General features: G+C 43.0%; 2 protein-coding genes across 4 annotated transcripts; one reads left to right on the top strand and one right to left on the bottom strand.

Moving 5' to 3' along the window:
• Positions 1-28738: 28738 nt before the first annotated feature.
• Positions 28739-90341, top strand: TRIM55 (tripartite motif containing 55). 3 transcript variants are annotated; one of them, XM_084621737.1, is made up of 10 exons: positions 28739-29053; positions 30304-30476; positions 37824-37989; positions 40602-40697; positions 48579-48812; positions 50172-50194; positions 50311-50435; positions 56053-56246; positions 58567-58854; positions 90029-90341. In XM_084621737.1, the coding sequence occupies exons 1-10, from the start codon at positions 28886-28888 to the stop codon at positions 90146-90148; spliced, it is 1587 nt and encodes a 528-aa protein (XP_084477863.1). In that variant the 5' UTR covers positions 28739-28885; the 3' UTR covers positions 90149-90341. The 3 variants fall into 3 exon arrangements, with proteins under 3 accessions (XP_084477863.1, XP_084477865.1, XP_084477864.1); XM_084621738.1 differs by having other exon boundaries at positions 28948-29053; positions 30299-30476; XM_084621739.1 differs by lacking the exon at positions 58567-58854.
• A 3386-nt stretch (positions 90342-93727) lies between these two features.
• On the bottom strand, positions 93728-95699 carry CRH (corticotropin releasing hormone). The gene is made up of 2 exons (XM_084621701.1): positions 95377-95699; positions 93728-94725 (listed from the first exon to the last, which is right to left on the bottom strand). The coding sequence occupies exon 2, from the start codon at positions 94708-94710 to the stop codon at positions 94177-94179; it is 534 nt and encodes a 177-aa protein (XP_084477827.1). The 5' UTR covers positions 94711-94725; positions 95377-95699; the 3' UTR covers positions 93728-94176.
• Positions 95700-128892: the final 33193 nt, after the last annotated feature.

Here is a 128892-nt window from a genome sequence, read left to right as displayed (position 1 = left end):
TTGAAGGCAGTGGATTTATACCAAGGTAAAACTGGAGCAGGTGGAAGGAGAATCAGGCCCCTAGTTTGTAAAGAGCTAAAGCACTAGTTCAGAAATCTTGAACTTAGCACTGTGCTGGTTTGATACGTTAGCTTCAGCAGTTTATATTCTCTTTACTGAAAACATTCCATCAATCATTGTCACACCCCAGTTCTCTGCATTTGCTATTGTGGTTCCTCTTTTCACAATTCAGTCTTGGGGAGGATGTAATACGCTACAAAATTATAAAAAGAAAAGTACTTGTGGCACCTTAGAGACTAACCAATTTATTTGAGCATAAGCTTTCGTGAGCTACAGCTCACTTCATCGTGCCACAAGTACTCCTCTTCTTTTTGCGGATACAGACTAACACAGCTGCTACTACAAAATTATAGAAACCAGGGAATATATTGTTTGTCAAAAGTTTAAATGATTTCTTACTTAAAAATTGGATTCTGTAGTTGTGAAACATTTTCTTCCTCTTCTTCCCACCTTTCACATCAAATCCCATTCAGCTGCAGCTAAATATACAGCTAAAATCAGTAACTATAATTCCAAAGTCATTAAATATTACCTTCTTTAAAGTTCCTTTAAAGTTCCTATGATACACTGATATTTTAAAACCCCTTAATATTCAGTATATATCTCCATTTACCTGTGCAGGCATTATAGCTACTGCTAGCCTTGTAATCAGAGATAGTACTCCAATTTACTTCTATCAAGCCCTATACTACCTGCACATATGCAGCACATAATTACTTCCCTTGCTCTAATGGGTCAAGCTCTGTCCCCAGGTATGCACATTCAACTGCAACTGATTTTAGTGGGAGATGTATGTGCATATATCTTATGGATAGAATGCAGCCCACTGTATTTATATACATTCATACACCAGCAGACATACACATACACACACACACACATCTGTGGGCCTAATGTTCTACTCCTTTACACTGATTTTATGCTGGTGTAAGACCACTGAAGCCAATATAAATCCACTGCGGTGGAATCGAGAATCCGGCCCTATATGGATACATATTACACATGCTGTGTAAATGATTTTCTAAGCACGCTTTTTCAAATTTATTTCAATAATTTACTGTGAAAGTGTGAAAATGCTAGTGACTGTTTCCTGTATAGAATTAAATGTGAAAATGCACCCAGTTAAAAGTCTAAATGAAAGTTACACATGGTATATAAAAATTATCTTACAGGTGATGCTCCCATAGAAATCAGTGGGAATTTCACCACTGATTACTATGGTTGCAGCAAATCAGACCCTAAGGTAATAAACAAGGGCTAAAGCTCAGACTGGGAGTTAGGCTCCTAAATACTTTGAAGATCTAGACCTGAGTGCCTGATCCAAAGTCCACTGAAAGCAATGAAAGATTCCCAATGACTTCAAAGGGTTTTGGCTCTGGGCTTATATCCTGTAATTTTTTACTACATTCTTAATGCAGAAAGGATGCCTAAATTAGAAAGAATTTAGGCCCCAGTCCTGCACTGTGATCCCACAGACAACTGCTGCATCTTCAGGGAGCCCCACTGTCTTAAATGGGGCTCTGCAAGGATCACTATGCACTGTTACAGCCTTCGTCAAAAAACCCCCAGCAACTCTGAATACAGTCTTCAGGATATGTCTCTGAAAGAATGTGGCTTTGCTAAAATGACACTATTAGACTGATAAAAACTATGGTCAACCTTTTTAAAGTTGGGTGCCTCAATCCACATTTAGGCAGTTAAATAAAGGCTATCTGATTTTCAGAAGTGTTGGGCACCTGCAGGTCCTAGTGAAGTCAGAGAGTCTGCATATCTGAGGACATAATAAAAACTGAATAAGTATGTCTGGATTTGGTCCATAAATATGAATTTAATTTTCTTTTGCTTTTGTTTGCTTTCTACAAGGTGTACTAAGGTGGAAACAATGATGCCTACATGATTTGCTTCCATGTAAAGTCCAGCTGAATTACTATTAATCTTTTGAAAGCATAGAGTTGCAAATATTTTGCTCTATAGTGTTGCATTTATTTGTATAAAAAATACTATGTATTTGAAATCTACCTTTGCTGTCAAACACTCTCTGAATAATAAAGACTCCCTATGTGTACGAATTAAAGCACTACCTTTATGTTTCTACCCTAAGAAAAAGTTGTTCTGGTAACAGCCAAAATAACCAATTAGATCCTGATCCATCCAAAATGTCTATGGTGACTTTCCAAGCTGGTAAATTCTGAGAGAACTTTGTTTTCCCAAGAGGAACTACTTGGCAGAAAAATTGGCATGTGGCAAACGCATTTTAAAAAAACAATAACCAGAACTTCAGCTGCAAATGCCTTCTTTGTTCTACAGGGCAGGATACTACTTATCTCAACGGGGAAATCTGGCAAATTTCCCCTGTAGACAATACCTTAGATTGTTTAAAGTTCTCACCCATACTGTGCATCAAGAGGTGTTATTCCAGCTCTTTCCTGAGTTACTGGTTGTGGGGAGCCAATGGCCCACTTGATAATGCTTGGGATTGGCTGGCAGAATCCCTCAACCTCAGTTTTTCTTATGAGAAGAGCCTGAGGAATCAGGTGGTGAAATCCTGGTTCCATCAAAGTTAATGGCAAAACTCCTATAGTCTTCAGTGGAGACAGGATTTCACACAGGGAACTCTGACCTTGTGAAGGTGGTAGCACAAGATGCCAAACATTTCTATGCCTGCTAAAGTGAGGGATTTTTTCCGCCACAATGTTATTTAGTCTCTGTGACCACAGAGCATCAAGTGATTGGAAATTACCTAAGCAGCAACTGTTTTGGCTGGATCTATTATATGAGATCTGTTCTATTGAATGTTTGGAGAATGACTCATACCAAGGTCACACAAAACAGAAAACGGGAAAAATATTTTTAAAGATTAAAAACTAGCAAAAACGTAACCTGCTGTTTAAACATTTTGTGCACTTTACTCCCCTGTAACAGAAATACATAATAAAATAAACTATTTAATAGAAGACATTTTTCAAATATGCCTGTGGGTTTTAATTTAATTATTTTACCTTTCCTTAAGATTTCATATCCAAGATATTGATGTAATTTTATTCAAGGATTTTTATTTTTTTTTCAGAATTAGAGCCATCAAGTATAGATGGAATGATAAAACATATGCACAATTAAATATATACTTGGTATTGCTGATTCATTGTATAAAATTCAGATGAAAAAGCTGTCTGGTACATGGATGCTAAGTGGCAAGGAAGACCAAAGCGTGGGAGTAGCATCTGTAGTTTTTTTTCTCATGAGCTATTAGGCCTGATCTACACCTAAAACGTAGGTCAACCCAAGAACGTAGCTCAGGGGTGTGAAAAATGTACACCCCTGGCTGAGAAACGTAGTTAAGGAGACCAAAGCGCCAGTGTAGCTACTGTCTGTTGAGGGGGTGGATTTACTACAGTGATGGAAAATACCTTCTGTTGCTGCAGCAAATGTCTATGCTAGGGCAGGGTAGCTGCCACACTGCAGCTATGCCACTGTAGCGCTTGTTGTATAGCCATACCCTTAGAGCTCACTTAGTTTAGATTACAACATACTCTTCCACTTTGGGAGGAGATTAACAGATACTCGCTTCACAAGCTCCTCAGAGCAAGACTGACAGCCATAGAACACAGAGCTTGTTCACATCTGATGGCCATCTTCAAGGAAGGAACCAAAGAAATGGTGATCTGCAGAACTGTTAGTTTTTTTTGGTTGGGCATAACAAAGGAGAATCCACCCATAATAACAGAGATAAGAAAACAGGATGTTGCATTATTTGTATTATGAGAGCACCCACAGTGCCCATGCCCAGACTCTGTCCTCTCTGTCCTGAAGAATTTACTATAGAAGGCCTCAATCCTGCAAGTTATTTTGTGTAGGCAGACTACTGCCTCTGCTGATTCTCTTTATCTATACTAGGATTTGAAAGATGTTACCTGACGTGTAAATTAGCACGTGTTAGCTAACCCGCGTTCAGAGACTAGTGTAAGCAAGGCACTCTCTCCTGGTCTACACTAGGCTGTTAAGAAATTAGCTAATTTAATACATTTGTTAACACCTTTCAAATCCTAATCTAGATAAAACTACAGAGTGTAGGAATTTGCCTGGAGCAATTTGCCTCATTTGGGCCTATGATAACATGGCACAAAAACACTATTCCTTTTTTTTCTTTCAACAAATTATTAGATTTTGATTTTCACATAGAGGTAGCACAACATCCATTTGTACCACCGCCACCACCACCTTTTTTGCTTGTTTGTTTGGAGTAGATCCTATTGAAAGTAGAGCTGGGCCTGAACAAAATCACTGGATCCAAACTTTCCCACATTTTACAAAAGTTTGGATTGGGACTGAAATTTGCATTGGGAGACCACCTGTAATTACAAGTGCAGAGCAGTGTGAAGGTACAAGTTAAATAATAATATCTGCCTGCCACTGTGAACAAGAGATCCAAAAATGTCCTTTTCCAGCACACACAGAAAAAAGTTCTCTCATTTTGATAAAATATTTAAAACTATTATCTATTTCCTATAACTTTGCACAAGTATTACATATTTCGTATGTTGGAACACAGCGATCATTCCGACTACCTGAGCCAGTATTGTGAGCCGCAACATTAAATCAATGTCCCAAAGCGCAAATAAAGATGGATGGGGGGAAAAAAAATGAAGTCTCCTTCGAGCCGGAATCGAACCAGCGACCTAAGGATTCCCGCAGGCTGCTCCTCTACAGTCCTCCGCTCTACCAGCTGAGCTATCGAAGGGACATGAAGAAGCCCCTCCCGAGTAACACACTAGAGCCGACAGAGTCGACGTCACCGTCAAGCGTTGGCAGAGTTTTGCTAGCGCACAAGGCGCATGCGCATGGCCGCTCCGGGGTGAGCGCGGGCGGTAGGCCAGCTGGTCCCGTCGGGGCCCCCACGCGCCCCCACGTCATGCCAGGCTGGGGGCCCATGCGCCGCGCCCAGAGACTGCGGACTGGGGCGAGGCCAACGGGGGCTGCCGGGGAGTGCAGTTCTGCCGCGGGGCGGGGCGGGGCTGGGGGATGATGGGCTTGCCTGGTGCTGCCTCGCAGGCCGGGGGCGGAGGGTCTGCTCATGGCCTTCACGGTGTTCAGTGGCGGGGGCAGGGGCTGTGCCTCGTCAAGCGGTGCCTGTCTCTGCAGGGCTGGGTCCGGGGTGGCGTGGGAGGCGATAGGCCGCACCTTGCACCACAGTTATGTCCAGGGTGGTTGGGGGAGAGGATGGGGAGTACGAGCATCGTCCCTCATCCCTTTACTTGGTAGGCAGATATTTTCCTTTAAAGTCATGGGCCAGTGGCGCAATGGATAACGCGTCTGACTACGGATCAGAAGATTGTAGGTTCGACTCCTGCCTGGCTCGGAGGTTTTTCTTTTTTTGGTAAAACCCAATCTTAGAGGCATATTGAAGAAACACTGTATTTTTAAGTATGAGGAGGAAAAACATAGTTGTTTGACTGAACAGCCATGCTGCCTCTATGCCTGCATGTCCAACAGAACTCCCAACTAAAATAGAACTGGGTAAATTGGAATTGCAAGAAGTCTAAAATATTCAAGTATTTTTACCCCATTTATACTTAACCTTTTGAAATAATTGCAAATGTGCTTTCTTTCAAACAATTAAATTCAGGGATCGCACAATGAGCTGTGAAATGGTGAAAATTTGAAAAGCACACCAAATCCCTCTAGAAAAGTCAACTGCCTAAGCGTGGTACTTATTTCTGGGAAATGTAGGCAAAAACATGGGCTTCTTTTAGGTAGCAGTTAAAAAAATACTAATGTGGAAACTCTTGGCCTAATAGAAAATGAAAACTAGGAAGATGTATTGTTAAAAACAAAAGTATTGCTTTTCAGGGAGCAACGACATATTAAAGTTCATCTACAAGAGGTGTGTTCTGGGGTTCATTTTTTCCTAAGCTATTTTATGAAAATAAAGTTTTTTAGGTCAGATCCTCAGCTAAATAAATTTAGGAGAGGTCAATCCATTGACTGATCTTTGATCTGGCCTATCTTTAATTAAACAAAGTATAGTGGGAAATAATTAGGTCTGGGAATCCAGTAACTGATATTCATGTGATAAATTATTTTCCATGGTGATGATTTGTTATACTTTAGAAATATCAGAACATATTATTTATTTACTAACCTGCAGTTTACTTTTTCCTTCCTAGACCCCCCCATTCTGATCTTTGTTTTATGTAATAAAATTACTATTAGAAGTCGAGTTAATATAGAAGTATTTTGCAAATTATAAGTAAGGCTAAGATTTTGTCACGGTTATTTTTAGTAAAAGTCAGGGACAGGTCACAGGCAATAAACAAAAAATAAGGGAAGCCTGTGACCTGCCCCTGACTTTTACTAAAAATAACCGTGACAAAATGTGGAGGAAGAAGGGTTCAGACCCACTGCTGCTGGTGCTCTGGGGTTCCCCCTGCTGCCCACAGTGGTTGAGAACGCTAGGGTCTCCGCTGCCACCCATGGTAGCTCAGAGCTGCAGGGCCAGCGGCTTGGAGAGCTCTGGCTGAGAGCTCTGGGAACCCTGCCACCCGCTGACAGCTCCAGGCTCCAGGCTGAAGCAGAAAATGTCACAGAGTTCTCTGGAAGTCACAGATTCCGGGACAAAATCTTAGCCTTAATTCTAAGATATGTTTAAAGTATATGTGATGTTTTCAGTATGTTTAAAGAAGAATCATTTTTGATCTGGAAGCTAACATAATTGAAATGGTAAGAAAATACTCAAAATACCAAATATTAATAAAGTTTTCCATAAATTTACAGTGAACAAGCCCCATTCTCACTGCTAAATGTTGCAGTTAGAGCTTTAGTGCTAGCACTCTATCATCCTTACATCAAGATCATAGCTTTTTTTTCATTTTACAACTTTAGTAAACTGTCCTAAAGTACTGAGTGCAGTATCATTATCTGACTAGAACAGAACTCTCACTCACTGCCATGCTGCAGATGGAAGCGAAGACTATGAAGTAGTTTGGAATGGCAGGCTCTCTGTGTGGATTCCTGATGTACTGCATGTGCACAAAACCCCAAAGTTCAATTGTTTATAACTTCAGAACGTTATTTTTTCAAATTCTCATGCCTTATTCATTGGAAACTTGCTCTGCTCGATTTGAATATGTGATGGCTGTTAGATGAAAATTTAACTGTAAAGTACAATTCACTGTAAATGCAAAATTTAAAGTGAAAAAGCACAGGTTTCTTTACAAAAGAGAAATTAAAAAACAGTAAGTATTTTACAGAAACCAAAAAGGTTTTCCAGTGGCTTGACACTAAGAACAGGAAGCTTCAGGTCAGAAGGGGAAGTTCGGGTTTTTTAAGAGTTTTGTGGAGCAAAACTAGTAAATTATAATGAAAGTCATTTTGCAACCTTAGCTATATCAGCAGTTTGTCCCAGGCAAGCTGTAATCAATTAATAAAATATCTGAGAGAAAATAAATCAGGAGACTTATTTTACGGAAAAGAACACCGAGCCAGGCAGGAGTCGAACCTACAATCTTCTGATCCGTAGTCAGACGCGTTATCCATTGCGCCACTGGCCCTGAATATTGGTGATTGACTATGAGTAGAGAAACATATAACACTATTCTACCTAAATTTATCAATATAGCATTAGGGTAACAGTATACAGAGGCCAAGTCTACATTACAAACTTACATCAGTATAACTACATCACTCCTGAGCGATACAGTTATACCAACCTAATCCCCGTAAACAGTGCTATGTTGACAGGAGAAACCCTCCCATCAACATAGCTATCGCCACTTGCTGAGGTGAATTAACTACGCTGACAGGAGAAGGTCTCCTGTTAGCCTAGAAATGTCTTTGCTGCAGCTGTGCCGAGCCAGCATTTTAAGTTTAAACCTGCCTTTAGGGTGGATAATGTAACAGGAAGAAGAAAGGTAGAGCTGGAGGAAAGAGCTAGAGGATATTATTTACATAGTATCAAAAGTGTGGAAGATTATCTAAAGGCAAATATGAGATCTGCTCTTTGCCCCAAAGAGCTTGCAATCTAAGCAGCTGGTCTTACAGAGGAGTCTACAGAAGCAGACAGTCAGGGCTTAGCTAGACTACTACTTTAATTATACTGGTACTGATAAAGTGATATGACCCTACCTACTGTGGGCACAGCTATACTGATATAAAAGTGTTTTATACTGGTATAGCTCTTCCCATATGGAAAGGGGAATAACTATACAGGCATATCTATTCAGGGGATACCATCATAGGGCCTAATCACATCAGCCACACTATCAGAGGCTTGTTCAGCTGCACATGTACCAATGTGATATATGCCATCATGTGCCAGCAATGCCCCTCTGCCATGTACATTGGCCAAACAGGACAGTCTCCACGCAAAAGAATAAATGGACACAAATCTGACATCAGGAATCATAACGTTCAAAACCCAGTTGGAGAACACTTCAATCTCTATGGTCACTCAATTACAGACCTAAAAGTGGCAATTCTTCAACAAAAAAACTTCAAAAACAGACTCCCACGAGAGACGGTTGAATTGGAATTAATTTGCAAACTGGACACAATTAACTTAGGCTTGAATAAAGACTAGGAGTGGATGTGTCATTACACAAAGTAAAACTATTTCCCCATGTTTATTCCCCCCTTTCCCCACTGTTCCTCAGACGTTCTTGTCAACTGCTGGAAATGGCCCACCCTGATTATCACTACAAAAGGTTTTTTTTCTCTCCTGCTGGTAATAGCTCACCTTACCTGATCACTCTCATTACAGTGTGTATGGTAACACCCATTGTTTCATGTTCTCTGTGTATATAAAATCTCCCCACTGTATTGTCTACTGCATGCATCTGATGAAGTGAGCTGTAGCTCACAAAAGCTTATGCTCAACTAAATTTGTTAGTCTCTAAGGTGCCACAAGTCCTCCTTTTCTTTTTGCGGACGCAGACTAACACGGCTGCTACTCTGACACCTATAGAGGCAGAAGTCACCACTACAACCATGTCCATGACAGGGCTTTGACTGGTAGTTTGAGCACTACAAAAGCTCTGTGTAGGCCAGGCCTTATTCCAACCCTGAAACCCATGGAAGTCCAAGGGATACTGCACAGGAGTGAGGCCTCTTCCCTCAAAGGACAGGGTGCAGTGAAAGCCAAGCACTAAAACAACGGTCTGCACGTGAGGATTTGGGTCCATGATTTAAAAAAACCTACCTTGACAAACATTTGTCAACTCTGGGGGCCAGATGAAACCATGGGCCCTGCAAACCTGAGAAAGGCAGAGCTGGGCTGTAGAGCAGCAGAGGCAGCACTGGCCAGGACAAGGGGTACTGCCAGGGCAGGGGGGCTGCCGGACAATACTGCGCAGGCATCAACAAAATTTGGGGTGGGGGTACAGAGAGACAGGGCCGGGTTGGCGAGAGGAAGGGCAGAGGGAGCAGGGAAAGAGCCGCGAGCGCTGGGTGGGAGGGGGCAGAGGCTGGGGTCTCACTCTCTCTCTCCCCCGGCAGCGTTCCCATCCCTGGGGAGGCGCGCTGGGCCGGGGACGCAGTCAGCGAGTCTGACCACGCGCCGAGCAGACCCGGGGGCAAGCAACCGGCCTTGGCTCTGCTGCTTTGGCGCCATCCGGCTCCGCTCACGCGTCATGCGTGTGCTGCGAGTTAGAACTCGTTGGGCCGCGACTCTTGTGTGTGTCTGGGGCAGCTTCCTTCACGTCCCTTCGATAGCTCAGCTGGTAGAGCGGAGGACTGTAGAGGAGCTGCCTGCGGGAATCCTTAGGTCGCTGGTTCGATTCCGGCTCGAAGGAGACTGACTTTTTATTTTTTCCCCCTCCCCTCTTCATATTTTGAATGTTTTTGATCCCGAGGTTCAGTTACTAAAGGGGGCGGCGCGGGGAAACCGCCCCCGCGCAGGTAGCATGCCTGGGCCGGGCGCTGCCTGCTGTGCCACCGAAGTGGGAACCAGGCGCGGGTGCGGGGCCGGGCGGTTCCTGCCGGGCCCCCGGGGAGCCTGGCCCCGCCTGCTCGCTCGGCCCCACTCGGGCAGGGACGGGCCGCGGCGCACAGCGGGGGTGTAGGCTGGGCCAAAGCGGGGTGACCCACCTCCCACGTCGGGGGCGCTGAGGGGCATTTATACACCGCTTTCCTTTCACCGCTACGGCCCTGAACCAGGTTGTTTTATGGCGCCACCTCCCTGAACAGGCTGCAGAGGGCCAGGCCCTTGGGTGATTTCAGCCTGCGGGGGTTTCTTGCGACTGTGGTTAGTCTTGTTACAATGCAGTAGGCAGCGCTAGAAATATACATGGTGCATTACCAAAATAGCCAGGCTGTGTTTAGTTAGTATGTGACCTAGAAATCTAGCTAGAACTACATCATCTTGCCTGGCTGGATCCAGCACTGTAGTAAAGACTCCCCTTCATAGTCATTTATAATTTGTCTAATACAAAGCAGACCCAAAAAACCCATGGCTCTCTTACCCACCCCCATCCCTAAATAGGGTAATAATGTGCCAGATATCACCCACCTAACAGTAAGTGGCTCTGCATGATGCTACACAGTTTTTGTACCAGCACACTTATTTTGGCTAGTTTGTGGTGTTTACTGAAATAGTTATACTGTATAACCTCTGCAGGGAGAGGGGTAATTTCCAGCTCAAGGAGATATATATGTGCTAGCTTTGATCAAGCTACCATGCTAAAAATAGCCTGTGTGGTTCATGGTATAGGCTAACCACCAGAGTATGTAGCTAGGATCCCGGATGGGATTATACCTGGGATGGCCAGCTGGCCTCACTACCCCCTTAGCCACAAGCATATATGTACAAGCTGGAAATTACATCTCCAACTCAAAGGTCGGCATATCCTCATTCTCTGTGGTGAGAGGGCCTCCAACATGATTTTGCTATTCACAGAAGCCCCAGGAGAGAGCAACCCCTAATGGCAGCTGGGAGAGAAAGATGGTTAAACCACCAAGAAAATACACCTGGTTCGGTTCTCAAGGATTCAGCAGTTCTTAACATTATTTGCATATGTTCAGAGACTATTTCATCTTGCAACATGTGGAGAAGCCTGTGCCAAACCTGCTCACAGCTTCAAATATAAGGAGATCTTATGGGTTAAGCATTAGCATAACAGTCAGAAAATCTATGTTCAGTTCTGCCACAGAATTCTTGTATGACCATGGGAAAGACATTGAACCTCTTATTTTTATCCTACCATATATATATATATATATATATATATATATATATATATACGATATACGCTGCAATACAGAGCCTACTAGATCAAAGCTACCTCAGGTATGTCTACATGTGCTGCAATCACACCTCCCAGTTGCTGTGTGGACATAAAGCTGTGGGGATAAATTCATGAATGCCATCCATGCTCAGATCAAACATTAGTGGTAGGGAAATTATTCTACTTCTGTACATGGCATTAGTGAGACCAGTACTAGAATTCTGCACACAGTTCATGGGTCCACATTTGAAAAATCAGAGAAGGTACAAAAAGCTACATAAAAATAATTTGAGGGCTAGAGAAAATGCTATATAGAGACTTAAAGACCACAAACAGTTTAGCTTACAAAAATAAATAAATAAAAAAAGACAGAGAGGACTTGATTACAGATTTTAAATATCTTTACAGGGAGAAAATTCCAGGTACAAAAGGCCTCTTAATCTAGCTCAGAAGGGGATACCAAGAACAAAAAGCTGGAAGCTGAAGCCAGACAAACTCAATTTAGAAATAAGACACCATTTTTTTAATAGTGAGGTTGATTAACCATTGAAGAAAACTAACAAAAAAAGTGCTGAATTCTACATCTTTCAACATCTTCAAATCAAGACTGGATGGCTTTCTAGAATGTATGCTTTAGTAAAACACAATTTACTGGTCTTACTGGGGTAACTGGATGAACTTAAAAGGCCTCTGATATATAGAAGGAAATCAGACTAGATGATCTATCCCTTCTGGCCATACTATCTATTAACTGTTGTATGCCAGTTTCTATTTGTTTTCCTGGAAAAGGTAATTTCTGCTTTTCTCCTTCTTTAGCTTAAGTCCAAGACATATTTTGACTGCAAAACAGAGCAGTATGTGGTAGGATGCACGGACCAGTAGTATCCTTGAAGAAAAAAAATTGCAAAGTGTATTCTGCTATGCAAACTGTATTTGTTGAGTGGAGGTCCTTTCCAAGGTGTTGTGTAAGTAATTATGAAGGTAATTTGTTTTTCACTATAAAGATGAGATCTCTGGAGGAAGTTTATGGAGTTATGACAGGGTAGGGTGGAATCAGCTCAAGTGACCAAGGGTTCCCGTAGCATATAAATAATAGCAGGATTGGTGCTTGCATCCTCTAAGATGGAGGTTGTTTTTTTCCTCTCTCCTCTTTTTTTAATTCCACCTTCTATCTCTTTGGTTGCTGGTTTGACTGCAGCTTGAAGGAAATTTTTGCCTTCGCTGCACACTCTTCTTTCGAGCTTATTTTAAAGGCAGAGTTCCTTTTTCTTTGCCCTCCCACACCCACAGTGCAAGCAATATGGATATTAAGGCTTAGATGTTCCATTCATTGTCACCCTCATCTTGGGGCACCCTTGACACAAAATAGACTGGTGATACTAATTACTGTAGCAGACTTCATGGAGTCTCTGGCTTCTCTCCACTGTTGGCTTAGATAAAAGCAGTTTGTTTTTTTCTCACTTGTTTTTGTTTGGGTTTTTTTCTTCCCCCTGAGATGCAGGGGAGTTAGGTTTTGCTGTCTGGGAGGAAGCAGAATGTGGGGTGAGCAAAAAGCCTGCTGCTGTGTGCTATTATCATAAAAATTGTAGCAATGTATGTGGTTTTGAGTGTGTTTCAAACATTAGATTCCATTTCATCTACCTTTCATCGGTGAGCTCTATTAATCAAGGACTGGCAGGAAGCAATTCCATTTCTCTGAGTCTTGGGTTTTTGTCCATCACATTAGTAGAATACGTATTTATTTTTACCACTGTCATTGCTCAATGTACATAAAACCTTTCTGATAGAGAATTGTTACAAGCCCCAGCTCAAGGATTTTCTTGTAATAAGTTACTGGACTATCCCATAGATAATTTGAAGAGTTGCCGTCCTTGTCCTATGCAATAAAGACATAGGAAGACAGGCAGCTTGTCCAATTTACTTTGGAATTTTTTCTCTTCTTCTCATTTAACTGAGGCACTAGGTACAGTTAAGGCTAAGACCAGTTTTCTGTTTAAAGTGCAACTCTGCTAAGTGCTCTAAAATTGACATGCTTACTTGGTTTGCCTTGACATTGGTTTCAGGGGGTGCCATGCTCTGTTAATGATCCATATTTGGTGCCCTTTGACTAAGGAGTTCTTGATATACAATCCCTCACCCCCAAAAAAGCTTTTCTGAAAGCTGAAAGATTCTGGCTGTGACAAACAGGACAAGGACAATCAACTCTAATGGCTGGAACAGAAGTTAGACCTACTGGTTGGAACAGGAATCTCGCTTAATAATTAGAGCAGGAGATGGGACAGTGAGCCAGAGCTGAAGTTAGGAACCAGGAATCAAAAGCATGCATGGCAGAAGCAAAGTTAGGAAGGAAGCAAGTCAAGATATAATTGTAGCTATAAACAACGACATACATATTGGGCAACTAGTTACTTGTTGCAGCTGCTGAGCTTAAAAGCAGGCCTGCTGTCTCCCTTCAGCCAATCAGGCAGGCTGATTAATCAGGTGGTTCTACTGCAACCCAGCTAAGCTAATTAATCCACCTGGAAAGGTTGACTTGGCTAGTTTTAAGTCTCAGTGAAAGGAACTTGCTGGTCTGGTGATCTTGGCAAGGCAACTTTATTTTGCTCAGGCAGGTAGAGCTTAAACTAGGACTCGGACCACACCAGTCTCCAGTGCTTGGGGGTTACCCCAGTGCATGGCACCTACTAGTCCATGAGGGAAGATCAATTAAAATATAATTCTAAAAAGATGTTCCTTCTCCAGTTAGGTTTGTTATGAACCTCACATGCTTATTCACATGCCTAATAGATCACACTGATCATGTATATAGAGAGAAGCTAACTATCTGGAAAACTATTTCTTCACCACAGGACCTGGCTCGAATGATAGTCAACCCAGGACTGAATTCTGAAGTGAAAAAGGAGGGATGTTGCTCTGATCTGCCTATATCAAAGGGGTATTTTTATTTTGGGGAAATGTAATCTGAGTATACAGAATATTCAGAAGGCACTGAAACTTGTTTTTGACAAAAAATAAATTATATTAGTAGATGCTTACAAGGATGGGAGAATGGTTGGGGTGGAAAAGTAGACAGGAACAGGGGAACCAGGTGATGGAGATTAGGAGTAGGGGAGTAGAAGGGAAGGGTGACATAAAAATGAGTGAGAGAAGAACTGCAGAAGAATAGCAGCAGGGATGCATGTCATCCCAACATTCTCCTCCTGTGTGTGTCCAGCATCTCGGGACCTGAAGTCCATCTTCAGGGGAGTAATTTCCTGATCCCCTCATGGGACCCGGGTTTGGATAGGGCTTGCTTATTGGGGGGGTCTGAGCTGCTCTCCTTACCCGCTATGTGAGCTGACTTCAGCGGTCCCTGGTATTTGGAGGTGTCTGAGCCCCACGCCCTGCACCCTATGTATGTGCCAGGTAATGTGGTGCCGATGTCCATATATAGCAGTCTGAGCCCTCCCACATATTAGCCAGGTTCTGGGAGGACATGCCTTTCTGGGCAGTATCTGAGCCCCACTTCTTAACCAATACACGTGATCAGGGTTCACTGTACCTCTGGGTATGGTGAAGCCCTGCTCACTGGACCCCTGTGTATGCGAGGAACTGGGACTGCTCCCCAACTATGGGAGTCAGACAGTGCCACATCCAAGAGAATTCAAAATTATTTATAGGTGTATTTCAGCCCTCCTCTTTCAAACCCCATATGAAACAGGATCTGGGGAAAAGCACTGTTCCTCTCAGTAGAGAGGTTAAACAGGAATGCCCAGAAAAAGAAAAGAGAAAAGATAGTTAAGAGTAGGGATTAAATGAAGAACTGAGAAGGGGTATTTTTAAAAAATATCAGAAATAGCTTATCATGCCTGAGAAATAAACTCAAATGGTAAAACACTTGCTAAGCATGTGAGAAGTAGCAGGATAGATGACTGCGTTCTCCAAGCCCCTTCTCTTTTTTTCCATCCCATCCCATCTCATCTTTTTTTTTTTTCACCCCCACCCACTCACCCACACATACACCATTTATGTCTGTGGGGAAAGGAGCATTCCGGGCTATCTGTAGATAATCTGAAGTTTTTCTGTCCTCAACCTGTGCACCGACTAGACGGGCAGGGATGCAACTCGTAGCCTTTCCTTTGCAGTTTTTGCTCTTCTTGTCATGAATGGAGGCGTTAGTTTCTGGTGGCAGGGAGGAGAGGAACATGGGGGGAAAGAAGAGTCCCCTGTCCTTCAGGCTCAACCTTTTGTGTGCGCTGTTGACGGTGGGCTATTTTACTCAAGGTTGTAGCAATGTGTGCCTTTCAATGGTTTGCTCTCTCTTTGTCCATCTTTCCTCAGCGTCATAGAGCTCAATTGATGGAGAAGTGCAAGGGAGTGTTTCCATTTCTTTCCGTTTTGGGCTTTTGTCCATCACATTTGTAGAGCTGGGATTTCTTTGGGCAACCGTGATTGCACATTGTGTGTAAAAGGCTTCTGGCGGAGAAATACTAGAAGCCCGATCTGGTAGAATTTCTGGGAAGGAGCTGCCGGGCTATGCGTAGAGAATCTGAAGTTTTGCTGTCCTCAACCTGTGCACTGACTAGGCAGGCAGGGAGCCAACTCGTCATCTTTCCTTTGCAGTTTTTGCTCCTCTTGTTGTCATGAACGGAGACATTAGGTATGGGCGGGTGTGCAAGGCAGGGACGTGTGTGAGTTTCTCTGATGGTCTCTGGAAAGGCGTATTTTGTTGAAAGACAAGAAAGGAGAGCAGCGTAGTTTGCTCTGTCCCATGTCCTTGTTGAGTGGAGGTCCTTTGCAAGGTGCTGTGTAAGCGAAAAGGTAACTTGTTTTGTGGTGTGAAGAGTTCCCTGGATGGGGTTTGCACTGAGTTGACTGTGCATGGCAGAGGCAGTGCAGTGCCAAACAAAGCCATGGGGAATTAGCTCAAATGGTAGAGCGCTCGCTTAGCATGCGAGAGGTAGCAGGATCAATGCCTGCATTCTCCAAGCCCCTTCTCTTTGCTCCCATCCCATCTTTTTCCTTTCCTTTCCCACCCCGACCCACTTGCCCCCACATACACCATTTATGTCTACGCGGAAAAGAGCATTCCGGACTGCTCTTGGCTTTGCGGTAAGCCTTTCGTCCTCAGGAAGCAAAGGGGGCAGCTTCTCTTTCAGGAGAGTGTGTGTCTGAGTTCTTTTCATTTGTGAGCCTCTTTGTATTTGTTTTTCCTGAGGTAGGCTTGGAAAGCGGAGTCGGGTGTGAAAGGGTACGAGAGGGAATTGGTCAATCATTGAGGAAGGGGAAGGGAAATGGACTGAGAAAATGTAGTGGTTTAAAAGGCCCCTTTCGAGCCAGGCAGGAGGTTTCAGCCTCGGATCCTTTTTCCGTTGCACAACTGTTCCTATTCCGGGTGGGAATCAGGGCTGGGGTGCCAGCGGTGTGCTGCGCATGCTGGAGACAATCCCGGATCCCTTGTGGGTCAGCAGGAGGACGCGGCGTCCCAGCTAGCTGGCAGGGCTAGTGTCACACCCCCTGGCGTTCCATTCTTCCCTCGCAGCGTTGCCTTCCTGCCGTGCCTGTTAGGGAGCCTTTGAGCGGTATATGCGTGCGGACTTCCCGTTGGGTGAATTGAGGGTGGATGAGGCAGCTACCCAGCACCCGGGGCAGGCATGAAGATGAAGGGATAGGTGTGTGTTGCTTATTCCTTTCAAGGGCTGGGCACGGGCAAACCTGTGATTAGCAGTTAGTGCCAGTGGCACTTCTGCCTGACCCCTTGAGTCACTCAGGGCCATTTGTGCCTCGCTTCTTTTGCTAGCTCAGTTGGTAGAGCGAAGGACTGTAGGCTTAATTCTTCGGCGAACCCTTAGGCTGCTGGTTCAACTCCGGCTCGAAGGAGTTGGTCTTCGTTGCCTGCATTTCTTTAGAGCTCCCATTGCCATGTTTTTCTCCATTCGTGCGAGACTGGCCGCTGGAAATCTGTTGCATTTAAAGCACCATTTGCCACTACTTTCATCTACCACACCTGCTTCCAAGTACCTAGACCACAGTTTAGGCCTTTGTAGGCAGAATTCCTTTTTCTTCGCCTTCCCGCACTCACAGCTTAGACATCTAGCTATTGATCTCAGACTTCAGAAGGGCCATTTGTCCCCCTGGTAGCGGGGCGCCTTTATCATAAAAGAGGCTGGCCGTAGCTATGTCCCCAAGCTGTCTTCAGTGTTTCTTGCCTGGGGCAGAGGTGCCAGGGGGGACCTAGTTTCTGGTGGCAGGGAGGAGAGGAATGTAGGGGGAAAAGAAGATTCCCCTGTCCTTCAGGCTCAACCTTTTGTGTGCACTGTTGACGGTGGGCTATTTTACTCAAGGTTGTAGCAATGTGTGCCTTTCAATGGTTTGCTCTCTCTTTGTCCATCTTTCCTCAGCGTCATAGAGCTCAATTGATGGAGAAGTGCAAGGGAGTGTTTCCATTTCTTTCCGTTTTGGGCTTTTGTCCATCACATTTGTAGAGCTGGGATTTCTTTGGGCAACCGTGATTGCATGTAGTGTGTAAAAGGCTTCTGGCGGAGAAATACTAGAAGCCCGATCTGGCGGAATTTCTGGGAAGGAGCTGCCGGGCTATGCGTAGAGAATCTGAAGTTTTGCTGTCCTCGACCTGTGCACCGACTAGGCGGGAAGGGAGCCAACTCATCGTCTTTCCTTTGCAGTGTTTGCTTCTCTTGTTGTCATGAACGGAGACATTAGGTATGGGTGGGTGTGCAAGGCAGGGGCATGTGTGAGTTTCTCTGATGGTCTCTGGAAAGGCGTATTTTGTTGAAAGGCAAGAAAGGGGAGCAGCGTAGTTTGCTCTGTCCCGTGTTCTTGTTGAGTGGATTTCCTTTCTTATTCTTTGTTCCGTTGGTTTGGGGTTTTTGTCATCCTCCTGCTATGTATTCTGAGCTTCAATCTCTGCTTAGAGTAGTCCATTTTTGTATCTCATCTTCCGGGTGAGGAGAGCATAAGAACAACAAGAGTCTTTTGTCCTGTTGTTGACAGGTTCTCTATCAAAATATACTGAATTTCCAGTTCATAGAATCATAGAATATCAGGGTTGGAAGGGACCTCAGGATGTCATCTAGTCCAACCCCCTGCTCGAAGCAGGACCAATCCCCAACTAAATCAGTTGTAGGAGGGAAACTGAGTCCAGACGGAATTGATGGGTCTCCTCCTGGGATGGGTGTAACAATTTCTGTACAAGAGCATCTCTTCACACTAATTAATGTTCCGCTCCTGTATGGTTATTTATACAGTGACAGAGGCTCACAATGCAACCACTCGAACATCACATTGTAATTTGGAACACAGACATTAGAAGTAAGATTAATGCATGGAGCAAATCACAAGCATTCAGTAGAGTGTAAACTCTGTACACTTGCTCATAATTCTTATATCTTTTTCATCAATATTAAGTTACAAGTGAGACAGACAGCTTCCAGCTATGTATCATTGTGTGTTCAGTGTAGACTTTATGACCTTGGTTTGAGCTGGCACCTGGCCTCCCAGTTTTACAGAAGCTAGCATCAGCGTCAATTATATGGTGATTAAGAATGGTCACAAGAACACTGCATTGCGATGTTAATCTGAATTTCATTTTGTTGAGTGGTCAAGGAGCCATATCTAGAGCTAATTTCTGTGGACTGGATCATTCCCTCTGTATCTGTGAGTTGAGGAGACTAAGGCCATGTCTATACACACAGCGCTGCAGTGGTAGAGTTGTGTTGGTACAGTTTGGGTATGTCTACACTGTCAGAGTTACAAAGCTGCTCAGAGAACGCTGAAGGGAAACCACTCTTGTGTGTGCACACTGTCAGCTGCCTGTGCAAAAGCACGTTCACACTTGCGGCACTTGCAGCAGTATTTGGAGCGGTGCACTCTGGGCAGCTTCCCACAGAGCATCTCTTTCTCTCCTGCCACTAAGAGTTCTGGGAAGTCGGAGGGGGTCATGAGGCATCCCGGGTCCTGTCCCAGTGCCTCATGATGCATTGCTTTGCATCCCAGCAATCCCTGTGCTTTCGTCCGCATTTGGAGCCATCTTTCAATGGTTTGTGTACTGCATGCCCTGCCTCTTCGGTCTGCAGGACTAGATCCCACACTGTTGACCAGTATGCTGCTTGCTCTGACTAACACATCACAAGTGGCAGTGGAGTTACTCCTTAAACTACAAAGGCAAGAGGAGTGCGACATTAATCTCACCATGCGTAGTAGCTATGACACGAGATTGCTTGTGGCATTCACGGAGGTGCTGACCCCAGTGGAATGCTGCTTTTAGGCTGGGGAAACAAGCACTGAATGGTGGGATCACATCATCATGCACGTCTGGGATGATGAGCAGTGGCTGCAGAACTTTCAGATGAGGAAAGCCACATTCATGGGACTATGTAATGAGCTCGCTCCAGCCTTGCGACATAAGGACATGAGAATGAGAGCTGCCCTGCTGTTGGAGAAGCACTTGGTGATTGCACTGTGGAAGCTGGCTACCCCAGACTGCTACTGATCAGTCACTAACCAGTTCGGAGTGGGAAAGTCGACTGTTGGACTTGTGTTGATGGAAGTGTGCAGGGCCGTTAGTCTCATCCTGCTCTGAAAGACCGTGACTCTGAGCAACATGCGTGACACTGTGGATGGCTTTGCACAAATGGCCTTCTCTAACTGTGGAGGGGCAATAGATGGCACACATATTCCAATTCTGGCACCAAACCACCTAGCCACTGAGTACATTAATCGGAAGGGATTAATTTCTCTATGGTTCTCCAGGCGCTTGTGGATCACCGTGGGCGTTTCACGGACATTAACGCAAGCTGGTCCGGAAAGGTGCATGACGTATGCATCTTTCGGAATACTGGCCTGTTCAGGAAGCTGCAAGCAGGAACTTTCTTCGTGGACCAGAAGATCACGGTAGGGGAAGTCAAAATGCCTATTGTGATCCTGGGAGACCCTGCCTACCCCTTATTTCTGTGGCTTATGAAGCCATACACAGGGCAACTTGACAGCAGCAAGGAACAGTTCAACAACAGGCTGAGCAAGGGCAGAATGACTGTTGAGTGTGCTTTTGGCCATTTAAAGGCCCACTGGCGCTGCCTATATGGGAGGCTGGACCTGGCCAATGACAATATTCCTATGCTTATAGATGCATGCTGTACGCTCCACAATATTTGTGAAGGGAAGGGTGAAAGCTTCACTCAGGGCTGGACTGCTGCGGCTCAGTGCCTGGAGTAGCTGAATTTGAACAGCCAGAGACCAGGGCTATTAGAGGGGTGCAGCATGGGGCCATAAGGATCAGGGATGCCTTGAGGCAGCAATTTGAAGCTGAAACCCACTAATATTTGTTGTTATGCTCAGGAGTGCAGTCCTTGTAATGCTGGGAGGTGATTGTGATTGGTGCAGACAATGCACTTTGAAGGTTTAAGAAAATTGCCTGTTGCTTTGCAGGGCTCTGTTTGCTTTCAATTAATGGAATAAAGATTGCTTTCAAACCAACACAATTCTTTTATTAAAAAAAAAAACGGTGGAAAGAGAAACACAAAAAAACACATCAGCACTGAGAGGGATGGGGGAAGGGAGGGTCCCAGGAGAAGGTGGGGTCCCGGGATGGTTAAAGATTTGTGTATGTCCAGGTATCATATGCAACCTTGTCCTTTGAAGTACAGTACAGCAGGTACTGTACTTCAGCAGGGCTAAACTGCAGAGGGATGGATGTTGACTGCAGTGGGTACTGGGAGTCATAGAATCATAGAATATCAGGGTTGGAAGGGACCTCAGGAGGTCATCTAGTCCAACCCCCTGCTCAAAAGCAGGACCCATCCCCAATTAAATCATCCCAGCCAGGGCTTTGTCAAGCCTGACCTTAAAAACTTTCTAAGGAAGGAGATTCCACCACCTCCCTAGGCAACGCATTCCAGTGTTTCACCACCCTCCTAGTGAAAAAGTTTTTCCTAATATCCAACCTAAACCTCCCCCACTGCAACTTGAGACCATTACTCCTTGTCCTGTCCTCTTCCACCACTGAGAATAGTCTAGAACCATCCTCTCTGGAACCACCTCTCCGGTAGTTGAAAGCAGCTATCAAATCCCCCCTCATTCTTCTCTTCCGCAGACTAAACAATCCCAGTTCCCTCAGCCTCTCCTCATAAGTCATGTGTTCCAGACCCCTAATCATTTTTGTTGCCCTTCGCTGGACTCTTTCCAATTTAACCACATCCCTCTTGTAGTGTGGGGCCCAAAACTGGACACAGTACTCCAGATGAGGCCTCACCAATGTCGAATAGAGGGGGACGATCACGTCCCTCGATCTGCTCGCTATGCCCCTACTTATACATCCCAAAATGCCACTGGCCTTCTTGGCAACAAGGGCACACTGCTGACTCATATCCAGCTTCTCGTCCATTGTCACCCCTAGGTCCTTTTCCGCAGAACTGCTGCCTAGCCATTCGGTCCCTAGTCTGTAGCTGTGCATTGGGTTCTTCCGTCCTAAGTGCAGGACCCTGCACTTATCCTTATTGAACCTCATCAGATTTCTTTTGGCTCAGTCCTCCAATTTGTCTAGGTCCCTCTGTATCCTATCCCTGCCCTCCAGCATATCTACCACTCCTCCCAGTTTAGTATCATCCGCAAATTTGCTGAGAGTGCAATCCATACCATCCTCCAGATCATTTATGAAGATATTGAACAAAACCGGCCCCAGGACCGACCCCTGGGGCACTCCACTTGACACCGGCTGCCAACTAGACATGGAGTCCGCAGTGTTGGACTGTGATGGGGGAGAGTGGAATGCCGTGGGTACAGACTGGAGCCAGGAGGTTGATAAGAGGGTGTTAGCGGTGTGTGGGGGGCGCATGGGAAAGAGTTTTGCAACAGCGACTGCAGAGGAGGGTGGGTGCGGAGCTCCTCGGTTTGCCTTGCTAGTAGCTCCTGGAGTGTGTCCGCTTGGCGCTCCATAACATTTAAGAGCCACTCCATGGCTTCATTCTGGCGTGCCACATTCTCCTTTCTCGGTCCCTCTTCTCACTGTTCTGCCACTCCTTCAATTCTTGTTTTTTGGCCGCAGAGTGCCTCAAGACCTTACACAGAAAGTCCTCCTTAGTTTTTCATGGCCGCTTTCTAATTCGGCGCAGCCATTCAGCCAGCAATAACAAAGAGGGAGGCTGGGCTCCCAAAGTCATATCTATGAAGCCAAAATGCAACATTTTACAGAACCTATATTGTTGGCAACACAGAGACCACTGATTCAGTGATTTAAAACACAGTCACTATTCACATACTTATCACTAACAGGTTGACCCCAGGCAAGCACACATGAGCCACAAGACCCCCCAAATGGGGAGTAGCTACAGGGGCAGGGGAAATCAGTGTTCCAGGACTGTACTGGACACTGGACACGTGGCTCTTGGGGAGAGCCACCATTGTATGGGGGAGGGCCTTATAATCATTCCTGTCCCCACATTTTCCACAGGTTGTGTTCATTATGGAAGATACCTTGCTGCAGAGGGTGAGCAGGGAATCAAGGGAGGGTCTTCTCCAAGACTGCAGCTTCTGCCGTGGCCCTTATGCGGCTCACCTGTGTGCAGCAATGGATCCCCTCCTCCCAGTGACAGCAGAGTGACGCTTGAAAGTTACCCTTAATGGGGCAAGAAACAAAGCAGCTCTGCCAAAGAACCTGCGGCAGCGGATTGCCCAATATCTCCATGAGAGTTTCTTGGAGATCTCTGAGGCAGATTCCCATGAAGTGAAGGAGTTAATCAACACCCTGTTCTGCTCAGTCCACTCAGACTAGGCATGTGGTGGTAGGCACATCATGCAGACACAAGCCTGCTTTCTGCAACCCTCCTGCCCCCAACAACTCGCTTCAGCGATTCCCAAAATCAAAGCCACTTATCAGGGGCCTCCTCTCCTGTTTGCGCTTCACTAAGCTCTGACTGCTGTGACTGGCTAGCCCCCTCTGGGGTAGAAAAGAGCTCCTGGCTGCATGCACCTCTGACCTCTGAGTTGTCCTGTGCCTCTGGGTCCCTCTCCCCCTCCACATGCTCATCCAAGATTTCCTCCTCCTGGCTCGGTCCAGTCTTGACTGGCACGCAAGCTACCGCAGTATCCACAGTGAATTTTGCAGTGGAGGTGGGGTCGCCACTGAGTATCGCAACCAGCTTTTTGTAGAACTGGCAACTTGTGGGCACAGCACCGAAGCAACGGTTTGTCTTCTGCGCCTTGTGGTAGGCGTTCCACAGCTCCTTCACTTTGACCCTGCACTGCAGTGTGTCCCGGTCATGGCCCTTTTCTGGCATGCATCGTGAAATCTGTCTATAGGTATCATAATTCCAATGGCTGGAGCGGAGCTGGGATGGACAACCTCCTCACCCCAAATACTGATGATGTCCAGCAGCTCGGCATTGCTCCAAGTGGGAGATCACCTGGTGCGTGGAGCAGGCATGGCCACCTGGAAAGATGCACTGAGACCACTGCATGCATCACCGAGCAAACAGGAAGGGGAATTTCAAAATTCCCAAGGAATTTATGGGGTTGGGATGACGGTTGGTCACCTGAAGACAGGGCAGTAGAGTTCAAACCGATGACCAGAGAGGCAAGAACAGGCATTGTGGGACACCTCCTGGAGGCCAATCGCAGGGCTGAAATTGAGCAGGGTGTCTACACTGGCACCGCGGCGCTGTAGCCCCACCACAGAAAGCTGGACGCCTCTCGTCGGGGTGTTCTTTTTACAGCGCTACGACTGCGCAGTTTCTGTGCACTACGTGGCTTGGCCGTGTGTGCACCTCGGGAGTTAGAGCACAGAAAGCTGCTTCACTGCACAGAAACTTACCAGTGTAGACAAGGCCTTAGTGAAGACACTCCATGCCAACAGGAGAGAGCTCGCCCGTCAGAATAAAAAACCCAACTCAGTGAGTGGCAGAAGCTATGTTGGTGAGAGAAACTCTCCTCCCAACACAACTCTGTGCACACAAGCCCTTTTGTCAATGTAACTTATGTTTCTCAGGGGGTGGAATATTCACAACCCTGAGCGACATAAGTTTTGCAATATAGGCTGTCGTGTAGACATAGTCTTAGATCCAGTTGATCCCCTGTTAATGGGCATAGGTGTGGTGGAGTATCACTTCCATGGCATCGTCCCTACTTGCTGGGCCCCTGTGGGGCTTCTCTGCGGGAGCCCCATGGCATTGGTACTGCATTTATTCAGAGCAGTTGAGAATGTTGCTACTAGCTAAGGAGTAAAAGAATGTAAAACAGCTATTTAATGGTGAATAAATGATGGGAACATTGTATAAAGAAAGACTTAGGCTTTGTCTTCACCGACTCAAAACTGTTTCTTTTTTTATATAGAGAGAACTAATGTGTGGTAGTTATCTCACTGTAAAATACTAAGTGGAGACACGGCATTTATAGTGTTTACTGTGAGGTAGTAGGTGAGATCAGTGCTATACCTCCTACCTGCGGTTGGCCTGGCCTAGTTTATTTCATGGAGTGCCTTCTTTACACTATGTTTTTGCAGCAGGATAGCTAATGGATGTTAATTATTCTGTGCTAAAAACACACTTTTTTTTGTCAGTGAAGATGCAGCCTTAGAGGCAGCTGCTTCTGCCATAGATAGTAATAAGGCAGAATTTACAGGGGTAACATAGAGGAATGTTGTGTAATGTAAGTTCAAGATAAGAAACTATAAAATAAGAGAATTCTCTGAACTTGAAACCCATGATACCATAATAGCATTGAAACTCAAACCTACATACCACACAACCTCACCCTACTCCATCAAATCCCTCTAAGCTCGTTGTGTTCTGTTAGTCTTCCATGGGTGACTTCCTCCCCAGGCTTCACTCCACAGGCCTCAAATTTTAACGTATTACAAATATAGAGGCTCTTACAGCTATTTCAGTGATATCAAGCATATCTTATTCCACTGCAACAAGGCGCTTCTTCGATAGTTTCTGCTTGGGTTTAACAACACACATAACATTCCTTGGGTAAGATACTCTCCTCTAAAAAAAATCTATTTAGTGCTTTAGCATGTAAGCCCCCAGTTGGGATCGAGGTTTGGTAAAGCTAGGCTCTGCACAAACACATGGAAAGACATGGTCCATGGCTTGAAGACAAGGTAAGACAAGGATAACAATATTAAGATCATGTGGTTACACTGGCTAGTTATACGCACAACTAGATGGCTCTGAATTATATGATTCTCTTTCCTTAATAAACTAACTTAAATCAGCCCTCCAAGATGCCTGCTCAGTGTAGTCATCACGGCTAGACCAATTTCTTGTAGGTGTCACAGCAGAAATGGGTCTTGAGGAGGATTTGGAGGGGCAGAGGGACTGGTTTTCTGGATTAAATTAGGTTGAGTAGTATATGCCCAACAGGTGGTATGGAATGAAGCCTGGAGATGTTTAAAGGAGAAACACACAAATTGGTGGGCTGAGATAGGGGATGGGGAGTAGATCCTCTGTGTTGGTGGGCTGGGTAGTTAGAGGAATGGGTCTTCTTTGGTTTTTGAGGAGGGCAGTTTTATCCTGACTGTTGGTGGTCTTCCCTAGCTGGTGTCAGGGACTGGGGTTCCGGTGGGAGTCAGGGAGAGGTAGTGAGGCTCCAGGCTCCCTCTCAGTAGAGGTTCTTCAGAATCTAGGCTGGAACTGGTCCCGTTGGCACTGAGAGGGGAGGGTTGCCAGACTGTCAGTGCAGCAGCAGGCTGGCCCCTGCCTGTTCTCTGCCTAGTCTGCTGCTGCAGCAGCTAACAGGGATGGGTTGGTTGTGGGGATGAGGTGGTACATCTTCCATGTGCTCCTTAAAGGGAAGATTCCCTTGCAGCATCTGCTTCAACCACTGCAATAGCAGGCGTACATGCAGTGTGAAGACTGTAAGTGTGTAGTCCCAGACTTAGAAGGCAGAACAGTTTAACAAGCAGAGCCTGCCTTAGTATATATGGATGGGCTTGTGAAACAGTTTTTTGCCATCTCCTCTCTGCTGCAATGTAACTGACTCGTGCCCACCATTATCAGACCATTGCACACAGGGCCAGCTTGCAGATTTAAAGGAGGGTTAGCTAGATGCTTCTTTTGGGCTACATTTCAAATGTAACTGATTTATTTAACCTAAAAATGTGTTTAGGGTGGCATCTGTAGGTTCCCTTGGACTCCTGCTGCAGAAGTAGACCCCTTACTTCTTGCCACCATAGCTGAGATTCTCCTTACCATCAAAGGCCTATTAACAAGAGGCTCCTGTGAGCCACTTCTGCCTCATCAGTGAGTTTCTACTAAAATAATTCCACCCCCACTCTCTTCTGCAGCTTGTTGGCACCATAAATGTTTCTACAGAGAACACCTTTTCTTCCATCTCAGTCTTGGCTGCTCAGAGATTATACCCATCTATACTGACATTCCACCAAATTCCAGTTATGCCTACTGCATCATAGTCTCCATCATTTAGTAGCCCTTCCAGTTTGGTTTGCTTGTTTCTGTGCAGTTGTGTATAAACATTTTAGTACATAGATACTTATATTATTTAGCTTTTGTCTCAGAAGATCATCGTCTTCTGCTTTACTTCACAGGCTAGAAGTACATGCCTAGTCATCTGAGTAAAGCAAAAGCTCCCTTTCTCCCCTTTCCCTACCAAGTTTAAAGATTGCCTGCAGTGGAAAGGAGGGATGCAGAAGGGACAAGCTAGTTGAGGGCTGGGGGAGAGAGAATGAGGAGTTCAAACTTCCATAGACACTAACAGTCATCTCTGACTCTGCCCACAGAGGGGAGGGAAAGAGATGCATCTCTTCTCTATTGCCAGAAACTTCCCTCTCCAACGTCCTCTGTCTGGTGCCAAAACTCCCAGCTGTCCCCAAATTGCCAAAACAACTTCCCCCTGACAACTTTTAAGGTCTTGTCTGCACAAGAAAGTTGCACTAGTTTCATTAAAGGTGTGATCTGAAACTGATTTTGTCAAACTAGTGCAACTTTCTTGTGTAGACAAGGTCTCTGATTTATTTATACATTTTGGGTGAAATCCTGGCCCCATTGACTTTACCTTGAAAATCAACAGCAGACTAAAATAAATTGAATTTAATGTGATTCTCTTACTTTGCATACAAAGTGTTTTACTCATTTTCATATGTATGTCAGCAAAAACATCATTTTTTTTAATTCATCAGAATCTGCTGCAGAGTTTCCAGACTGCTGCATTGGTATTGCATGAAAACTAGATGCCTTGCTATTGAATTTAGGTCCATCTTGTCCCAGAGTACACCGGGTTTGTTAATAGCACTTAGCACTCATATAGCACTTTTCCTATTCAAAACACTTCATGAACATTAACTATTGTAAACAACAAGGCCTTCTATAAGGTACTTTACTGATCAATTATTCTGTATTGCACTAATTATTCTTATAGTCAAATAACACTGAAGATAATATGTTAATTGCATGTACAGTATGTAAGCAGACAGTGCAATTCCTTACAGTATGTGTGGGGAGTGGGCTTAAATTTGTAGATGGAATATGTATTGTTTGTACAGTTGTGTGATAAATTATTGGCAAATAGAAGCACAGATGGCTTTGCCCTAAGATCAGGCATCACATGCCAGAAATTATCTGGGAAATTGTCATTTTAAAAATAACTCTAGAACAAGTGCCAAGTTCTGAAGGATCCATGTGTCTAATAAACAGATATAAACACAGCAGTGTCCAAAGCTTAAATATATTTGGATTATACTATGGATAAGGAAAACATGCACAATTATCACCTATCCTCTGCTAGTAAAAATGAAATCTCTTCATATATCTTTTGTGCTTTTAATCAGGAACTGGAATTATTTAATTGCTATGGAATGAATGGACCAAATAGTCACTCTAAATTAAGTTCCAGTTACCTAAGGAAGTTCAAGCAATTATAAAGTCAGGAGAATTTTTGTACTAGTTTTTTAAAGTTATTACACTTTTAGGGCCTAATTATTTAGGAACTGATCCACAGCTCTTATTGACTTCCATTAGATTTGTGAGTACTCAGCGCTACTGAAATTCAGGCTTTGAGTTTATTAATACTTCTAAGTCAAATTATTGCAAATATCATTGTAGTTGTTGTAACCTTTCAGTTTATTAAAACTGTATTTATTTCATACTGTAATTAAACAATACATTACGATTTCTGATAATAGTCTTTTGCTTCACCAGAAAATGACATCAGGTTATTTAGGGCCCTATAATTTTCACTGTGGTGCAGAGATAAGAATGAACTCGATTGCATTCGTTGTGCTGTTAACACTTGTGCTTCTCCAAGGGGGTGAGTGCTGCCATGTGTCAATGACAACTGTCAACTCCTCTCCCCTTCCTCCGCCTCCTCCTTGCTCTGAGACAGGAATGTTGATCTCTCATCTCTGTAATCCATCACCTGTCTGAATCTGTCCTTGTGTCACTTGCATATATGGACAAGTTAGAATGGCAACTTGTGACGTTGTGCTGCTAAAAACGGCTCCAGCTCCCTTCAGCTCTTTGTTTTAACAATGTCCTCCAGTGAAAGAAATTCAAAGGACATTTGATCACACAAGCCATGGAATTATTTCAAGGAAACTAACCCGGAAACTGATCGATGGTACTCTTTTATTCTGGACATATGCACCTTGGAACAGCTAGGAGATGAGCACTTCTCTGAATTACAAGTCCTTTTCCAAAGAGCAGCAAACCATGGATAACCTGGAGAAACAACTTATTTGCCCCATCTGTTTAGAGATGTTTACTAAACCTGTGGTCATCCTCCCCTGTCAGCATAACCTGTGTAGAAAATGTGCCAGCGATATTTTCCAGGTAGGTTTATTTCAATATGAAGATTTGCAGGTATAAATATAATTTTCCCAAGGCAAAAGGGAGGGGAGAATTTACACCATCAGTTTATTTGCTCTTAAGAATTTGCAAGTTTTTTAAAAAGGCATAAATAGAAGCTACTTAGACAGAAAATATCTCTGTTTGGCTCTCTCTGCCTGGAGATCTGTGGGGGAAGATCCTCTGCTGCTGTGAGTTGTCATATGGTGTTTACATGTACAGTATCCATATATAGAGACAACTTATACCAGCAGAGGATCTGCCCCCTTGTCTTGTCTTTTATACATTGACCCATTTTCTGCATTTATTTTTATTCAGACTGACTTTTCTATTTCAAGTATTTAGAGCCAGCAAGATCTATCAGAGGCAGGGTCACCTGGGGTTGGGGGGCTGGTAAACGGGACAGTTTGCCCCCAGCCCCCAAAATGACGGAGAGGTGGCCGGGCCAAATCTGAGTGAGAACATTGTGACCTGGTGTCCTGGATGGCAGTGCCACTCTGGTTTGGTGCCTGCCATTGATAGTGCGCGGAGCCACTTGCCCAGCCTGGCCAGGTCCAGATGCCACCACTGCCACTGGGCTCATTGCACTGGGCCCAAGGGAATCCACTAGGCCTGGAGCCCAAAGTAGGAACAAGATCAGGGATACTGATCCAGAGCTCAGGGAGAGGTGGGATTCGGAGCAGCCCCCTGGCTACACGCAGGGCAGACCCCACACAAGCCTGGGCCTTCTATGATCCCATCTTGCCTTACCTCCTTAAGCTCTTTCGTCTCCATAATAATTTTTTTGGAAGGGTGGGGGAGGGGCTTGACTTCCAGATTTTGCCAGGGCCCCCTAAAATCTCTGTGCGGCCCTGAAAAATGTTTAAAGATATTTAATTTCAAATTTATGTTTGTTCTAGCACTGTAGAATGGTATGTTTATCTCTAGCACACGTTGTTGCAATATTATTAGCTGGCAGGTGCTAAGTGAAGTGATGTAGGGCCATAACTTTCATCTGGGGATTGTTAGGTCAATGGAGAGTCCTGCTTTAAGGGCCTGATCCAAAGATCATTGGAGTCCTGAGGGTGTTTTCACTGACTTCAGTGGGCTTTGGGTTAGATCCGAAATAGTTGGCCTGATATGCACCTTGTGTTGTGAAAATTAAGGTCATTATTAGAATAACCACAGTGTTTTTAAAAAAAAAAAAGCTATACATGGCCTTATTCACCTGTAATTTTACTGCTTGGCAAGAACAGGCCTCTAACCCGTATCTGCCAACCAGAGGAGGCACCACTATGGCATCAGGTGGTCGATTTCGCTGTCCCTCTTGCAGACATGAAGTGGTTCTGGACAGACATGGTGTGTATGGACTTCAAAGGAACCTATTAGTGGAAAATATCATTGACATATACAAGCAGGAGTCCACCAGGTAACATACTAATTTGTATCCTTAAAAGAATATTTACCATACAAGATGATGCAGCTTATGACATTTTTTTTTCTTTCCTTTGCTTTGTGAGTTGTTAGTTCTGTTTATTTCATTTTATCTTTTGGAGCTGGTGGAGGTTTACTGTACTTGGAGACTGGAATGATATCATACGTGCCTCTGTCTTTTTATTGTGGAATGAAATCAGCCCTCACTTATTATTCTATATCACTTGACAGAATGCAACGTTAAAATAGGTGCTGATTTTTTGCTTCCCACACGGAGTCTGATTCCGCAGTCCTTATTCACATGCATGATCCTTAGTCATGCAAGCAGAGTCCTTGAAGTCAATTGGGTTAGTCACGTGACTAAGGAAAGAAGGGTCTCGCCCATTTACTCAGGCTTACAAATTTTTCAAAACTTTCATGTTCCACAGTTTGTTTTCAGTCCATGTATTCCTGTCTTTAAAAGGTGCCAGCACTTGTTAGGAAGCCCTGAGGGACAAATAGAGTGAGAAAAAATATATCTGAATTATACTCAGAAGCCATCCTGCATCAGAATACTGAATCATCAATATTTTTAAAAAGCACTCCTGTAAGCTTGGGATGTGAACTCATGAAATCAAGTCTTATTTAGGCCTCACTTTCTGTACAGAAGAGAATGAAAATGCCAAAAATAACAGTTAATGACAACACAGTGTAGTTGTGCATAGGAAAACCAAAATCCTGGAGGGGAAGCATGAGTTAACCCTAAAAAGTAAGACTAACAACTACTGGATACAGAACTGAGCCAGCAATAGAACATTACCATTTTCTTTCTTACCAAGTGATAAGCAGGAAAGGTGCTCACACATCACTGATCATACTTCCGTTTGCATCAGAGACGAAAAACTAAATAGCAAACCCAGTTCTACAGTCTTGCTCAAGCCAGTAATCCTTATCGACTCAAGCAGACTTCAGTGTAAGTGAGGGGTTGCTTGCAGCACTGGTTTCATGCTGAATGCTGCCTTTTAGAAGCAGGTTGGTTGGTTATAGATTTCCCTCATTAATTGCCATCTTACAAACCTTTTTGTCAATGAGACCGTGTAGGACAGTTTCAGTAGAAAATCTCAAATCGACCACAAAAAATGCCAACAAAGAATAGCACATATTCACTGATTTAAGGGAAACTTTGTCACAAATTTACTTTATGTATCAAACTGTTCCCAGCCTCTGTGGTGGTATACAAGGGGAGGAAGGGTAAGGAGACCCACAGTTGAAGTTGTTGTATTCCCTTCTGCACAAAAACTGCTCCTGGCTAGCAAATCTAGCTACACCAAATGAGGCAGGAAGGCAGAGGAGGAAGCAGGGTCATGGTCTTGCATCCTCTTCTCCCAACACAGACTGTTAACTCTGAACGTAGGCTGCACTGTCAAAGAGTGACACAGGAGTTGTACTCCCTGCCAGAGGCACAATGTCTCCCAGTGCTGGCAGTGCAGCATTATGGTGCCTCCATGCCTCCCCAAGTACAAGGCAATGGCTACAAGGCATAATGAAACCCTGCACGCCCAATTCACAGCCCAACTCCACCCCTTTTGCACTACTCCGGTGTAGCAAAGGGGCCTAAAACTGGGTAGATCTGGCACCTAGAAAATACCCCTGATGTAAAAGTGTTCTTCAATTGGTGCAAGCTCCTCTACGCTGTCCTTCATCGCCACCCCATGCTGAAGCATGGGTGGAGAGAGGAGTGTGTGGCTGGAGCACTGGCCATCCTTGGCTGTAGGATGGCCCCATGGAACTGCCCTAAACTAAGCTGGGGGCCAAACCAAGAAGCTGGGGAGCACAAAGTTGACTGAGAGCTGTCTTACTCTTTCCCCGTAGAGAGTAGCATGCTGAGCAGAGCTCAGCTACTCCCATGACTCTGTCCCCAAATGTGTCAGTGATATACAAATACCCTGTAGTTAGCAGGGAAAATCAGAGGAAATGAATCAGCAGAGCTACTTCACTGGCTGTAGCAGGCAACAGAACAAGCTGATCATATGTGGGTCTTTAACCTCTTTTTGCATTTTTCTATACAGTTTGAGGTTAACTTTAATACTATGGATGTTACTCTTTTTTCCCATGAGTCCATGGCTTTATTCTGCAGCCATTGCAGCAAGAATATGTAAAAGATCATACGAGATTTGGTGATTCTTATTTTTTTTAACCTCACAAATATAAAATGCAATAAACTGAACTAAAGAAGAGAACAAAAATATGCCTATAAATGTATGTTGTCTCTGTTATTTCTCTGCAAGGATTATTTTTAATATATGAAGGTATTTTTAACCCTCACTTATGTCCTTAGAGTTACACTAATTATCAGGGCTATCCTGGCAACAGTAATGCTTCAGAGCATTATCTAAGCTATTTGACACGTTGTATGCCTCAGCTGCTTATCTCCCTCACCCTAACTTTTCTAAAGCCATCATGAGTATGTTGCCAGGAGTCACACTGCCTTATTCTATGCTGGTGTAGCCCCATTGAAATCAGTGGCATTACCTTCCCAAAAAACTGGGGCAAATTAGGCCTGTTACCTTTCTTGTATATCTTCCACCTTATTGAATGATCTATAGTAACTACTCCACTTTCTTTATAACGCTCTGTAATATAACACCTTCTTTGTCTCATTACTTCCCAAATTAAAGGCTAGGTTTTGCCAGGCCTTGCACAGGAGGAGAACGCCAAGAGCCTTCCTCATATCCTTTCCTAGTGCCCCTCTTCACCATTGTAATCCCTGAGCTTTCTCGACCATGGGAACCTCCCACCTAGCATCCTTTGGGGGACATGACCCCAAAGGTGGATGCAAGGAGAGGGGTCCATGGCTCCCAGCTGCACGTCACACTAGCCAGTGGAGCTGTCTGGGTGCACAGAGGAGAGCATCCTAAGGGAGGAGAGCATTCCTGTGTTCCTGGCACACTCATCCAGTGCTCCCTGGAATGCTCGCTGGGGTGTAATGGCACTGCAAAGCCCCCAACATGGGCCTCTGCCTTGCAGGCACAGTCAGGCCTTTATGGAGGCTAATGTTAATTTTTCAGTATTAAATGAAATGACTGGCATTGTTACCAAATAAAACTCTGCATAGTGTGGGAGTCTGAATTTCAACAGAACATTTCAACTGAAGCTTTTTGGCACTGTATAAATCCCGAGACAGTCACTCATGACTAAACAGTTCCTCCTCTATTTTGGTAATGTAGTACCCATTCCTGTAAACCTTTATTCAAGTGATTATTTTTTTTTCCTTTAGATTCACACTGGTGTAATGGAGAGCAGAATCTGGCCCAGAAAGCTTACACATACTATAAGGCGACATTTATTAGAACAACCATTCTTTATCACGCTCAATTAATTTTTCCTTTGAATGACAGTGACGTGAAAATATAAAATGAGTACACAATGATCCATATCCTCAGCTCATGTAAATCAACATATGTCCACTTCTGGCCCTAATTATACTAACTGCATATTTGCTAATTTATTATTGCGCTTAGTTGCACAGTGCATCTTCTCATGCATTAGCTTTGTTTTTAGTTTTTGTTTTGCTTTTTTGTTCCATAAACCCAACACATCAATGATACAAAGTGCTCTCTGCTTTAAGGATCATCTTAGCCATGTGCAAAGCAACAGTAAGGAGGCTCTATTCCGGGGACCTAGGAGAGTGGGAGCCAAGATGCATCCCAAGTCAGATCAGGAGCTTCATTACTACTTGTGGAATCTCTCTGAGTTGCAGTTTTAGGGTCTGATCCTACAAGCCATCTGCACAGGCACTCTCACAGAAGTCAGTGGAGTATATAATAAGTGTGTGTCTCTCATAACACTAGATGCTAGATCAGTTTAGCTACCAACAGCTTCTTCAATAGGTTTATGATTCAATAGGTTTATGATTAATAATTTACTACTAAAACTGTGCTAATATTTTCCTACAGACTAGTATTTAAATTTTCATTTCAGGAGAATCTGACTTCTGTTACACCAATGTGAATCCAGATGATCTACTCTGAACTCAGTGGAGTGACTTCGGATTTACGCTGGTATAAAAGAGATCAGAATGTGGCCCAAGAGGCTCTGGTAAAAGTCTCTCATTTTTCAGGGAAGAGGCTTGTAAATTAACAGCATATCAGTTTCTTTTCCAGTTTTCTATGCTAGTTTTGAGAGCTTCATTGGTCCAGAGATTTCTGCCTTGGTTTCTTTGAACTCCTTATGATACCTTTTGAAGATTGGCTACTTCTGACAAAGGGTCCCTCAGGTCATCACTGGGTCGACTTGATACCTTTACCTTTTTGACCCTCCTTGTCTGTCTGACATGTTATTGGTCATGGTTTTAGTGACAGATAACTGATGATTTCTAGTCTTGCAAATATTTTCAGGAAGTGCAGGCATTTCAGTCGTCTTGCCATTTCGAGGTTTGCTGTCCATCCTCCCGTGTGTGCAGAAACTCCTGCTGCTGCCCCACAGTATGCATAGGGAGTTGGGTGTTTTGGAATCATCTGCACACAATTTAAAGCATCCTTTACAATGTACACATTATGCAACTGCCTGGTAGAAAATTGATCCTAATAATATAGAAGATTTCTAGAAATCTTATTACTTCATCTCATTATTACTGTGTATCCGGTTATATTGCAGAGCACAGATTTTGCTTACTGTATGAACAGACTCCTATAACTTTTGTTTCAAAACCTCATAAAATTAAAAAATGGAAGCAGAAAATATTTTATTTTCAACTTTTTTCCAACTTTTTATCTATTTGTCTTGATTTCCCTTTCAAGTAGCGCAAAAGAGAAAACATGCCTGCTATCCATGAAAAGGAGTAGTTATCCCCACTGTACTAACCTGTATGGAAGAGTCTTATATCATTTAATAGAAATGATAATCTTTTAATTAGTTTTTGAAGCATCTAATAGAATGTTATGGACAGTTGTTTCCCCACCACAGAATTCTGTACAATGGTTTAAAAGTCTTAAAACTAACTCATTCTTTGTTCAGTTCTATAGGTTTTTATAAACTACTAAATATAGGAACTAGTAGTTTCTATAAACTATTACATTTCTGTGGAGCAATTGTCTTCACTTCTGTTAAATTCTATAGGACTCTTCTATAAGTGGAAGCTTTGGGGATATGGGATATGTTTGTAGCGCCCCCTCTCCACCTGGTTACCTTCTTTAATGCCAATCTGCTTAGAGGTTTTGATGGACAGGTCTGAGTTCTTCTGGATCCTGCCACCCACTCAGCAGGGTGTATCTTCTTTATTTTTCCCTACGAATTTATTTGGCCGTGCCTCTACCCTCCTCCCTCCTTCCTGGCAGGGTCATCAGGCAGGTTGGAAGAAAAATTCTAACCACACGGTAACCCCCACTTTCTTGCCAGATAGTTGGAGACTCCCAAGAAATAACACAAACACATACAATATATTCAACACAGTAATTATATTAAACAGGAGACAAATTATATAACATAACAGGGTAAAACACTATTCTTAGGGTCACCGGTGCCCACGCTGATAAATACCCGTGACTTTCTCCAGTCACGTGACCTGATGTAGCAAATGTAAGATCAGTGTCCCGTTGGTACACGTACTTTGTTGGGGCTTTTGTTGACCTATCACCACGATATCGTTTCTGCAGTGGTTTAGCAGTGTGGCTGACTGGGTTCAGTACAACCCAAAGGACTCACAAGGGGGAGGAGGTGGTAAAACAATTTCCCTGACTGACTAACTAAAAGATGGTGCACTCACAAACTCCATGAATGATCCTCAGGTTCAGAGATGACTCTGGACTCCTCGGTCACTGCAGAGGGGCTGCTTTCTGCTGGCAGGGATCCTCTTCAGGCAGGAGTCAGGCTGCTTCTGGTCTCAGGATTTCCCTTCACCACAAACGGGTGCAGGGCTCAAGGTGTAGATTACACAACTATACTAAAATCCAAACTGTAGTCTCCTACCCCAGCGACCAGACATACACACAGCAGGCAGCAGCCCTGGACTAGCAGCCAGAGCAGAGCTGACCATGTGGTGACTGGTCTCACCTAGGGAGCTGGAGGGCTAACTCAGCCTGGCTGGGGAAGTTTCCCAGCAAAACTCTACACACTGGGAGTCATCAGTGGAGAGGGAAAAGCCCAGCTGAGGGATCTTGCTTTCAAGTCCCTAGAGGCCAGCTCTCATGGGGAGCCCTGCATGCAGGCCTGGGACTTTCCAGCTCCCCACACAGCCAGCCCTGCCCTTTCTCTGGCTGGCTTCAGACTGACTCAAAAATGGCTTCTCCCCTTCCCTGAGCTCCCTGGGAAGGGCATCTTACTCCTTATTGGTTGCCGGGCAGACTCTGAGTCTGCCTTGTGTCCCCCTCCCTACCAGGGACAGCGTACATCTCCCTGAGCTGCCAGTAGACAGAGCCCCAGGAATCTAGGTAATCTCCTTGGGATTACATGTTAAACAGAAACCCCATTTACATTTGATCAGGACTCAAATTAAAGAAATAGTTTAAATACGGTTCCAAGTAAATTTATTTCTAATGCAGACAGATTGGCTAGTGTGGATGAGGGAAGCCATGCTAAAATGATGTTAAAAATTTTGTTGTAGCCTATGTAGCCCTCTTGGGCATTTTTTATGTAAACAACATTAAAAAAACAAGGGTCATTTTTTATGTAACCTCTATCCTCAGTGGCTAGTATAGTGGTGTTAACTACTCTACAAAGTCCATGTTAGAAACTTGTTCAGCTAAGATCATTTTAAATGCAGTTCCAAACATGACTCTTTAATTTGGTTCCCAGCCTAGTATGGATGGGGACTAAGGTTTAAATCCTGCATGGTGCCAAGCATGGTGTCTTTAAATTCTTTTATTTTATTTGTAACAGGGACTTAATCTGAAGTATATGAAGTTCCTTTGACACCTATGGGACTACTCGAGTAAAATTAAGGCCCTGCTTAAGCGTTTTACCAGATCAAGGCCAGCTTGCTCAACTTTTTGTATGACTGAGCCCTGAAGACCTCAAGCATGTAGGTGCTGATTCAGAAAGATGTTAAACAACATGCCTAACTTAAGTGCATGAGTAGTCTCACTGACTTCAATGGGTTTACGTACACAGGCACTTTCCTGAATAAGGGCCATACAATGAAGTCATGCTTCCCAGCTTGTCATATTGTGTCAGGAAAAATTACAAGTACTTGCACTTGTTTATTCACCACTGGTTAGCAGGTTTAAACTATTTTGTGGTTATGGACTGAAACCTCAGGTACTGTTTTTATCCCTTTGTTTTGTGTTGAAGGACACAGGTGTTATCAAGATCAGTAAAGCAAGTAAACAAGTGACTATTTTAATGTGTTTAATGATAACTTTCACAGACCTGAAAGAAAATCTGAGCTGCCAATGTGTGAAGAGCATGAGGATGAGAAAATTAATATCTATTGTTTAAACTGTGAAATACCCACATGTTCAATGTGCAAAGTTTTTGGTGCCCATAAAGACTGCCAGGTTGCTCCTCTCAAAAACGTTTACCAGCGACAAAAGGTAAATTTTTTTTGCTTCTAATCATAATGACCCACTCAATGTAAAGGGACACCATCAACATGAAATCTAGTCAGTTAAAAAAAAGAAAGTTCAAAGTACAAAATCTTCCCCTCAGCTGCCCTGCCAATTTTGTGGGTTTACAATCCATATTTCTGTGGTGTTGGTTTTTGGTTGTTGGGTTTTTTTAAAGTTGTTTTCTCCCTTCTTGCCATGTGAAAGACCCACACAAATTTCCAGAGAAACCAACTCTACAGAGTAAAATATTTTACAAGAAATTGAGAAAAAATATATTTTTCCTAATTGTGTTCAGTTATAATTAATTACATATTAGCTGTAATAATAGTAAGGAAATGCTTTCAGACAGATGTGATTTTTAAGTTGATCTCCCTTTACATTTCTCAGACTCATGTTTTCAGTCCTTTTAGACCAGGAGCATAGGCAGGATTGCCAGCAGAAGTGAGGGAGAGAGCAACCCCACTCAAGTCTAATAGTTTTATATTGGATGCTTCTCTTGCTTCTGTTTAAATAGGGATCTTTGTCTTTAGGGGGAAAATCCTCTTCTGCTAGGGATGTTAAATAGTTGGCAGCTCATTGTGTGCCCAGTATCCCCTACCATTACTGTCACTAGTAAAAAACTTGATTATTTATTTTTAATACAGTATTCATTTAAAGACTGACTCACTGGGATATCTTCATGAGATAAGCAACTCATCTTCTGGGGAGGCCCAGTGAGCTAAGCAACCAGAGAAGGCCAAATTTACAGCACCAACCTCCAGGGTTTTTTTGTTTTTGTTTTTTGTTTTTATTTCTTTTTTACACAGATGCACGTGTGTGTAAACTAGAACTGAGGAAATACTTTGGAAAAGTATTTGCAAACATTCTCTTGAATAAGAAAGGTGCAATCTCTTTGGCATCCATACCTGCTTTTAACCCCCTTCTGACAACTTTCTTGCAAGAAAGTTTGTGGAAAGAGTCTCCCGAATGTTCATGTGACTATGTTTGCACAAGTAATTATGACAGAAGTTTCTGGTAGCTGTCTTGAGAGCTCCTTGTTGATTTGGAAGATATCTAGTCAGGGGACAGAAATAATGCCATGTGAGTTAGAGTGACAGAGCAATAAGCAGCAGCCACAACAAATAGCTTGTGAGCAATCCATAGGATGAAATATGTTTGCATAAAATAGCTGTCAAATAATGTATATGTGTCATTACACTTGTAACTAGACTGTAGAGCGAGCTTATTGCACATCCCAGGGGCTCCTTGTGTCCGGCTGTCCCCCACACCCTCACAAGCTCCCCGTGTTCCACCCTCCCATCCTCTTCTTGTTCAGGGATTCCATGCCCCACACCATTTTCCCCCTTATGTCAGGAGCTCTGTGCTCCCCTCCTTCCCTTCTTCCCTCCAAGCAGGGGCTCTGTGTGCCCTCACGTTCCTGGGTCCCCCATTCACCCCATGCCAGCAGTTCTGTATGCTCTCCCATTTCCCCCCTGTCAGGGTTCTCCATTCTCGCCCATGCCAGGGGCTCTATGTGTGTGGTTCCTTTCTCCCATCTCCTCATACCAGGGTCCTCCATCCTCCCCCCCCTCCGCATACACACCCCAGGGGTTCTGTCTGCCCCCTCATTTCCTGTCCATCTGTCCCCCGCATTCCAGGGGCTATGTGTGGGACACCATTCGTCCTTCCTTCATGCCTCTCCATTCTTCCCTTGCCTTACACCATTCCTCTTTCTTCTTTTTTCTCATTCAGTGTGTCAACCTTTTAAAACTTTGTTGGGAGGTTGGGCAGAGCTAAGATGAGGGGTGTTATGTTAGGAGGGGGTGAATGGCTGCCATCAACCAACAATTACAGAGGTTGTTGAACCTGATAGCTCTGCCAACTGGATGCCAGGGGCTCCATCTATCCCCCATTTCCCTCTTGTTTGTTTTTCTTTTTTCTGGTTTTCACCATAATGAATGGGGTTCCTGCTCACTGATTCCTCAGATATTCCCGGACATTTGGAATTGATTGGCTGTGGCATTCAGAAGTTATCATGTTACAGCCAAATGCTAGCAAATTGAGCATAAGGCCGTGCAAGCTTGGCCAGTTAACAAATTCATACAAATTATAATTTATTCACAGATAACTCGGGAACAGAAAAAGGAGCTAAATTAATGAAATAATTTATTCACTGTGAATAGCTTGCCTGACTCTGCTGCAAAACCAAATATTGGTACCTAATTACCCACGTTGCCTGCTCAAAAGGTGCTTCGTGCATGTGCAAATGGATGTACCTGCACATTTTTTTCCCGTGCATTTTTAGAGGCTTTCAAGGTGTCTCACAATTTTTCAGAAATTTTCATTCCAGGAAAAGTTTCAAATTTACATTCTAGTTCAGGATGGAAACAAAACGTCAAAATACCAGAATTTCCCAAATGATGGAAATTCAATTTTTTCTATCCGCTCTAGTTCTGAGCAATTATATACCCTTGTGTAGCCCACTCATCCACTGTTTTTGCACCTCAGGTTATATGTGCTATTTTGTGAAAAGCGCATGAGAAGAAAGCATATAAAGTAAAACTGCCAACTTGCATATTATTAACTCTGCATATGCTCATTCTCCTACTCCTGTTTAGTCTGTACTCAGTGATGGCATTGCAGTACTCGTGGGCAGTAATGACAGAGTGCAAGGAATAGTAGGTCAACTGGAGGAGACCTGCAGGACAGTAGAGGTAAGTAATGCAGCTTGAGTTATGTGTTGAACATGACGTCCAAGAACATATCTGGTTGTTCATGATAATTTTCTTGCATTTATATAATTTGCTTCTTTTAACAGGTTCCCGAATTATTTTGCCAAATGTCTGCATATATTACACCAGAGCTGCCAACTCCTGATGATACTGTATTGAGTTTCACACTTGCAGAAATTTTTTTAAGCTTCTCATGATTTCCTCACATCCTGTAGTAATCTCACAAACTATTCCCCTGATTTGCGGCTGTCTTCCGTCACTCTCAGTGGGATTGGTACTAGGATGCCTCATTTCCGTAAACTTTTTGTAGGTGGAAGTGAGGCTGGTTTTTCTAGTAAAGATGTCCTTTGTCTCTCATGCTTTCAATGGGGTAGAAGTCAAGCTGCCCTCAGTAAAGATAGCTGGTCCTCTTCTCCATGTGTGACCTGGAAAGGAGACATTGAGGGGACAGGAGGACAGAATAGGTAGGTGTGTGTATGTGAGGAGGAGGCGGTTGGATGATGAAGGGAGTGAAGAAGTACTCAGCATGGAGGGGTAGGTGGGAAGGGGGGCAGTGTCTGATGAGTTGGGGATTGGGATGAAAGGGATTGAGGAGGCTTGAGAAGATTCTGAGCCATGAACGGGATGAGATGAGATTGGCTGGCAGGGCTGAGCACAGGGGGAACAGAAGGGGAGTGAAATTCTTTTTTTCTACCCACTTCATCACTAAGATCCCTAGCACGCCCCTTTATGCCTCCGCTCCCAACCAAAACTCTTCCCTGTGACACCCTGGCCACAGTGACTCTGTTTTTCACTTTGCAAATCTGAGAAGGGATCATATGCTGCTTGCAACCTCACTACTTATTATAAGCACCTGCTGCCACTGCTCTGGTTAAATCTGGAGTAACTCCACTGTGTTGTCATGAAGTGGGCCAGATTCTGTTCTTATTTACACTAGTGAAAAGCAAAAAATGCTGTCTTTGGAAAGCTTTGTAGTGGACCACGGATTCTTTGACCTCTGGGATATAGCTTCTACCTGAAACTTAAGATGGGAAGGAAATCAAGGAGATGCTGAGATTTCTGAATTGCATCTGCAATTTTGGTCATATAAATGGTCTGCTGTGGCAGGACCAAATAAACCTAGACCATCCCTGACTGGCGTTTGTCCAATCTGCTCTTAAAAATCTCCAATGATGGGGATTCCACAGCCTCCCATGAAAGACTATTCTGGAGCGTAACTATACTTACAGTTGGAAAATTTTTCCTACTATCTAACTGAAATCTCCCTTTGCTGAAGATTAAATCCATTACCTGGTATCCTGCCTGTGATGGGTTGTACTCGTCCGGTGCAGTCTGGGAGCCGTTGGAACTGCTGTGCCCCCTAACAATTCAGCTGGGTTGGCCTTTCTCATGCTGCTTTGCTGGTGATACACAGCCAGCCTCTCCAGGCCCTGTTATCACCCAACACGACAGAAGGTAGCGCCATACGCCCAACTGAATTACCTGAGTGCTTTACCTAAGCCACTAATGGACAAAGAAGAGGCCCCCAGCCAACTTCCCAGCTCTCTAGGCTTGCACCCCTAGTGGAGTATAAACCCAGAATTATACCTTCTTACACAGCTCAGGGATCTATATGATGCAAGCTCATTAATTAATTCGCCCCCCCTTGATGTGGGGAAGATGTGCAACAGCCTTTGAGATTTCCCCATAAACTTCACTCAGAATGCTCTCGTTAACATAAACCAAGTTTATTAACTACAGAAAGATAGATTATAAGTGACAGCAAACAGATCAAAGCAGACTACCTAGCAAATAAACAAAAATGCAAGCTAAGCATAATATACTAGATAGATGGGGTTTGAATTAGCAGTTTCTAACCCTGAGTGATAATACAAGCAGGCTTGCAGATTCTTAAGGCACAAGCTGCATCTGCTTTGCATCTTGGATTCCCCTCCGTTCCAAGTCCTTTGTGTTCCAGAGCTTCTTTCAGGTGCTGAGTTGTGGAGGAGTGAAGGCCAGTCATGATGTCATTCCCCACTTTATATAGTCTCTCCATATGGCAGGAACCCTTTATTTTAAGCTAAGTTCCCAGCCCAGTTTGTGGAAAAATACAGGTACCAAAATGGAGTTCAGTGTCATGTGGTCCTGTCACATGCCCTTGCATGCCTTGCTGAGTCATAGCAGCCATTATCCGTAGGCTGTCTGAAGCATTCCCAGGCAGGCTAAGCTCTTTTATGGTTGTTGATGGGCCATCAGCACTGTCTAGCCTCTTCATTATTGTACCTGAAATGCTAGCTGTGGGTGTTTTCATCTTCACATCATCTTTCAGTAACACATACATAGCAAAACTTTATAACTTAATAGCACATACATTCCAACGAGATATTAATGTTTGGCAGATTAAGACGTTTAGAATGATACCTCACAAGGCATACTTTGTACAAGATGCTACATAATTATATCATAACCACACCATGATCATATTACTGTGGTGAATCAGGGATGCACGGGTAAATGTAGGGTGCACTACCTTCAGTGTACATGGAGAACAATTGATCACAGTCCTCTTTAACAGCTCTTTACATATCTGAAGACTGTTATCAGATCCTCCCTCCATCTTCTTTTCTCAAGATTAACGTGCCCAGTTTTTTAACCTTTCCTCATAGGTCAGGTTTTCTAAACCTTTTATCATTTTGGTTGCTGTCCTCCAGACTCTCTTCAATTTGTCCACATCTTTCCTAAAGTGTGGTGCCCAGAATTGGACACAGTAATCCAGCTGAGGCCTCAGCAGTGCCAAACGGAGCCGGACAATTACCTCCCGTGTCTTACATATGACAGTCCTGTTAATATACCCTAGAATTATATTAGGCTTTTTTTGCAGCTGCATCATTGTGGACTCATATTCAATCTGTCATTCACTGTAACCCTTGGATCCTTTTAAGCAGTACTAACACCTAGCCAGTTATTCCCCATTTTCTAGTTGTACATTTGTTTTTTACTTTCTAAGTGTAGTACTTTGCACTTCTCTTTATCGAATTTTATCTTGTGGATTTCAAGCCAATACTTCAATTTTGCTATGGTCTTTTTAAATTCTAATCTTGTCTTTCAAAATGCTTGCAGCTCCTCCCAGCTTGGTCTCATCTGCAAATTTTATAAGCATACCTTCCTCCATTATCCAAGTCATCAGTGAAAATACTGAGTAGTACCAGACCCAGGACTGATCCCTGTGGGATCCACTAGATACACCCTCAGTTTTGGCAGTGAACCATTGATTATTGCTCTTTGAGTACCGTCTTTCAACTCATGGAGAGCTGCCTTCTTCTGTTGTGTGAGCCAAAGGGCAGGCAGAGGTCAAGCACATATAGGTAGGAAAGAGCACATATTTGATCACAGAACAATGGTTAGATACACTGTTAGGGTACTGGGAAAAGCATAGTCTTAGCAAAAGCCCATTTACTCTGGCAGACTAGAGACCTCAATATGGTTGATATGTAAGGGAGAAGAAACTCATGCATGGTAACTTTTAATTACATTTGTGTATTATATTAGATAGAAGGGTATCTTTGTAGACTGAAATAGTGTCATTGTTGCTTTAACTTAGTAGCATAGGAACGTGACTGAGACGTTAGGGTCCCATCCTGGAAAGTGCGGTGTGCCATCATCTCTCAGTGAAATCAGCATGTAGGATCAGGAACACAGCATCTCCCAGGATTGGGGTGTAAGAGATTGATCTTCATCTGCAGACTCATCCTGATCCATTGAAGCCAATAGGAGAACAGAGCCCTACTTTCACCAGTATGTGAAAGTGTGTAGTGTGTGTATTTATTTATTTATTTACCTTGCCTTAATTATATTCAGTAGGGTGTGTATTTATTTACCTTGCCTTGTTCATGAGTTATACTGTAAGGAGACCACTTTTTTTTGTAAGGCTTTTGCTCTGAGAGAGCTGGGATAGATTTCATTCTTTTGCTAGCACAAGTGTCTTTCATGCAGTTCTTCGAAGATGTTTGTATCAATAGAGCAAATAAAGATCACTATTCTGGTCAGTTTGGGAGCAGCACAGTTTGACAGGCTGTGGAAGGAGCCTATATGGAATCACTTTAAGGTCAGACCCTGATGAAGCACCTAGTGAACCAATCACACACCAAAAGAAGGAAAAAAAATTAAAAACCTCCTGATCCTTCAAAATAGGAGCAATAAATAGCAAGTGCAGTAAGTAACATTTAAAGACAATATTTATAGGTTCTAACTGGCAAGAAAAATTAATTCCACAGTGTAATGTACAATTGCCAGGGGGTCACCTATTTCCCTGTGCAACCAGAGTAAGGAAGAACAGATAATGTCCAGAATTTGGTTCAAAGAATGTAAAACTGTTAACCCACGGAAATGAGAGAGGATGTAAGCGGCAAAGTCAAAACTTTGTAGTCAAGAAGCCTTTGTATTGCAAGGATGAAATTGGCTGCTATCGGGAGTTTGCAGACAGAAATGAGCCTTTCAAGTAAGTTAAGTGTAGAAATTAAAATAGAACAAAAGATTAGGTTTCTTTCCCTTCAGATTTGACTAGTTAATCCAAAACCAAGACTTCAAACATCTAAACTGAAGTTTACAGAGAACACTCCATTAAAAAAAACAGCAATATCTGAAATTAGCTTTCTCAGAGTCATTCACTCATATGTAGTACCCACCTTTTGAACTACAAATCAGAAATTGAGATTGATAGAATAAGAAGTGCAGAGCCTGTCTACCTTCACACACCTTAATAGGCTTTACGTCCGTAAAATCAGAGATTACAGAAAACAGAGATTGCAACATTACATAGTGCTTCCACTTCATATTGCAGACAAATCATACTTCTTCCCATCACATTCCCTTCATTTGAATTTGAGATCAGTTTGACCTTGAAGGCTCAGATGAACAGTTGGAACCAAGAGACCCCAGAATCAGGCTTGCTGGTTTTTCCTATCCTCTACTCAAATTGACACATTGCACTACTTACACTACTTTAGAGTGAGCAATACTGGAAGTACGTGGTCAGGTTGCTTTTAGCTCTTGTAAACAGTAAGCCCACAGTTCTAAATTTAGCTACAGTTTCTATGCAAAGTTTTAAAAAACAGGCCAATATATATTCAAATTACAACAAACTAACCAAAAAGTAACACAAATTCACATATTCTACTGAGAGCAGCAATGAAGTGTAAAAATCTATATAATTGTAAACCATAATGAAAAAGAAACAAATATTTAGGACTATAAAATGTGAGAGTCAAGTAATAAATAAAGTAGGAATTTCCATAATCGTGTCTATATATGTATAGTTATGATACTTACCTTAGTATACAATTTTCAAATGCTCAGAATTTTGGTAAATCAAGCCAATATTTTTCAAAGTAAGCAATGGCACTAGTACTCAATGATGAGTGTGCCAAGTCTCATCTTGTATCTCTTTTTGCTGTAGCTCTGTTTTTAAAGAAGTGTGGTGAGAATTTTTACAATTAGAGAGTGTATATATATATATATATATTTTACTTATAACTCAAAAACTGATATGGTGGTTTGGTCAGACTTAAAATAAACCAAAACAAAAACCGTTCACACAGATTAAATATGAAAAATTTCAACACAAAATATGACTATTTTGGAAAACAGGGCATAGTAGAGACTGTTTTGCAACCTGGACGTACAGAGTTTACTACCAATGACCTCTATAATAGATGCTTATTGCAAATTTTAATGTAATAAAATTCCAGATTGTATGTATAGAGAGAAGAACCTCTTTGGTCATCCAATCTCCCAAACCATAGTAATGTGAAGGATGTGTAACACACCACTGTCTTGGAATGATGTTTGATGTTATGTCCACTAGCAAGTGACCTACTTTAAGGGTCAGGGAACGTAGCTGTAGACAGACTGAAATGGAGGACAAGGATGGAACAAGAGGAAGGAGAGATACACTAGGTAGGAAACAGAATGGGGGGAAAACTGTAAAGGAAGTGTCATATATATATATAAAGGGAAGGGTAACCACCTTTCTGTATACAGTGCTATAAAATCCCTCCTGGCCAGAGGCAAAACCTTTTCACCTGTAAAGGGTTAGGAAGCTAAGGTAACCTCGCTGGCACCTGACCCAAAATGATCAATGAGAGGACAAGATACTTTCAAATCTGGAGGGGGGGATACAAAGGGTTAGTCTGCCTGTGTGACGCTTTTGCTGGGAACGGATCAGGAATGCAGACTTACAACTCCTGTTAAGTTAGTAAATAATCTAGCTAGAAATGCGTTAGATTTCCTTTTGTTTAATGGCTGGTCAAATAAGCTGTGCTGGATGGAATGTATATTCCTGTTTTTGTGTCTTTTTGTAACTTAAGGTTTTGCCTAGAGGGATTCTCTGTGTTTTGAATCTGATTACCCTGAGTGAGTCTATTTACCATCCTGATTTTACAAAGGTGATTCTTTTACCTTTTCTTTAATTAAAATTCTTCTTTTAAGAACCTGATTGATTTTTCATTGTTCTTAAGATCCAAGGATTTGGGTCTGTGTTCACCTGTACCAATTGGTGAGGACTCTTATCAAGCCCTCCCCAGGAAAGGGGGTGTAGGGCTTGGGGGGATATTTTGGGGAGAATATCTCTTTCCCTGTTCTTTGTTTAAAATGCTTGGTGGTGGCAGCATACTGTTCAAGGACAAGGCAAAGTTTGTACCTTGGGGAAGTTTTTAACCTGAGCTGGTAGGAATAAGCTTAGGGGGTCTTTCATGCAGGTCCCCACATCTGTACCCTAGAGTTCAGAGTGGGGAAGGAACCTTGACAGGAAGTAAAAGGGGAAAGGGAAATAGACTGAAAAGGAGGAAGGGAAAACAGAATGGCACTCAGCAACTGTTTATTTTTGATTTTGGCACATCTGTCATAAACCCCTAAGCAAAAAGTCATGTGGGATCTTAACTATCCCAAGGGATCAGGAGCTAAGTTTTATGTCTCATTTGAAAGATGGCAGAAATATAATGACCCCAAATGCCTTCATGGGGAGTTGATTCAGTCCCTATTCCCAGGGAAGAGCACCACATATAGATTCAGCAACACCACTTCCCACAGCATGCTATGTTCAATCCAAACGTTCATCAACCCCAATCTGTTTTTAGCTTGTGAGTTCTGCTAAAATGACAACATGAACAACCATAGGTACAGCACAAGCATATTTATTACAGTAAAAATAACTATACTAAATAAATATTATTTAGGTTGCAAAGTCAACTGTTTGAAAGGTAGGAAAAGCCAGAATTTAGGTTGGAACCTTAATTTGTTCCTATTTTGTGCATTATTATGATACAGTCTTTAATTACATGACCACATGTTATTTTTGGCACAGGACCCCGCCTCATTCAGTGCGCAGTAAAAGTAGTATAATTGACACCCACTTTAAGCCTCTTCATGTTACCTGAGTGATGTAAAGGGGCCTTAAGTGTAAAGGATAAATAGGCCCTAACAGGCTCAGTAGCATTTCCGGAGCTCTAGTGGTGATGGAATTTTCTCTAGAACTCATTTGAGCTGATCTGTCCTGTTCTGCTCATTTGGCTGCTAATATGGCAATTATCTTCCTGATTTTCCTATGAACTGTTAAGTATACAAACATAACACAAATGTCTTTCACCTTTTTTAGCATGCTGGAAATGAAATAGTCTATTTGTTTTTAAAAATATTCACAAGTATTCACAAAACTTTTTGTTCAAACAGATTTAACTTAGAATATTACAAAAGTCTCTGGGGTCTTTAAAAAAAACCTTGTATTGTTCAGAAAAGGATGTCTTTGATGAAAACAATTCCAAGTAATTGTAAAAATAGAAACACTTTTAAGCAACATAACACTTCTAACATAGACCAAATGATTCACAGGAATGCTGCAGAAGACAGAAAGAGCAACTGTGTGAAAAATTTGATTTTCTGTATGCAATACTGGAAGAAAGGAAAAATGAGATGACACAAATAATCACTAGAAACCAAGAGGAGAAACTGGAACATGTCCGCTCCCTGATGAAAAAGTATGCAGATCACTTGGAGACAGTGTCTAAGCTAGTTGAATCAGGAATCCAGTTCATGGAAGAGCCAGAAATGGCAGTGTTTTTGCAGGTATATTTCAGAGGATTCTAAACAGAGGTAGGAAAAGAGTGGGGGAAATTAATCACAAACAAATTGTGACTCACTTTTCAATTCAAGTACAATCCCTATTTGTTCACTTCCCAGTGAACATCCACACAAACGAGTTTTCATTCACAACAATGGGCAGAAATGATTTTTCTTCATTTGAATAACATGGAAACAAAGGGGTAAGCACAAGAATATGAGTATTTTCTAGTCACACCAAAAATGCTGTTCTGTTTATAAGCTTTCTGTCATCCAACCGGGAAGCAGAAACAATATTTTCATATATATTTACATGATGCCCAGCACTGCAATATTTGAGCACCCCCCCTAATTCTGTGTATGTATTTAGCCATTTCACCTCTGTGAGGTAGTAGAGAATTATTATCACTATTTTGCCTGTGGGCAGTTAAGGTCACACAGACTATGGCAGAGCCAAGAAGTTCTAGGTCACATTCCAATACCATAACTATAAGACTATTCTTCCTTCTTACTATGAGTTTGGATCTGCTACCACTGAAATCAATGGCAAGTTTCCCATTGATTTCAGTCAAGTAGGATTCCGTCTTATGTGACTTTCCATCCTGGAATCTTAAAATCCCATCTGTCCCCCAGCAGGGAGGATCTTTTTTACAGGAACAATGTGCAGAAACAGGAATTTGTCCTGAAGGGCAGAAAACCCCCTGTAGAATATATGGAACTGTAAGGCGTCAGAATTAGAGGTGACCAATTACCCCCTGTGAATCATCAGACATAGTCCTAGAATGAAATGTGCTAGAGTGAAATGTTCATGGAACAGTTATGAATAATGATAAATTTGTAAAACTTCAAAAGTCTATTCTCAGTTAATTTACATAAAGCAAAAGGGCACAATGCATTGGATAAATTAGTCTGTGGGAAAAGTTTGCCCAGTCCAATTTCTAGGAAACAGAAGTCACTATCAAGGACAGTAGGAGTATGTGGGTCATGTCTGGGAGGGAATATTGGTCGGGCCGGTCAGCTTCAGTTTTGACCCTAAGTGTGTGCACTGCATATGAGCCTATGTATCTATCTCAGTAAAAGCAGATATTAAGGGCCTGATTCTCATTTTTACTAAGATCCCTTTACACTTCCAGAGCAGTATAAAGGGGACTTAATGTAAATGAGAATTAGGGCCTAAAACACACTGTTGTTCACATGTAAACTAGTTCCAACCTCAGTCTAATCTTATTCATAGGCCTCATAGTTCTCATTTATACTGAGAGCTCAAGCTACCATATTTAGAAACAACACAGGTATCAAAGTATAAAACGTGTTTAATAAAATGAACCTTTTAAGCATTCAGTCATTTCACTTTTGTTTTCACAGAATGTCAAAGCATTGCTACAAAAGTAAGTACTTCCCATTTGAGAGGATGTGTATGTTTTTGATACTTATCATAAATTATCCATTTTGTAAACATTTATTTGCCAACCCAAATGCAAATGACAAAATATCTCTATTTTAGAATTACTGAAGCATCTAACGCATTTCAGATGGAAAAAATAGAGCCTGGCTATGAAAATATGAGCCATTTCACAGTCAACCTCAATAGAGAAGAAAAAATAATAAGAGAAATTGACTTTTACAGAGGTATGTTATTGATGTGACCAAAACTGCTTTCTTTCTTTTTAGTTGTGTGGAATTTACATGAAGATACCATGTAAGGAAAATTCAAATCAGATATTCTCCTCCATCCACAAATGTACCTAGATCATTTAACGTAAATTATAATCAAAAGTAAAACCCACCATGGTTTAGAATCATGTAACATGTTGATTCTTATTTTCCTTTACTATAGATGTAGTTCTTTCCTAAGGACCTGATCTTTCAGCCCTTACTAATTGATTACTCATGTAAAAGAGTTGTAGGATTGGGCCAGTATATGTACTAGTATGTCATTAAAATTAGAAACAGCAGTTTTATGGACTGTCTGATATAGGAAATTATTAAAGAAATAGAATAATGCAAACTAATAAAAGTAACTATGAATAACATATTTTTCTTTTTAATTATATCAGAGAAATTTCATTGAAAATGTAAATGGAGTTCAAGATCATACATTTATGAAGACAAACAAGAATACCATTATTTCTTATACATTTAGGGATCTCCACTGGTGTCATTTATATGCCTGATATTTCAGAATAGATGAAATAGTATACAGTTACTATTCTATGCTTAACAAAGTAGCATGCAAACTGGGCACCGTTATGTTTCAGCTTACAAAACGATGGGAAATCAGAGGGTATGAATAGTTGAAATAAACAGATTTCTCTCTTAAAATCTTGAACATCTTAAAATATAGAGAATCATAAGGCTGGTCCTCTATACTTTACCTACTAACTTTGGGCTTTACTGTTACATTTATATTTCGTATGATGGTAACACCATTACTAGAATGTATGTTAATATATAGTGTCAACATAAGGAGGTAAATCCTGAACTCCTAGTAAATCTAACACTCCCACTGAAGTCAATGGGGCCTCTGTTTTCAGAGGGCTTCCAGATCAGGCTCAAGATATATAAGATATAAGACCATTCCTCACTGTGATAGCTTTATCTAGTTTGCAATTCATTCTTGGTATCTTCTATACTCATACAAAATATGTAAGCCAATTAAAAGGTTTTGCAAAATCTTCCTGAGTGAAAGATAAGACTCTTCCTACCTTTACAAAATATACAATCAGTTTGAAACTACAGTTAATATATCATAGGATCATAGAAATGTAGGGCAGGAAAGGGACCTCAAGGTCATCTAGACCATCCTCCCATGCTAAGTACAGGGATTAAGTATATCTAGACCATTCCTGACAGATGTTTGTCTAATCTGTTCTTAACATCAGTCCATGATTATTTCTCTGAAGTACTGTGATAGCTCTGAGCAATGTTTGATGGTAGTAAAGATGAATAATATGATTATGCAAAAGAAAATGTATAGTTTTTGTTACCACATTGTAAATAGGTGATTTAATTAAATTCAGTAATGAGTTAAGGCTGGTCCATTGAAGTAGCAGCAGCAAGCAAGCAATCATTCCTTAAAAGCTCTGATTTGGGAACAGTATCCTGAGAATATTTTCATTTGACCTTCTTGGAACAAATACTGCTTTGATTTATACCCTTTGGAATGGTTTTATGGAGATGTAAATGAACTTAAAATTAGAGCTTTATCTGACTCTCTTAATCTTTCCTCAAAAGTCCATCCTGCCAATCCCTGATAATTGTTTATTGCTTTTTTCTGACTTCCTTCCAGTTTGTCAATATCTTTCTTGCAATGGGTTGTCCAGAACTAAACAAAATGAGTCAGTTTCTGATCTTACCATTATACATCTACAAAAACTTGTATTCAGTGGAGATACTCCAAATTTACACCAATGTAAATGAGATCAGAAAACTCTTTTCTAATTTGCTGTCTGCTATCGCCTCTAAGTCTCTTTTGGCATTAGTTCTTACCAGGTTTCATCTTCCTCTTGAATAGCTGTGCTTTGTATTATTTTTTCCTAAATGTATTACCTTGTGTTTTTCCTAGTTGAATATCATGTTGACATTTAATTCCCATGTTGTTGATTAATCTAGGCCCTTTATATTAATTCTGTATACTCACTGGTATTTAAAGTTCCTCTCAATTTAGTATAATCTATGCAGATTTTATTAACTTGCTGAATATTCCTTCTTCTACAAAGATGTTACTTGAGATCAGGACTAAAACAAATGTCTGAGGTTGCCCACTAGACACATCCCTTCAAGTTAATAGTCTGTCCTCTATCATAAGACTTTCTTTACAGTCCTTCAATCCATGCTGACAGTGTTCATATCCAAGCTGATTTGAAAACTGATTTTGAGAGGAAGATTTCATGGAACACTGTGCCACATGCTTTAATAAATCCAAATATAGTACATCTACTAACTTCCCTTCAGCCGCTAATTTTGTATTCCTGACCTGTCCATTAAAAGTCCAATTGGCACCCGCAGTGGGGCAGGCAGGTAGGCTCCCTACCCAGCTCCTTGTGGTTCTCAGAAGCAGCTGGCATATCCCTCTGGCTCCTAGGCGCAGGTGTGGCCATGGGAACTCCTACGCACTGCCACTGCCCCAAACACCAGCTCTGCAGCTCCCCTTGGCCTGGAACCATGGCCAATGGGGGTTGCGGGGGCGGCACCTGCAGGCAGAGGCAGCATGCAGACCTGAGCCACCTGGCCGCCCCTGTGCCTAGGAGACAGAGAGACATGCTCGCCACTTCTGGGAGCTGTCTGAGGTAAGCGCCACCCAGAGCCTGCACCCTGAACCCCCCGCACCTCAATCTCTGCCCCATCCCTGAGCTCACTCCCTCACCCAAACTCCCTCCCAGAGCCTGCACCCTCTCCCACACCCCAAACCCCTGCCCCAGCTCGGCTGCCCAAAGCCCACACCCTGACCCCCTCCTGCACCTCAATCCCCTGCCCCAACTCGCTGCCTGGAGTCCACACCCCAACCCCCCTTACCCAGCTCTGAGTCCCCTCCCACACCCAAACTCACTTCTGGAGCCCGCACCCCAACCCCCTGCCCCATCCCTGAGCCCCTGCCTGCACTCCAAACTCCTCGGTCCCAGCCCAAAGCCCCTCCTGCAGTCCAAACACCTCATCCCTGGCCCCATACCAGAGCCCACACCCCCAGCCCAGAGCCTGTACCCCATCCCACACCCCAACTCTTTGCCCCAGTCCAGAGCCCCTTCCCACACTCTGAACTCTTTGGCCCCAGCCCGAAGCCCATCCCCTGCATGTTGAACCCCTCATCCCTGGTCCCACCCCAGAGTCCGCACCCCCAGCTGGAGCCCTCACCCCCTTCCACACCCCAACCCTCTGCTCCAGACTGGTTAAAATGAGCAAGGGAGGGGCAGACTGAGTGACAGATGGAGGTGGGGATGGAGTGAACAAGAGCGGGGCCTCAGAGAAGGGTTGGGACAGGGGCATGGCCTAGGGGAATTGGGTGGGGCAAGGGTGTTCAATTTTCTCCAAATAGAAAGTTGGCAACCCTATGCCCTAGGGGAGCTTCTGGAGGCTATTTACTAGGGCTGTCAAGAGATTAAAAAATTAATTGTGATTAATCCCCTGATTAAAAAAATTAATCACAATTAATTGCTCAGTTAATCACGCAATTAATCGCACTGTTAAACAATAATAGAATACTATTTATTTAAATATTTTTTGATGTTTTCTACATTTTCAAATATTGATTTGAATTATAACACAGAATACAAAGTGTACAGTGTTCACTTTATATTTATTTTTGATTACAAATATTTGCACTGTAAAGAACAAAAGAAATAGCATTTTTCAATTCACCTAATGCAAGTACAGTAGAGCAATCTCTTTATCATGAAAGTTGAGCTTACAAATGTAGAATTATGCACAAAAAAAACTGCATTCAAAAATAAAACAATGTAAAACTTCAGAGCCTACAAGTCCACTCAGTCCTCTTTCTTGTTCAGCCAAATGGCTCAAACAAGTTTGTTTACATTTGCAGGAGATAATGCTGCCTGCTTCTTGTTCACAATGTCACCTGAAAGTGAGAACAGGTATTCTCATGGCATTGTTGTAGCCGGCTTTGCAAGATATTTATGTGCCAGATGCGCTAAAGATTCATATGTCCCTTCATACTTCAACTACCATTCCAGAGGACGTGCATCCATGCTGATGACGGGTTCTGCTTGATAACAATCCAAAGTAGTGCAGACCAATGCGTGTTCATTTTCATCATCTGATTCAGATGCCACCAGTAGAAAGTTGATTTTCTGTTTTGGTGATTCGGGGTCTGTAGTTTCCGCATAGGACAGTTGCTCTTTTAAGACTTCTGAAAGCATGCTCCACAACTCATCCCTCAGATTTTGGAAGGCACTTCAGATTCTTAAACTTTGGATCGAGTGCTGTAGCTATCTTTAGAGATCTCACAAGCTCACAATCTTCTTTGTGTTTTGTCAGATCTGCAGTGAAAGTATTCTTAAAATGAACATGTGCTGGGTCATCATCCGAGACTGCTATAACATGAAATATATAGCAAAATGCAGGTAAAACAAAGCAGGACACATACAATTCTCCCTCAAGGAGTTCAGTCACAAATTTAATTAATGCATTATTTTTTAACGAGCGTCATACACATGGAAGCATGTCCTCTGGAATGGTGGCCGAAGCATGAAGAGGCATACGAATGTTTAGCATATCTGGCACGTAAATACCTTGCAATGCCGACTACAAAAGTTCCATGCGAACACCTGTTCTCACTTGCTGGTGACATTGTAAATAAGAAGTGGGCAGCATTATCTCCTATAAATGTAAACAAACTTATTTGTCTTAGCAATTGGCTGAACAAGATGTAGGACTGAATGAACTTGTAGGCTCTGAAGTTTTACATTGTTTTGTTTGAGTGCAGTTATGTAACAAAAAAAAAATCTACATTTGTAAGTTGCACTTTCACGACAAAGAGAGTGCACTACAGTACTTGTATGAGGTGAACTGAAAAATACTATTTCTTTTGTTTATCATTTTACAGTGCAAATATTTGTAATCAATAATATAAGCAGTGTATATAAGTGAGCACTGTACACTTTGTTTTCTGTGTAGTAATTGAAATCAATATATTTGAAAATGTAGAAAACAGAATACCAATTGAAATGTATTAAATATTTTTGGATTTTTAACAATGTGATTAAAACTGTGATTAATCACAATTAATTTTTTTTTAGTTAATCGCCTGAGTTAACTGTGATTAATCAACAGCTCTACTTTTTTACCTCAGGCAGGGGGAATGCAACTGCTGCAACACCCTGTGGCAGAATACAGTCTGTGTGCCTGTCTCCAGCACCTGTGGGGAGCCTACACTGTTGATGGCTCTGGCCGGCTTGCCCAGTCCTCGTGCTCAAGGCCTGTGCACAGAGATGCAACGTGTGGGGAGACAGCTCCTCCTTGGTCTCTGTCTCTCTCTTGCATCTTCTTCCTTCCTTTTGCATGCATCCAGGGCAGATTCCAGTCTTGCCCTTATGAGCATCAACTGGAATTAAAGCACAAGTTGTACTGTCCCTTGAAAAAAATGTCACTTTGGGTGCCTTTTTGCTATCAATAGACCTACTGTATAGTTACCACAGTAACTTCATATTTCTAAATCTCTGTGTTGTATAAAGAGCATACCCCATGTATTGTTGTGTTAACCTAGTGCTGTGCTTATGTGAATGTTTATTAGAGGAGGAGGGTGATGAGGATGTGATGGAAGGTGAAGAGTTTGATGAAGTCCGCACAGAGTCATCTGGTGAGGAGGAAGAGGTAGCTGAGAAAGTATCCCAGCAATCTCAGCCAGACTCAGAACCCAAGAGTACAACAGGAGACCCTCAGACTGAACCAGCCCCCTCACTATCACCAGGTGCCTCATTTAGTCAGGTAATTGCACCCAACCATTCTCCATCCTATCAGCTATGCTGAATGTTTCCTCCATTCTAGAGCACTATGAATGACCTAATCTGACCCGATAGATGCTGAAACATATGTCAGAAACATGTCAAAAATATAGCTCATTCAAGGAAGAAAGCAAAGATTTTACTGCCATTGTTTATATTCAAGCTGTGTATGTGTGTGAGTTCATTGGTTTAAAAAAACAACAACAGTGTTCTCTTATGTAAATCAAGGAACATTTGGTTATTAAGGCTTAAAACCCTTAAGAACTGACAACTCGATGCTCAGTTTTGTTGTTTGTTCTTTTGCTTAGTAGAAACTAACAGTTATAATAACTGAGGTGAGAAGTAAAAACATGTATACCAAGAGAACTTCACCTTTAGCATGCCTTCTGAAGAGTTCATTAGCCATATTACCTGACCTCACTAATCTTTTGTTCCTATGAATGACATTTACCGTCCCTTGGTGGTCTTGTCACTGGGGTCGGGGATATCATTTAGAAGTTCATGTTTCCGTGTTAGATACAGAGAAGTAAGCCTGCTTGTTATGAAATGGCAGCCCAAACATGTTCTGGATTTGAAATATCTTTATATTTGAAGCCATGTATTTAGGATATATTTTATATCTTCGTACTTTCTCTCCTGGAATACAATTAAAATAAAACACCAATGACTGATACTTTGTGAGATCTGCACCAAAACAATACTTGCTAATCTCCTTCAGCTGTCAATATCAGCAATTAACTTACCAAGCAGGACAAATTCATCTCTTCTGCAGCTCCAGTTAAGTCCTTACTCCAGCACATTGACGGTAGTGCACAAACAAGGAAGCAAATAAAGAGTGTTTATGGCAAAGTTCTGATTTAACAGTAGCAGAAGGGAGAGGGGGGAAATAAATGATCTAGATTTATTCCTTCTTTGATCTATTTGAGGGCTTACACAGGTTCATGCCTATTCTCTGTGGATATTCTTAAATCAGTTTAGAAATGGCATATATCTATTTAACTTGATTCTTTACCAACTTAATCTAAATCTAAATAAGCAAATTTAAACTGATTTCAGAGTGTTCAGATGCAGAGTTGCACTAATTAAACTAAACCAGTTTAACTAAACTAGTGCAACTTCATATGTAGACCAGGCCTAATTATAAACTGAACTGCCTCATAATTTTGTGAAGTCCAACGCCTCCTGAGCTAAAAAGAATATAGAGACATGCTGGTCTAGCTCATTAGTAATTTAAAAAAGCCATTATGAGTTGATCAGACTGGCATGTGGGGGATGCAATGTGCAGGATGCTTGCAGTTTAGCTTTTTCCTGTTGGCCTAGGGGAAAGCAAAGTAAAAATGTTGTTATATCTAGTCATCTGTACTAATGGTACCATGCGGTCAAAACCTGCAGTTGACTAGTCTGGAAAGACGTTGATAGAGACGGTGCTGTTCTGTCAGTTGCTCCAGTCATTGATAAGGTATAATTACAGTAATCTATTATATATAAACAGTCGTGTGGTGGGCAAGCATTTATCTCTGTTGTCATTATAGTCTGTTTATTCTACCTGCTCACGTCAACAGAATCAATGTTGAATGATACAATTCTGTATATTTATTTAAAAAAATAAATTATTGTCCCAATCGCAAACCCAAGGAAGTGATTTAAAAGACTCCAATTGACTTCAGTGGGCAGTGGGTCAGACCCCACATATATGCTCTTCAATGTCTGAGGCCAGTACTAGAAGTTCTTATGCATTGTGTAGTATAGTTTAGCTCAGTGATTAAACAGAGATGGGTGTTCACCTGAGTATGAGCTCAGTTAACTCTGAGTAAGAACCTCCAGATTGGCACTTAGACATTTCTGTACACTGGATAGTTTTTAGGTAATATCTCAAAAATAAAGGACCTCATTCTCCTCTCAGACCATTTTTTACTATAATGTGACTTCACTGACTTTGGTGGAGTTATTCTTAATTTATACTTGAGAAGAGAATCAGGCCAAAGTGTGTAATGAAATTAATAAAAGGAACATCTCCTTCAGTCTTTTCTCAAGCAAGGTTCCCTCTGAAACTAATGGGAAGTTTTGCTGAGTGGGGCTGCAGGATTTGTATTTGTATTTTCCATAGATATACTATCCAAATGCTACACACTTTTGCTCTGTATTTCAGTTATCATTCTTTTGGACCTCAAACAATAAATTCTTTGCAGTGAGATAAAAACAAACCTGGCATGCAGAGAAATATGGGCTGAACACAGGAAGGTAACATAGTACACTCTGCTTGTGTGTTTTTTTTTGTTTTTACTTTATCTATCCTGATGAAGGGTGAGGTGGTGCCAAGTGGTGGTCGACAGACTGCAGAGTCTGAAACACAAATGCCATCAACAGCAGAAACCATCGATCCCTTGTTTTACCCTAGTTGGTATAAGGCCAAATCTCGGCAAGCAAGCAGCCCAAGTTTGACCCAGCTGAGTGATGGGTTGGGCCAAGTAGGGCCATCTGTTTCTCTGGAAATGAATGTAAAGAAGGCAGAAACTACAGAAGCCGCAACAAGCAATGAGCGTGTACCTGGGAGTGGTAAGGAAACTAACACAACTGCAGCTACTTCCCAGGTTAGTGTTAATGATCTCTCAAAGTGTATTTGCATGCAGCCGGGGTCCAACTGGAATATAATATTGACGGAAAATTTGTTTTTAAAAAAATGCAGAGGCAAACCATTATCTCAGAAATATGGAAATACAACTCAGTGTGATTTCAATAAAGTCTGTAAATTTAATACATTTGATTTAAAAAGTATTGTGGGCCAGACTCTCAAACTTAGGAATCCACGGTGGTGTGCACATATTTGCTTGTGCCTAACTTATGTGGCAGTGCACCCAATATGTGGAAGCAAATGCCTGAGGCGCTCATGCATGCAGTCAGTTAGATGTCAGACACATGTCTAATTGGCCATGTCTGCACACATCAGGTATTTACACATTAGTGGCAAAGAAATCCATACAGTTACCTTCATGTAATGTTGACAATCTGAGTCTGTATGTCACATGCCATTTTACAACTATTGCATAGGCAGCTGTTGCTTCAGACTTATCTACTGTAGTTTTACTGCTGTATCTGTCACACATCTGGAATGTATGGTTGCTCTTGGTTAGCCTTTTCTCTATGCAAAGTGGGCTATGCAAGCATCAGGATTCTTTTGTTTGTCTGACAGCAATTCTAAAAGCATGGTGTGATTTAAATCAATTTTGCATTGTAAATAACTGTTCCAAAAGTTTTCTTTCAAGAGTGTTTACAATATGATCAAAGATCAGTATGAACATCAGAAATGCTAGCCCTGTATTAGCATATCACTATTATGACATCAATATTGATGGAATAATTGGATGTCATGTGTTTTTTATATTTCTTCTTAAAAGGACACTCTCAGAGTTGGCAGACCCCAAATTTGACTTTTTCCTCTCTGTTTGTTTGTAAACTCCATGTAATTCTTAAGGGACCAAAGATTCATGGAGTGGAGCTGAGGGACCTGTGAAAAATTTGCACAACACACATGCGCCTGCATTTGTATGTGTAAATTGGTTAAGGCCTAAATTTAAAAAGTATCCATTAATTTGGAATGTCTCCATTTCTGGGTGCCGAACTCAAGAGATGTAGGTTTTTGAAGAGGTAGACCTCCTGTTTTTGAAGATTGCTTGTGTGCATGCTTGTGTGTGCCGTGTGTGTCGTGTGCCTGTGCGTGTATGTCGCAAATACTTCAGTGCTATGTTTTTTCTTAAAATTAAAAAAGAAAATTTAAAAAATCAGTGTCAGCAGTTTGGCGCTCATGAGCAACCCTACAACGATAAACCAGTGTGTGGCGGGGGGGGGAAAAAGATAAAGAAACAAGAGTAAATTCAGATATGGCGTACCGGGACAGAGCTCTAATGACTGAGGGCCCAATCCAATAACCATTGAAGTCAGTGGAAAGATTTTCATTGATGTCAGTCATAATGAAGTCTAAATTTGGCCTACAGTTTTCAGTGTTAATCCTTTCAGGCCAAGATTTTATTTGTAAACAAGAGTAGAATAAAAATATTTTTAAAATTATGAAATCTACCATGACAACGTTGTCTTAAGTGTGTTCCAGACAAGATGGCAAAAGCAGGCAATATTCAAAGTGGAACTTCTTGTTGCTGTTGTTTCAACAGAACTGTTACAAAGAATTAGGGCCCCATCCTGCACTCCACACTCAGGTAAAATAGCCATTAACTTACCTTAGTGATTGATTTGCTTGTGTAAGGACTGTAGTTTCGGGCCTTTATTTATCAGGAGCAGTAAAATAGCAGAAATAAATGTTTCATATGACTTTTACTTTTTGGAAAACCTACTGCAGTGGCTTTCAAGCAAACCAATGAAGCAAACTGAAGCAATTAAGGAAAGAAGAATTATAAGAGTAAACAAGGGGGAAAGAATATTTTTTTAGATTTGTGACAATTCCTGATGGTTGCGAATCATTGTGTACTGGTTACCATGCTTCAATATCTGTTGGAAATAAGTATGATGCGTATGTACATTGCTGGAGGGATAGCAGGTGAGCAAATAATGGGGGTGTGGTTCTGGGGCTGGGAAGAATTATGGGTGAGATCCACAAAGGAAGGTGGGTAGTCATGGTATTGTAGGTCAGAAGGGTTGGTGGGAATGTGTTTTTTAGTGGAAGAGTGGTGAAGCAGTGCTGGAACTAAGAGAAATGGCGAGGTCATATGTAAAACGGCCTCTGCCATGTGGCAGTGATCATGTTAAGTAGGCAAACTTTAGTTTGTTTTCTGCCTGTGATTTTAACAAAGACCAATCTGGCATAGTTACTGATAGAGTCATTGATAAACCAATGACTCTATCAGTCATTGATAAACCAAATAGAGACTGGGTATTTTCATCATGTCCCTGTTTTCACCAAGCTCTTAAGTTAAATAATGACATGTAAAAGAATAACTGAAAAAAGTGTTCTGAAAACTGAATCTCTTCATCAAACCCAGCATTGACCAGCCCAGTTTACTATGACAATGTTAGTGAAGCATTCTTCTTATTTCCTCACAGGAGTTAGCATTCTGCATATCAGTTTTGGCTTTTCTTATCATACTGCATCATCTCTGGAGTCAGATTCAATACATGATTTTTACTTTAATGGGTAGGAAATGTTTTGTTTTACCATTAACTAACAGCTCAAGTAGTTTCTCTGGTGATGTTTCTAGGCGATTCATAAAGGATTTTTTCCCTTTCTGCCATCTAAAAAGAACCATGCTATCTTATAATACCTGCTGCCTAAAGCTTTTTCTCCTTACCCTCCCAAAATGCCATCCTAGAGTTTAATCCCGCATGGTTACAAATTAAATATCCCTCATTTAAAAAATGAGGGAAACCCTGCATCGAATTCATGGGCTCATATTTCAGTTGTTGTTAGGCATATCAGTAGCTATTTGAAACTATAAATCAATAATAACAACAAAACTACCACTATGTTTGTGATCTTTGTATAACATAGTCATGCAAACTTACCCAATGAGTAGTGAGCTTTGTTACAATCTTAAAAGTATCACTTTGTATGAGAAAGGGGTTTCTTTAGGAGCTACAATGCAGATGAAAGACTCTACATATAGATTTAAAATTCTGCTCCTTACCTGCTCATGACAGCAAACTATTTATTATGTGAAAGGAACAATTGTCATTCATAAGGTCAGAGACCATTTTGTCATAGATCTTTCTCACTTTTGTCCTAGAGGTTTTGGGGGTTATTTTGGTTTTGGTTTAGTTTTTGAGGTCCTTGAGTCTGAGTACTTTTGGGTCAGTTTCCCTGCTCTGTGCATGCATGTAACTCCTGTTGTCACTAATGATAAGAACACTACTGGTGAGAACAGATCCGTAATAAAATATCAAGTTGTACATTTTACAGCACTGGGCACTGGCCTGTTCTGGAAAAGGTACTAAGTCTTTGGACTGAATAGTTTTTTTGACTAGTGTTATTTCTCACAGTACTTAAGGAAGGAAAATTATCTTCCTTTAGAATAACATGTGAGCCAGATTCAACCCTGCCAACATAGTAGGTATAATGTGTATCCTCTGCAGTGGACTGAGCCATTATTCCCCTGGGGGATTCCACCCCAGTATCCCTCTGGGTTTTCAGTGTGGGAGGGCAACAGGAATTCATTGAAACTGCTCATTCCCTTTCTACTCTGGCTATGTTCCTTCCCCTGCCAAAACTGCCTGTTTCTGGGGTGTTCTGCCTGCAGGTCCACTTCAGCAGACGGGAGGTTGCAGCTACTTTTCTCCTTTGTTACCTCCCTCCCAGTCCACATTTTGTTTCTGTTGTTCTGTGCCTGAGTTTATGCCAGGAGAAGCTGAGTATACCTGGGAATTCATCTGGTCCTGATAATAACATGGAGCAAAATAATTCCTACCTGAGGCTGAAATATTTCTATCCTGTTTGGATGAGGGACTTATTTTGATGGGATTGTTTATAGAACCTGAAAATTTCCAGAGAGCTCTAGTGAACTACTGGTTTGCTGACAGACCACAGTATCAAAGGCCAGGTGGGATTTTGCAGTACTTGCTGTTTACAACCACCAAAGCAGTAACCCCAAATGCCTTCTTGCCTGTCTTTCACTCTGGGGCACAATGGCTTTACACATGATTTGCAACAAATAAAGCAAGATAGAAGGTGACCAGAACATTGGCAGTGGAAGTCTTGGCAGAGCTTGAGCAACTGAAATTTTTGAAGCCTTATCCTCTTATCTGCTGTTAAAGGCACAGAAAGTGTTCTGTGCCTCCATCAAAGGCTCTGTGAAACTTGAACAGCAGACCTTTTGTGGCTTGCCTCTGTCCAGCAATCTGGAGCAATCAGCTATTGAGATTTCAGAGCAATACACTCAGGGGTCAAATGCAGCATCTTCTAGGTTTTGAGTTTCACCCAGTATAGCTTGATGCAGTGCTGAACTGTGTTGGGCCACATCACGTATCTGGATCATGTCTGTTTTGTCTGGTTCAGAACAGTGAGGAAACACTGGGCCCTCTGTGAGAGTAAGTTGCCAGGTGTGCTCAACAGGGCACTGATTAAATCCTGTTCAATAAACTGTCATTCAACACTGATAATCTTGCAAGCTACTGACAGAGATTTAATCTCCCATATTTAGGAGTGATTACTGAGAAGATTACAGCAAAGCAATTCTGATAATATCTAGAGGGCTCATATCTCCTTGACTCTGGTTAGCCTAATTTCAGACATGAATATGGAAAACAAACAGATATAGTAGCACTGTTGATGATCTCTTCCTAAAACTGAATAAACCATGTGGTGCAGGTCATATTAAATCTAGCAGCCACCTTTAATACCATTTAGCCGTAAAGTATTGTTGATACAATTCTACATCAGACTGGAATGGATGGATTAGCCCTTGAGTTGCTAATCCTTTACTCCTTTATGAATAAATGATCACAGTGGGTGATGTTGGGTAGTTTTTCTTCTACTCCACATAACCTTTTATACAGAGTGCTGGAAGGGTCTATCTCATCCCTGCCACTATGTCCTCCTCTAATTATTGATAAATATATTGTATAATTCCAATGGAGTTAATGTAACTCATTGACTTTGTCCAGAATCTCATCAACTTAATCTATCCTTTCTGGTTTCTATCCATCGGGTTTTTGCTGTATTCCATTGATATTTAATCATTTCACAATGTTTCTTCTCAAGCCCCGCTACCTTTATTTCTAATAACTGAATCCCCTACAGCCCTCCCTAACTCTCATTGCTACTTACTACAACCCTTCCAGCATCTGGAAGAATTTTCTTGATGCGTAAGTAATGGCCATCCTGCTGTGCATCTGCTGGAAGAAAGGGATCCCCTCCAAGACCAGTAACATTTTTTACTAATTCCTAAGGAGAGTTTGCCACAATCCTGACTGCTGCACCTGAGAAAGAGAAATGCATCTCTGAATAGACATACCCTATTAAAATAGACTGAAAGTAGTAAATTATAGAACTTCCTGTAGGCCACAAATCATATCTGGATTTATTTATTTTTATTATAATTAGTTTAGAATAATTTCTGTATTTCACTTACAATGGTCACCAACATAGTGTGGTCCAAAGAGCAGCAACCCGATCTCCCAAAAGCAAAATAAAGAATAGTTGCATAAATAACCAAGTAATTACATATGGATGATAAAATAGTTTTTATGCAAATGACCTTAGAGACCAAAATATCCCTATCCTTTACCCACTTCTTATGGCATGATTAAATAAATAGTCAAGGAGCCACAAGAGACCATATGCCCTGAGACCCCAAATACTGGAAACGCTGATAGCTTTCTGCATTTAATTATTTTTAATTTCAAAAGGTATTTTGAAAAAAATAAACCATAAGGAAAAGAGCATAATGTTATTCTCATACTTAATTTCCCATGAGCACAAATATGCTCTATGTATTCTTGTAATAGTATATTTAAATTTCAAAAACAAACAGAAATAAATGAAAATTAAATTATGTTCTGTACATTTCATTGAGAGACTCATAATGTCAGATTCTATTCAAATTACTACCACACCAGTGCATCTTTTAGCATAAATTATACAGATAAAGTACAAATGACAGCCTGTTTTGTGTATCAATATCTGCACTTCTTTCACAGTGCTGGAATTTCAGTATGTAAAAACCAAGTGATAATTCACCATTGCTCATGTTTGTCATACATGCACAATATAACATTTTACAGCGCTTATTAATGCAGTAAAGATCATGTATTCTTTAAACAGTTAAAAAGCTGGCATCTTTGTATTTTTAAATGATTCACCAAAGTAAATTTTTCTGTTTTGTCAGTAGATCATACAGGCAAAGATGAGTATTGCTGTGTTGTGTTTATGGTCTTGGGTCCTTAATAAATAAGGTTTACCAGTCAGATCATAAAATGGAGGTCTTCATATATTAGCCGTCCCGTTCTTGAGTTTGAGTAAAAATTTAGGGCTTGTCTACACAGAGAAGCAATTCTGAAGTAAGATAAGGTGTAAATTTAAAGTGCTATAGCTTTTCCGGAATAACTCCCTATATAGACACTCTTATATTGGAAGAGTCCACACACACAGTTTTTCCACAATAACTATTCCAATCAATTTCCTTGTGTAGACAAGCTCTTAGTCCCTGGTCCAGTGAAACACGTAAACAGTTCCATTAACGACGGTGCCTTCAGTGGGAGTACTCATGTGCCCAAAGTTAAGCATAAGCCCAAAGTACTTAATTAAATGCTTTGCTGGATGAGGCCCTAAGTAAGATCCTTAGGATTTGGCCCTGGAGATGGGCAGAAAGAAAAAACCTGGATACAAACACATCTGAAATTGGGAGTACTGTATTCAAAAGTCTGCACTTGGATCCAAGTTTTGTGAACAGGTCCTATATATCTCATATGCCAAACCAAAAACTTGATCCAAATAGCAGGGGCACAGGCTTACCATGTTATGCAGACAAAACTACACAGGATCGTTTCAGGGGACAAGACAAGATGTCACGTTTATTATAACACAGTTTGATTTATGACCAATAACTAATATCTAATACCTATGTATACACACACACACTCACTCACACACACACACACACACACCCCAAGTGTTCTGCAGCTGCTAGATAGTTACCAGTCCTGAATGTAGCTTGAGTTCGTGGCTTGGGTTCGTAGCTTGTGGTGGCTAACTGGCCAGGAAAGCCGGGCACAAGGAAGAGCTGGGTCTCTGCTGGGCATGCACCGATGCCCTTCCATGTTGGCTGCAGAATGTTACCCTCCAAAGTCTTCCATCTCATCCATCCTTTTTGTAGGCTTTAGTTTGAATCCAGAGTCTATAGGACTTGCTGTGTCATGCTGCCTCTGGGTTCAGTGTGATTCATCACCCATCAATTACAGACATGACTTTCAGCCTAGGACCTGGCTTTGATGTTTCTTCAGTTGTACTTTTGTTCTTTTCTTTTCAGGGTGGACTCTTCTTGCTTTGTCAGGGCTGTTGTCTGCATCTTCAGCCGTTGGTATTTACACTTTATTTCATCAGGACAGGCTTGGGCTGGAGGTTGATTCCATCATCCATACATACCTCATTCACACATCTAAACTAAACTAATAAGATTACAGCAGGATTTTGCAAAAATGAAGGTTGCAGCAAGCTTTTACAAAATGGAGCGAGCATTTTAAAATGGAGTTAGGGACAAGTTAAAATGGAGTTTGAGTTACAATATGGACAAGTGTAAGGAATGGCAAACAGCAAACAGAAGTTCCAATATACACAAGTATAATGAATGACAAACAGAGAGCGGAAGTTACAATGTTGAAACAGTGCAAGTGTCAGTGATTTAAGCAGCAATTGGATTGCAAGTGAAACTCAATTACCCAGTTATTGGGGTCCCTGGTTTTATGAATGAATGTAGTTTCATTTATAAAACTTTACTTATGAAGTTATATTAATAAAGTGAACAATTAAAAACAATTTCATTGATCAGTTCTACAACCTAAGGCCAAACATTTTTAAAGGTGGGTGTCTAAAGTTAGACGCCTAATTCACCGTTTAAGCACCTATATAAGTGCTACTTATTTTCAGAGGTGCTGTACGTCTGCTGCTTCCACTGAAGTAAGTGCTAAGTACTTCTAGACATCAAGCTACTTATTTATGTTACTAAATATGGATCTAGCTACCTAACTTTAGGCAAAGAAGCTTGACTTTGGAGATCTAAATTCTCTCCCTTGATTTACTCATGCAGATATCTGATAGCTGATCCAATCCTTGCACTTCAGGATCAGTGTCTGTCTGAGTCTCCGGTTTCTCTAGTTATTTTGTCTCAGATGAGGTACAGAGTACAATATTTTGTAGTCCAAATGAATTACTTACTAGCAACACGTCATAGAGCCAAGAGTCTAAAAAAATACCATCATTCAAAGGGACTAAACCACATGTGTCTAGCTGAAAAGGAAATTCAAGTTAAATCATCCACAAACCATACTCGATTTCATTTCCCTTTGCAGTCAGTATCTACAGTGCTGTAATTCTGTGAGGATATAACCTATAATAAAGATTGAGCTGTTTGGAGAGAGAAATGCTAACTGAATGACGTATGTTATTCTTGTTTCATGTTTCTTGTTTAAAATTTTCCGTTACTTGGTTGTAACCTTATGCTATCTGCTAGAATTAACATAGGGACATTTCTCGCTGTATTCACACACTTGTAGTTATATTTGCCCCAGTTGCTGAATACTTTTATTTCTTTCAGCTGTGGATCCTCACTATATTTGCCCATGAGATAGTATTAAATCAAATGTCAGCGAGGTCTGTAATTGACTACATTTTAGCTAATTGCTAGTCATGTAAAAGTATTTTAAATATGCAATATAGATAGAGCATGGACAAAACAGATTATTAAAAGAAATGTGAAATCACACACTGACTTACTGCTCCTATACATCTGGTTTTCAGTTGTATTTATGTACTCTGTGAAGGGGCATTTCTAAATTTCAGTGTAGTGATCCTTTAGAATTATTTTAGCCCTTTATTTTAGACATAAATAATTTTCTCACTCTCCCCTCCCCCCCAATATCAAGACTCAATCCTGCAAGCCTTGCTCACCTCAATAGTTCTTTTGAAGTCTATAGGACTACTATTGTCAGTAAGACTTACTTATGAGAGTTTAGCTTTGGAGGACTGGATCTTATGCAAAAAACATCTAGAGGCAAAGTCTTCCTCTCAGTGCCACATGATATCTTGATTCTAACATGCTCTCTTCACCAGAATGAACTTTTATGGACCCCCAACTGCTACCCTAAAACAGGCCAAAAAAATCCTATAAGATCCTCAAGGCAGCTCTCAGCTCCACTATTCTGCTCTCCCTATATGAATAGATGAAAGATATGCATAGAGGGAGAACAGAATATCAGAACTTGAGCTTTGCCCTGTGGATCTGAATATCCTTGTATATAGCTCTATAATAAGACCGATAGATGGATGGATAGATATATAATATATGTCAAATGTCTGAGCTGAATGACCAGAGGGATCAGTTCACTGTAAGTGATATTCTCTCCTATGCAATAGGCATGTGCACTGCTTAAGTGTTAATTAAACCCTGTTTTGAGGCTCCTCTCTACAGGGCTGAATTTCAGTAGTGCCTTTCAGTTGTACAGCAAAATCAGGAAATATCAGGTGTGGAAGACTCATAGGCGAAAAACACTCCAAAAAGTATGATTCTGCTTCTCTCTGACTTTATTACAGAGATGGGTCTTAGTTTTAAAGTTCAGGTCAGTGGCCATTTGGTTTTGAGATTTAGTTTAGGATGGTTTCTTCTAGATTTCCGTTTTGCACTTTGCTTTTATGCTTACTGCTAGATTTCGTTTAACACATTCAAATAATGCAGGAAAATACTGACTGATCTCCTTTTAGCATCTCTGTTTCCCCTTGCTCCTGAGAGTTGTGTGATTCAGTAGTGCTGGTGACGAGTTGTGGTGACAATACATTGATAACAACTCTCAGACAACTGTGTTCTTGTTATTAATTTGAGTGCCAAATAACACACCTGAAGTTTTGCATTTTAATAGTCGGGTCTGTGAATTGTCTGATTAGTCATGAGTATCTTCTTGTTTGTGGGTATTTCAATTTTGGTCCATTTCAAGTAATAATAGATCATAAGAATCACAGTGTGGACAAAATGATTTCTTCTGTTCTGATTGTTGTAATTACCTAATTTAAAAGCTGAACAGGCTTGAATTCTGATCTCCATTAAACTGCCTTTTCAGGGCATTTCTCATTTGGTTGTTTAGGAAAAAAATTCTGAAAGGAAAATTATCACCTTCAAAAAAAAGTATTTTCTTCTGTGCCACAGCTGAATTGCTGCTATTTTACATCATATCACAGCAGATTCACTTCACAATAGTAGATGTAGATCTCATCCTAATCCTATGAAATAGGTCAGCTTTTCTGTTTAACAGTAAATGATTCCATGCTAAGTTGTACTTGGTGATTTGTACCCATTACAGTGGGTGAGCATTGAAATATTAGCCTACCTGGCCGCAAATGTGTACCACTGAAATTCCCTTTGACAGTAGGATAATTATGACTGTGAGCTTGTGTTTACACACTGCTTCATCCTGCTGCTCAGCCTCCCTAGCTTATGAAAAAGCAGATATTGAAATGTAAAAGAATTAACAGCGTACTGGATATTTCAGTGCCTGCCTACTCACAAGGATAGCCCAAGGCATTAGAATGGAGGGATAGGGTGGATGTGCACATGCAATTTCACAAACCAACACAAAATTAGGACTGATTTTTAAGCACAGAGTGTCCATTAAAATACTAGTGGTGCAGTAACTATGTACACAAAGGGAGTAGTTATTATTCACTATTCAATAGTTCACACCCAACTGTACATATTACAAAATGGTTTTATTGATGGATGTTACTGTTTATCATTCTGATGGGGTATATGTGACCCGGACACCCCCTGCTGGAAGGCTGGCAGTCCTGCCACACCCTGTCCCCAAAAAAGCAATAGAGGAGAAGCTTAGAGCTGCTGCATGGGATGCAGCTATTCAGAAAGAGGCTGCAGGGAAGCAGCCCATCAGGGCCCAACATGCTCATATAAAAGGAGCTGCAGGAACAGCATGAATTCAGTCTGCTGGCAGGGATTGGGGGAGCAAGGAAGGTACTCCTGGCTTTGTGATGGGACTCAAAGAAGATTCAGGCCATGGGGAAGTGGTCCAAGGTCTACAATACGAAATTAGGTCGAATTTATAGAAGTCGGTTTTGTAGAAAGCATTTTTATACATTCAATTGTGTGTGTGTCCACACAAATGCTCTAAGTGCATGTAGTCGACGGAGTGTGTCCATAGTACCGAGGCAACCGTCGACTTCCGGAGCATTGCACTGTGGGTAGCTATCCCACAGTTCCTGCAGTCTCCGCCGCCCATTTGAATTCTGGGTAGAAATCCCAGTGCCTGATGGGGCTAAAACATTGTCACAGGTGGTTCTGGGTACATATCGTCAGGCCCCCTTCCCTCCCTCCTTCTGTGAAAGCAAGGGCAGACAATTGTTTTGCGCCTTTTTTCTTGAGTTACCTGTGCAGATGCGGTACCACGGCAAGCATGGAGCCCGCTCAGCTAACCATCACCGTATGTCTCCTGGGTGCTGGCAGACATGGTACTGCATTGCTACACAGCCGCAGTTTATTGCCTTTTGGCAGCAGACAGTGCAGTATGACTGGTAGCTGTCTTCGACGTAGTCCTGGGTGCTCTTTTAATCGACCTCGATGAGGTCAGGGGCGCCTGGGCAAACATGGGAGTGACTTAGCCAGGTCATTTCCCTTGTTTCGTCTCATGGCAATTGAGTCCTACCAGCAGTGCACTGTCTTTTAATCTGCAGCTAGCAGAAGACGATGGCCAGTAGTCATACTGCACCGTCTTCTGCCGAGCACCCAGGAGATGTCGATGGCTAGTGGTCGTACTGCACAGTCTGCTGCCAGCAAGATGTATAAAGATAGATGAAGTGGCTCAAAACAAGAAATAGACCAGATTTGTTTTGTATTCATTTTCTCCTTCCTCCCTCCCTCTGTGAAATCAACAGCCTGCTAAATCCAGTTTTGAGTTCTATCCTTGAGGAGGCCATTCAGTTTCTCGCAAAGCCACCCCCTTTGTTGATTTTAATTCCCTGTAAGCCAACCCTGTAGCCATGTCGTCAGTCGCCCCTCCCTCCGTCAGGGCAATGGCAGACAATCGTTCCGCACCTTTTTTCTGTGCAGACGCCATACCTTGGCAAGCATGGAGCCTGCTCAGATCACTTTGGCAATTAGGAGCACATTAAACACCACGCGCATTATCCAGCAATATATGCAGCACCAGAACTTGGTAAAGCAAAACTGGGCGAGTAGGCGATGTCAGTACAGTGATGAGAGTGATGAGGACATGGACACAGACTTCTCTCAAAGCACGGGCCCTGGCAATGTGGCATCATGGTGCTAATGGGGAAGGTTCATGCGGTGGAACGCCGATTCTGGGCTCAGGAAACAAGCACAGACTGGTGGAACCACACAGTGTTGCAGGTCTGGGACGATTTCCAGTGGCTGTGAAACTTTTGCATGTGTAAGGGCGCTTTCATGGAACTTTGTGACTTGCTTTCCCCTGCCCTGAGGCGCAATAATGCCAAGATGAGAGCAGCCCTCAGAGTTCAGAAGTGAGTGGCAATAGCCCTGTGGAAGCTTGCAACGCCAGACAGCTACCGGTCAGTCAGGAATCAATTTGGAGTGGGCAAATCTACTGTGGGAGCTGCTGTGATGCAAGTAGCCAAGGCAATCAAAGATCTGCTGATATCAAGGGTAGTGACCCTGGGAAATGTGCAGGTCATAGTGGATGGCTTTGCTGCAATGGGATTCCCTAACTGTGGTGGGGCCATAGACAGAACCCATATCCCTATCTTGGCACTGGAGCACCAAGCCGGCAAGTACATAAACCGCAAAGGGTACTTTTCAATAGTGCTGCAAGCACTGGTGGATCACAAGGGACGTTTCACCAACATCAACGTGGGATGGCCAGGAAAGGTACATGACGCTTGCATCTTCAGGAACTCTGGTCTGTTTCAAAAGCTGCAGGAAGGGACTTTATTCCCAGACCAGAAAATAACTGTTGGGGATGTTGAAATGTCTACAGTTATCCTTGGGGACCCAGCCTACCCCTTAATGCCAAGGCTTATGAAGCCATACACAGGCAGCCTGGACAGTAGTCAGGAGCTGTTCAACTACAGGATAAGCTAGTGCCGAATGGTAATAGAATGTGCATTTGGACATTTAAAAGCACGTTGGCGCAGTTTACTGACTCGGTTAGACCTCAGCGAAACCAATATTCCCACTGTTATTACTGCTTGCTGTGCGCTCCACAATATCAGAGTAAGATGGAGATGTTTATGGTGGGGTGGGATGTTGAGACAAATCACCTGGCTGCTGGTTACGCACAGCCAGACACCAGGGCAGTTAGAAGAGCACAGAAGGGCGCGGTGCGCATCAGAGAAGCTTTGAAAATCAGTTTCATGACTGGCCAGGCTACGGTGTGAAAGTTCTGTTTGTTTCTCCTTGATGAAACCCCCTGCCCCTTGGTTCACTCTACTTCCCTGTAAGCTAACCATCCTCCCCTCCTCCCTTCAGTCACCGCTTGCAGAGGCAATACAGTCTTTGTTGCTTCACATTCATGCAGTCTTTATTAATTCATGACACAAATAGGGGGATAACTACCAAGGTAGCCCAGGAGGGGTGGTGGAGGAGAGAAGCACCAGGAGGGGTGGTGGAGGAGGGAAGGACAAGGCCACACAGCACTTTAAAAGTTTAAAACTTATTGAATGCCAGCCTTTTGTTGCTTGGGCAATCCTCTAGGATGGAGTGGCTGGGTGGCCGGAGGCCCCCCCACCGTGTTCTTGGGGGTCTGGGTGAGGAAGCTATGGAACTTGGGGAGGAGGGCGGTTGGTTACACAGGGGCTTTAGTGGCAGTCTGTGCTCCTGCTGCCTTTCCTGCAGCTCAACCATACACTGGAGCATATTAGTTTGATCCTCCAGCAGCCTCAGCATTGAATCCTGCCTCCTTTCATCACGCTGCCACCACCTTTCAGCTTCAGCCCTCTCTTCAGCCTGCCACCTCTCCTCCCGGTCATTTTATGCTTTCCTGCACTCTGACATTGTCTGCCTCCATGCGTTCGTCTGTGCTCTGTCAGTGTGGGAGGACAGCATGAGCTCAGAGAACATTTCATCGCGAGTGCATTTTTTTTTCCCTTCTAATCTTTGCTAGCCTCTGGGAAGGAGAAGATCCCGTGATCCTTTGAAACACATGCAGCTGGTGGAGGAAAAAAAAGGGACAGTGGTATTTAAAAAGACACACTTTATAGAACAGTGGGTACATTCTTTCATGGTAAACCTTGCTGTTAACATTACATACATAGCACATGTGCTTTCGTTCCAAGGTCACATTTTGCCTCCCCCAGCACGTGGCTAGCCCCTCCACCCTTCCCGTGGCTAGCAGCGGGGAACATTTCTGTTCAGCCACAGGCAAACAGCCCAGCAGGAATGGGCACCTCTGAATGTCCCCTTAAGAAAAGCACCCTATTTCAACCAGGTGACCATGAATGATATCACTCTCCTGAGGATAACACAGAGAGATAAAGAACAGATGTTGTTTGAATGCCAGCAAACATACACTGCAATGCTGTGTTCTACAATGATTCCCGAGTATGATTCTCTGAGTAATTACTACAACTCCTGAGGAAGCTCATAGAAGGAAGGTAATATTGATGGGGGGTGTTCAGCTGTTGTGACCTGCACTGGATGTGCTATGTTTGTCTTTCTTCCACAGGACAGATGCGACTTTGTCTGTACAAAGTGCAAGCTGGTCTCCATACTGGAAGAGAAGGTTCAAGGTCTGGAGCAACAGGTATCAACCCTGAGTTGCATAAGAGAAACTGAAGATTTCCTGGACGAATGTCAGGATAGGCTTCTACGGGCACAAGGTTCTGAAGATTCAGAGCAGGCTGCACATCAGGGACAGAAGGATGGTGAAGAAATTTGGCATCATGTGACCTCCAGAAGAAAAAAGGGGAACGTCCATGTACCAGCAGGGCAGATACAGATAAGTAACCGTTTTCATGTTCTCTCCACAGGTACTAATGCGGAGAGTGGACCAGATGATACATCTGAGGGAAGGCAGCAGAAGGAGACTCCACCGATTGGAAGGCATGAGATGCACTGTCCTAGGGTTGGGGGTTCCACGACCACCGCTCCCAAGAGAAGGAGGCGGGTGGTGGTGGTCGGGGACTCTCTCCTCAGGGGGACTGAGTCATCTATCTGCCGCCCCGACCGGGAAAACCAAGAAGTCTGCTGCTTGCCAGGAGCTAAGATTCGTGATGTGATGAAGAGACTGCCGAGACTCATCAAGCCCTCAGATCGCTGTCCCTTCCTGCTTCTTCACGTGGGCACCAATGATACTGCCAAGAATGACCTTGAGTGGATCACTGCGGACTACGTGGCTCTGGGAAGAAGGATAAAGGAGTTTGAGGTGCAAGTGGTGTTCTTGTCCATCCTCCCCATGGAAGGAAAAGGCCTGGGTAGAGACCGTCAAATCGTGGAAGTCAACGAATGGCTACGCAGGTGGTGTCGGAGAGAAGGCTTTGGATTCTTTGACCATGGGATGGTGTTCCAAGAAGGAGTGCTAGGCAGAGACGGGCTCCACCTAACAAAGAGAGGGAAGAGCATCTTCGCAAGCAGGCTGGCTAACCTAGTGAGGAGGGCTTTAAACTAGGTTCACCGGGGGAAGGAGACCAAAGCCCTGAGGTAAGTGGGAAAATGGGATACCGGGAGGAGGTACAAGCAGGAGCGCATGAGAGGGGAGGGCTCCTGCCTCATACTGAGAAAGAGGGGCGATCAGCAGGTTACCTCAAGTGCCTATATACAAATGCATGAAGCCTGGGAAACAAGCAGGGAGAACTGGAAGTCCGGGCACAGTCAGGGAATTATGATGTGATTGGAATAACAGAGACTTGGTGGGATAACTCACACGACTGGAGTACTGTCATGGATGGATATAAGCTGTTCAGGAAGGGCAGAAAAGGTGGGGGAGTTGCACTGTATGTAAGGGAGCAGTATGACTGCTCAGAGCTCAAGTATGAAACTGCAGAAAAACCTGAGAGTCTCTGGATTAAGTTTAGAAGTGTGAGCAACAAGGGTGATGTCGTGGTGGGAGTCTACTATAGACCACTAGACCAGGTGGATGAGGTGGACGAGGCTTTCTTCCGGCAACTCACAGAAGTTACTAGATCGCAGGCCCTGGTTCTCATGGGAGACTTCAATCACCCTGATATCTGCTGGGAGAGCAATACAGCGGTGCACAGGCAATCCAGGAAGTTTTTGGAAAATGAAGGGGACAATTTCCTGGTGCAAGTGCTGGAGGAACCAACTAGGGGCAGAGCTCTTCTTGACCTGCTGCTCACAAACCGGGAAGAATTAGTAGGGGAACCAAAAGTGGATGGGAACCTGGGAGGCAGTGACCATGAAATGGTCAAGTTCAGAATCCTAACACAAGGAAGAAAGGAGAGCAGCAGAATACAGACCCTGGACTTCAGAAAAACAGACTTTGACTCCCTCAGGGAACTGATGGGCAAGATCCCCTGGGAGAATAACATGAGGGGGAAAGGAGTCCATGAGAGCTGGCTGTATTTTAAAGAATCCTTATTGAGGTTACAGGGACAAACCATCCCGATGTGTAGAAAGAATAGTAAATATAGCAGGCGACCAGCTTGGCTTAACAGTGAAATCCTTGCTGCTCTTAAATACAAAAAAGAAGCTTACAAGAAGTGGAAGATTGGACAAATGACCAGGGATGAGTATAAAAATATTGCTCGGGCTTGCAGGAGTGAAATCAGGAAGGCCAAATCACACCTGGAGTTGCAGTTAGCAAGAGACGTTAAGAGTAACAAGAAGGCTTTCTTCAGGTATGTTAGCAACAAGAAGAAAGTCAAGGAAAGTGTGGGCCCCTTACTGAATGAGGAAGGCAACCTAGTGACAGAGGATGCGGAAAAAGCTAATGTACTCAATATTTTTTTTGCCTCTGTCTTCATGAACAAGGTCAGCTCCCAGATTACTGCACTGGGCAGCACAGCATGGGGAGGAGGTGACCAGCCCTCTGTGGAGAAAGAAGTGGTTCGGGACTATTTAGAAGAGCTGGACGAGCACAAGTCCGTGGGGCCGGATGCGTTGCATCCGAGAGTACTAAAGGAGTTGGCGGATGTGATTGCAGAGCCATTGGCCATTATCTTTGAAAACTCCTGGCGATTTGGGGAGGTCCCAGATGACTGGAAAAAGACTAATGTAGTGCCCATCTTTAAAAAAGGGAAGAAGGAGGATCCTGGGAACTACAAGCCAGTCAGCCTCACCTCAGTCCCTGGAAAAATCATGGAGCAGGTCCTCAAGGAATCAATTCTGAAGCACTTAGAGGAGAGGAAAGTGATCAGGAACAGTCAGCATGGATTCACCAAGGGCAAGTCATGCCTGACTAATCTAATTGCCTTCTATGACGAGATAACTGGCTCTGTGGATGAAGGGAAAGCAGTGGACGTGTTGTTCCTTGACTTTAGCAAAGCTTTTGACACGGTCTCCCACAGTATTCTTGCCAGCAAGTTAAAGAAGTATGGGCTGGATGAATGGACTATAAGGTGGATAGAAAGCTGGCTAGATTGTCGGGCTCAACGGGTAGAGATCAATGGCTCCATGTCTAGTTGGCAGCCGGTATCAAGTGGAGTGCCCCAGGGGTTGGTCCTGGGGCCGGTTTTGTTCAATATCTTCATAAACAATCTGGAGGATGGTGTGGATTGCACCCTCAGCAAGTTTGCAGATGACACTAAACTGGGAGGAGTGGTAGATACGCTGGAGGGTAGGGATAGGATACAGAGGGACTTAGACAAATTGGAGGATTGGGCCAAAAGAAATCTGATGAGGTTCAACAAGGACGAGTGCAGAGTCCTGCACTTAGGATGGAAGAATCCAATGCACAGCTACAGACTAGGGACCGAATGGCTCGGCAGCAGTTCTGCAGAAAAGGTTACAGTGGATGAGAAGTTGAATATGAGTCAACAGTGTGCCCTTGTTGCCAAGAAGGCCAATGGCATTTTGGGCTGTATAAGTAGGGGCATTGCCAGCAGATTGAGGGACGTGATTGTTCCCCTCTATTCGACATTGGTGAGGCCTCATCTGGAGTACTGTGTCCAGTTTTGGGCCCCCCACTACAAGAAGGATGTGGAAAAATTGGAAAGAGTCCAGCGGAGGGCAACAAAAATGATTAGGGGACTGGAACACATGTCTTAGGAGGAGAGGCTGAGGGAACTGGGGATGTTTAGTCTTCAGAAGAGAAGAATGAGGGGGGATTTGATAGCTGCTTTCAACTACGTGAAAGGGGGTTCCAAATAGGATGGCTCTAGACTGTTCTCAGTGGTAGCAGATGACAGAACAAGGAGTAATGGTCTCAAGTTGCAGTGGGGGAGATTTAGGTTGGATATTGGGAAAAAATTTTTCACTAGGAGGGTGGTGAAACACTGGAATGCGTTACCTAGGGAGGTGGTGGAATCTCCTTCCCTAGAAGTTTTTAAGGTCAGGCTTGACAAAGCCGTGGCTGGGATGATTTAGTCGGGGATTGGTCCTGCTTTGAACAGGGGGTTGGACTAGATGACCTCCTGAGGTCCTTTCCAACCCTGATATTCTATGACTCTATGATTCTATGATTCTACATGCTACTGGCCTGGAGCAGTAAAGTGTCCTACCATGGTGGATGGAATAAGGCTGCCCTCCCCAGAAACCTTTTGCAAAGGCTTTGGGAGTATATCCAGGAGAGCCACAAATGCCAGGGCAAATTAATCATTAAACATGCTTGCTTTTAAACCATGTATAGTATTTTAAAAGGTACACTCACCAGAGGTCACTTCTCCACCTGGCGGATCCGGGAGGCAGCCTTGGGTGGGTTCGGGGGGTACTGGCTCCAGGTCCAGGGTGAGAAACAGTTCCTGGCTGTCGGGAAAACCGGTTTCTCCCCTTGCTTGCTTTGAGCTATCTACAACCTCATCATCATCATCTTCCTCATCCCCAAAACCTGCTTCCGTGTTGCCTCCATCTCCATTGAAGGAGTCAAACAACATGGCTGAGGTAGTGGTGGCTGAACCCCCTAAAATGGCATGCAGCTCATCATAGAAGCAGCATGTTTGGGGCTCTGACCCGGAGCAGACGTTCACCTCTCTGGTTTTCTGGTAGGCTTGCCTCAGCTCCTTAAGTTTCACGCGGCACTGCTTCGGGTCCCTGTTATGGCCTCTGTCCTTCATGCCCTGGGAGATTTTGACAAATGTTTTGGCATTTCAAAAACTGGAACGTAGTTCTGGTAGCACGGATTCCTCTCCCCAAACAGCAGTCAGATCCCGTACCTCCCGTTTGGTCCATGCTGGAGCTCTTTTGTGATTCTGGAACTCCATCATGGTCACCTCTGCTGATGAGTTCTGCATTGTCACCTGCAGCTTGCCTCACTGGCCAAACAGGAAATTGAAATTCAAAAGTTCGCGGGCCTTTTCCTGTCTACCTGGCCAGTGCATCTGAGTTGAGAGTGCTGTCCAGAGCGGTCACAATGGAGTACTCTGGGATAGCTCACGGAGGCCAATACTGTCTAATTGTGTCCACAGTACCCCAAATTTGACTTAGCAAGGCCGATTTCAGCACTAATCCCCTTGTCAGGGGTGGAGTAAGAAAATCAATTTTAAGAGCCCTTTAAGTCGAAAAAAAGGGCTTCATCGTGTGGACAGGTGCAGGGTTAAATCGATTTAATGCTGCTAAATTCGACCTCAACTCCTAGTGTAGACCAGGGCTAAGAGGGACATGGCATGTGGCTGCTACTTAGAAGGTCCCTGGGTTGGGGCCTGGAGTACTGGGTGGGCTTGGGTCCCCTGCAACAGCCATTGGGGAAGTGGGGGCTGCACCCTGAGAGAAGGAAGTTTGGACAGGCCTAGGGAAGGGACTGTACGTGGAATTGTTACCCTCCAGAAGGGGGCTGAAGTGAGACTGACCCAGCTAGAGAGCTGGGGTCAGAGGACTATAGGACATGCAAAGAGTCTCCAGGGAGGAAGCCCTGTGATCATAGGCACCAACTCTATGCCTGGGGTGCTCTGGGGCTGGAGCACTCATGGAAAAAAATAGTGGGTGCTTAGCACCCACCAGCAGCCCTGCCGATCAGCTCCTCTCCCTCCCCCACAGCACCTCCCAGTGGCCCACCAATCAGTTCCTCCCCCTTCCTCCCAGTGCCTCCCATCCACTACTATCAGCTGTTCAGTGGTGTGCTGGAGGAGAGGAGGTGGAGCGAGGATGGGGTGCACTCGGGGGAAGGAGCAGAATGGGGTGGGAAGAGGTGGGGCAGAGTGGGGGTGGGGCAGAGTGGAGGCAGGAAGAGGTAGGGCAGGGATGGAGTGTTGGGGGAAGTGATGGAGTGGGGGCGGGGCCTGAGGTGAAGCAGCGGTCGAACACCCCCAGGGAAATGAGGAAGCCAGTGCCTATGCCTGGGGTGCTGCTCCATTCCAGAGCAGGAACCTTCACATGTAAGCTGGACAACTAGGGCAGTGGTTCTCAACCAGGGGTACATGTACCCAAGGTGGTCTGCAGAGATCTTCCAGGGGGTACATCAAGTCATGTAGATATTTGGCTACTTTTACAACAAGCTACATAAAAAGCACTAGTGCAGTCAATACAAGCTAAAATTTCACACAATGACTTGTTTATATTGCTCTATATACTATACACTGAAATGTAAGTATTATATTTATATTCCAATTGATTTTTTTATAATTAGATAGTAAAAATGAGAAAAGAAGCAATTTTTCAGTAACAGCATGCTGTGACACTTTTGTATTTTTGTAAGCAAGTGTTTTTTAAGTGAGCTGAAACTTGGGGTTCTGTATTACAAATCAGACTCCTGAAAGGAGTACAGCAGTCTGGAAGGTAGAGAGCCACTGAACTAGGGTTCTGAGATTGGTCCTCAGTCTCACCAACAGGGCCTGAGTCTGGGGAGGGCTACAGAGACATTGCCAGTGGAGGGGTACCATGATGGGTCCTGTTGTACTGTGGAAGGACTGACCCCAGGGAGGGCTACAGAGAAGGACACGCCCAAAGAAGGGGTACAATGATGGGCCCCTTTGAGCTGTTAAAGATTGAGCCGAGGGCGGGCTGCAGGGACATACCAGCTGAGGGTACTGTGATGGGCCCTATTGGACTGTTAAGGACTGAGCATGGAGAGGGCTGCATGACATTACCGAGGGCTCTGAAATAGGCCCGGTTGGATGGTATACCCCAGAAGGGGTTTGTTTTGCTGTGCACATGGACTGTATGTGATGTGGACAGAAGGCTGGGTCACCGAAGACCCGCCTCAGGAGTGCAGTGGCTGACCAGGGGCACAATGAGCGGAGAAGTTGAGAAAAATTGCAGGCGTGCCCACACTCACCTGGTGTACACTCACGTGAGGTGAGCCCCACACCATTACAATAATCTAATTTTTAATAATTGCCAATCAGTGGGAGTTGCACCTGTTTCACCAAAAGGAGTATTTATCCCAGAATCTTTAACATTCCCCTGGAAAGCCACCTGAGATGGGCATAAGGGGCCTTGGTTTCCCATCTTATCTAAAGGGTGGCACTTCTCTCAGTTCAACAGAGTACTACACTGTAATGCCACCATTGCCCACACCAGACTGCAGATCAGAGAGTGGGACTTGATTCCACAATCATCTTTCTGTCTAAGAAGTGATAGTGTTATCAGTTGAGTTATATTATTGTTCTTAGGGTGAACACCTTTTGGCTATCAGCGCTCAGTATCACTGTCCTAGCAAGGAGAAAACACCTAGACTCACAGATCCAGACCAACAAGCACATAGCTAAGAAGATGTAGAAACAGGGAGAAGAAAAATGTTTAACTGTGCCATGGACTTTCTCTTTCCATTGCACAGTAGCTCCAAGAAATTAGAACTTGCTACTTCAGCTGACATTTCAGCAAGTTGTTTTCTTCCTGGAGCGCTCTTCTCTGGCCTTCATGGAATGTGCAACATGTCCACAGCTCTTACATGCCACCCCCAACATATTTACAATAACACAGCTAAGTCATTCATTCATGACTAAGTTAAAGTAGCATTCAAACCTTCAAAGCATGTGATGTCTATAAACCCCATAAATTATGCTGGCTCTGTTATCTGATATAATGAATCAAATTCTTGGGTGAGTCACAATCTGAAATGGTGGTGGGTCTCATTCATCAGGTTTACCACAGCAGCCATTTAAAAAAAGTCTTTAATTTACAGCACTATGTGTTTCCCAGTGGAACAGCTAGGCAGCATAGCCATACTTGACTGATCCACTGTTAGATTTCCTACCTATCTCTGCAGCGAGATATGAAAGTTTCTTTTGGCTGGAATTAGAGGGCTATGTCCTGTAAGGTAACACTTGGAGGTTTTGTATATTTTAATTCAGTTCTTGGTTGTTCCTCCCTGCTTGTCTGCTGGGAGAGAAAAGTGGAGGAAGAGAGAACCTTTGGGGGCAGGCAGTAGTGTGACTACTCGTTTTCTCACATTGGCAATCAGTACTCATTCACTGCTGGTGGGGAGGTTAGAGGATTTTTTTTTTATTAGACTAGTCTCTGGTGCAATTGGAAAAGGATCAGGGATAGTTGATTAACCAGAAAAGCCTCCCGAGATTTACTATGGGTGTATCAAAGAATGATGGATGGGTAAGTCGAGAAAAGACCCTTCAGTTTGAACACCCGTATTTTTGTAAAACTGCTTCCTTCACTTTCTCCCATGGAGTAGGGCCCTATAACTTATAAGTTCGAGTTGTGACCCACTTTTTCTTGTAATTTTTTCCTTTCTGTTTTCTCTGACAGTAGGACTAGGCTTTGATCCAGACTGAAAACTAATTGCTCTCAATAGAGAGAGTAAACGTCTTTGGTATACAAAAAGAAACTGGATGGGAAATTAAAAAGGTGTGCTTTTGTTAGATTTTGGCCGAGGCATTGAGATCGATTCGGAACGAATTGAAATAAAGGGTTTTGTTTGTCCCAAAAGACCTTTCAGACAATACCAACACAAGGAAGCTTTTATTTAAGATACTCTTCCCCAGAACTGGTTTCAACATTTGTTCAGACTCCAAGACCTGTGGTTTACTTAATATTCTGCAGGGAACGTATGCAGTCTACGCAAAAAATAAGCAAATCTGAACAAGTTTTGCTCAGAACTAAATTTGGTATTGTTAAGGTCCTGAATAAGTGACATTGCATTATCCGTTTGCCATGCAGCACTAATTGTAAGTAATGAAAATCCATTCAAGTACGACATTTAGTCCCAATGGACTTTTAAAGTACACTACTGGCCACCGTTCAAAGAATGACACAGCTAGTATTATAATTGATGGAGTCTGCCTATGCATATGCTGTCTGCTACCGTATATAGCTGAACAGTTTTTCTCAGATAATATTCTGTTAGTTCACACTGATATTTTTTTTTTAAAAGAGACATTTAATAAAAACAATCTCTCATCCTGAAGCAGTATTGTGGTAAGGGTGACAGCTGCCAGGTATTCTGCTGAAGCAGCTATGTTGCATAAACAGACATTATTTGACTAAAGTTTAAACTATTTAAAAATAACCTCTTGCGTTCCCTTTGTTTTCACTACCTGGATATGGTCACTGTCAGAAGTGTAGGACCTGCAGCGGAGGCACCAACCAGAGCCTACAGATTATGGGATGGGTGTGTGACTAATCAACATTTTTAAACATGACCATTTTTGTCACCACTGGGTGCTAGTGGTGTTTAAAAATGTTAGTTAAAACTAGTTAATTAACACACCACTCATTTTCCCAGTCTAGACAAGCCCTTAGAGGCAGGATGCGTGTATTGTTACTGCTCATTTTCCTGAGTTCCACTTTTCTCCCAACCATACATCCGTGCAATCCCTCCCCCCACCAAAAGAAGCCAGCAGAAGACACCCTGCAGTCAGTGGGGTTGCTCAAGTGTAACTGAGAGCAGAAAGTGCCACACTGACTTAAGAAATAAACATCTTTCTAAGATCAGATTTAGAACTTTTGGCCCAAATTTTTCTCGGCTGTATCAGTGTAAATCCAGAGCAACCTCCATTGAGTCATTGACACTGAGAGAGGAATTTGGCCCAGGATCACCTTAAGAGCCACAGGCTGTATCCAAACTGCAAAGAAAACCGACAGCACTGAGTCTCAGAACCCACTCTGGGCTCAGGCTGCAAGGCTAAATATAGTAGTGTAGACATTCCCGCGTGGGCTGGCGCAGATGGTCCAAGACTCTCCACCCTTGCCATGTTTCAGAGCCCGGGCCCCTGCCTGATCAGGAATGTCTACACTGCTCCTTTTAGCCCTGAACCCCAAGCCCTGTGAGCCTGAGTCAATGGATCCAAGCTCCCAGATTCAACGTCACAGTGTTTTCTTTGCAATCTAGACATACCCTTCAGTTAATGGAGTTACTGTGGGAAATGAGCTATTTTGGAGATTTTGCCATAGTAGTAGCAGCAGCAACAACAACAAAAAAGGACAAATACTGAGATTTTTTACTTGATCCTTACTCAAGCAAACTCCCTCTGATTATCTGAGTAAGGGCTAATGTGATTAAAAACTGAAAAAACATGTCATGATCTTAGTCATATTCTAAAATGTCAGTGAACTGTATTTCCTAAGTTGCCCCATGGATGAAAGGTCTTATGCAGAGGTCTAGCACAAGGCCTATGCACCACTTAAATCCCTCAAAACAGGGCATAGCTGGGACTATTTTGAGGTCTTAAATGAATGTAAGAGGCACAGAGGCCTTGAGCTGCCTCCTGCACAGGAAGAGTTTCACTCAGTGTAAAGAAAACTTACTGATTTCTGCTTTATTCATGTGTAGGCCATTTTTTTGATCTTGGGCCATGCATATAGTCTTTGGAGGGACATGAAATTGTCGAGTAGCAGCCTGCATAGAGCAGCAGGGAGACGGCAGATTACTAAACTGGCTGTCATACAGAAACCCTGATGTCGTAGGTAGCATTCTAAGGAAAGCTTTTTACTGAGTGTCAGTTACTATATAAAAGAGCAAAGATGTATAGGTAGGAAATTAGGGTGACCAGATGTCCCGATTTTATAGGGACAATCCTGATATCTGGGACTTTGTCTTATATAGGCACCTATTACCCCTGACCCCATCCCGATTTTTCACACTTACTATCTGGTCACCCTATAGAAAATGCACAGTAACAAATTCTACTCTGTATCCCATGTGTTTATAGGGCCTTAGGAAGATCAAGCTATTTCACCCCTCACTTTTCATTATGTTACATCATTCTGCAAATAGCCTAATGTAACTTTACACAATCCAGTACCCATGTAACAGTACAGCAAAGATCTATAGAAGCAAATAGGATTTTCCACATTTAGACAACGTCAAAAATATGCACAGCTTCCAAAAAAGATAGTTATTTACTGACTTCGTAAAAATGGTAAGACAAAGTTCTTAATTCCAGTAAAGCTTGTTTATTATATACTGAAGTTTTTGTGCGTGGAGGATATGGAGACTGGTGGTGGTTGTAAGCAGAAAGCAGTATGTAAAACTTTGAAATATTCCAGGTAGCTAATATGCACTAGCAGTCTATCCACTTTCCACTCCCCTCTCCCAATAAAAATCAAACAACTGCAGGACAAAGACAGGACTAGCAAAGTCAGTTTTCCTGTATTAATGTGAACCTTGTAAAGATTTAACTGGTGCTTGTGTCTAGTGCTTAATGAACCAAATCCTGAGAGGTGCTGAGTACCTGCAACTCATCAGATTAAATAAACCCTGAGGTCCTTAGTTTTACTCATTCCTTACTCAGGCAAACTCTGTGCACCAGAGCTGGAGTGGCGCTGAGCAGCTCTTGAATTCAGCAGGAGTTGCAGATGGTCAGCACTTCTCAGGATATGGCCTGTTGACTTCTGCTATAATTTTGCTTGAATAAAATCTGAATAAAGACCAGGTGCTCAGCTCTGATCATGACTTGTCTCAATGGGAATTCCTGGTGTTTACTGAGGGCACGATCCAGTGCTTCCTGAAGTCAGTGAGAAAAGTCTGAATCATACCCTTAGGTGTTTAGCACTTCTCCAGAATTGCCTTAATGTGATTAATATGATCTGAAGTGAATGTTTTAGTTATTCATTATTATTTTTAGTAGAGGCCCCAATCAAGGCATGGGGCCCCATTATGCTTTGTACTGTATAAATACATAATCCCTGCCCCCAGAAAGAGCCCTAGTCTAGGAGATAAATTTCAGAAAAAGGTTCATTACTTAATAGCAACAGGAAGACATTATGAAGTGTGGAATCGACTTTAGACACCGTTTGAAAGGCATATGGTATAGACCGCTGCAACTTGGAGAAAGCTGCCCTTTTTCTGATTGGAAGTACACGCCGTTATGGAGGAGTGTTTCAAAGGCACAAGGGGAAGTTAGTTCCATTGACTTTCAGTTGTGTGCCAGACTCCCCTTTCTGCCTTTGAAAGTCTCTCCCTACCACTCTATTTTTAAAAGCTCTTTTTCAATGAGCACTGGAGCTGAAAAGTTTGTCCTGAAATATCTTAATGATACAGTATAGTTTTGCAGTGCACAGTCAGGCTGCTGTTACAAAGGGAAGTGTGTTGAGTTATACAAGCAACAACTTTCTCTGGGAGTTGAAGTAGAATTTAAGAATTTCCCTTTTTACCAATCTGATGATAATAGGTCTACATGATTGTATGACTCAGTGAGAGTCAGCTCTTAAAACATTGCAGGTACGAAAAAGCAAGTTTACAAGTCCGTGCAGAGCTGCATTCTCAGTATTGCCTCTACTCCACCCACAGCTAATTGTGGTGTCGATTAATGACTCTTGAAAAGACTCACGGCTGGCCCAGATCAGCTGACTCGGGCTGCGGGGCTATAAAATTGCAGTGCAGATGTTCGCGAAGTGGGAGGGTGCTAGAGCCAGGGCTCCAGCCCAAGCCCAAATGTTTACACTGCACTTGTAAAGCCCCACAGCCTGAGCCCCACGAGCCCGAGTCAGCTGACCCAGGGCAGCTGCAACCATGCTGTGGGTCTTTTATCACAGAGTAGACGTTTTCACCAAGCAGAGAGATAGTAGACTGGAGTTCTGTTTCCACGGTGAAATGCATGGAGTAAACACTTAATACATCCAAAACCGAAGGGGGGTTGTAGAAGTCTTGAAGTTTGTGCCTAAACTGGGCAATACCATCATGTTACAACACGTATTAGCCTGTCCAATGTTAGATATGATTTAGTACTTGGTGTGGTGTCATAGCGCTGCCCCCTGCCTGGAGTGCTCTCTTGCGGCAGGCCACAGCATAAGAGGCACGCCTGCCTCAATTCCCCTCCTTCAGAGTCCCCAGAGATAGTCCACAGAGTGTTCCAAAGTATAACTATAGCCCTTGAGGGGCTCATTTATTACGGAATCCCATGCACATAAATCATAACAAATGTCCCACAAGAATAGTCCAGTCTTCCCCAGCATAATCCAAACACTATAGGTAACATCCAGCCCCAGCGTCCCTCTCCAGGTCCTGGCTCCAGTAGTGTGATGGAGCTAAAACACACTGGAACAGCGGTCCAGCTCCACTACACCACTGTGCCTCACCCCCCGCAGCCTGGGGACAGGGAGATACTTCACTTTAGGACTACACCACTGCCTGGCTCTCCAGCACAGCTCTGGTGTCCCTCCCATGGCCCGGCTCTTCAGCGCAGCCCTGGAGTCTCTCACCATGCCCTAGCTATCCAGCACAGCCCAGTCCTGTCTTGTACCGGGACAGCCCTTCCAACTGGAGTGTAACCATGCTTTTCCAAGTGGGAACCCCACACAGCCTCTCTGCTGGGAACATCCTTGCCAGTGCGCCTTCCTTCATTCTCCCTGGTCCTTTTCACTCTGGGTGAAGCTCTCTGGCCCTGAGATGTCAATTGGTAAGTTCCTCTGCTGCTCCCTTGCCTTCAACTGTCTCCATCCCTGGTTCTCTGGCTTGGGGACAGCAGCCAGCAAACCACTCTCACTGCTCCTCTGCCTTCAGCCTTTTCCCTGGTCCCAGACATACAGTCTCCTAGTTCATTCCTCCCTCTTCCCAGGGAGGGCCTGCAGAAATCTTTCTGCAACTTTCCCCAGAGACTTCTCCAGTCTCCTGACCAACTCTCACTGGGACTCTCCCTCAGTAGGTCTCTCCCTTACCTTTTATAGCCCCCAGGAGCTGCCTCACTCTCATAATTGGCTAAATGGGCGCACCAGCTCTGGCACAGGGGAGCTGGACCTACTTCATTTACTGGGGCCAGCCACCCTGTGACCTATAGACAAAAGACTATTGGGTTTAAACTTGTCTCAGCAGACAAGGTCTACCATGTGTTAATGTGTATCTCCTAATGTAGAGAAGACCAAGTAGTTATTCTTTTATTCTTTCCAATTCTTTTTGGTCCCAGTCCACCAAAGCACTTACACATGTGCTTAAATTTAAGTTTGTGAGGTGTCCCATTGATTTAAAGTTAAGTATGTGCTTAAGGCCCTGATCCACAAAGTTATTTAGGATCCTAACCTTTATTGTGTCAGTGAAAGATAGGAGCCTACATACCTTTGTAGATTTGGTCCTAAGTGCTTTGCTGGATAAAGCCCATAGTCTGAAAACAAAATGAAATCGTTGTTGGAACATCAAGTGGAAGTGATCCATCTAGCTGATTCTGTACAGTAAGATAAATGATAGAATAATAAGGCAGTTTTAGAGAAGAAATCAGAGGTGATGTGGGTGTTTTTATTAATCATTTGCCAGACATTTAGGACTCTGTGCACTAAGGGTGTATGTTAAGTGCCCTACTGGGGACTTGGGTGCACAAAAATGTGCATGCATAATGATAATTATTTTTAGCTGTTCTAGGCATTTCAGTTGCACATTTGAAAGTAAAAGGCAAACTTTTCAAATGTGGATTCCCTAAACTTAGACCTCTCAATCTACATAAACCCAAACAAAGGGCTTTATTTAGGCCACTTATTTACTGTTGGCATGTAACTTGAGGAACCCACATTAGAAGTTTTGGCCAAAAGATTTTACACACATTATTCTGAGGGCCAGAACTTTAGCTGAGGATCTGACTGATGTGTGTCTAATTCCTTAAAATGTGCAAAACTGAGAGAGACCAGGTAGGTGAGATAATATATTTTATTGGACCAACTTCTGTTGGTAGAAGGTACAATCTTTCAAGCTTCACAGAGCTCTTCAAGTCTGGGGAAATAAACAAAGTGTCTGAGCTAAATACAAGTTGGGCTCTTGCATTTTCTCAGGAAGTAATATTTAGTCTGGCTTCCTTCTCCTTCATATTGAGAAGTTTCCAGAAGTTGATCCAATAAAAGATATTACCTCACCTATGTTGTCTGTCTCATATCCTAGGATCAACACAGCTACAACAACATGGCAGACAAACCTGTTTACTAAGTTTAGGAGACAAATTTTCACTCCAACCTTGCTGAAAAGGAACTCTGGTGTCTAAATAGGTAATTATTCCTTCAGGTCTTCCAAGTTCCACTAATTTTTGCACTCTTATTCAAGCGCACAATAGATTTACTCACTGGAAAGTGTTATCTTGAAAATGTAAATGTACATAAAATGACCAAATTTTCACACCACATTTTGAACCTGCAACAAAAAGCATCATTTTGAAAATCTTGTCCAAATTAAGAGGCTAGATTAATCCATCTTTCAAGTCTTAGGTCCAGATTCTTAGCCGGTGTAAATTGAATTACCTCTATTGAAACCACTGGGGCTATGCCAATTTATACTAATTAAGGATGTGGCCCTTAAAAATAAACTGAAAACTTCAATTAGATATAGGAAAAGAAACAGGAAACTACTTGTTTTCATGTCCACAAGACTTTAGGACTTGTCCAATAGTGGTATGACATTGTCCAACTAGACAGTAACTGGAATGAAGCCCGTTAGCCAACTTACACATAACAGATCATCATTTCTCACTAATTCCAGTATGGATTTTAACATTACATACTTACAAAAATTGCTTGGAAAATGCCAAATAATCATCCATCCTATGCTGTAGTTCTTCATAAGTAGCTGTGATATGTTGTCAGTACCTGTACATATGTTTGCACCGTGATTTTGATAACTTTACATTATGCAACTGTTATAAATGGTTGAGACATATTTAGTGTTAAAGGACACAATTCTATCATCCTTATTCATTTTAAATAATACCTTACTTGCAAATAGTCCCACTGAAATCAAGTATATTTCCCACAGTAGGATACTACACAATGTGAGTAAGGGTAGCAGAATTGGACCCAAAGCTCTGACAACTAATTTGTTTTTAACCATCCTAAAAGAGTTAGTATATATTGCCCCATATGTTACAAATTTATAGTCCCGTTTTTTGAAGACGTTAAGTTTTATAGGCATTTGAGAACTCATCAAATTATTTATTTTATGGGTTTTTAAATTTGATTACTGATCATAACATTATCAGTTGTTTACTGTCTACAGAGTTTAGAGTAGCAGCCGTGTGAGTCTGTATTCGCAAAAAGAAAAGGAGTACTTGTGGCACCTTAGAGACTAACAAATTTATTTGAACATAAGCTTTCGGGAGCTACAGCTCACTTCATATCTGTTATACCTATAGCTTCATAGTGAGCTGTAGCTCCCGAAAGCTTATGCTCAAATACATTTGTTAGTCTCTAAGGTGCCACCAGTACTCCAGAGTGAATGCCAGCTTTGTGCAGCTAATAAAAATTGTTCTGGTGTATTCCAGTTACATATTAAATATGTGGCTAATATGGCAACTTTTCATTTCTCTTCTTGATTAGAAGTTACAGCACCTACTTCAATCGTGGAGTTAAATCCTGCTCACCTTAGTTATGCAAGTTGTCCTATTGAAATCCACTCGTGTGAGAATTGGAGGCTTTTTGAGCTATGCAAACACATGGGGTGAAATCCTGGCCCTATTGAAGTCAATAGCAAAACTCCCTTTGGCTTCAGTAGGCTCCTGCCCCCAAAGACTTTTCATGTTCATGATTTTTCCTCCTTTCTACTTCCCATCAAACTTTATTGATAGAAAGAAGCCAGTATTATAGAACCATATTGCAAACATAATCCCAGCTTTAAAAGATGAGCTTTCCTTCTTCCCCTTATAAACATTTCCTTCTCCTACAGACTGGGTCTGAACCATCCCCTCAAGGACAAGTGGAAGATGTTCCAGTGAGCAGTGAAAGAACTGATGAGCCGGCTCGTCATGTCTTCTCTTTCTCCTGGTTAAACTCATTGAATGAATAACTATAATTCCGGCTGGCTTTGGATGTACTTACCCGAGAGGAGCTATGAGGCAGCAAGTGACCTGGCTGGAACCAACAAGAAATAATCCATATAAGGGACATCTTGATTAGGTTTAATTCCCAGGGCCTTATTTGAATTCCATTATACTGTATCTGATACTTTTAGATTAGAATGATGTTTGGAAATAGCTGAATAAAAGGAGTGGGAAAACTGGACTAATAGATGTGTTGATGAAATACTGTACTAAGAGTGACTGTGTGTTCAAGAAAAACCTGTTTCAGAGAGGAGAATGTTGAACAGAAGCTTCATGCTATAATTAGAGTTGCAAAATTAGTGAACATTATGATTGTTTGTAGCCAGCCTGGGTGTCCTGCTGTATTTTTGTAAGTGCTTACCCAAGACTGTTCGTTGAAATATGACCCCCTCACTACTCTTCACTACACCAGTTGGAGTAACTCCACCTTTTCAACTTATTGCTAACTCTTGTGGCAAATCCTTGACAAAATCCATAAAACTCAAAGGTAAGTCTAAAACTCCACTCAATACAACCAGGGTGCTGAATTATTCCAGCACAAATGGTGCTACTGCATGCTTGATGCGCAAGAACTGAGCGTAAATGGGGATTGCAAGAGGAGCTTTTCACCCTTAGATTTGTATTTTCCAGCTGTGGTTGATAGGTCACAATTAATAACACTCGAACCATTCAGAAATGTTATATTTTATATGGCTGTAGACAATAAAGATATAGCTGTAGGAAGCACTGGATTGGAACCCTTCCTGAATTATGTGGGATACAGATCTGTATGTGTATCTTCATTATCTGTATTTCCCCAAAAGGCAAGGAGAGGGCTCTGAATAAGTGTTTCAGCTTGTGCCTGTCTATATCCATATCTGTTATACCTATAGCTTCTCAACTTCCTTTGATACATGAAATCAACACTCACTTTTATCCTATTGAGCAAATTGACAGTAAAAGGGCAAGACCTTTGAAACCACAAAAGACCATTCTGAGCTGAACTGTGATGAGTTTATTGCAAGTATCTGTTAAAGAATGCATTTAAAAGATTATAAACCCATGGAAGAGGCTACCACAGTGCAGAGAGACGTGTCCAATGTATACTACAGATATTTAACTAGTGAAACTGGTTACATAAACTGACATGCCTTTTATAATGGTGAGCAGATTGACACTGCACTTGATTCTGAAGGTGAAATCCTTTGAGTTTTCCCACTGACTTCCATGGGCATCAGGATTTCTAACCCTAACACTCTAAGGACAGTTAGAAAAATTATTACAGAATTGAATACTGTATGAGTATTTCCTAATGGGTGCTGACTGTCATCATCTCTGAAAGAGTTCAATAGTCTTTGAGAGTCATAAATACATTACAGGGTCAGGGTCTAAGAGCCAGATCCAAAGCCCATTGAAATCAAGGGGAATCTTTCCATTGACTTCAATGGGCTTTGGATCAGGCCCTGAATACATAGCTCTTCTTATAGCACCATGACTGACAGTGAAGACATACATTTTTTTTCATGGTACCATAGTCAATAGCATAAAATGGTTGATTAATAAATGCCAGAAGGCAGTATAGTCTAATGTGGGAGCCAAGTAATTCTTGAATACAAAGCCCAGTTCTGACAACAGTTTGAAAGTAGCTTACCTACCATCTATGTTGTTTCTGTTTTTCCTCCTGTAAAATGGGACTATGTAGGATGGGTTTGAGGATCAGTTAGTTAATATTTGTCCAGAGCTTTGAAAGAACAAAGTATATATTAAGAGTTAACAGATATCTTCACTGAACAGCAGTAAAATTCATCACCGCACCCAATTGTGTTTTTTCCACAAGATTTTGTTCTCAATGAATATTTGCAGCCAGGACTCAGACTTGTCTGCATTGGTTTCACAAAATCCTTCTTTGAACTCTTTTTTCCTGATGATTCATAAGATAATAGGAGAAAGCTGATTTCATAAATATGACAGATGTATGAATCCAGTAAGGAACTGTCCGTTTCACGTACTCAGGCGAATATGAGAATTTAAATAGTGTTAAACAAAATCAATAGCACTTGAGTGATTTCCTTAAACCAAACATTTTCAAAATCAGTTGCATGACACCATAAAGTGCATTTAGCTGCTAAAAGGCACCCCTGCACACAGATGCATCCCCGAACTCAACGCTCACTCGTGTTAATTACAGGTCCACGAGATCCTACCGTCTCTCCAGTCACAACACTCCAGCTGTATTCTATGGGAAGTTCTTACGCACAAGGATGGCAGTGTAGAGCCCAAGGAGGAGAATTTTCTCCAGAGACTGAAGCCTCCTTTTAGAGCAATTTAATTCTTTTGGGCTTAAATTCACATTCGGCCAGTCACACGCTAGACCCTTCGGGGCATGTTACAGAGTTTGAGGTGTAATTCCCTAATTAGAGACTTTCATGAAAGTACGGGCTCCACCCAAGAGATTGGAACATCTGCTTTGAAGTTAACACGATTTAACCCAGTTCTCCGTTCCCCGTGCCCCCAAACTCCCACTAGTGTGAGTGAGTTAGCGAGTTAGTGCAGGATTGGGCGTTGTGTGTGTTTAGACCGTCCAAAAAGGCTTTCAGTCTTCCCTAATGACTCTTTCGGAGCTGTTGTGGCATTAGACCCTGCGCCAGAAGCGTTTAGTCATGCACGGGATGGTTGAGTTGCTGGACACACAGCAGCTCGCTCAAATCTGGCATCTCGATAGATTATACAGCGAGTTAGGGTGAAGTTCGCCAGCACATTTATGTCTGTTTGAAGGGTTTTGTAGAAATGTTTCTTCTCGTGGACAGAAATTGTTTTTTCAACGTTAATCATTCAACTTTACAAAATAATCACCAATGGCATTGCCAAGCATGTGGCTTAATCCCCGCAACACTTCGTGTCAGATAGTTCTCAGGTGCAAAAATCTTCCAGCTCGTTTTTTTTTTTTTAAACAGCATTCCTGTAAACCCAGAACAGCCGCACTAATTTTGTTTAAATTGGAGACAAGAAAAGCGGGGAGGGGGCTAGACTGGCTTTTTGAAGGACAGGTTTTAGCTTGGAGTCATTTTATTTTAACAGAGCTGAATTAAACAATTGAATTTGGGAGCGGATAGTGAAAATGCGGCTATGTACCATGTTGGATGCATTTTCTGCACAGGGAGTCCATGCGATGTTAAAGAATATAATCGGGAGAAAGCATAAATATCCCCGAAACCCTTGAACTGCAATAAAGTCCTCGTACAGACCCATACCCCTAGCTGTATCCTCATAATATGCCCGTTGCTGGGTCCTATAATTTATGTACACTCGTTTTACACCTATCACTGCTTGAGCTATCAGCGTGCAGGTATTGGCCAATTCTCCTTTCATTTCAGCGCTGTTATGGGTGGGTGAGTGTAAAAAAACCCAAAACAAATAGCTCAGGGAAAGCTTTATACATATATATATATAGAAAGGAAACCCCTGCCGAATCTAGAAGACCCCCAAGGCAAGAAAGTCTATACAACCACAGTTACTTTGCAGCTTTTATTAAAAATATAAATATTAAACATTCTCTTACACACCAAAATTGACCGAGCGCTGAAAAGATGTTTTATTAGGGAAATGGTACAGGAAAAAGTTACTCGCAGTAGCTTACAGAGATCCCCCCCCCCCGCCACAGACACACACACACACACAAACACACACCTTTCCCCACAAGAAAAGTCTCTCTCTTGTCCAAAGGCTGCTTTGAACCCTTTTTTCCGCTGTCCCCATCCTAAAGTAGCGATGTCACTAGAATAACTTCGAAATGGAAACATAAAGGCGGGTAAGTTACGAATGACACTTGTCTCGTCACTGCACGGGGATACACGGCTGGGCATGCTAACCAAGGGACGTGGGCTCTGGCCAGTGTACACCCTCTATGTTTAAAGCTATATAAAAATACAGAGATGACGCCAGAGCAGCACTATGGTATATAATACTGTATAATGTTGTGCCGACTGCAGGATCTCTTTGGCAAGGCGCGGCCGCTTCATTTCCCGATGATCTCCATCAGTTTCCTGTTGCTGTGAGCCTGCTGGGCTAACTGTTCGGCTCTGGCCATTTCCAAGACTTCTCGGAGGAGGTGGAAAGTCAGATCCAGGGAGATCGGGGGCTCCTCGGATCGCTTCCCCCTCGCCATCGCCTCCCGGGGCAGGCTCTCGGCTTCCCCCTCCCCGGGGCCCGCCGCAGGCTCGGGCGAGCGCTCGGGGAGCGGCGGCGGCGGGGGCTGCCCCGCGGCTCGGAAAAAGTTGGTGGCCCGGGCGCCCGCCGGGAGGCGGCTGCTGCTGCTGCTGCTGGGGGCGAAGGAGGAGGCGGCGGGGCTCCGGTGGAGGCTGCCCAGCCGCAGGAAATACTCTTCTCCCATGCGGAGCAGCACGGGCAGGCTCGGCGGCGGCGGGAGGGCATCCGGCGGCAGCGGCGCGCTGGCGGCGGCGGGGGGGCTCCCGCGGAGGGCTCTGCACTCATGGCGGGGCAGGAGAGCAACCAGCAGGATCCCTGTGGAGACCAACAGCTGGAGCTTCATGATCAACGCCCAGATCTGCAACGGGGACAGAAGCGGGGAGGGAGGGAGGGGGGGAGGGGGAAGGCGCGGGGCGGGGAGAGAAAACCTGCCGCGTTGGAGTTAGACTGGCCGGCCAGGGGAGCGCACAGCCCTGCCGGGCCGACCCCAGGGCCGGAGCCGCCCGGGCCGCTCTCCGTGGTGCTGAAGGCCCGGCCCCGCCCCGCGCCCCCCGGTCTCTGGCCCTGCCCCAGGCGCAGGGGGAGAGGGTTCCCTCTCCGGCGGGCTTACAGCGCTGGCTGACGCCCCAGCCCCTCAGAGGCGCGGAACGGAGCAAGCCCCAGCCCCGGGCGGGGACCAGCTCCGGCCGCGGAGGAGAAAGTCCCGGCGCTGCAGGTACCACGGCGAGCCACCGGGTGACGGCAGCCAGCCGGGGCTGGGCGGGGAGCAGGCGTCCCATTTAAAAACGTCCCGCGGCCTGGCTGCTTCCCAAGCAACGTTACAGCCGGCGCCGAGGTCGCTGCTCCCTCCCGCAGGGCCCCCAGGCCAGCGAGTGTGCCGGGCTCGTTTGCAGGATCGGCAGCCGGTCGCCCGCACCCACCCGCCGCGCGTTCGTCCGAGCCCCGCAGCTGCCCCCGGGGCAGGCAGAAGTTTGCTCTGTTGCGGCGCACGCCGGCGATCGCTGCCTACCTGGGAGATGCCGCGGCCGGGTCCCAGGGCAGGTGAAGGCGGTCCGGGCCGGGGGCTTGCCGAGGTCCCGCTGTCACTCTGCCCGTGTCGTCTCTTCCCCAACTTGTGATCAGATTTTCTCCTAATCAGCGCCCGGGTGCGTGATTTTTATAGCGTAGACCCGCTTCTGGAATCACGCAGCCCTTGCCTAATAAGCTGACGCTTTCTTGACAGCTCGATTGCGTGCCCCGATCCACTGCTGAATAAATCATGGGGGCCCTTTCGGAGCAGCGACGGGCCGACTTGTGCTATCGCAACCCAGAATCTCACATCCAATTATATCAACAGATACTTATCGCCTCCGTGGTGACGTCAGCCGGAGCTGGGTCGGGGGAGCGGAGCAGGGCGCTCTCCCATTGACAAAAATCCTTGAATGAGATTTCCCAACGGGAGCTGAAGGCAACAGCGACCGACTTTTTACTATGAAAGGCCAAGAGGGTAGAAAACTTTCCACTCGAGTCCCGCCTGAGAAGTACCTGCCGTCAGCCCGGATCCAGAGCCGGGCAAGGCTGCTAATCAGATTCAGAGCTTGCAACCTGGCTTTGTCAACCTCCCGGTCCCTTCCCGAGCGAAGTTATAGTCAGAATGAACTAGAGACAGAGTTTGCTCTATTGCCAACACAACTCATCCCCAGTACCAATCTATATGTAAGAACACACAAGAACAAGTACAACACCCCCATAGAAAAGTCCCGATAAAGGACCCTGAAGTGAGATTTTGCCAAGAAGTTTCCCCATCGCTATCTGAAGATGAGAGGTCCGAGATACACATCTCCAGTTGAATATCTTAACACACTTAGCTGTTCTGAAAATTTAACAATTGGTAACACACACTCAGGTTAAATTTCCAGTAAAGCGGGAGGTAAAATCCAGCCAATGAGACTCACGTACTAAGGAAGGGATGTGTTTTTATGGGAACCCTACTGTTTGAAAACACATAAGCGACATCAAACTGAGAAACACAAGATCTGTTGTTGGGGTGTCAGGTTTGCTGGTGTCTGTGTTTGCAAATCGTAGGGCTAACGTCACCGCTTCAGGATGCTTACTGTAAGAGAAATCAACGCCTGCATTTGAAATTAACCTGAGACGATCAGATCGGTGCCAGGTAGGAAGTGTTCTCACTAAGTCTGTTGAAGTGTCTCATTCAAAAAATCCCTGCAAACGCGACAGTTGCCATTAGGTTATACACTAACCCTGTGATCCGAATTTCTGTATTAACAGTCAGTCAATCAACCTACATATAGCGATGGGGATTTATTGGAAACTTCCACTTTTCTTATCCTTTGTTTGCTGCTTCATCCGTGAGAAGTCAGAAGCCTGGCAATCTATCTACAGAGTCTCCTCCTGTGTATACCATGCGGCCATTATTTTCCCATTGAAAACATCTTGTCAGTGTCAGGAGACCCTGGGCTTTGCCGTCTAGAAATTAACAACACATGAGTGAATGGCTGTTAAAATGCATTCAACGGCATTTGAGGGCAGTTGTCTGGATGAAAATGCTACTATTGTGTTTGACGATACACTTGTTTCTTTGCTGCGCGGTGATCAAAAGAGCCCTTCACGCTTTAGGCAGTGGATGAGAGCTCCGGCGGGCCGTGCGGAAGGGCTGGGAAGGGATGCAGTGCGGAGGGATGCATCCTAGGCACAGCCGTGAGCGGGATGCTGCTGTAGAGCCTCCAACAAAAACTAGAGCCCCATGAATATATGGTAAGAAAAAGAAGAAGCCTCGATTAACTCGGGCTTAAATGATGCCGTTGATTAACTGTTGCTTGGTATGTGGAGGTTTTTCCACCCGTAGTTCACGACAGAGAACAACGTGGTTTTAATGGATTAAACAATCAGATTATTTAGCTGTATAACAAAAAGGGGAGGGGGGGATGTGCTCTCGGCATCATTGTAAAACCGCAGTAACAATGGGAAATGTAACCACACACGCTGCTTCTGGACGTCAATTTAAAGTCATTATTGAAGCACGTCAATACAGGGTAGTGTTCCATACCATCCCACTGGGGAAAAGAGATTTCAGGCCTTGAGTCAGTGAGTTCTTTCAGTCCCCTGGTGTATTATTTTATTTTATTGTTTGTATTACTGGAGCATTTAGGAGCCCTAATCATGAACCAGCGCCCCTTTGTGCTAGGCGCTGTGCAAAGATTGTAGAAAAAGGGAGGCTCGATTCTCTTAGGGCCAAAAGTCTAATCTGAATACATCTTATGCAGGTGAAATTACAACTAATATTAAAGTGCATAACACTATATTAAGATTATATGAAAGAAGAACTTTCATATTGCAGCAATTTGGGGAAAATACATCACTGACTCAAAAAGATATTGGCAAATATTTTTCTGAGTTCCTGCTGTTGGTTCACCTACTTCCTCACAGATAGAATTCTCTTTTTGAATGATCTTGCAACAACAAAACTTGCTCTTAGGGAAATATGTGCAATTCATTTGTGATATCCTCTTGGGTCAAATTCTGATCTCATTTACATGAATTCAGTCCCCACTGATAACACACTTTGGCCTTATCAGGATCCCATTGGAGGTGAAGTAAGGTTGCAAGAGACATCAATACAAGGGACCAAATGCTGCCCTCTAAACTGTGTGGAGAACCCGATTGATGTCAATGCATATTTGATGGAAAAGCTTGCTCCAAATAGCTTTATTTGGTTCCAGTGCAGGAAAGCCCTTAAGCAGATGCTTTCCTGAATCAGGGTCTTAATTAGCAATGGTGAGGGGAACATTATGAAAAACATCTGAATGGTAAATGGATTTAAGTTTCCAGTTGGATGTATGAAAAAGCCTATCTATGAGGCATAAACATACCAAAAGAAGGCAAGTTTTGATGGTGTAAGTTGGCACAGCTCCATTAACATCAATTGCACTATGCTGATTTGCACCAGCTGATGATCTGGCCTTCTGAGTTTAGAATTCCACTGACTGCATCTTCAAACCCATTACACTCTAGAGGAACATGCCTGAACTTTGCAGGTGTTTGAAATCCAAACTCAGACCTGAATCCAAATGTCACAAGTGGACCTTACCTTTATAATGGGAAGAATCAAACCCCCACCCCACATGCAAGGCATTTTTGTTGGTTCAAACTGCTGATCAGGTCTTGGGCCCACCCGTAATTATAATTCAGAATTGCAATTTGACCTTGGGTATTGCAACTTGCCAGCCCTCTGTCTTTGTTTATCTTGTCTAGGTTGCAAGCTCTTTGAGGCAAGGACTGTCTCTGTCTGTATGTTTGGCTGGCATCTAGCACAGTCTGCCCCCAATCTTAGTTGCCCCCCTAGATATTACTATTAATAACTCATATAAACATTTGTGGGAGTTTCATAACAATAGGAATATCTTGCCCCAAAAGTAAGTTTGTAAAATAATAAGCAATGCATAGGCTTATTATATGAGGTCAGATCCAGCAAGAAGCTGAACATCTTCCGAGAGGCATTACACACCCTTAGCTCCCATTGTGTCTATCCACTAAGCTATTTTTCAAAACATGTATATAATAAACAACCAGAAAAACAGAAATAACAACATAACACAGGCAGTTTTGCACTCCCATTAATGTGTGTTAACTCAGGCAGTCATGAACTGAAACACGTATTATGACAAAAACAGAAAGGCACGCATCTTGTAAATAGAAAAGAAGCTATTTGGATGTTTTTATAGTATGATACCACAACTTACACTGATGTTTATAAGTGGTTCACAAAAACAGGAGATAAGTTTGATCAAATGATAGTGGATGTAAGATGCACTCATTAAAATGGGACTCTAGATGCAAGCTGGGGTATTTGTTGTCATAACATCATCATTTCCAGTCTGTGATATATTTGAAAAGGATATGAAGCCTATTATAGTGTGATCACAGAGCTAAAGAAGACGAAGTGCTGATATGAATGAGTGTCCAAGTACAATGGATGAGCTCCAATGGAATTATGCAAATTGAAACCAGCTCAAGATATGACCCAATAGATTTTATATTTGATATCTTTTAAGTTAGATATTGCAGCCAATGTTATCCTCCCACCCCTCAAAAGAATGCTAGTGACAGTGAAACTAGCATGTAGATTGGGAAAAGTTGCTCAACATTGGCATAAGCCTACACCTTGCAAGAGTACTGCACCTTGGCATGCTCTTTAGATCAGTGATTCTCAACTAGGGGTACATATATCCCTGGGGGTACACAGAAGTCTTCTAAGGGGTACATCAACTAATCTAGATATTTGCCTAGTTTTACAACAGTTTTACATAAAAAGCACTAGTGAAGTCAGTACAAACTAAAATTTCATACAGACAATGACTTGTTTATACTGCTCTATATACTATACACTGAAATGTAAGTACAATATTTATATTCCAATTGATTTATTTTATAATTATTTGGTAAAAATGAGAAAGTAAGTAATTTTACAATAATACAGTGCTGTGGAACTTTTGTACTTTTGTGTTAGATTTTGTAAGCAAGTACCTTTTAAGTGAGGTGAAACTTGTGGGTACACAAGAAAATCTGACTCCTGAAAGGAATACAGTAGTCTGGAAAGCTTGAGAGCCACTGTTTTAGATGATCCTTCCCTTTGAGTAGGGTTTGTATTTTCACAAATACTTGCTACAGAGCAAATATGATCATTTTTAACCCATATTTTCCCCTGAGATGGGTCTTTAATTATGTGTTGTAGGTATTGCAAACGTTTAAATATGTGAAAGATTGTGATGATTATACCATGATGGAGACCATAAAAGTACCTATGATATCCAGATAGATGACAAACCACCGCCTTCAATCTTTCAAATACAGAATTGGCTTCCTAAGTGCAAATAGCATTATCCAGAAATTAATTAGTTCCTGGGTGAAACACATGGGTCTCCACAGTTAATCCTTAAAAAGATTAGTCCATGAGACATCCTGGATACTATTTGGAATGTTCAAATATAGGAACAAGGCAAATATCAATTATATCACATTCATGAGTTTCCTTTTTTCCCTATGGCTACTATATGAAAAGCTTTAATATTATACTAATTCTTCCCGTTATGGGTTCAGACATGCCATTTTCAGAGTTCTGAATCATAAAGGAATAATAATATCTACAAATGGAAAAGACCTAAGAAGTTATCAAGTCCATCGTCTGGCTAGCTTCAATAAGCACAGACACAGTAAATGGTCTTAAAAAAAACCATGGATCTGAAAATATATGGACCAAATTTAAACCTGGTGTAACTACTGAAGTTAATAGTATAACACCAGTGACGGATCTGACCCCGTATGTTTTGGAAGATGATAGAATTTAAGTCTATCACAACACGCTAGAAGGCTGATTTGCCGTTCAATTGTTTAGTTTACTGCAAAAAAGGAGTATATACCTTACCATTACAAATCTAGGGGCAGAATTTAACTGTAAGGCTGGTTCCCTGATACCATTAGTCATAGTAAACATCTCCATGTCATCTCATATCACTGTGGCCCAGGAGCATGGATTTTATATTCCATAGTTATGCTAAGTCCATACAGTCAAATCTCTAACCCACACTACAACACGCCTGAGTGACAAGAAGGCAATTCTAAAGCATTATATCCAATAAGACATATTACTTTCAGGTGAGTGTGGTATATTGCTTCATGTTTTCGTTGTGGCTGCATTCATTGATATACAATGATGTATGAGTACGCTACGTTTTCTTAAGGTTTTTTTAATCCACTATTCATATTAGTAAAAAGAAAAGGAGGACTTGTGGCACCTTAGAGACTAACCAATTTATTTGAGCATAAGCTTTCGTGAGATACAGCTCACTTCATCGGATGCATACTGTGGAAAGTGTAGAAGATCTTTTTATATACACACAAAGCATGAAAAAATACCTCCTCCCACCCCACTCTCTTGCTGGTAATAGCTTATCTAAAGTGATCACTCTCCTTACAATGTGTATGATAATCAAGTTGGGCCATTTCCAGCACAAATCCAGGTTTTCTCACCCTACACCCCCCCCCCCACACACACACAAACCCACTCTCCTGCTGGTAGGATAGGTTCCTGGGTTAGTGGTTCTGTTGTGTGGTATGTGGTTGCTGGTGAGTATTTGCTTCAGGTTGGGGAGCTGTCTGTAGGCAAGGACTGGCCTAACAAAGAAAATAACAGAACGCCACTAGCTGTCACCTTCAGCCCCCAACTCAAACCCCTCCAATGTATTATTAAGGATCTACAACCTATCCTGAAGGATGATCCAACACTCTCACAAATCTTGGGAGACAGGCCAGTCCTTGCCTACAGACAGCCCCCCAACCTGAAGCAAATACTCACCAGCAACCACACACCACACAACAGAACCGCTAACCCAGGAACCTATCCTTGCAACAAAGCCCGTTGCCAACTGTGCCCACATATCTATTCAGGGGACACCATCACAGGGCCTAATAACATCAGCCACACTATCAGAGGCTCGTTCACCTGCACATCCACCAATGTGATATGCCATCATGTGCCAGCAATGCCCCTCTGCCATGTACATTGGTCAAACTGGACAGTCTCTACGTAAAAGAATAAATGGACACAAATCAGATGTCAAGAATTATAACATTCATAAACCAGTCGGAGAACACTTCAATCTCTCTGGTCAGGCGATCACGGACATGAAAGTTGCGATATTACAACAAAAAAACTTCAAATCCAGACTCCAGCGAGAAACTGTTGAATTGGAATTCATTTGCAAATTGGATACAATTAACTTAGGCTTGAATAGAGACTGGGAGTGGCTAAGTCATTATGCAAGGTAACCTATTTCCCCTTGTTTTTTCCTACCCCCACTCCAGAGGTTCTTGTTAAACCCTGGATTTGTGCTGGAAATGGCCCGTCTTGATTATCATACACATTGTAAGGAGAGTGATCACTTTAGATAAGCTATTACCAGCAGGAGAGTGGGGTGGGAGGAGGTATTTTTTCATGCTTTGTGTGTATATAAAAAGATCTTCTACACTTTCCACAGTATGCATCCGATGAAGTGAGCTGTAGCTCACGAAAGCTTATGCTCAAATAAATTGGTTAGTCTCTAAGGTGCCACAAGTCCTCCTTTTCTTTTTGCGAATACAGACTAACACGGCTGTTACTCTGAAACTTATTGATATTAGTGTTCACAAATCTAAAATGTAGTGGATTTCCAGGTGGACTAGGGAAAAAAGACTAAGGTACAAAATATTTTATTATCGAGGGAGGGTGATAAGTCATTTTAAAGGGACGGCATCTGCCCATTCTTCACATTTTAACTTATGGGGAGGAGCTTTCCAAGCTAATCTTAGAGCAATTTGATTAAAGAGACATTGTCAAGGTAAAGACTGAGTAAAAACTGAGTCAGAACCTCAGGATTTGGCCCCTTGTCTTTTCATCTGAGAGCAAGGGGCTTGGGAATGCTCCCCCTCTTGTCCAGTTTTAATTCATTTTAAAGCCAATTTAAAATAATTTCATTTTGGAAAGTCTTTATTTTGGGTATTTCCTGGGATTCTCTGTGGTGCACCTCCCTCAGGATCAGAGCTCTGCCTGTGTTTTAAATAACATATCCTCCCTGCCAGGTAGAGAAGTATGATTCCTATTTTTCCAATGGAGAACTGAGGCATAGGAAGATTTAAGAGATTTATCCAAGATCACACAGGTGGTCTGTGGCAGAACTCAGATTTCCTGAGCTTATGTCCAGTGTTTCGACCAAAAGATTGTCCTTCCTCACAGGATGATATTTGTTTTGATGGTTTTATAATGTGCCCACGGAAGGGTAGGTCTAGTGGAGGCCCCACTGAAAATCAGACTCAGAACGTCCTTGATCCCATGACAGCTGGAGTAATTGTTGGGTGGGATAAACCTTTGCTCCAGTTCATAGAGTTGAAAGCCAGAAAGGACCATTATGATCATCTAGCCTGGCCAGAGAACTTCACCCAGGAATTTCTGAATCAAGCCCATAGTGTCTATTTGAGCTCTAGCATGCCCTGTGCACAGAGCCACTGAAGCAGAAGGCTTACCATTTCTTTGTGCAATTCCCTTTAGTGTTCATGGGAGTCATGTGCTTAGTTCCCTTGTACCATGATAAGAATACAAAGGCCTCACAGTACCCTAATTCTGACTGGCAAAAGGAGGCTGTAAACTTAGGCAGGAAGAAGACTCAGCCTCTGAGCATTGGAAAGGGATATGTCTCTACCCTCTTGACAGCCCCTATCTAGAGAGGCAGCAGCTGACCTTTATATTTACCTCATAAGGAATTTAATTTGCTATTCTTGCACTCAGATAATGGATGGGGAAGGTGTGGAGGGTACATTTGTGAGCTTCCATGGCCATTACTGATAATTTTGCAGGAACTAATCATTTTACGGTTATTGATAATAGCAAAAGGATCCATCAAGTAAGTGTCCTGTGAAAGCATTAAAGTCATTTGTATTCAGGGCTTGCTTTTGTGTCTGCAGATATTTTACAATAAGGCAAATCTCGCTCCATGTTTGCAACCTCAGGGCCCAAACCATCAGACTTTAGTTGGGCCACTCTCCCAGAGATGCCAGCGTAAGGACTAAGCGCCAAATTCTAATGTCAGTTACACTGATGTAAATCTGGAACAACACCACTGAAATCCATGGTCTCAATCTGAGGGTGAGAAGGGAGGGGCACTTTACTATACTTTGAGCAGCTGCTAGACATTGATTCTGGGTCAGTGTTTCAACATGAAAAGGCATCAGGTGCAACGAGTGAAAGCAGCATTTTTTCTGAGCATGTGCAGCAAACGAATGGGGAGGACAGATGGAATAATACGGGGAACTCTGGGCCAGCAGTGAAGAGCTAGATGGAAATCTGAAATTGTCTCCTCCCAGGCCTATCACAGTCTTAAATTTCTGCCACCGGGAGGTAAGGATCCTTTAATAATTCCCCTCCCCCTCCACACACACACACATCATTGTGGCTAGGGGGACTGAGTCAGAGAAGAGCCCACGCTTGGCTCATAGAGTTCCCACATTGCAAAAACAAATCACGCGAATGTTTTGCAGCGTGATTGTGCCTGGGCGAGCAAGATGAATGACTGAACACCGTAAAACCACAGAGAAATGATACATTTTCTATCCCGTTAAAACATCTGGATGAAAAATAGTCATCCCTTAAGGGTCATTGGGGTGGTTTGGGTCACCAGTTACTTCTGTGACGGCCAATGATTTCAAATGGGGCAGAATCTGGCCCATTATATTTTTGCAACGAGTTAAGTTGTTGGTTTTCAATTTTCAAAACTCGGTGACTTAACAGAGCTCTTAAATCTGGGAGTTTGGAGAGTTACACACTCTGGCTCACAGATTTTACAGTGTGGGTGCCTGCTTGGGTGCTCACATCCATGTCTGTAAATGGAGCTTCCCATCTGATCCCCAAATATATCTTTAAAATGTTCATCTTTAAGAACCAATGCCCCCATTCCAGCCCTTGCTGCAAATCCCAGTCTGCCTCACTCAAAGCCCTGTTCTCAGCACTGGGATAAATTAAAGACCCTTGCTAATGCATCACACTGGACTTCTGCCACTAGAGACGGCTGAGATTAGCTCGGGCAATCTCCCACCAACCCCCAAATAGGTAATGAGAAACTGTTCAACAGGAAAACGTCGGTGTCTTGGTCAGACTGATACACAGTTCTACCTAAAATAGATTTGGAGATCCATAACTTATGCCTCCTTGCACACCCAATTTCCAGAAAATAATTTGCTATCTCCCTATTGGGTCCTTTTCTGGTCTGGGACAGCGACTATATCTTTTTACATATGTGTTCAGGACCAAGCCTGCTAGTAGTGCTCTGTTAGTTGGTAATAACAGTGGCATTTATTGTATTTATCTGTAAGACCAGTTGCCGTATTACAAATGTGGGAATGACTGTGCTATTAAGATGATATCATGCCTGTATGGGAGTAACTTTGCTAATACTCACAATAAACTTCTGAGCATGGTGACCTCACATTTTCCAGAAGCTGAGCAGGCTCATTCTGAGCTGGCTACTTGAGCTGTGCTTTCTCACCTACCAACATACCTCCTTAGAGTGCTTACCAAACATTACAGATATCTTGAAAGAAAAATTATAGCAGATCAGATTGGCTGTGAGGAAATTTCAGATGAGAATTTGAAGCGTTCCAAACTGGGCCATTGCCCCTGAGGAGTGAAAGACCGAAAAAAGATGCTGGAAACAAAGTGAAATAAATGTGACATTTACACACACACACAAACACAGAGAAAGAGAGAGAGAGCGAGAGATGCAAATACAGATAGTACTGGCTGTACTGACTTTGGTGGGGCCAAGATTTCACCCCGGGGTGTAATATGTGATAGATAGATATAATATAGTGCACACAGAAAGAGGGAGAGAGGCTGGGAAGTAAAGAAGTGAATATAGGTAAACACACACACAGCACTGGTCATTCTTGTGATTTTTATTGTGAACCTTGGGAAATATGGTGATTTCCTTAAAGCCCCAGCCCCTGGAATCTTGTGATTATGTGAGAATCTCAGCTTTCATCTAGAAAAACTGATAACTTTCTAGCTCATTGTAGAGAAAAGCTTGAAAACGTGACCAGAGTGCACCCTTGAGGCTCAAAAGGCAAATAAAAAAACCCCTAAATTTATTATAATTTTAAAATTTTGTGATTTTTAAGCCAATCTCATGATTGGGGCAGGGAGAGGCTGAATCATGATTTTTGAACACTTGAGGTTGGCAGTATTGCAACTGTCAGCTTACTTCTTTTAAATCAGCAAATATAGGAGGAAATATAAACACACTTATCGTTTTCGAGTGGCTAGGCAGTGAACTATATATAGCATCTCCTCTGTCATACTTAACTTGTGACTAATGCTAAACAATTAGAAATTCAGATGCCTGCATATTGAAAGGAGCAAACCTTTCTCATGCACTATTAGTTGTTTATTAAAAAATAGAAGGATCAAAGTCTCTCTGTGCTAAGACTAGCGTGCACTCAGCAACAGGTGCATGTTGCTGAAAGTGGAGTCTCAGAAGACTAATTGCTCCCACTCATGCCACAGATTGTAACTTCTTTAGGAGACGGACTGGCTTTTTGTTCCATGTTTGTACAATGGAGTCCCAGTTCGTGACTGGAACTACTAGGTGCTACTGCAGTACAAATAAATAAATAAATAATAATTAATAATAAATACATAAACTGAGGAGCAAGAAGGTAACTGGCGGCTGCTTTACTTTATGGTCTCTGATGTAGTGGATCATCAGACACCTATTTAAACCAGTTGCCTATGTAAAAGTCAATAATTTTTGAAACACTGAATATTTATGAAAAGAAAACAAAGCTAGCACAGCTTGAAGATCCCAGATGCAGGATTTTTTTTAATGAGAGCCTTTGATATCTGAAGTATTGGTGTAGGTTATAATATGGAAAAAATGAACGAAAGGGTACCAGAGACATAGTACAATATAGAAAAACAAAAGAACAGCAGATAAATGGAAAGAAATGATCAATATCCATCACTTAATCCCCCACAAAGGTCTCAAAGTGTTTCCATTTTCACTGAGCTTATTGTGAGGCTTTACTGTTTGCCTAAGCTATTTTATGTAGCCATCAATATGGTGTTGCTGTCAAAGCATTTAAAACTCAACAACAAATAATTTGTGGACCCAATCCTGAAACTCCAGAGTATGTGAAGTGCTGCACTAAGTAACATATCAGAAAACAGTATTTTTGCCATTCATTTCCCTAATATCAAACAGAATGTGACTAAGTGTATTCATCAGCTATAATGATTGTGCTCTGATGTTACATAGTTCGACATGACATTTCTCTGCCCTGGCATAACCTATCTCTTGCATCATTGATGACAGTCATTGGGCCCTTCTGGCTTCTCCTCTGGTATTTTCAGCAGATCTAGTATCTTTACAAACTTTCTTCCTGTTCCAATGTGCCCCCCGCACACACATACACATTTAATATTTCTGCTGTGCTTTCAAACCTGTCTAGACTTATGGTATTAGAAAACTTAGCAAGTTTAATGAGTTTAATGGCTTTCTTAAATTTCCCTAATGTGCCAAAGTAATAATAGTCAATCATAACTTTAGGGTCAGAGTAATCAGATGGCGCTGTTACGCATAGCCTTACAAGATCTTTTTCTTAGTGTGTGAACAAGTTTTTAGCACTGCAAGAAATTCTGAATTGTTGTTGGTTTGCTGATGCTGTTCTTTTTTTGGTGGAGATCTGCAGCCAGGGAGCTTTCTCTCTGCCTTAATCTCGCTAACAAGAGGTAATTCTTGAGGTAGAGTTTTTCCCTGGGAGATAGGTATTGGTGAGATCATTGAGCTGAGACCCTGGAAGGATATTTGCATGATGTTTGTGATTGCCTTTGTTGCAGAACTGGTACATTATGTGTAAATATACCCAGACTCTGTATCACATATTTCTCCTCCAGCAGGAAGTTGCACTGCAAGAACACAACATTTTCAGTTGATCAGCAGAGGGGCAACAATAAGAAGAAGAAAAGTTTGAATGTCTATAGCAACCTTCCCTCCGAGGACTTCAGATTGTTTTGCAAGTATTGACCAACTATGCCTTCAAAGTGAGAAAGGGACACAGAAGGATAACTTTAGCCACCCATGAAATGTACCCACAGCAGATGCTGAAGGGCCCAATCCTGCAGAGTGCTGAACATCCCCAGAAAGGTGCTGCTGACTGCCCTCAATTTCCACAGCGGTCAAAGAGAGTCAACCAGTCCTGCATCCCCCAGCATCAAGCCCGGTACAATGGGTAAAAGTCTAGACGGGAAAATAAAGATGAATACTGTATCCAATTGAAACTGCAGGGGGATTGAGATGCCAACGGGCTGGAGTTTGGCCAGAACCCCAGGGTTAATGTCAGGAGCACAGAGGTGTCCCAGACACTGAGGTATCTGAATCAGTCTGCCCCCTCTGGATGGGGGTTTTGCTGAGATAGGACGGCGCTTTGGACTGAGCTTGTGAGGTGATGTATACATCTTAGAAAGTGCTGAGCACCTTCAGCTCCCATCACGGGGAGCTGAGAATGCTCAGCTCCTGATTGGCTGTGCTCAGCACCTCCCAGAATCAGGCCTTTGTCCCTAGACAGGAGGGTTTGAAAGCTGAGAAAGTGGCCAAGGTTTTTTCCTTGCAAAAAGTACATTGGAAGTATCATTGATTTCCCATCTATTAAAAGAGACTAATTTGGATTCCTACTTCAGCTGATAGTGTCTCTTTAAGGTAGGTGCACTTGGGGGCTGACAAAGGTTGGCAGTGTCCATTTAAGACTTTTGCAGCTCTTGTTAGCAAAGGACGATTTTTTTTTCAACATATTCCTGTGTGGAAAAAAAATCCCTACATTATAGAGAAAGGTTAGATTTTAGAACTGCCAGATTTAAAGTATTTACTGCAAGCAGCAATAACCCTTGGGTTTTGCAATAAAAAAACAAAGTGAAATGCTAGCAATTAGACTCCCTGAGGTTGTCCCTTTTTACTGGTTCGCACAAAGTGTCATGTGATCAGGGCAAATGTAAAAAGCTATTAGCTCAGCTAGATAGCTCATACTATCCGTCCACCAGTTGCTATCTTCAGGAAATCTGCTTAGCAAGTCCGGCATAGTATGTGAATCGTTTATGGGAACCTGGAAAGTTGTGTTTAGTGAAAACCTAGCTGGCTTCACGAAAGCACTGGATGAGAAATGCTCTTGTGTTTACTACTAGAAAGGTCTCTCCCTCTTTAGAGAGAAGATGAGTTTGTTCTTTTGTTCCTGGGGTTTATTCAATGAGCACATCCTGCTCCCTAGCCATTCTTCTCTGCAGCAATGCTCCTTGGGAAGGAAGAGGTGAAATTTTATTCTATTTTTAAATGGAGTGGGAATGCTTGTCCTAGTATCTGAGCCCTACTACCTAACTCTGCTAATTAAACTTGGCCTGGACATAATCTAAAAAGCAGGCTTTGAACATCCCAACATTTTAGGGGCATCTAACATCCAAATTGTCTGACTGGGGGCACATGTTCCATTAAACTAGAGCCTCCAAAAGTGCAAAGGGCTTGATAAACACCATTCTGATTATCAAGGAGGAGGAATCTGTCTGAACTGGGAAGAGAATAATAGAGTCAGAAGGGACTGCAAGGGTCATCTAAGCTAACCCACTGCAAGAGTTGAAGTTGGATCACAGGGCTGACTGTTACACTACTGGACCAGCTGCTGCCCAGCAGGGGTTTCCTAGCTTGTAGCTCTAGTGACATCTTAAGTCGATCACTTGTAAAGTACGAGGCCAAGAAGTTAATACCAGCAGGCAAACCAACATCTATAATGCTTCTTGGCTTACTTTAGTGTATATGTGTGGAAGAGCAGCCAAAGAGCTGTGAGATGCAGCTGTGGGGCAGGCCTGCACTTCCTCTGAGAAACTGTGACCCCAAGTCCTGAAAGCCAAAGGTGCTATTTGCAACCAAGCAGGACCACCTGCCTGTATTCAGACTTCTTGCTACAAGTCTTAGAAGAAGCTGACCTACAGGTTGCTCATTTCTTCTTTGGCGTGGCATGGAACTTGCCAAAATGACATTCAGCCCATTCTGTACTCAGCCCGGCAATTCGCTCAGTGCAAACAGTGCAGAGCGTCAGGCCCCTGATTTCTGCCAGCAAACATAACATTTGAGTGCCTTGTCTTTGATCTGCAGGAAGGGATTTAGTCACTGGGGCATGTGTACACTGCAGTTAGACACCCACAGCTGGCCCATGCTGGCTGACTCAGGCTGGGGCTGCAGGGCTGTTTAAATGCATTGTAGCCTTCCGGGCTCGGGCAGGAGTCCAGGCTCTAAGACTAAGTCCAGGCCCTGCGAAGTGGGAAAGTCTGCAATTAAACAACCCCAAAGCCTGAGTCCCATGAGCCCAAATCAGCTGGCGGGCCAGTCACAGATTTTTAATTGCAGCGTAGACATCCCCTTCATGACCTAGCCAAATCCAGCCTGATCATCGGCACTATGAAAACAGAGAACAGCTTCAAAAGTACCAAAATATCATTTAAACTTGGTGAGACGCTTGAGGAAACCTTAGCAGAGGACAGGAAAACTGAAGTGAGGCCTAATGCTTTCCTGCAGAGCCTGTCTACTGGCATGCGGGTTCTGGGAAGTTATTTTCCTACTCCATCCACCGTCCCCTTCCATGTCATAAGTCGACAGACATGTGCCATATGGATTTAACCTGGAAATAGATATCTGCTGACACTTACGACACTTGGATCTGTATAGCTACTTACACTGAACTTGGTGGCTTTTGTACATGGTAAGGCTACTTGTGCATAGACATTTTCAGGATTGGGCCCTATAGTGAGGCAGAGTGGTCTCCTTCTGAGCCTGACAGTGAAGGAGCACTACACTCCCTCTGGTGGGTGGAGCCAAACGACTCCACCCCTGCGAGAAGTGCAGGGTGGGACAGGAAGTATAAAGAGACGGCCCCACAACTCAGTTGGGAATGAGTCAGGGAAGAAGGTAGACATCTCAAGCCCTCTGAACCAGGCCCCACCACTGGAAGGGATCCAGACAGAGAGTCATTACTAGGACTACCATTGGCTGTCTACCCAACAGCCACTGATGACATGTGGCCAATGGAGCTGTGCCATTGGACTGTGGTAGGAAGTAGCCCTGGGAAACCAGACATTAGTCCAGTTGTGATGCCAGAAAGCAAGTCAGCAAGTTTAGGTGACTTCCCCACTGACCCAGTGGTGGGACTACTTGTTACTGTTAGGGCCCTGGGCTGGGACCCGGTGGAGTAGGGTGGGCCCATATCCCCCAATCCCCTGCCACCAACCCCACCCCTAGGGTGGCAGCCTACTCACCCTAAGCTGGAAGGCCTGTGCCTAGCTTGTGGCCTATCACAGCCAGGAGGCTGTGGACCCCTAAAATGTGTTTGCTGTCTGCTTCCACCTGAAGGCAGAAGCTAAAGACTGCTACTGCCCCGCCCAGAGGGTTAGAGCTATAGACTGTGAATTGCTGTCTGACCCTGCCAAGAGGCTTGGACTATGCATTGCTTGACCCAGCCCAGAGGTTCAGAGCCTCTAGACTCTTGCCTGGCTAAAATACATGGAGTCATCTTTCCAAGAAGTCGTGTAATGTGACTGTGGTTCTTAAACTCTTCCACCTACGCAATATAGCTGGTGTGGTTACATTGGATCAGATACGTCTCCTTCCCCCGGGCACATGTGCGCGTGCAACATGAACCTTCCTGGCTTTTGCCAAAGAAATCTCTACTGCTCCTCCTGTACCCTTGAGGAGACTGAATTGAGGTGGTCTGTATTCACCATATGGTGAGGTACCACCAATGCCATTTTGGCAGAAAGTGTCTAGGAGCTGTCACTCAGGAATTTAGTAAGACAACTGGACAGATTTTATACACCCTAAAAGATATGATGCCTCTCAAGTTCTCAGGGCACAAACTGATAAACCATCATCTAAAATACTGGGCTCTTTCTCTGAGTCCTTTGAACTACACCTACATTGATTTTCTTTGTTGCGGCTTCTATGCCGACTAGATGCTTCACTTACTATCTGTAAGAATAGCTGCTGCTTCATCGGTACCTTCCAGTCAAGAATCTAAAAACTGTTAGCGAATGAACTAACACTACTGTGCAAAAACCACAACCGTCAGTGAGTATTCACTCCTATTTGGTTCAGCTGTGCTCAGACTCGTGTTTAATGTGCTAACACTTGAGGCTCTAATTGGACATGCTTTCATGGAAAACAAATCTTAAGCTTGCACGAGTCACCACTTGAAGATTCCAATCTACTTAAAGCCACTGCATTGTGTTATCTTTCATGAGATGGAGCAGTAAGAGATAACCAGAAGGCCACTTCTCCCAAAACTCTCTGGAACCATGCCACACCAAAAGTTAAATGAGGCAGCTGGGCTCTGCCTGTGCATGCCCTTTCTAATAAACACTCTCACCTGGGTTATGTGAGATGATGAGAAAATTGGACTTAGATTGAAGGACAAGTTGTAGAATTTATCAGGAAGCTGGTTCTTCTAGGAAAATGTCTTTGTGGCTGTTGGCTTTTTTGGGAAGACTTAATTCTCTCAGCCATCGTAGAAAGTGACCCCCTACTTATCTAATCCCAAAAGAGGCATAAGACCAATCAAAGCTACCCCATCAAGCTCAGACTTCAAGTTCAAATACTTACAGTGCCAGTTTTAAGTGTGAGAGTGTTAAAAAACCCTTCATAACTCTTGCTGAGGAAACCCTTACCTCTTCATGAACAGGGGCTGGCTGTGCATGATTTGTCTAGCTTGAATCATCCTAAATCTACAAATGGGGCAAGGGAGCACAGAGCTAGTGAAAGAACTCTGAAGTTCTGTATCTTGACCATATTTTCTCCATTTGTTTTCAGCTGGGGGAAGATGATGCAAAACAGGGCTGTGCTAATTATACAAGGACTGTTTTTTAACTATTATAGTTTGGGACACTTCTTTCTGTCTTTAAACAAAGTAGTGCGGCTATTTTACCTAAAGCCCATGTTGTAAGGAAGAGTGTAATCTGTATTGTGTTCTGAAAAGTAACAATCAAATGTTTTATTGCAGCAGTAACATATTCTTCTCACTAGAGTGCACCTTCTAGCATTTTTGAAACACTTTACTCAGCTGCAGGCAGAACCACTTGCCTCTCCTAACTGTATAATCAAAACAGCTACATAATACACAAATATTCATGAGTTAATCTTGCTGCATTGTTCCTAAATTGAACACTAAAGCAACACACTCCAAAAAATGCCTGAATCATATCATGCTTAGAACCAGACCTCCATCGCTACCAGACTTTTGGCTTCTGGGTTATTTTTATTAGCTGCTATGCCAGCTACATTTCTAAATGTACTAGATGCTGAATACCAGTTGTAGGCCAAAATGTAAGTAAAGGAATTGTTTTGCTCACTCCTTGTTTCTGATTGGCTAGAGTCTTTGGGAAGAAGGTGGAAATAGCACTACAGCTAAACAATAGTAGGGTTATTGTCAGAGGAAGCTGATATAATACCCTGAACCTGACTTAGCCCTGCTCCTGTGGAGTCCATTTGAAATGGGCAATCTAGCTACTTAGATCTGCTTCCAGTCCTGTAGCTGCCACCCAGATGACAGCTCCACTTCCAATGGAAGGGTAAAGGAACTCTAGTAACATTGAGCAGGGAAGCGATTTTTCTGCTGAGAGCAACAAGGCGAGCATTGGCAGTGGCCTTGTGACATAGATTTGTCCAAAGCAAACTGGGCAGAGACCACACCCTCTGCTTACAACGGAAGATGAACAACCATCAGCTGAGAACTTTAAGTTACTAGTTACTTGTACCAGCTATCCGCTGATGGTTTTAAAGAAGAACCTGGAAGGAAAGATCACCTTTGTGTGTGAAGTCTCCATCACCAGCTTCATTTATTCTATAAAAAGAGCCCTCTAAAGACTTTTACTCAAGAACTGAGAGCAAGCTAATAGGGCATAACATCATGATTAATGGTCAGGGAATTGTCAGAAGAGCTCCTGAACAATCAGGTAATAATGCACTCCAAATGAAATTTTCATAAGTGGCTGATGAATGAGCCTGTTTTTACTTTCCCATATACAATAGCAGGTTTTATAGTAGTAAGCAGACAAAATGCTAGAGTATTACTGAGTTTAAACTAAGAAATACGCTGTATTGTGTCATATTTTTATCTATAGTGTGACATTGTCAGGCTGGACGGCTGTAAGAGAGTGGTCCCGTTAGGTTCCGGAAAGTGGATGGGCACATTAGGTCTAGAATGATAAAGGCCCTTTCTCCTATAAGCTGAGGGGTTACCTCAGGTCAATTAGGAACACCAGAGTCCCATTAAGGGCTACCTGAGACCTTTAAAAGCCCATCCTGTGCTGAGAGAGGGAGAGGAGATACAAGCTGCTGCGCAGGGCTATTAGCAGTAGGCTCAGGCTAGGGCAAACTACAAAAGTTTGCGTCATGGATGAAATGTTTGTGGAGCATTTTGGACTAACACTTACAATCAATTAACTAGAGTTAAAACAGGACCATACAATCTAGTCTATTATAGCCCAGAGCCACCCGAGGGGGCAGCCAGGAGTGATCCTTTAGTTCCTGAACTTGCAAAGGTGGTATGGCCACTCCTAAGTCCTTCTATGGGTTGCAGTTTATTCTCCACCCCAGTGTAACCCACTGGCCAGTATACAGGGAGGATGTAAATGTGGTCCCATATAAGTCTTCCTGCATTATGATCTCTGCTTTCTTTGTACCATGTTTGTTTGGTGTCTCTTGGAGCTCACAGATGGATATCACCAGAGAATGCTTCTAATCAGCCATCTTTTTTTTTTTGGCATGTTATTTAGTCATTCTCAGGGGACTCTACATCTCTAATCGTTCAGATTCTTCTAATTAATGTTTTCAGCATGATTGTATTTACAGTAATTGGGACTGATTTGAAGTACAGTAAAAGCTGTCATCTCATTCCTGACTAAAGAACCCAATTACCTTGATTTGTTAGCAAATTCATGTGAACACTTGGCTTTATTACACTTGAAAACATGAGGCCAGTTCCTCAGCTGACATAAATAAGCGTAGCTCCATCGGATTCAATGGAACTGCCTAATGCAATGAACACAGCTTGACAATCTGGCTCAGAGATCCCAATTCTAATCTTAGAGGCAGAGGTACAGATTCTTCCCTGATTGATACCCATGCAACCTCAACGAAGTCAAGGAAAAATCTGACCCAAGGACAAGGATTTCCCTTGTGTATTTGTGTGTTGAGCAAGATGGTACTTTTTGTACCAGTCACTTCTCAGAGCATTCACGCACTTTAAAGACTTACTTGGTCTTTTCAGGCCTTATTCTGCCTTCACTTACACCAGTGTAACTCTACTGATGTCAGTGGAGTTACTCTTTAGTTATTGAAGCCTCATCGACACTTAAAAATTAGATGAACCTAGCCACATTGCTCAGGGCTGTGAAAAACTTTGTGCCCTGAGTGCCATAGTTAGGTTGACTTAACCCCCAGTATACACATGGTTAGGTTGCTAGGAGAATTCTTCCATTGACTTAGCTACTGCTTCTTGGGAAATGAATTAACTACCTTCTACGCATGTATGGAAAAAACCCTTCTGTTGATATGAGAGGTGTCTACACGACAGCATTACAGCAGTTCAGCATTACAGTCTACAGTGTAGACATACCTTCAGTGTAAATCAGATCAGAAACAGGTCCTCAGTATTTACTTAAGAGAAATAATTCTCATTACATCCAAAATTTAACTTTATTACCTTATGTTATAATTTGAGAGGTAATACTTACTTTGTGTAGTACTTTGAAAATGTTCTGATTAGCTTGCTGATTCATTCATAAAACCCCTGTGAGGTAAACAAGCAAGTGTATTTTATAGATTGGAAAATGGAGCTATAGAAGTGAAGTGACTTGCCCAAGTCCACTTTTTATTCTTAGCATATGCACAACATGACTCAGGTGGCACATGACCAGAATTCATCGCCAGATTTGTTCCATTGGTTAGATCATTAGCTTCCCTGGCCTGGGCCAGATACTGACTGGGAGCGCAACATGAACGCTGATCCGTGCCCTTCACCCAAGTCCACTTATAGGTCTTGTCTCCATTAGGGAGAAAGGTGTGTGTTTAACATGTGTGAAAATCCTAGTGTGGCCAAGGTAAATTGTAGTTTTAAAACATGTTAACTCTTCAAGGTGAACCCTAGTGGGGAGCCTAATATTGTCCATGACCAGCAAATATGTGTTTAGATGCAACTAACATGGTTAATTACAATTTGTCCTGTCTAGAATAGGGATTTAAAATAAGTTAATTAAAATGTGTTGGTTAACATATTCTACAAATACACCTCCTTACTTGAGCTAGACAAAGCCTTCAATCAGTGACAGAACTCAGGAGTTCCTGGCTCCCAACCCCAGATTCAGAACACTAACTTCTTTCAGGGTAAGTTTTCGGTATCAAGTTTTCCAGTCAAAAAGGGTTAACATGCTGTTCAATAAGCAAACAACCCCTCGCTCTTCTTGTTAATTTCCCCAAGAGTTTCTTACGACTATTTTAGTTAATTTATTTTTTGTGAAAAGCATCTTCTTCCCAAAGCACCTACTTACAATTGAATCCTACTCTAAATTCATGTCAAGATCAGTTTATGTATTCACCGTTGAATGAATTTCAAAAATGTGCTCCCTGAGTTCTTTTCCCAAAGGGATAGAAAGGCCTCTTGAGCTGCTTTAAATGTCTCATTACAAATACTTCATTAAAAACTACGTCACAGATTGTGTCAATCTGGTCCACACTTTCATGCCAAAAAGTAAAGACTTTCAAGCTGTGCATTTCTTACTATTAAGTTTCCAATCTGTTTTTAGAATCTCAATCAGTTCTTTAAGGAATGCTAATGTTAATTCTCCCTTTAGTCCTTAAACTAGCCACTGGGAAATGCACATGCATAATGCTTTCCTGTTCATGCATGTATTGTAATAATAATCAATGCTGGAAGGGCAGAGTACTGTGTACATATATATCTTTTCTGAAGGAGGCAAAGACCTTCTAAACTCTTAGGGCCAGACTCTGCTCTTCTTTACATTGGTGTAAATCAGGAGTAACGCAGTAGAAATCAATAATAAGCATAAGTGACAGGACAGTAGTCAAAGCTAGTGTAAGGGCTTGTCTACATTACAGATGCTACAGGGTCACAGCTATGGCTCCATAGCTGTGCTGCTTAGCGCCATAGCAAAGACACTTCCTACAGTGGTATAACTAGTTTTTCCTTGCTTTGTAGTTAATCCCCCTCTCCAAGAAGCGATATCTAGGGCGATGCTAGCATCTTCCATCTATTCTGGGGGTTAGGTTGACCTAACTACATCCCTCAGGACTGTACATTTTTCATACCCCTGAGCAACATAGCCAGGTTGCTTTAATTTTTCTGTGTAGACCAGGCCAGAGTGAGAGGAGAATTAGGTCCATTGAGCCTGAATCTGATCTCGTACCAATTTTACACAAGTGTGACTTCTTTAGGCCTCATTCTCCTTTCAACCACACTTGTTTTACCCCAAGGTGACTTCACTGACTTCTTCAGGGGATTACTCTTAATTGACATTAGTATGTGTTGGGGGGTGGGGGTGTGCTATGACACAGGAGGACCAGGACCAAGGTCTTGGGATAACGTTCTGATTAGTATAATCTCTACCCATAATAGTTCCCTGTCTAATCAGAAATCCTACATGTCTTACTAAGCATGGTCAACCATATATTTTCATAATTCTTATAATCGTAGGAAACTGTTCTGTCAGAAATTATGCTACGTGGGCCCTATGCTTCTGTGGCTTATAAACGGTATAGTTTAGTAGTGTGATGCTAATCCAATCCATTCTCAAAAGCCTAAGCATTCATTAAATCTCCCTACTTTGGTATGATGAAATAATGAATCAGAACAGGAAAATGTTACCATGCTGACAATCAGCAGAACAAGTGAGGTATAGATCATGGAAATGTTAGATGGGTCAGGGAAAAGCGAAAGAATTAGAATGATGCGTTAGAAACACAAACCAAGCTGCAATGGGAAAATACATACAGAAAATACATTACAAGTTATTGACAGGTTTCAGAGTAACAGCTGTGTTGGTCTGTATTTGCAAAAAGAAAAGGGGTACTTGTGGCACCTTAGAGACTAACCAATTTATTAGAGCATAAGCTTAGAGCACCATCACAGGGCCTAATAACATCAGCCACACTATCAGAGGCTCGTTCACCTGCACATCCACCAATGTGATATATGCCATCATGTGCCAGCAATGCCCCTCTGCCATGTACATTGGTCAAACTGGACAGTCTCTACGTAAAAGAATAAATGGACACAAATCAGATGTCAAGAATTATAACATTCATAAACCAGTCGGAGAACACTTCAATCTCTCTGGTCACGCAATCACAGACATGAAGGTCGCTATCTTAAAACAAAAAAACTTCAAATCCAGATTCCAGCGAGAAACTGCTGAATTGGAATTCATTTGCAAATTGGATACTATTAATTTAGGCTTAAATAGAGACTGGGAGTGGCTAAGTCATTATGCAAGGTAGCCTGTTTCCTCTTGTTTTTCCCTACCCCCACCCCAGATGTTCTGGTTTAACTTGGATTTAAACTTGAAGAGTGGTCAGTTTGGATGAGCTATTACCAGCAGGAGAGTGAGTTTGTGTGTGTATGGGGGTGGGGGGGATGTGAGAAAACCTGGATTTGTGCAGGAAATAGCCCAGCTTGATTGTCATGCACATTGTGTAAAGAGTTGTCACTTTGGATGGGCTATCACCAGCAGGAGAGTGAATTTGTGTGGGGGGGTGGAGGGTGAGAAAACCTGGATTTGTGCTGGAAATGGCCCACCTGATGATCACTTTAGATAAGCTATTACCACCAGGACAGTGGGGTGGGAGGAGGTATTGTTTCATATTCTCTGTGTATATATAAAGCCTGCTGCAGTTTCCACGATATGCATCTGAGGAAGTGAGCTGTAGCTCACGAAAGCTTATGCTCTAATAAATTGGTTAGTCTCTAAGGTGCCACAAGTACTCCTTTTCTTATTACAAGTTATTGTTGACCTAGATCATAAAGACTTCAGTGGTACCAATATAAATATGTCAATGGCTATCCAAATCCACGTGACCATTAGACAATGATGTATATGTATAATCTTTATTGCAGACACTCAGGGCCTCAAGAAAGTTTTCAGCATACTGTAGTGATCAGTGTAGATGGTGTCATAGTTCAAGACAACTGCCCCTGTATTATTTCCCCTCTGTGGTTCAGCAAGGACACCCACTTCCAGGCTTCCAGCTCCCCAGCCTGTGTTGTGTGGAGACCTGTGTCTCACTCCCTTCTGACCAGGGTATGTCCATGCTGGAAAGTTCCCTGCCTTCACTGTTATTTCCAGCAATTCTGCTTAAACAGACCTGCTTGCTTTCTCTTCGGATAACAATGTAATTGCTACAGAGATAAGTTACCAAGCAGTTCTTTCCAAGCCAGCCTACTGTATTCTTAAGGTAAAAGCATTACAGAGAAAATATATTAATGGAATATTAAAAATAATAAAAGAACCTTCACACGTGCTAATAAGCTCATCAGATATCCCAATTCTAACAGAGGCTCTAGCAAGAGCAGTCTTTCAACACCCTACCCCACCCCCCTGCCAAGGTTTCTTTGGGTTACAAGTTCATCACAGCTTCAGCTCAGAACAGTCACACTCATGACAAGTTTAGTCCACCCTTTTATACAGATCAGGCATCTTTGATCTGGAGTTTTCAGAAGCAAGTAATTAGTATACAGTGGGACTCTCTCCCCATGATGTATCTTGGCTTTGGAGAGGGAATTTACATTCCCCTCACCTTCCTAGGAAATCCACTTCACATATATTGTTCCAAAAAGACCTTTGAACGTCCCCATTCCTTCTAAAGATTTCATTAATCTTGTCTTCCTGCTAAAGAAGTTCCATACAATCTCATAATAGTAAGTAAATATTTGCATTTCTAATACAATATATCCCAAAGGTATTAGCCCTAATTCAATAAGGTGTAACTTAATTCAATAAAGTTCATTCAGGATATTACAGGATATTGCCACTCTGTCACAGACGTCACCTCCAACAATAGATAGTGCTGTATCTCAGAGTAACATTTATTATCCAGGTTTCAGAGTAACAGCCGTGTTAGTCTGTATTCGCAAAAAGAAAAGGAGGACTTGTGGCACCTTAGAGACTAATCAATTTATTTGAGCATAAGCTTTTGTGAACTACAGCTCACTTCATCGGATGCATACTGTGGAAAATACAGAAGATGTTCTTATACATACAAACCATGAAAAAATGGGTGTTTACCACCACAAAAGGTTTTCTCTCCCCCCACCCCACTCTCCTGCTGGTAATAGCTTATCTAAAGTGATCACTCTCCTTACAATGTGTATGATAATCAAGTTGGGCCATTTCCAGCACAAATCCAGGTTTTCTCCCCACCCCACCCCCCACAAACCCACTCTCCTGTTAGTAATAGCTTATCTAAAGTGATCACTCTCCTTACAATGTGTATGATAATCAAGGTGCGCCATTTCCAGCACAAATCCAGGTTTTCTCCCCACCCCACCCCCTTTTTCCCACACACACAAACCCACTCTCCTGTTGGTAATAGTTTATCTAAAGTGATCACTCTCCTTACAATGTGTATGATAATCAAGGTGGGCCATTTCCAGCATAAATCCAGGGTTTAACAAGAACGTCTGAGGAAGGGCGGGGCGGGGGGTGTAGGTAGGAAAAAACAAGGGGAAATAGGTTATCTTGCATAATGACTTAGCCACTCCCAGTCTCTATTCAAGCCTAAGTTAATTGTATCCAATTTGCAAATGAATTCCAATTCAACAGTCTCTCGCTGGAGTCTGGTTTTGAAGTTTTTCTGTTGTAATATCGCAACTTTCATGTCTGTAATCGCGTGACCAGAGAGATTGAAGTGTTCTCCGACTGGTTTATGAATGTTATAATTCTTGACATCTGATTTGTGTCCATTTATTCTTTTACGTAGAGACTGTCCAGTTTGACCAATGTACATGGCGGAGGGGCATTGCTGGCGCATGATGGCATATATCACATTGGTGGATGTGCAGGTGAACGAGCTCTGGTAGTGTGGCTGATGTTATTAGGCCCTGTGATGGTGTCCCCTGAATAGATATGTGGGCACAGTTGGCAACGGGCTTTGTTGCAAGGATAGGTTCCTGGGTTAGTGGTTCTGTTGTGTGGTATGTGGTTGCTGGTGAGTATTCGCTTCAGGTTGGGGGGCTGTCTGTAAGCAAGGACTGGCCTGTCTCCCAAGATCTGTGAGAGTGATGGGTCATCCTTCAGGATAGGTTGTAGATCCTTAATAATGCATTGGAGGGGTTTTAGTTGGGGGCTGAAGGTGACGGCTAGTGGCATTCTGTTATTTTCTTTGTTGGGCCTGTCCTGTAGTAGGTGACTTCTGGGAACTCTTCTGGCTCTGTTAATCTGTTTCTTCACTTCAGCAGGTGGGTATTGTAGTTGTAAGAACGCTTGATAGAGATCTTGTAGGTGTTTGTCTCTGTCTGAGGGGTTGGAGCAAATGCGGTTGTATCGCAGAGCTTGGCTGTAGACAATGGATCGTGTGGTGTGGTCAGGGTGAAAGCTGGAGGCATGTAGGTAGGAATAGCAGTCAGTAGGTTTCCGGTATAGGGTGGTGTTTATGTGACCATCATTTATTAGCACTGTAGTGTCCAGGAAGTGGATCTCTTGTGTGGACTGGACCAGGCTGAGGTTGATGGTGGGATGGAAATTGTTGAAATCATGGTGGAATTCCTCAAGGGCTTCTTTTCCATGGGTCCAGATGATGAAGATGTCATCAATATAGCACAAGTAGAGTAGGGGCGTTAGGGGACGAGAGCTGAGGAAGCGTTGTTCTAAGTCAGCCATAAAAATGTTGGCATACTGTGGAGCCATGCGGGTACCCATAGCAGTGCCGCTGATTTGAAGGTTTACATTGTCCCCAAATGTAAAATAGTTATGGGTAAGGACAAAGTCACAAAGTTCAGCCACCAGGTTAGCCGTGACATTATCGGGGATAGTGTTCTTGACGGCTTGTAGTCCATCTTTGTGTGGAATGTTGGTGTAGAGGGCTTCAAAACCAGACTCCAGACTTCACCCTGACCACACCACACGATCCATTGTCTACAGCCAAGCTCTGCGATACAACCGCATTTGCTCCAACCCCTCAGACAGAGACAAACACCTACAAGATCTCTATCAAGCGTTCTTACAACTACAATACCCACCTGCTGAAGTGAAGAAACAGATTAACAGAGCCAGAAGAGTTCCCAGAAGTCACCTACTACAGGACAGGCCCAACAAAGAAAATTGTTGAATTGGAATTCATTTGCAAATTGGATACAATTAACTTAGGCTTGAATGGAGACTGGGAGTGGCTAAGTCATTATGCAAGATAACCTATTTCCCCTTGTTTTTTCCTACCTACACCCCCCCCCTTCCTCAGACGTTCTTGTTAAACCCTGGATTTATGCTGGAAATGGCCCACCTTGATTATCATACACATTGTAAGAAGAGTGATCACTTTAGATAAGCTATTACCAACAGGAGAGTGGGTTTGTGGGGGGAGGGGGGAGAAAACCTGGATTTGTGCTGGAAATGGCCCAACTTGATTATCATACACATTGTAAGGAGAGTGATCACATTAGATAAGCTATTACCAGCAGGAGAGTGGGGTGGGGGGAGAGAAAACCTTTTATAGTGGTAAACACCCATTTTTTCATGGTTTGTATGTATAAGAACATCTTCTGTATTTTCCACAGTATGCATCCGATGAAGTGAGCTGTAGCTCACGAAAGCTCATGCTCAAATAAATTGGTTAGTCTCTAAGGTGCCACAAGTACTCCTTTTCTTTTTGTTATCCAGCATGTTATTAAGTTGTTGTAGCTGATAGGAGGCGGCGAGGGGGGTCCCGCCTGTGGTGCTGGAGTTGTAACTTGCAGTGTCTCAATAAGTCCCTGTGATTTCTATAAGCAAGTATTACATTTCCCCAACCCCCTTAGTTGCAGGCACAGCCTATTATGGTTTGCCCATAGATTGCATAATATGCTATGCAGCAATTTACTATGTCTCTGTTTCACAGACCTTTGCACACATTTCTAGCCTGTGCATGAATGGGGAACGTAAGGTCCTATGGCTTTTGGCTCAAGGAAGCCCGCAGCCACAGACACTACTTTTGATCATGGAGAATTGTTCCCTTCCCAAAGATATGGAATGTTCAATTAGACTTTCCTCCTTTCTCTCTTGCTTTGAAACTTGGGATCAGAAAGTTTCTTGGTATCTTAACCAATTTTATTCTTTCCTAGCTGACTAAATATAAATCAGTGGGTGGAAGAAATGTAAGTGAGTTGTGGTCTTGAGGTGCTGAGTTCTGTGGCTGGCAAGTTTCTTCCTGAGCCCGGTCTGGAAGAACACACTATATCAGTTGCTGATGTTTACCGCCCCAACGGGGTAACCTGTTGGATCATTACAGCACATGAGCTCATTTGTGTCCTTACCTTGCAGCGTACTCCCAAAGCTGGATATGTTGTTTTTGTTTTTGTTTTCTGCTAGATCAGGCCCAGACAGGTATATTTTCAATAGTGATGTTTATTATTTAGTTATAGTGTTCCAAAGTGAACTAGGTGACTAAAGCCCTTCAAATTTGTGTCCCCAAGTTTTCAGCACAGAAAATATGGGGTACTCAAAATTCCATACCCCAAAGCTTGGACATAAAGATTTTTGACATACTGATTTAGATGCTAGGTTGAGGGCACTTGGACACTTTGGACCTGGTTCTCATTTATCCTAGAGTCTCTATTCTGCTATTCTGGCAGTATAAAGGTGCCTTAAAGTGGGTGCAAAAGTAATTTCATATAATGTAAATGACTCTCACTTTAAGGTTCCTTTACACTGTTAGAGCAGCACAAAGAGGACAGTGTAAATGAGAATTGGGATCTTTGACTCTAGCGGTCAGATATAGTTATATTTCACTGACTCCGGGGCTGGAGCACCCATGGAAAAAAAATAGTGGGTGCTCAGCACCCACCAAGAGCCCCACCAATCAGCTCCCCACCCCCAGCGCCTTCTGCCTGCCGCAATCAGCTGTTCAGGGGCATGCAGGGGGTGCTGAGGGGGAGAAGTGGGGGCAGAAGAGGCAGGGGAAGGGGTGGGAAGAGGCTGGTGGGAGTAGGGGGGAAGGGGTGGAGTGGGGGCAGGGCCTGGGGCGGAGCCAGGGGGTTGAGCACCACTCGGGAACTCGGTGCCCCTGTTATATTTTATAATCTTTTGCAGGTTTTGTGGTCAAATCCTGTTCTAGGTTACACTAGTACAAATCTGGAGAAATAACTTTGAAGTCAACAGAGTTTCTTCAGATTTACATGGGTCTGACAGAGAGCAGAATTTGGCCTGAACATTAAAGGTCTGATTCACCACTGCATTTTTTCAGTTTTACATCTGTGTATCTCCATTAAAGTCAGTGGAGTTAAAACTGGAGTAATGGCCCTAAATTTCACATAACTGTCTTGTATGATGGTAAGTGGCAATGGGCAGTCTTGTCCTAAAGTGCAGTTATTTAAGTGTAAAATTTTAAACAGTCATTTCATTTTTCATATTTATGGCAGGTCATAACTTACAGGGGCGGCTCGGATACAATGGTCAAAGGTAGGACAGCCCCTTAGGAACTGGGGCTAAATTCTGTCCAGCAATACAGTCTTTTCTCTATGCTCTGGCCGGACAAAGGGATTGTGAAGCTGCCTTAATGGAATAGCTGACACAGTAATCATTTTAGTTAGTAAATCAAGCGGCTATGACTGAATAAACAGAGTATACCTGATCCTCTCATCTGTTGGGCTCTTCAGTGTAGTGGAGAAAGGCATAACAAAACCAAAATCTTTATGCCTTATTTCTTAACAGTGAGCGTGATTAACCATTAGAACAAACTACCAAGGGAAGTAGTGGATTTTCCATCTCTTGAAACCTTTGAATCAAGACTGGAAGATATGCTGTAGCCAAACACAAGTTATTGTGCTCAATACAGAGGTAAATGGTTAAAACTGAATGGCCTGTGATATACAGGAGTTTAGGCTAAATGACCTAATGATCCCATCCTGCCCTTAAACTCTATGACAGTTACATCATTCTATGCGAGTGACCTCAACAGCAGAGAACCATGGCCAGGAAGTAGGTCCAGTGGGTAAGGTGATACTATTTTTACCGTCTCTTTTCTGATAACCATACTTGAAGCTGTATGTTTTCATTAAACCAGTTTGTTGGCCTTCAGTTCCCCCCTCCTAATTCATGTTTTGTAACAGAGGGATAAAAGAACTCATATGCTCATTCATAACTTTTCAAGACACAAATGCAGTAATTAATTCAGATTTTGTTTGTGTTTAAAAATAATGTATTGAAGTACTACATTTTGGGGTGACTCATCTAATTCCTTGAGTAGGTGTAGTGTATGCCTTCAAGATATCATGTAGTATAAATATACTTTTATCTCAGCCATCTAATTCTTTTAATCTTCAAAGATATAACAACTCAAACAATCAGTGCGGCTGACTGCTGATGTAAGCTCACTGGTCCTGGGCCGGCTCCAAGCAGGTGCTTGGGGTGGCATTTAGAATGGGGCGGCCGTCCGTGACCCGCGGCGGCAATTCGGCTGCTGTTGCTCCACCGCTCCTCCCACCGTGGCGGCTTTCGGCGGCAACTCCGCTGCTGTTGCGGCGGCGGCAATTCAGCGGCGACTGCTTGGGGCGACAAAATTGGTAGAGCCGCCCCTGTTAGGAAAGACACTCACATGCCCCAGACACTCTATTCCACATGGCTTAACACCACTTCTGCTCTCCCTGTAGCTGCTGGGAGCCATTGTGGCCTGTGGCATAACTTAGAGCAATCTCAGTGCTGCTCTAAACTCTTCTAGGTTCTAGTTACCCTCTAAGGGCTGTTATCCCAGCAGAGATCGTTAGAGAGAGCACACTCCATCCATGCTCTCTTCCATGCCTGGCACATCTCCTATGCTTCCCTGCACCAACTTGGGGTGACTCTAGCCCTGTATATTTAATTACACCAACTCACTATCTTATAACAAGGCCTTGGATGCAGGCACACATCCCAGTGCACCTGTTGCAGCCTTTAGGCCTGTTCAAGCTGGGAGCCGAAGTCACAGGGAAAATGACTAAGGGTAAACCATATGACCTACAGGAAGCAAAATGTAGGGCTTCCTGATTTTTAGGGAGGAGCAGCAGACAGGAGAGACCAAGGACTTGGGAAGGGGTTGTTCATGGTAGCTAGGTAGAGCTAATTGTGGGGAATGAGGATGGATGTGTCCTCCCAACTTTCAGTTTGTGGATAGTGGGAAAGTCTCTGTTGCTAAGCGTTTGTATTATTTTGAGCCTAGTGTACCGTCTGCTTCTTAATAAAACAGGAAAGGGGTGTGGAACTTGACTCAAGCATTTGGGCTTTACTTGAGCTGCCCTGGCAAACAGGTATATACCCACCCATATACCTGTTTGATAAAGAGAACATACTGTTTACATTCCCAGAACAGGCTCTGTAGAAGGAACGGCGTCCCCCTCCCAGTTTGGATATCACTAACATAACTTCTGAGTACCTTCTTCTGGCTTGTAGTGTGCAAAGTCCTTCTAGGCATAGCTCTCACTGAGAGTCAATGGAGGTTTTGCCCGCATCAGATTTGCAGGATGGGGCCCTTTAAAACCACATGGGATAGATTTGATATAAACGTCAACTACCCCAGTTTCAGAAAATAAATCGAGGTGAGTGCATGATAGAACTAAATCATTTGTGCACAGATAAATGAATCAAGTCCAACATGTAGTGGTTAGCCCATTTACACTTGCTTAATTCATGAAATTAAAAAAAAAATTAACTGTTTGATTGGCCTTGTAATCTAGGGACCACAGACTGCCCTTGTTAATAGGACACCTGCTGGTTGGTTAATAGAGTGAATTGCTAATTTACTTGTAATTCACTATGCATTAATTTTTCATCTGAACTCTAAAAATAATTTATTTTCCTTCCCAAAAGTGGGAAACAAAAGAAAGTATGTCTAATAAGAATGTTTTATAACTTTGGGTGGAAAGGGGCAAGCTAAGTTTAGAATTTTATACTATTGAACAAGATGCATTATGAATAGTTTAAGAAGATTGCTTCTATTTTTTTCTGTATATAAATAGGTTCAGGGAAAGAACTCAACCAGAGTTTTAGTTTTATATGAAAATGGATTGATGCACATATTGACTGATGGTGGAGTTTCTATTTGTTAGTTTCTTTCCTTGGTTCTGGGTTTGGTTACAATATATATTTTAAAAAGCACAAACAGTGGTGGCTGGATTGGTTGCACAGGGAGTTTGAAGCCTGTAAAATAGATGGAGAACTCACTGCTTCATGCACAGATGTGCCTGCCCCTCCACTCCCCAGTTTACATATTGGGGCTACTTATCCCGCACCCTCCAGTGCTGGTTTCTGCCATAGGGATGGGGTCTTCTCCCTGCAGAGGAAGCTGGGTGGGCAGTGCTGCCTTTGCTGCATTTTCTGAACCCTGGGGGTGCCCAGCTGTCTTAGTGCTGAGCCTACTGTATAAGCTCCCTGCCTGCTCTCTGTTTTCCTCCAAAGTTTTAATTTAGCACACTGTGCATGATCTGAGCTGTTGCTTAGTGCATAATGAAGTGCAGTCAGGTCAAACAGCAGAAAGGGCAGGAGACCAATCCTCACTCTCAGCCTTCTTCAGGGATTGGGTACTGGCAGACCCAAGCACTGCAGGGTCCTTTGGCCCTCTACCAGCCCTGGTCGTGGATCTGTTCTATGCCTAATCTCTCATTAAAGACATGCAACTCTCAGACATCAGCTCTGATATCTTTAACTTTCATATAATAATACTAGTAGCTGAAAGCCCATGCTATGGTACGGGTGTGGCAAATTGCATGTAATCCACCATCTGTGCAGTCTCCCTCATACAACCAATGAAATTTGTTGCACACAAATTAGCTGTAGAGTAAGGGTGGTGGTTGATTGATTTACTTTAGATATCACAATGGTCTAAGACTTGACATGGCATAGATACATGCCTTGCTGTTGCATGGGTGTAATTCATAAAGTCAAAATGGCTGAGAACTTAAAAAATAGATTGTAACGGTGGTGATTGAACCTGGTGATTATTCTAACCAAAAAGAGCTCTGAACCATGCTTGTAGCTATTTCCATCACTTACTCAACTCACATTCTAAGCATCAAAGTGACACAGAGTGACAATCCTGGAATCATATGATATAGATGGATGGAATCTTGGTTATGTTCCCTGGGAATCAGGTAAACTAGTGGCATCCTTGGAAGTGTACCCTCGTGGGGGTGAGATTATCTCCCAAATGGAGTTAATGTCAATTAGAGGAATAGTCTTGTGTCTCAAGACTGCTCTGGTTGGGATTGGGGGAATATATCCTAACTTCTTTTAGACTAGACATCAGCCCACCATTTTGTGCTGACCAGCATTAGCCCTTTGTGAAATTTGTGGATTTCCTTGCTCAGTAGTTTACATGTGGCCTGTTGAAATCTGAAGTTAAATGAATCCACTTAGGCCTGTATAAAGTGTAAATCTGTAGGTGTTTGTGTATATAAGAACAGCCATACTGGATCAGACCAAAGGTTCATCTAGCCCAGTATCCTGTCTTCCAACAGTGGCCAATGCCAGGTGCCCCGGAGGGAATGAACAGAACAGGTAGTCATCAAGTGATCCATCCCCTGCCTATTCACAGCTTCTGGCAAACAGGCTAGGACACCATTCCTGGCTAAGAGCCATTGATGGACCTATTCTCCATGAACTTATCTAGTTCTTTTTTGAACCCTGTTATTGTCTTGACCTTTACAACATCCTCTGGCAAAATGTTCTACAGGTTGACTGTGA

Source organism: Lepidochelys olivacea (assembly GCF_965140295.1).
Source record: "Lepidochelys olivacea isolate rLepOli2 genome assembly, chromosome: 2".
In the NCBI taxonomy this organism is placed as follows: domain Eukaryota; kingdom Metazoa; phylum Chordata; order Testudines; family Cheloniidae; genus Lepidochelys; species Lepidochelys olivacea.
The sequence above is the reverse complement of the archived record's forward strand: the minus strand, read 5'-3'. Positions and strand labels throughout refer to the sequence as shown.

Bases quoted from the DNA above. Each gene is read 5' to 3' on its own strand.
- TRIM55 (XM_084621737.1), top strand. From the start codon at position 28,886: ATGAGCACTTCTCTGAATTACAAGTCCTTTTCCAAAGAGCAGCAAACC. The intron at 30,477-37,823 runs GTAACATACTAA...TAACTTTCACAG, and splicing joins TACAAGCAGGAGTCCACCAG to ACCTGAAAGAAAATCTGAGC. The intron at 58,855-90,028 runs GTTAGTGTTAAT...CTTCTCCTACAG, and splicing joins CAACTGCAGCTACTTCCCAG to ACTGGGTCTGAACCATCCCC.
- CRH (XM_084621701.1), bottom strand. From the start codon at position 94,710: ATGAAGCTCCAGCTGTTGGTCTCCACAGGGATCCTGCTGGTTGCTCTC.